Raw genomic sequence first — 143065 nt, forward strand, 5'->3', positions numbered from 1 at the left:
ATTCTCTTGTGCATTGTACTAGCTACAATGTGTCTCTATCGGAAAAGAACGGATAATTCCTTATCAAGGAAAGGATTCAAATTTATTCCTTCATAGGACATTTACCAAATCAAGCAACAAATCAATGTTGAATGATCAAGTTTCTCTAGTGACTATTTGATGCGCTGACACTCTTCAACGTCTCTATTCTACCTCTGTATAAAGGATTGACGACTTGAAGATATTAAAAGACTCTGCAATATTTTACAAGTGTCAAAACTCTGTCAAATTCATTATGCATCAAACACTTGGAATTTCTTATAAACTTTCATATCTTAGAAATTCTTAAGTCTAGAGTCTGAACTGTTTTGTATTGTGAATACCTCTAATTGTATATCAAGTGTTCAACCAAACAATTATTTCTTCGTAATTCTTGTTTGTTAGAAGTCTCTTGCTTGTGTGTTTGAGCAATTGTAATCTTGTGTGATTATAGTGAAAAATCTCTTGTAAGTGATAAGGGGACTGGACTACTTCTAGGTTGTGGAAGGAACCAGGATAATTGCTTGTGTCTCTGCCCTCTCTCTCTCTCTCTCTCTCTCTCTCTCTCTCTCTCTCTCTCTCTCTCTCTCTCTCTCTCTCTCTCTCTCTCTCTCTCTCTCTCTCTCTCTCTCTTCCCCCCTTCTTGTGTTTTTCTCATCTTCAGTATACACCTAAAAATAAATATTCTTTTAATGTATGTGAAGGTCATGAAGGAGATTTAAGAAAATGCAAATTTTCCACAATCAATAGCATGATAGGCTGACGCTAATACAACCAAACAAGGTTCAATTGAATCTTTCTTTAGTCTACTAAAGTATGTGAAGGTCATGAAGTGTTAGATTTAGTCAAAACTCAATGGAATTGGATAAATAGGCGTTTAACTCATGTGTTTGTAGCACCACTAATCGTAGGGATCTATTAGCACAGAGGCACACTCTGTTGGAAGTTGGACTAAGCGGGTCACGCTGCAAAGTGGAAGATAAGTCGAATATAGGGTGCACTTACCTTTCACTAGAAGAATACTCACACATTATCCGTGTAAATTGTCGAGTAATGCTTATAAATATTGTACATTTTATTCGAGACACGCAATCAATCAAATAAGCTATTTTATACATTTTTATCGCTTTATCTTTCTGACTTTATCCTTACTTTATGTGTTTCTTAGATTAGTAGTTCGAAAATCCAGCTAATGTGTAGCGCCAGCCAGCTGCACCCTAAACAAAACCTCATAGATAACACTTTTTGGACCGCAATCAATATATATTTTAGGATACAACCTAAGCTCATGGATGTGCTTGTTATAGGAAGTATTATCTTGATGGGTAGACAAATTGGTGTCTCTGTCCAAATGTTATAAGACTCCAGACTTTCTACCTTTTATAGGGAAGATGGCAAGTCAACTATGGAGCGTGCTAGAAGGTTTACTGTGTAATGCAATGATGGAAACCAGAACGAGTTCTACAAGTGATATTTGTTCTCTTTATCGTTGACAGGAACAATGTTTATCTGATATTCCTTTCTTCTATCAAACTCAATACAAACATGAGCAAACATGGAAATGTGTTTTCATGACAAACTATATTGGCTTGTCCTGAAGTTAAGAGGAGGCGATCTAATGAATTTCTCATCTCTTTAAAACATTTCATAAAAAGAAAGTCAATATAGTAAGCTTTTAAATCTTAATATTAATTATACATGTAAATATATATTAACAAATTATTGATTGAAAAATCAACAGTTTCTTGTAATATTCATAATTCACATGATCAATTTCTTCTTCTCTAAGTTAAAAAGACAAGAAGAAGCTATGAGTATGACCTATAAACCATAAATATTTTTGCATTTCCTGTACAATGATTACATATACCACTAATGAAGTGGCAATTTTTTTTTTTTTTGAAGAAGCTAAATTAGCCCACTTAAATTGGCTTTTTTTTTTTTGAAGAAGCTAAATTAGTCCACCTAAGCTAAATTAGCCCACCTAAATTGGCACTAAAGAAAATCGAACATGAGACTACGAGGAGGAGCACACTCCCAGGTCCCAAGTTAATACCACCATGCCAATCCAAGTGGGTTGGCAATGTTTTCTTTATCTTGGGATTCAAATCATCTCCACATGGTGTGATATTTGCCCTAATGAGATAGGCTTTGCATGATTAAGCAATAATGCTTGTGGAGGTGTAATTAGAATCATCAACTTGAATAGCCTTCGAATAAACTGTATCTTTTAGAGAGCTATGGGTTCGACCATAGAACACATAAACAATAACTCCTAATGCTAGCCATACAGATACTCGCGACCAAGTAGCCCCCCTTCAAAGATATAAAACACAAAATATAAAACACAAATGGTAGAATTAGTTAATAAAGTTGTGACATTAAAGGGGCAAAAAAAAGTCCTTGTGAGAGAAAAATGAGCAAATAAAATACATAATGATCTGTTAGATATTTTTTGGGACTAATTCAACCCTACAAAATTAATTTATTATATATCAACTTGTAATGTGAGAATTGTCAAAGTCTTGTAAACTTCATTTTGGTCATATCACAAAACTGACTTGTAATAGGAGAATTCAATTGGTTACTCAATTGATAAGTGACATCAAAGTCATTCTCATGTGCACAAATTAAAAGAGTGAGGTGGTCTACTTTTTGACATTTTACTTGAAAACATTTTCTCCTTTCTTTTTTGAAATTTGTGTTAATTTTATTTGTCAATAAGAAGATAATAAACTCTTAAAGTGAACAATTGTGTGTTTTTTTTGGTGACAACGAAAATGTCAAAAACTTGTTTTCATTATTTTTATTTTTTAGTTAGCATTTCATCTTCCCTCCATCACAATTGTTCATTTTAAGAGTCTAAATCTTATTATTAGTTAGTTAAAATGAACACGTATCTTAGAAAATGAAAATAGAAAACATCTTAACAAAGTAAACTTGGCCTAAGGAACTAAACCAAAATGCCATTAATTGGTTATTTAAAATCTGAACTTGTGATAATTTATTTTGTTTAACTATGTTATTCGTGTGAAGTATTCACCGACTTTGCTGATATCTAATTTCCGTCGAGGAATTTAGTCAGGGCCGGCTCTTAAGGGTGCAAACAGCTCTACCGAGCTGTTCCTCCCAAATTTGGAGACCCAAAATATATTTTTTTATTTGTACAATACATGAAAAAAAATCCAATATATACTAAACACGCCCAAACATATCAGAATTATTAAGCTGGTCTGGTGGTAGAGATGCACTTTAGCATTGTAGTTGCATGAGTTCAACTCCCATCAGTTTTGCTTTGTAATTCTTTTCATCACCTATATTGGGGTTTCCCTCTTGACCATATTTTATTTCATCAACATGACTCGAACCCAATACTTTGCTTAAGAGATCCGAGTCAATTACACTTGAACCAATGTAATGTTGATCTTTTGAGATAATTTCTTTAGAGGAGGAAATTAATGTTATTCTAACTTGTAGGGATAATAAACTGATGTCCTCAAAGACTGACTTGATCATTTAGAAATATATTTGATTTCTTTAAAAAAAATATTAAAAAGAAAGTCCTATATACTTTCAAATTTGAATATGGATACTTACCCAAGACTAATAAGTAAATATGAATTGATAAGAATGCAAGTTATAGGAAGCAAAGGCACCAATGGACATGTGAAACCTGAAAAACAAATTGCATAGAAACATGACATTAACTCACATTGCTTGCATAAAAGTATTACCATAAATAACTGTAAACCATACCTCCAGTGTTTCCAAAGTTGTGTCTTGCATCATCTTGATCTATACATGTTAGGAAGACAAAGCCAGACAAAAGAACAATGCAACCAACTCCACATAATGTAAATCTAACAGAACTGGAGTTTAACAAACATAAAATGTGATTTTAGTTATTCTTCTAGAAATACTCAAATGGTATGCAACATTAATAAAGTTTATATAATGTAGCTGCTTAACCTCTAAACTAACCTGAGAAGAAATGTAGAAGAAGCTGCAAATGTAAGGACAAATACACCTAAACATATGAATGCTATTACATTGCCAACAATTGTTCTCCTATTACCACTATGCACATCTGCATCCATAAACAAATAGGGTTGGGGGAGAAAAGTAACTTATGTCAAATAATATAAGGAAATACCTAAAAAGAAATTATACTATATAATAAAAATAAATTAGTGTAACTAAAGAACCATTAATTGCATATCTAGAGCAAATACAATTTTAGAAAATTGTGTAATTTAATGTATCCACGTGTGTTTTTTTACCGTGACGGTGTCAGACGCTGACATGTGCCCGGCATCGATACATGTCCAACATCAGGAAACATGCATTCAATGTGAAGTGACAGTGTTACATAGATTTTGCATGATTGAGCAACTAAATAGAAAATAAAAATCAAGACTTACAATTGTCTATTGCAAGATTTTTAACAATTAAGGGTTTTTGGATTGCTTCTTTTTCATTTGTCTCCAAATGGCTCCAACCACACTCCATTGACTCTGAATCAATTGGTTCTTGTAGAGAAGGGGGCAATGGAACCTCAATTGGTGGGATATATCTTACTATCAACACAGATATTGCTGCTATGGTGAATGCAAGAAGAGTACCTACACTAACCTGTAGAAGAGAAGCAAAATAAACATTAGTACTATAATCAATTATTTTAAAAACCGGACCGAACTGGCCGGATTTAATATGTTGAACATGAAACCGGTGGTTTGGTTTCGGCTATACTGTGGTTTTGTTGAACCGCAATCCGACTGCAGTTAGTTCAACCAGTTGAACCGCAATTAAACTTCAGTTTAATCCTAACAGTTGCAAATATAGATTAAACTTACCATGCCAGCAAGTTGAGAGACATCCATGAAAAATGCCAAGGCTGCAGCAACAAGGCCGGTAACTATGGTACTCTTAACAGGAACATGGCTGTGCTTATTTACATCAGAAAAAAATGGTGGCAGCAATCCGTCCCTTGCCATAGCCATCAAAATTCTTGGCTGAGAGGCATTAAACAGAAGACACATAGATAATTCAGCTTTAATTTTGTTTTAGTGGATCATTGTTTTAAAATATAACACATGAAAATGTTCAAATAAAGACAAGGAATACGAAAAGAAAACTGAGTTTATTTTATTAGAGTTTAGTACTCTTTGTTTGTTTTTTTATCAGTGTACATATTATTTTATTTAAGTTAATCCTTTTCAAGCTAGGTTGGTATTAGGAGGTTGGAGCAAATGAATGAAGCTTGTCTGATCAAGCTAGGTTGGAAAATGAAGAATGGAGATAATACACTTTGGTGTAGTGTGCTAAAAGGCAAGTATGATAGTAGTAAAATTTCTTTGAATATGGTGATAGCTATACCAGCCCCTCATGAAGAGCTTGGTCCGGATAATTGTATGTGTCCTGGAGCTAAGTTTGGTGAATTTTCTATATCATACACTTATCATGAATTATGTGGTTTCGTTTTTTTATAATTTGTCTCATGTTTGGACTCGCGTGGGAAAATTAAAAGTTCCAGAGAGGATTCAATGTTTTGGGTGGATATCATTGAATACATATCACTACAGAAACAGCTTAACATGGCGGATACTAATTATAGAGATATGTTTTGAGTTAACATGGTGGAAACAGCTTAAGTGTAGCTGATGGATTAAACTTGGCAGAGATATGGTCTACAACTTGTCATAAATTATGGTATACTCGTCGTCAATTGGAGTTGAATTAGGATATTCGGATCAGCCATACTTATCGAGAAGCATATGCCTGTCCTTATGGGTTAGTAAACTATGTGTGTGAAGAGGGTTCTACGTTGATCTTCTTTGAACATGGTCATGTTCAATTAAGCTCTTTATTTTTAGCAGATGTTATTGGTGTTGCTACACCTCGCTTAATTAGGTGTTAGTTTCTTTTCTGGACTTCGGCTCTCTTGTAATCCAAAAAAATAAAATAATAATCCGTTTTGAGAAATTTGTATTGAATTTAAAAATAAAATAAAAAAATCAAATGAAACAACTGATAAATATTGCATGAACATGAAATTTAACAGAAATTGCAAAACAAACTTTGAGGGGAAGAATCAACTATAAACAATTTTAGAGTGACGAGGGTTCAAATTAGTTTTACCTGAGGCAACATTCCACCAAGCAATGATGAACAAAGTGCTGTGATAGCCCCGGCATTTATAATGTATCTGTAATTACAATCATGAAAAATGACTTAAGAAAAACTAATGCATACTTAGAAAATGGTATTTTAAGAATATTTATACACAAAATGGACACATTGAATACACTACGTAGAAATTCGTAATAGAGCTGCAAAATTGTAAAACTTACGCTGCCCATTGCATTCCATTGACGGCAAAAGCAGAAGATATGGGGGTGTTAGGATTGATATCATAGTAAGGTACTAAACCAACAACAACAATGGACACTATCATATACAATCCACAACATAAAGACAATGAAGCTGCAATTCCTAGTGGTAAATCTCTTTGCGGATTTTTCACCTGTTTATCCATAGTAAAACACCATCAGAAAATTGGAACTTACTATCAAAGGTTTCAAAAGAAAGGCCTGCAACCAGGATTGCAATTGCGCGTCAAGGTTTCAAATGTGTCCACAACCACTCTGGCTACATCATCTGTTTTCAAAACTGGACCAACCATTTTGTCTAAAAAAAGAACCGGACAGACTGGTTCAACCGGTTAAACTGAGAACTGGTCAGTCTTTGGTTGGTTCAACCACGATCGGTTCTTAGGAACCAGGTCCAACTAAGTTGAATCGCGGTTGGTTCAATCGGTTTCTTTTTTTGAAAAAACGTTTTTAATGCTGATTTATTTATTAGTCGTCTAGTTCAACCATTGTTAATATGATTAAACCAATTGAACCATGGCTCAAAAGTATGACCGGTTCGATCTCCATTCCAGTTTTGAAAACATTGATTCCTATTTAACGGCAATATCAAGGATTGCAACATGGTCACGAAGTGGTGATGTAAATTTGAAATGGTTGCAAATTTTCACAAAAGTCCTATTTGGCCGCAATTTGACCTAAAAACGTAAGTTACATGAAACATTGTATATTATCATGACATATACCTCTTCGGCAGTGCTTGCAACTGCATCAAAACCTATGTAAGCAAAAAAAGCTGTTGCAGAACCAGCAAACATTCCATCTACCCCAAAGGGAAAATACCCTGTTGGGAGTTTATATCCAATCCATCCAGTTTTGAATCCCAAATAACCACCAGCTACTATGATAAATATCAAAGCACATATATTCACTGATGTCACTATACTTTGTATCATTGTACTCTGCATACAGGTAATAACAATTCAAATCAAATGAATAAAGAAAATATATTTTGATATTTGAATGGATTAGTCGTAATCTATTTATAAAATGGATACATTGCATAATAATATTAATGTTCCGGTACACCAAAATATCTTGCATTGCTTGAAAATCGAGACTAAGGGTAGTTTATAAACACTAATTCTCCTCAACCCACTCCGGTGTGTTTGAACTAAGGACTAAACTGTGAGGGCTTACACAAAGCCTAAAACAGACAATACATCAGAAAAGCGGTGTAGCATGCTTAAATTTGATACATTGACGCAGACTTGATGTGACAGTGCTAGAACGAGGGCGTAAGTCACTTACAAGTGCTGACACACCCTTTTGCCTATTAGCCTTGATTGAAGGCTATTGTTCTAGTAACAAAAAGTATCACATGGCTTGAGAAACGATACAAATTATAGTTTATAAACAAGCATTCTCCTCAACTCACTGAGACGCCTTAGACAAATCCGTGAGAGTTTACAAAAGAAACTCTAGCTTGTAAAGTTTATAAAGCGAAGTTGAAAATCATATATAAATGATTATATAAAAAAACATCAAAAAGATTTACCTCTTTGATCCCAGTACACAGAATCCAAGTAACAATGAATACCATAATTGCTGAAAGTGGGTCTACAACAATATCAATCCCAGGAATGTGTTGATTGGATAAAAATCCTGGCAAGTTGTCCACACCTCCAATAAGTGCAGCCTAATCACAGAAATATCAATTTCATATCAACACTTGCATCAAATAATTTTTACTTGCATTTCAAACGAACCAATCAAAATCAACCCCTTAAATGCATCTCGATTACCTCAAGAGATTAATATATGCAGTTGCAAAGAAAAGATACATAGGTTTACCGCAAAAAAACTACGTTGAGTTAAAATGACTATACCAAATTGGGGGTTATGCCACGAGCAACAGCAGCTCCACCGATACCATATTCCAATACTAAGGACCAACCAATCAACCAAGCAACCCTGCAAACATTGTACACAAAATATATCACGTCTCGGAATCGAGCATTGTCTCGGATTCAACATATAGTTTAAACCACTATCAAATGTATCAACATTACGTCAGTTTGAGTGAAATTGGACTTAGAACTCTTTAGTAAGGTCTCCGATTAAAAAAAAAAACATGGTTCGGAGGGCTGACCCCACCAAAGGTTGAAAAAGTAAGTGAATATTTCACACCAATAACAAAGTTGCCGTAAAAATGAAAAGAAAAAAAACAATTAATCTATTGTAAGAAATCATAAGAATCTAAAGAAGGTAAATATATAAATACCCTTCACCAAGACATATATAAGCATAGTGATAAGCACTTCCAGCAGAAGGAAAACGACTAGCCAACTCAGCATAACAAAGAGCTGAAAGTGCTGCTGCTATTCCAGCAACCATAAATGAAAGTGGCAAAGCAGGTCCAGCATGTTCCCTAGCTACAGTTCCAACCAAAACATATACACCGGCACCAATTGTTGCACCGACACCTGAACCAAATCACCCCCAAATTTAAATAATTAAATAACATCAACATAATTTCTATCAAATACAATACAAAACATAAAATTCAATAATTCAAGCCAAAGGGTCACTTCACTTTTCTTCTTAGGGGTCTGAAAAATCAAAACTCAAACCAGACAGGAACCTTAAACCAGTTCAAAAACATCATTAAAAAATGATTTAAATCATATCATCTTCAAAGTAAAGATTTTTTCATTATCAATGATGAAGCACGGGTACGGACACGGACACCGGACACGACACGGACACTGACACGTCAACACCGCTAATAATTTAAGAAAATCATATAATTCAGTGTAATTATATGTGTCGGTGTTAGACATGACACGTGTCCGACATCATGACACACCTAATCTGAGGTGTATCCGTGCTTCATATCATAATCGTTAAATCACTATAAATGTTTTACTTTTGACATAATACCTCTAAAGTCACACATGTGATTGATTATGATCTGTTGATAGTGTAAATACTTTTTTATACTGACAGTGTATATACTTTACAACAACCTTAAACATCAAAAACAAAAGTTAATACAACAACCTTAACAAGATGAAAAACATGTTTCAAAAGACAAAAATTTCAAGACATAAGAAATTGAATTACCAATTGCCATAAGATGAGGAATAGTTAACTCCTTGACAAGTTGCACTCCATGATGAGAATTATTGCTATTCTCAACATGAGAATTATCAACCTTCTTCCTTCTTGTCAAAAACCTCCATGAACATGATGAACCTTGTGAATCATCACCAACAAAACCCATCAAAAATAATTCTCTTTTTTTCCTTTTCTTACTGAACAAGTAATATACCAAAAAATGGTTTTTCAGACTTCAAAGTGAAGTGAATAATTATAGAAAGCAAGAAGAATCATAGTGGAGTGTGATAAGGGAAATAACTATATTTCATGTTCAAGTTTATTTATTATTATAATGACGTGTGTGAATAATTTGTGGATGTGAAGGTGTAAAATAAATGAAACAAAGAAAATGTTGTCCCACTTTTTGAATGGTTCTGGTGATGTTGGTCTCTCTTTCCTTATCAATGTGTTTCTTGTGTGTCCTTTTGTGATTCTGTGGTAGTGATCTTTCTTTCCTTTTGGATTCTTTGTATTATAGTGACATTTTATGCTGATAAGAGAAATCCTGAAGTATTTGTTAAAAAGTTTTTTTAAAAAAAGTTCTTGAAAATGATGCGTTAAATACTTTAAAATTTTAGAAATTGATTTTTTCTACGTATAATTTATCATTTATTTTATTTTTAGATTTTTTAACAAATGCTTTTAGAATATTTATTAGCATCACTATATGTTAAAATATCATTTTTTTTTAAACATTATTCATATGTTTGAACTTCTGAGGGAATTTTTTTTTTTTAAATAATCAGATTTTATTAAATAAACGGTGGATGTAAGTCAAAAGCCACAAGTGCGACAATACAAGAAGCTTCGTCAACCCAAATGATATCAGTATCATCAGCTTTAGAAGAAAATCTAGCTAGAAAAAAAGGCTAAAACTTAAAAAAAAAAAAATAGAAAATCTAAAACAAACAAACCTTGAAAAATTATTCTCGTCATATTAAGTTTCAGGCTTTTTTTTCTTACTAATGCTATAGACTTCGTTCTAGTTATGTATACGAAAATTAATCTTAAAAAACATAAAGTCAATGCATGTCATTAAAATAAGAGAAAACCAATACAATATCATACATGATCATGAATTTGAGGATTAAAACATAAGGTGTTTCTTTGGCTAGACAATGAACATTGAACAACAAGGGTTACTTGTGTTCTACTATAAACATCTCATAAAATGATAAGGCAAAATATTCTTTAATGACAACACCTAATTTTGAGATGCATGTCATGTGTGCAATAATCTCATAGTCGGTGCTTACTTTGTAAACTCAATTCATTATAAAATTCAATGGAAACCTTATACTAATAACCAAGTTTCTAGGAAGGATAATTTTATTAAGCAATAAAATAGATAGTAGTACATTATAATATATTTTGAAATTTGAAAATTCAACAATATTTAGTAAAGATAAAATGTTAACCTTAAACCAAATACACTAACTTATATTGATAAAAAAGAAAAAAATACATCAAGTTATACTCAAGAGCACTTGAGATAATAAGCAGTTTCTTTCAGCTTAAATAAAGATTTCGAGTTGAATCTATAGATGTTGCAATATTTAATTTATTGAAAAAGAATTTTGTTGTCTATTATAGTTCTACTCAATTTGATAAATTATTACTTGCAATTGAGTGTAGAGTAAAAAATACACCAAATTATTGTTTGTTTTTTGGTTACTATTGTTTATTTAAATTTGTTAATTAACTTTTTTTAAAGGAAAGTTCATTAGTTAACTTATTCAAAAAAGCTTCTTTCATCAACCACAATTTTGAAAATTAAAAATTGGAAGAACACAATGATTGGTTATTATTTACCCCACCTGGACAGAGACTGCTGGATGACGTGATTGGCTTGATTGAATTATAATATTATTTTTTTTAAGGATGAATTATAATATTTTTTTTTTTTGAGGAAGGATGAATTATAACATTTGAAAATTAGTTTCTCAAAAACGTGATTCTTTACGTATCGGTGCACAATTATTGCACCAATAATTGATGTTTATACATCCTGTTCTCACATCATCCATAATTTTCTAAAAACACATCGAAATGACAAAAAAAATTAGTGATAGTTAACTATCGTCGGTTTTTTATTTATAAGTCAGCTAACTATCGTCGGTTTTTTATTTATAAGTCAGCAGTAGTTAATTACTGTTGGAGGTTTTTTTTGAACATTTTCATGTGTTTCTAAAAAATTATGAATATGAAAACAACTTCTTTCTTATATGTTTCGTGTTTTTTTATTGGATTAGGCTAACAAATTAGTTCTCCCGACTCAATCTTTACAAAATCAGCGGCGAAGCTAGCGATAATTCTATGAGGTGGCCACATATAATTTTTTTTTACACTAATCTAAAGCAGTAGGCAAAAAAATTCACAATAACTATTACTTATATAAAATGTTCTTAATAAAATATACACTTGATTCAACAAGAACAGATTATACCAAAAAACCACATTAGAATAGCGGATTGTACCAAAAAAGCTACAACAAAAGAAAAATGCAGTAGGCAAAAAAATTCACAATAACTATTACTTATATAAAATGTTCTTAATAAAATATACACTTGATTCAACAAGAACGGATTATACCAAAAAACCACATTAGAATAGCGGATTGTACCAAAAAAGCTACAACAAAAGAAATAAAGACTAATAGTAGCTATTTATGAAAATTGAACTCGAGGGCCCTTCAAAGACTCAAATTCATCCATAATTGCATATGAGCTAAACTAACTTGCAATGTCCTTTTCAATGTAGATAACCAAGCTATTTGAAAGAAAATCATCACTCATGACACCGCACGGATTGTTTGTTTATCTCTCTTGTGTGTACTGTGTAATTGTGTTGTGTGTTGTGATCTGAAGAGTTAAAAAGCCAATTTACCTTCCTTCAAAAAAAAAGCCAATTTACCTTGTTTTTTTATTAATAATAATTGTGTGGTGGGTTGTGGGTATGGGCCCACTTTTGTATTATTTTACGGTTAGATAAACTATAAAGATTATTATTATTTATCTCTTTTGGGTGTTAATCTTCTGGATCTTATACGACACGATTAAATAATTTGAAGTTCAACCGGAAGTTAAATAAATATAGAAAAAAATTAATTCACTTAAAATAAAACTTGAGGTAGCTAAATATATATTATTAGGGGTAGCTAAATATAAAAATATACCCACTCACTCAAAAAAATAATTTTTTTTGGGGTAGCAAGGGCTACCCCTCCCTTATACTACCATCCGCCCCTGTACAAAATTATGCATTGAAAATTCAACAATGCTAAAATTGAAAATGTTAATATGTGAATAAACTCACATCACTTAAGTTAATAAAACTAGCGGAAAGACGGGCACTATCGTGCCCATCTGTCCGCTCTTTCTACTGCGCTAACGCATGTGATTATTTTATTATGTTTGTTTATATAATTTTGATTAAAATTTTAAAATATCAATAGAAATTATTGATGTATTGATTTATAAACAAAATATTGTCAAGGCATATAACAAAATTATTTTTGAACTCAACATATTTTAGTTTGTCTGCATATAAAATTAAGATAAAATAATGATCATTTATTGTTAATTCTAATAGTAATTAGTAACATCATAACATAAATGTATAAATGACATGTTATGTAAAAGAAACATTGTTATGATTGCGATAAAAGAATATCTTTTAAAACTACATTTTTCGTAAAGTCTCCATCTTCTCCTTCTATTTTCCCTTCTTTAATGAGAACTTTTGTTGAATTTTGAGAAACTCCTCTTGATAAAGCTACATATAATTGACCATGGCTGAAAACATGTCGTGGAAGATAGATTTCGACATTGGGAATGGTTTGCCCTTGTGACTTATTTATGGTAATAGCAAAACTTAGTCTAACGGGAAACTGTTTTCTACTAAGCACAAAGGGAAGTCCTGAACTCGCATTTATTTTTAATTTAATTTTGGGCAAGAATGTTCTTTTTCCAGCATTGCTTCATGTTAGGATTTCCACATCCAACATATTATTAAATAAACCACGACATAACAATCGTGTCCTATTACACATGCCATATCTAGAGTCTATGTTTCGCAACAACGTCAAAGGTGCACATTTTTTTACCTTTAAAATATGTGGTGGGATACTTCCTTGAACAATTGAGTTTAGGAATTCATGTTGATATAAGTTATGAGTATCCCCTTCAACCTCGTCAAATGACAACAAATTATGTTCTTCTCCTGAAAACTGATTGATAATTAATATTTAATAGTGCTAACAAATTTTTTTCTAAAATATTTTGAGTCCTAATCTTTTTTAGAGGATTTAAAGTCCAATCTTTAACATTATTTTTTCTCACGTTTGTTACTAATTTTTTTTAGAGGATTTAAAGTCCAATCTTTAACATTATATTTTGCTCACGTTTGTTACTGATCTTTTTTTTCAGAAGATTTAAAGTTCAATTTTCAACATTATTTTTACTAATCTTTTTTTCAGAAGATTTAAAATCCAATCTTTAACATTATTTTTTGCTCACGTTTGTTACTAATCTTTTTTTTTAAGTATTTAAAGTCCAATCTTTAATATTATTATTTTTTGCTCACGTTTGTTACTAATCTTTTTTAGATGATTTAAAGTCCAATTTTTAACATTATATTTTGCTCATGTTTGTTACTAATCTTTTTTTCAGAAGATTTAAAGTCCAATCTTCAACATTATTTTTACAAATCATTTTTTGAGAAGATTTAAAGTCTAATCTTTAACATAATTTTTTGCTCACGTTTGTTACTAATCTTTTTTTAGAGTATTTAAAGTCCAATGTTTAACGTTATTATTTTTTGCTCATGTTTGTTACTAATCTTTTTTTAGAGAATTTAAAGTTCAATCTTTAACATTTTTTTTCTCATATTTGTTACTAATCTTTTTTTTTAGAGGATTTAAATTTCAATCTTTACCAATATTTTTTGCTCACGTTTGTTACTAATATTTTTTTAGAGGATTTAAAGTCCAGTCTTTAACATTATATTTTGCTCATGTTTATTACTAATATTTTTTTAGAAGATTTAAAGTCTAATCGTTAACATTATTTTTTGCTCATGTTTGTTACTAATCTTTTCTTAGAGTATTTAAAGTTCAATCTTTAATATTATTATTTTTTGCTCACGCTTTTTACTAATCTTTTTTTTTAGAGAATTTAAAGTTCAATCTTTAACTTTTTTTTTGCTCACTTTGTTACTAATTTTTTTTTAAAGGATTTAAAGCTCAATCTTTAACAATATTTTTTGCTCACGTTTGTTACTAATCTTTTTTTAGAGGATTTAATGTCCAATATTTCACAATATTTTTTACTCACGTTTGTTACTAATATTTTTTTAGAGGATTTAAAGTCCAATCTTTCGTCTCTCCCTTTTTTTCTTTTTCTTTTTGCCTCGTTACTTTGTAACACTATCAAAAAAGTCCAATCTTTACCATTATTTTTTGTTCACGTTTGTTACAATTGATCAAAGGCTAAGGAAGAGTAACTTATATTAATAAAATAATATAGAAATACTCTTTTTTGTGGAAGTAATAATATAATATGGAAATACTGTTTTTTGTGGAAGGGATATGAAAATACTTGGCAATCTTTGTCGGTTGTATTGAGGGGAACAACACATATGTACAACATAAAATCGGCTGATAAAAAAGTAACATGAGTTTTTATTTTGTGCTAGTTTTTTGTGAGTTTGATTTGTGGTTAACGGAGGTAAAAGAAGGTTAACGGGGACGATTAGTGACATGGATTAGTGATCCACGTGTTATTTTATAATTGGCTAACAGTAAGAACAGTTCATAAGGAATTGTGTGTAAGTTTTCTCCTTAAATTAAATTTATTATTATCTATTTGTTACATGTGTTATTTGTATTTAAAATTAAAATTAAAAATTAAGGGTATTTTTGGAAAGAAAAGTCCAACCCAAAAGTGTGTTGAAATGGGTAGTTTTCTTTATATATAGTATAGATAAAAAGGTAAAATGCTTACAACTGTCGCAAAATCAAAGTGACGGGAATTGAGCGGATGAATAACACATTTGGTTGAGCTAATGGATGGATTAAAGAATTTAAAAATTAAATGTTTAGAGTACCATTCCTTGTGTCAAAAAAAAAGGTACCAAAAATTAACTTAACTAATATTTGTCACTTAAAAAAATGTGATTGGAATATTCATGTATTAAGATTTTGTAACGTTCACACCCAAATTATGGATTGAATCTGTAATCTGTAATAGATTAAAGTTGATGGTGTAACACCCACAACGTGGCCCAGTAACAGTGCCGGGTAGCCCATAGTGGAAGTCAGCCAAGGCCGGGTAGCCCAGGGAAGTCGGGCTGTTACAGGATGACCCCACGTTGATATGAGGAACCGAATCACATTGGAATGAGAGGGATCCGGAGGCCGTGTAGGTATGGGACTACATGGTTGAAGGAAGGCTTATAAGAATTGTTAGGTACTACCCATATCAACAAGATGCATCTTCTTTTCGGGAGCTCAATCCATAGGAACTCCATAGTTAAGCGTGCTTGGCTTGGAGTAGTACTAGGATGGGTGACCTACCGGGAAGTTTCCCGGTAAGCATGTGAGTGAGGACAAAGCATGCTGAAAAGACTCGTGTTGGTTTGTGGGGTTAGTCGGCAATCCTAAAAGCAGTCTGGGATGTTACAGATGATCTGTAAACCCAAATTAAGATAAATGCCAGCTCAAATCAAGATAGTCCGATATTGATTGAACGATCACCTACGTGTGACTGCGGAGATTTGCTGACGACGTAAATCTGAGTCCATGTTTCCATAACAGTAAGCAATATCACATGAGAAATGTTATTTGAACAACCACATTTAAACAACTTTTGTGACAACTTTCACTCTCATACTCTCATTGTACTTTTATTCTATCTCCTTCCTTTTCTCTCTCTATTGTTATTATCCAATCAGAAGAGAGGAAAAAAGGTTGTCAATAGAGTTGTTTCATTTTGGTTGTCAAAATATCACTCCTCATATCACATAGACAAGGTGGCAAAACAGTATTGATGGGATGTTATACCGAAAATCAGTTCAAGATTATTAGAGAAAAACAATAATGGGATTTCATATGATGGGCTACTTGTGTCTTATTTGATATTTCACGTGAATGATTTAGTGGCACAGCGAACAAAATATTTATAGAACTGACATTTGAAAATCCTAAGCAAAATGAGAAAATTGTTTGTAAATATCTCTTTAGAGAAATGATTAATCATCATCATCATGATTATGCCAAATAATGTTGAAGAAACTCATGCATGTGAGATGTCTTTCTCTTTTAGAGAAGTGAACTTAGTGCTTGTTTGGTCTAACGACTACTACGATAACCAAACGTGTGTTGAATATCACTTCAACGTAGAAATTGGATTTTATTGCTTCTGATTATCACGATGGAACATGTATTGGGACGTGAGAAAAGGGATGCTAACCGTGCATCCAAACACGTTCTTAGCAGGATATTATATTGAAATCCTCATTGCAGTGTTGTATAAAAATAAAAAATAAAAACTATTTATTTGACACATAAATTTGAACTCTTGAGAATAATAGAAAAAGTATACACTTCACCCTCTCTTTGTGGGTAATACTGAGAAGAAAAAATAAATATATCTTTACAACACAAAACGACGGTTAAATATACAATTTTTATTTTTCTAAAACAACAAATCATATAGAAATAGAACAAAAATTATTTATCAAGTCCTCACATTAATTTTGAAGAAAAAGCAAGTCAAGCAATTTCATTAAAAATAAGAGAAGCAACATAATATGATAAATTTGGGGAGTGGACATAAATAGTGATGGTATTATTGTATATATGTTTTCTCTTATGTATTTTTTTTTTGTTTTATTTTAGACGGAGTGGTAAATATCACTTGAAAGTTATACATATACAGTAACAACGAAAAATGTAGTTTTTTTTGTTTTATTTTAGACTCTAGGTAAAAATGCAAAAACGTCGAGCCAATTTTTTTTAATATTCTTGGTTGATCTAGGTTTTACGAACGTCTTTTATTTTTTTATTCATCCTATCAAGTGAGTTAGGTTTTACAGACGCATTCTTTTTCTTATTGATCTGAAAAGAAAAATATTGTGTTGCTCCTTCTAAACATTGGACTGATGAAGGATGGATACTATTGACTTATCCTCTACAAAGCTTTTATTAAGTTTTAAAAAAAAAAAAAAAACAAAACACTAGAATCTATCATTTCTTTAATGGCACCTCCTATTTCAGAGAAATCTTGCCTGGACTTATTTATCAAATGTGCAATAAATTTATAATCAGTGTCCATAATTTTTTTTTAAAGGAAAAGTGTCTAGAATCAACGACACTTTGTAAAGTATTGAACTAATTTTTTCTACAAGAAAAAACAATCAATTAAATATAAAATGTTCATTGAAAAAATAAGCTTGGTTGACCATGGTAACTGACGTTAATTACAATAATTTTTTCCTTCAAAAAAAAAACTAGGGATTCAAAAAAGCATCTTTCATCAAGAATGGTTTAAAAACAATTAAAAAAATTTAAAAGAATACAATGATTGTTGATTATATTACAAAAGACAAACACATATGGGCATCCAATCGATAAGATATGATTCTTTGCCAGATTGAGATATAATACTATAATACTATGATACTATATATTCTTTGTAAAAATAAAGTTATAATATTATTTTTAAATTATTATCTTTCCAAAAATGTGAGTTATAATATTTGTTCAAAATTCCTTAAAAAAATAGTATTTGTACAAAATTATTATGTTTTTGTATCTCTTTCTTCCCCTTTTTCTACATGTGTACATTTTGTTTTCAGCAACATAAAAATGATTATCTTAACGGGAAGTAATTAGAGTCGTGAAAATGAATTTGCTAGTTTTGTGGTAGAAGTGGATTATGGAGTGTGTATCTTCTCTAACGGCTTCAGTGTTTGTTAATGGAAACATGACATATGAGTTTTCTTTTCCTTTTCTTTTTTTGATTGCGGTAGAATGGTTGAATGTGATGGTCAATGCTAAAGTGGATGAGGGTTTATTTTATGGTTATAGGGTGGGCAGTAACGAAACAGTTAATATTTCTCATTTATAATTTGTTAATGATACGATGTTGTTGAGTGAAAAGAGTAGAGCTCATGTAAGAGCTTTGAAAGTGGTCCTTATTATGTTTAATGTAATTTCAGGGCTGAAGGTAAACTTACACGTGAGCATGTTAGTAGGGGTGAACATTGATGCCTTGTGGTTGAATGAGGCAACCTTGGTGTTGAACTATAAAATTGGAAACTCGCCATTTATATAATTTGGTCTACCGATGGCAGGAGACTCTTCTCGTTACAATCTTGGTACATGTTGCTTGATCGAATAAAAAACCGGCTTTCAGTTCAGCACACTTTTATAAACTCCGTGAAGACGAACTTTTATAAATATTGCTACTTTACGATTGTTTAACACACTTGCAAAACCGACCATCAATTTTCACGTAACATTGTTGTATATATTGGTATTTTTAATGTTTCAACATTGAACACATACAATTTATTTATTTTGTTGTTTATCAGAATGCTTGAATGTTTTGTTAATGACATTGTACGTTGGTTTATCATAATGATTTAAATTTAACGTTTTATAATATTGTCTTGTTATGAATCGTCATGATATTTTATTACGAACCATTTTGAACACAAATATATGTCCAAGACAAATTATGCTCCAACTTCCAATTTTGTCATTCTCACCCTTGTGTTCAAGCTCATCATACTCTATCTCTCGAGAAAGGATCGTGCTATATCTCCGGAGCGAATCAAACTCTATCTCATGAGTGACTTGGCTCATAACTCCTGATCGTGTAAACCTAGGGCATTTCAGACCAATGGTGTAAGTGGTTCCAACAAAACCAATGAAATCGAAAATCCAAACCGAACTAAATCGAAAAAGTATCCGACCTTATTTCGTTCGGTTCAAAACCGAACCGAACCAATCTAAACCGATCTAGTTTGGTTCGGTTATTGGTTTTTAATTTTGAGCTCCAAAGAACCGATGAACCGAACCAATGCTAACCTCACTCTCTATTTTAGTAATACTATCCTTCCTCACACACACTTATGATTAAACTCAAAATTAAAGTCTAATATAAAATATTTTTTAATTCATTCACTTTCTCACATCATCATCTCATCTCATCACCCACACTCTATTTTGTTTCTACTAAAAAAGAACACTAGCTGCCAGTTAGTCACACATAACCCATCGATCTTCACAGTCACTAAGATCGTCCATCTTTTGTAACGCCCGTCTTAATTATTCGATTATTTAAAAATATATTTATATATATGATTTACGTGATTTTCATGATTGATATGTGTGAATTTTATGATTCATGAATTGAGTGGGTTACATGATTTATAACTGCATAATGTGGAGTATTTTGTTGTGGTGAAGTTGCTAGGTTGTTATGACTTATTTTATTATTAAATAAAATAAGATTTGACAAATAAAATAAAAATATTAAAAATTGGGCTGTGTGGTGAGATGAGCAATTAGTAGTGATAAGAGTAATTAGGAAAGATAATAGACAGACATAAGTTAAGAAAAGTAGTACGTACGTTTTTGGAGAAAAAGTCAGAAAGAGAGAAGAACCAAGGAGAGCTGCGATTCTGCTATTATCAGGTAAGGGTGAGACTAATTTTCAATATTATTAAGGGTATAATTCTATAGGATGAATTTAGCATGATTAGGTTAAGTTTTGGTGAGAATTGAGAATTAGGTTTAGGATCAATTTTGATGAATGAATCAAGAACAGATGTTAGATTGATGCAAAATTAGTGTACAGACCTTAGATATGACTTAAGATGATAATTAGATGCTATTTGGATGAAGGAATCATGAATATAGGTGAAAAGTTGTGATTTTTAGGTTTCTGGCCGTACTGACATTCATCGCTCGCACCTGCGAGCAAGAACACTCGCATCTGCGAGCTAGAACCCAGAACTCGCAACTGCGAGCAACACAACTCGCAACTGCGAGTGACCTGTGAGCTCGCAACTGCGAGCAGAATAACTCGCCACTGCGAGTAAATACGTAGGAACCCAGAATGCACACTTTGCTCGCCATTGCGAGTGAAGTTACTCGCAACTGCGAGTTAGGCTGTTAGTTGCCCAAAATTGTCCCGATGCGATCCTTTCGCACGTATAGTCTTGAGCTGACCTTAGAAGTAAGAATGGGGGTGATTTAGAATGTTTCCAGATGTTACAGAAGTCTGTTTATATGACTGAAATGATTAGTAATGTTGCATGAATAATGTTATGATGTTTTTATGATATTATGTTGATGTAATCCATTCCTTAAATGATGTTGAGATATTCCAACACTGTTATATGTTGTAAATCTGTTGCTGTTCATTGCTGCTGACCTTTAATGTCTTGAGATTGCATGAGTCGGTCTATGTTGCAAGAAATTAAGAAGTTGTCCATGATTATGAGTCGTATGAGTCGTTCATGATGTCGTCTAAGTTGCTGGAAGTTTGAGTCCATTGCATACTCATTAAAGTTGGGGGCTTTAGGCCCGGCAGCCTTTGTGCTCATTAAAGTTGGGGGCTTTAGGCCCGGCAGCCTTTGTGCTCATTAAAGTTGGGGGCTTTAGGCCCGGCAGCCTTTGTGCTCATTAAAGTTGGGGGCTTTAGGCCCGGCAGCCTTTGTGCTCACACGTTGAAGAGCCTATTATGCTCATTTGTTGTTAATTGGTACCACATGCATTTGCATATCAAGAAGTTCATGATGTTAAGTTGTCAAGTTGTTGTTGAGTTGATAGAGTTGCATGGTCTAAGATGAGTTGTGTTGTCGAGTTGTTGTTGAGTTGATAGAGTTGCATGGTCAAAGATGAGTTGTGTCGTCAAGCTGAGTGTTAAGTTGATTATGATTGTGATGAAAATTAGTAATGATATTTGATGATTGTATTTGTTATGAAATGAAATATATACTGATTGTTAATTGTTGACATGTTATTAATGTTTAAGTTGTTAAATGCATTTTATTGGATTATATGCTTAATGTATTGACTATGAAATCTCACCCCTTCTGCGTATATGTTGCCTCGACCGTGGGTAATGTGCAGGTAATAAAGATTAGAGGCGTTCATGAGTGGACTCTCAGTTGGTGTCTAGGTGCTCTGATACGTAACGGGATGGGGGCTTGCTTTTACTTCTATTCCTTACGTGTCTCTTTTATGAACTAATTTATGAGATTTTCCAATAAGGCCTGCGTGCCAAGACTTTTAGATGTTGAACTATTTTCCGCTGCAACAATTTTAAGATTTTCATGATGTTGAATTGAAAAGATAATTATTATTATCCGTTTTATGATTTAAATGAAGTATGTGACATTCCGTTGTGATCAAAATACTCTGATTTTAAATGAAATTTTTATGTTGGGAAAACGGGGTGTTACAATTGGTATCAGAGCAGGTCGGTCCGTCCGGCCAAGTAGTGAGTCGAGTTGTGTCCTTAGCAGTTGGAATACCACTATTATGATATTCTAAACGTTGTGTGTTGTGCAGAGAAGAGACCTGGAGGCTGCGAATCTTATTTGCTATAAGAGGACTAGAATGGCTGGAAGAAATGATGCTGCGATTGCTGCTGCTTTGGAAGCTGTAGCCCAAGCTGTGGGACAACATCCAAATGCTGGTGCTGGTGCGAATGCTGATGTGAGAATGTTGGAGACCTTTCTGAGAAATCATCCTCCTACCTTCAAAGGAAGGTACGACCCTGATGGAGCACAGACGTGGCTCAAGGAGGTTGAGAGAATTTTCAGAGTTATGCAATGTACTGATGATCAGAAGGTGCGTTTTGGAACGCATATGCTGGCTGAGGAAGCTGATGACTGGTGGGTGAGCCTCCAACCTACCCTAGAGCAGGATGATGCAGTTATTACTTGGGTTGTGTTCAAGAGAGAATTCCTAAACAGATACTTTCCTGAGGATGTTCGCTGGAGAAAAGAGATCGAGTTCCTTGAGCTAAAGCAAGGAAACATGTCGGTGACAGAGTATGCAGCAAAGTTTGTGGAGCTGGCTCAGTTCTATCCACACTACACGGGGGACAATGCTGAGTTCTCCAAGTGTATCAAGTTTGAGAATGGTTTGCGTGCTGATATTAAGCGAGCCATTGGTTACCAACAGATCCGTGACTTTTCTGCTTTGGTGAGCAGATGCAGAATCTATGAAGATGACAGCAAAGCTCATTATAAGATTATGAGTGAGAAGAGGGGTAAGGGCCAACAAAGTCGCCCAAAGCCTTACAGTGCTCCTGCTGACAAGGGAAAAGGAAGAGCTAATGATGAGAGGAGGTCTAATAAGAAGGATGCTGGTGCTGAGGTTGTTTGTTACACTTGTGGCGAGAAAGGCCATAAGAGTACTGCTTGTACTAAGGATATTAAACGGTGCTTTCGTTGTGGCAGTAAAGGACATACACTTGCAGAGTGTAAGCATGCGGACATTGTGTGTTTTAACTGCAAAGAAGAGGGTCATATTGGGTCTCAGTGTACGAATCCGAAGAAGACTCAGACTAGAGGGAAAGTGTTTGCTTTGACATGTACTCAGACTGAAAATGAGGATCGTTTGATCAGAGGTACTTGTTATATTAACAATACTCCTTTAGTTGCTATTATTGATACTGGTGCTACACATTGTTTTGTTGCTTTTGATTGTGCTTCTAAGTTGGGTCTTGCTGTGTCTGATATGAGTGGAGAAATGGTCGTCGAAACTCCAGCTAAGGGTTCGGTGACTACTTCTCTTGTTTGCTTACGATGTCCTTTGTCTATGTTTGATCGTGATTTTGAGATTGATTTAGTTTGTCTGCCTCTGAGTGGAATGGATGTAATTCTTGGTATGAACTGGTTAGAGTACAACCATGTTCTCATTAACTGTTTTAGTAAAACGGTGCGTTTCTCTTCTGCCGAAGAGGAAAGTGGAGCAGAATTTTTGTCTACTAAGCAGCTGAAGCAATTAGAACGTGATGGGATCTTGATGTTTTCCTTGATGGCATCCTTATCATTGGAGAATCAAGCAGTGATTGATAAGTTGCAAGTGGTGTGTGATTTTCCTGAAGTTTTCCCTGATGAAATCCCTGATGTACCACCGGAAAGAGAAGTTGAATTTTCTATTGACCTTGTTCCGGGAACGAAGCTTGTGTCTATGACACCTTACCGTATGTCAGCTTCTGAGTTGGCTGAGTTGAAGAAACGGTTGGAGGATTTGCTAGAGAAGAAGTTCATTAGACCGAGTGTTTCACCTTGGGGAGCGCCGGTATTGTTGGTTAAGAAGAAAGATGGAAGTATGAGGTTGTGCATTGATTATCGACAACTGAATAAAGTGACTATAAAGAATAGATATCCACTTCCTAGAATTGATGATTTGATGGACCAGCTGGTGGGTGCACGTGTGTTCAGCAAGATTGATTTAAGGTCGGGTTATCATCAGATTAAAGTAAAAGATGAAGATATGCAGAAGACGGCCTTTAGGACGCGATATGGTCATTATGAATATAAGGTGATGCCTTTTGGTGTGAGTAATGCGCCTGGCGTGTTTATGGAGTATATGAATCGCATTTTCCATGCATTTTTGGATCGCTTTGTGGTTGTGTTCATCGATGATATTTTGATTTACTCTAAGACAGAAGAAGAACATGCAGAACATTTGAAAATCGTTCTGCAAGTGCTGAAGGAGAAGAAGTTGTATGCTAAATTGTCTAAGTGTGAATTCTGGTTGAACGAGGTAAGTTTTCTGGGCCATGTTATTTCTAGTAGTGGTATTGCGGTTGATCCATCTAAAGTTGAAGCAGTATCACAATGGGAGACTCCTAGGTCAGTTACAGAGATTAGAAGCTTTTTGGGTTTGGCAGGATACTATCGGAGATTTATAGAAGGATTTTCTAAGTTGGCACTTCCGTTAACACAGTTGACGTGTAAAGGTAAAACCTTTGTGTGGGATGTTCATTGTGAGAACAGTTTTAATGAATTGAAGAAGCGTTTGACGACGGCTCCAGTTTTGATTTTGCCAAAACCTGATGAACCTTTTGCAGTGTATTGTGATGCGTCCAAATTGGGCTTAGGCGGTGTACTTATGCAAGATGGTAAAGTTGTTGCTTATGCATCAAGACAGTTGAGAACTCATGAACGAAACTATCCTACTCATGACCTTGAGTTAGCTGCAGTCGTATTTGTCCTTAAGATTTGGAGACATTACTTGTATGGTTCGAGATTTGAGGTGTTTAGTGATCACAAGAGCTTGAAGTATTTGTTTGATCAGAAAGAATTGAATATGCGACAGCGGCGGTGGCTCGAATTGTTGAAAGATTATGACTTTAGCTTGAATTACCATCCGGGTAAAGCTAACGTTGTTGCGGATGCCTTAAGTAGGAAGAGTTTACATATGTCTGCTATGATGGTGAAGGAATTTGAATTACTTGAACAATTTAGAGATATGAGCTTAGTTTGTGAAATGTCGTCTCGGAGCGTTAAGTTAGGAATGCTGAAAATTGATAACGATTTCTTGGAAAGTATTAGAGATGCACAGAAGGTTGATGTTAAGTTTGTGGACTTGTTGGTTGCTAGTAATCAAACTGAAGATGGTGACTTTAAAGTCGATGATCAAGGTGTGTTGAGGTTCCGAGGTAGGATTTGTATTCCAGACAATGATGAGATAAAAAGGATGATTCTGGAAGAGAGTCATAGGAGTAGCTTGAGCATTCATCCGGGAGCTACAAAGATGTATCATGATTTAAAGAAGCTGTTTTGGTGGTCAGGATTGAAACGTGATGTGGCACAATTTGTGTACTCTTGTTTGATTTGTCAGAAGTCGAAGGTAGAGCATCAGAAACCTGCTGGGTTGATGACACCGTTAGATGTACCAGAATGGAAATGGGATAGTATATCCATGGATTTTGTGACAAGTTTGCCGAATACTCCTAAGGGAAATGACGCTATTTGGGTGATTGTTGACAGATTGACGAAGTCGGCACATTTCCTTCCGATTAATATTAGTTTTCCTGTGGCTCAGTTGGCAGAGATTTATATTCGAGACATAGTGAAATTGCATGGTGTTCCTTCAAGCATCGTGTCAGATAGAGATCCACGATTTACTTCTAGATTTTGGAAGAGTTTGCAAGAGGCTTTAGGTTCTAAGTTGAGATTGAGTTCGGCTTATCATCCTCAGACAGATGGTCAGTCGGAAAGAACGATTCAGTCACTTGAGGATTTGTTGAGAGTATGTGTGCTTGAGCAAGGTGGAACTTGGGATAGTCATCTTCCGTTGATAGAGTTCACTTATAACAATAGCTATCATTCCAGTATTGGGATGGCACCTTTCGAGGCTTTGTATGGTCGGAGGTGTAGGACTCCGTTGTGTTGGTTTGAGACAGGTGAAAGTGTGGTTCTAGGACCAGAAATTGTTCAACAGACTACCGAGAAGGTGAAAATGATTCAAGAGAAGATGAAAGCGTCGCAGAGTCGACAGAAGAGTTACCATGATAAGCGTAAAAAAGACCTAGAGTTTCAAGAGGGAGACCATGTGTTCTTGAGAGTTACTCCGACGACCGGTGTTGGTCGTGCATTGAAGTCAAAGAAGTTGACTCCAAAGTTTATTGGTCCTTATCAGATATCTGAGAGAATTGGCACGGTGGCTTACAGAGTTGGCTTACCACCGCATTTATCAAATTTGCATGATGTATTCCATGTGTCGCAATTGAGGAAGTATGTTCCAGACCCGTCCCATGTGATTCAGAGTGATGATGTGCAAGTTAGAGACAACCTTACGGTGGAGACCTTACCCTTGAGGATTGATGATCGCAAGATGAAGACGTTGAGAGGCAAGGAGATACCTCTAGTGAGAGTTGTTTGGAGTGGAACGACTGGTGAAAGCCTGACATGGGAGCTAGAGAGTAAGATGATGGAGTCTTATCCAGAGTTGTTTGCTTGAGGTAAATTTTCGAGGACGAAAATTCTATAAGTTGGGGAGAGTTGTAACGCCCGTCTTAATTATTCGATTATTTAAAAATATATTTATATATATGATTTACGTGATTTTCATGATTGATATGTGTGAATTTTATGATTCATGAATTGAGTGGGTTACATGATTTATAACTGCATAATGTGGAGTATTTTGTTGTGGTGAAGTTGCTAGGTTGTTATGACTTATTTTATTATTAAATAAAATAAGATTTGACAAATAAAATAAAAATATTAAAAATTGGGCTGTGTGGTGAGATGAGCAATTAGTAGTGATAAGAGTAATTAGGAAAGATAATAGACAGACATAAGTTAAGAAAAGTAGTACGTACGTTTTTGGAGAAAAAGTCAGAAAGAGAGAAGAACCAAGGAGAGCTGCGATTCTGCTATTATCAGGTAAGGGTGAGACTAATTTTCAATATTATTAAGGGTATAATTCTATAGGATGAATTTAGCATGATTAGGTTAAGTTTTGGTGAGAATTGAGAATTAGGTTTAGGATCAATTTTGATGAATGAATCAAGAACAGATGTTAGATTGATGCAAAATTAGTGTACAGACCTTAGATATGACTTAAGATGATAATTAGATGCTATTTGGATGAAGGAATCATGAATATAGGTGAAAAGTTGTGATTTTTAGGTTTCTGGCCGTACTGACATTCATCGCTCGCACCTGCGAGCAAGAACACTCGCATCTGCGAGCTAGAACCCAGAACTCGCAACTGCGAGCAACACAACTCGCAACTGCGAGTGACCTGTGAGCTCGCAACTGCGAGCAGAATAACTCGCCACTGCGAGTAAATACGTAGGAACCCAGAATGCACACTTTGCTCGCCATTGCGAGTGAAGTTACTCGCAACTGCGAGTTAAGCTGTTAGTTGCCCAAAATTGTCCCGATGCGATCCTTTCGCACGTATAGTCTTGAGCTGACCTTAGAAGTAAGAATGGGGGTGATTTAGAATGTTTCCAGATGTTACAGAAGTCTGTTTATATGACTGAAATGATTAGTAATGTTGCATGAATAATGTTATGATGTTTTTATGATATTATGTTGATGTAATCCATTCCTTAAATGATGTTGAGATATTCCAACACTGTTATATGTTGTAAATCTGTTGCTGTTCATTGCTGCTGACCTTTAATGTCTTGAGATTGCATGAGTCGGTCTATGTTGCAAGAAATTAAGAAGTTGTCCATGATTATGAGTCGTATGAGTCGTTCATGATGTCGTCTAAGTTGCTGGAAGTTTGAGTCCATTGCATACTCATTAAAGTTGGGGGCTTTAGGCCCGGCAGCCTTTGTGCTCATTAAAGTTGGGGGCTTTAGGCCCGGCAGCCTTTGTGCTCATTAAAGTTGGGGGCTTTAGGCCCGGCAGCCTTTGTGCTCACACGTTGAAGAGCCTATTATGCTCATTTGTTGTTAATTGGTACCACATGCATTTGCATATCAAGAAGTTCATGATGTTAAGTTGTCAAGTTGTTGTTGAGTTGATAGAGTTGCATGGTCTAAGATGAGTTGTGTTGTCGAGTTGTTGTTAAGTTGATAGAGTTGCATGGTCAAAGATGAGTTGTGTCGTCAAGCTGAGTGTTAAGTTGATTATGATTGTGATGAAAATTAGTAATGATATTTGATGATTGTATTTGTTATGAAATGAAATATATACTGATTGTTAATTGTTGACATGTTATTAATGTTTAAGTTGTTAAATGCATTTTATTGGATTATATGCTTAATGTATTGACTATGAAATCTCACCCCTTCTGCGTATATGTTGCCTCGACCGTGGGTAATGTGCAGGTAATAAAGATTAGAGGCGTTCATGAGTGGACTCTCAGTTGGTGTCTAGGTGCTCTGATACGTAACGGGATGGGGGCTTGCTTTTACTTCTATTCCTTACGTGTCTCTTTTATGAACTAATTTATGAGATTTTCCAATAAGGCCTGCGTGCCAAGACTTTTAGATGTTGAACTATTTTCCGCTGCAACAATTTTAAGATTTTCATGATGTTGAATTGAAAAGATAATTATTATTATCCGTTTTATGATTTAAATGAAGTATGTGACATTCCGTTGTGATCAAAATACTCTGATTTTAAATGAAATTTTTATGTTGGGAAAACGGGGTGTTACATCTTTCATGTTAGTTTTACAAAGTAGTTTGAAAATAAAGAACATGAAAAACAAAGTTCTATAAAATATTTGAGTATGTTGTATGCATGAAATACAAATTTGTGAAATTATGAATTTTTTTTAATTGTATTTTCAAACAAACCGATCAATTGAACCGATCCAAACCAAACCAAACCGTTAAAGATTTCATCGGTTCAGATATTTTTTTGACCAAAAACCAATCAAAACCGAACTGTTACACCCCTATTTAAGACAACCTGAAGGGACATATGAGCAATCCAAGGAGTCCGAAGAGCAATTTTCAAATTGTTTTGGAGAGGTCTTAGGGCATTAAAAGAGCTTATTTAGGAAAATTGCTGTTAACACATTAGCTTTGGCTAGGACACACATGTAAAAGACGTTTTTACCCCTTCGGTAGTTAACTGCCGAATTATGAAACCGGCTGCAGTTAACTACCGAGGAAAACTTCGGCAGTTAACTGCTGAGGAAATCTGAAAACTTCGGCAGTTAACTGCCGAGGAAACCTCAAACCTGTTTTTTTTTTGACAAAAACCATTAATTCTTTTTATTCTTTAAACCTAAATTTTCCTTAATTAAATTTAATTCTTTAATCCTTTTAAGGAATTAAACATAATTCTTTTTATGATTTCATTCATGTGATTTTGTTGCCATAAATGAAGAAATACGAGAGATGAATAATATATGCAATCAGTAGTTAATGGACCTAAAATGATGATTCAATAAAAAAAATGCAACAACAAAAACGTTACAAATGATAGAATAATTATATTTGTAATTATTAGTAATTAATTATAATATTTCAGATTTTTTTTGTTGTTGACAAATTATAATATTTCAAATATAATTCATCTCTCTTTCAAATAATTATATTTGTAATTATTCTATCAATAATACCTCTTTTTTTTTGTACAAATAAAACCACTTTTCTATTCTTAAAAAAAAAAACCCTCTTTTTAATTAAGAAACGTGATTGAATATGTAGTAATTATAGGATCTCATATTTTTTTATTTATGGCAACAAAATTATATGAATGAAATCAACAACTTTATAAAAAGAATCGTGTATTTAATGGCAACAAAATCCATATTTCTTCATTATGGCAACAAAATCACATTAATGAAATCATAAAAAGAATTATGTTTAATTCCATAAAATAATTAAAGAATTAAATTTAATTAAGGAAAATTTAGGTTTAAAGAATTAATGGTTTTTGTCCAAAAAAAAAAAACAGGTTTGAGGTTTCCTCGGCAGTTAACTGCCGAAGTTTTCAATTTTCCTCGGTAGTTTACTGCCGAAGTTTTCCTCGGTAGTTAACTGCAGCCGGTTTTATAATTCGACAGTTAACTACCGAAGGGGTAAAAACGTCTTTTACATGTGTGTCCTAGCCAAAGCTAACGTGTCAACAACAATTTTCCTTATTTAGAGTCCAACCCCACCTTCATTTTCTTTCACTATTCACACCCCCTTCAAAAACAATATTTCCATCATATACAAAACACACCTCCCTCCTTTCCCTCCACACAGATGAAGATACCCAGGAAATCGAGTAGCAGCAATGGTGATTCAAACTCTTCATCATCATCATCATCATCATCATCGTTTCTTGTTCAACACGCAACCCTAATTCTACCATATCTAACCCACACACAACTCGCCAACATCTCCCTAACCTGCAAATCACTCCATAAACTCACCCAAATCATCACCCTCCGTCGCATCTCCGACGCTTCGCGAACCTTTGAGAATCATCCAATCCCATTTCTCAACACCATCAGCAACAACAACCCTCCTTACTCCTACTTTCTATACACACCTTCCCTCATTCTCTCTCACAACACCCCCAATTATCAACCATGGGGTGCTGGAGAGGGTAATTCTGTCATTTCAGATGATGGGTCGGTGAGATTTGGTGTTGGTTGTGATTTTGAAGGTGTTTGTGAAAATGGGTCAGTGGGAGGTGGTGGGGGTAGTTCTGTCATTTCACTACTACCACCACCGCCCAATGATCATGGGTCAGTGAATTTTGGTGTTGGATGTGAAGGTGTCTGTGATGATGGTGGGGGTAAATCAGTAATTTCACTAATTCCGCCGGTTGATGAAGTTGGGCTGGTGAAGTTTGGTGTTGGATGTAATTTTCAAGGTGTATGTGATGATGGGTCTGTGGGAGATGGTGGGGGTAGTTCAGTAATTTCACCAATTCCGCCTAGAGCGATCGATGATGAGGGTTCGGTGAGATTTGGTGTTGGTTGTGAAAATGGGAAGGTGGGAGGTGGTGGGGGTGGTTCAGTAATTTCACCAATTCCGCCTAGAACGGTTGACGATGATGAGTCGGTGAGTTTTGGTGTGGGATGTGAGTGTGAAGGTGTTTGTGATGTTGAGTGTATGTGTTTTTTTGATGGGGTTGATGGTATTGGAAGAGAGTGTGGGTTGGGTTGTTTATGTGGGAGGGAGTGTGGTAATAGGGTGAGTCAAAATGGGGTTAATGTTAGGGTTAAAATTGTATGGTGTGGTGGTGGGAAAGGATGGGGTTTGTTTGCGAATCAGGTTGTTCATAAAGAGGAGTTCTTGTTTCAATATGCAGGTATAAGTTTCATTGCTTTTATTAAGTATTTAAGTGATTGTTTGATTGATTATAGGATTGTAACATTGGTTCTTATGTATATTTTAGTATTTTTGCGTAGGATTGATTTGAATTTGAACGTGGAATTTGGAGGTCTTTTTGTCTCTATAATATATGTTAGAATTGATTCTAGAATCGTATAGTTGATTATGACGTGTTTTTGTGTTTTAGAGTTGGAATGATTTTTCCATTAGAAATTTAGAATTGATCCGAATTTGGTGCTAAAATTTTGAGATTTTGCGTTCATGATAGAAGCTAGAATTGATGCTAGAAATCATAAAGTGCTTGTTTGGATATATGTTGGTTTGACGTTTCTCGCGTCACAATGTGTTCTCAAGCTTAAGATTTTGAATTACGTTTATGTTATTTGTATCAGTATATGTATGTGTGATGTGTACTTGACTTGTGTGTATGTGCGCGCTTTTCAATTTTATATTTAATTTTTAGGTATGGAATTCTTAATCTCAGCATAAACAAAGTCACGAACTAGAAAACACGAACAAACTCATTGTTTCAAATTGCAAAGAACATAACAGACCCAAAAGGTGAATAATTCTGATGAGTTAAAAACTAGCTCTACCAAGTTCAATCCAGGTCCATCTAGGGGAAGCCAGTCCGGTAAATTCGATCACCAAGTATTTTCTGGTTTTTCATACGGAATTGAACCTTGTTGCCAACAACTTGTTGGTATGATTCATCAATTTTACTTCTTCTACATGCTAGCTACATGCTAGAATGCGATTAATCCACATTCTCAAGTAGAACAAAACCACTGTACATTTTCAATTGCCATTTTGACAACCTTCCCTTGAGTGAAATATTAAGTTTTCATTGCAAGCTGAGCTGTATTTTACCCTAATTATTAGCTTGTTAAGATGATGGTCTATAGGTCAAGGGTGAAGTCTTGAATTTGATATTTCTATGTAAAAAGTTACTTTATAGGTGCTCTAAGAAATCGGGAGGTTTTATACTATAGTAGGAACACGGGTCTTTGGTTTTAGCAACCCACTTAGAAGGCAAAATCAATTTGCAAATTGCAATATGTTGAGTAGGAATGTTTCAAATCCGTAGATGTAAACTGCCTGTACTTTTGTATTTAAGTTAATAGTTAAGGTACTTTTGATATTTTGACTAATATAGAGATTTGAAAGGCTTTTTATTTTGATGACGATACCCCTGAGATGGTGACATTATCAAATATGAGTCTATTTGGATGACTTATTTGAGCTTATCTCCTAACACAAGCACTTGTGAGACTGTTTGGGAAACAACTTATGACGGGTCCTTAAGCTGTTTTCAACGTATTTCCATAAGCTCTCCGAAACAGCTTATGAAAACAATTCGACTCTATGTTATCTTTTGTTATACAAATAGCTTATATAGAAGCGCTGATGTTATAAGCGGTTAATTAAATTGTTTATCTAAACAGAGCCATATATGCTTATGAACTAAAGAGTTGTGTGAAGATTGATAGAAACTACCTCCTAGTGTTTGCTATGTTAAGGTGATTGGGTCTGATAGTTTCTTGATTCTTTTAGTTGTGTTTTTATGCATGACATTTCTTTATCCCTACACAAATGCTTGTAAAATTAATTTGCGGTTTTCTGTGTGAAAAAGGTGAACTACTGACAACCACGGAAGCACAGAGGAGACAACAACATTATGATGAACTGGCATCGCGTGGTCGTTTCTCGTCTGCTCTTTTAGTAGTAAGGGAACATCTTCCATCAGGAAAGGCATGTTTGAGATTGAACATAGACGCAACAAAAATAGGAAATGTTGCCCGGTTTGTAAATCATTCATGCGATGGTGGTAATTTAAGCACAAAGCTAGTCAGAAGTACAAGAGCTTTGTTCCCCCGCCTCTGCTTTTTTGCTTCGAAAGATATCCAAAAAGATGAAGAGCTTACTTTTAGCTATGGAGAAATCAGGAAAAGGTCCAATGGGCGGCCGTGTCACTGCAACAGCCTTTCTTGCCTTGGAACATTGCCCTCAGAAGACACTTGAAAGTTGAAACATGTAGGAATTTTTATTTTGGTTTTAACGAGATGATGGGGGGAGGGGGATCATTTCGGGGGTTAACATTATGTGTATCAGGAACGAATAGTTCATAGCATGCATTGCAGCTGCAACTATGTAGCACCAACACATGTCAGTGTCGAACACTGACTTTAAACCGATGCGACACTTGTGGCTACATTCAATCACTTCTAGTTTATCCAATTATTACTGGTGTCTATGTCTGATACTAATTGCAATTGAGGCGTTCTTCGTTACTGATGAAATTTATTGACTGTCTTTATGTTTAGCTGTTTACTCGTATAAATTATTTACGTTCATTTATTACCTTGATGCTAGGATTTAGGACTTTGAAATTACAACAATACAGATATTTTACAGTCCATCAAGAGACTTAAACAAAGGAATACATAGTTCATTGTAGAAACAATTTTCAAATGTTTGATGGATTTATATATAAACATTATCCTTGAGAATAATGTTATGGTGGATAAATGATGCAACAAAAAGAAACTAAAAATGGAAACTCATTGATGATGATGATGGGGAAGCAATATTGTTGAAGACTTGTTGAATCTTTCTTCTTAATTGTCTCCCTGATGATAAGAGAACCTGGAGTTTTGAAAAGGCTCAAAGCTCTGTGATGATGAGGGTGCTGTCTCCATTGTAGTATCAAAACCAGGGTTGAAGTTGTTCATGTTCATAAGGTTGTTGGTGGCAGCAAGAACAGGGTTGAAGTTGTTCATGTTCATGAGATCTTCGATGGAAGGAGATGGATTGTTGGAGTATGCTGGTTGCACAGATACATTGAAGTTTGGTTGCTGTAGCATTTGCTGATGCTGCAGGTCTGTGGTTTGAAGAGCATTCGCATATGCAAATCCGTTGTTCATCTGCTGAGCTTTCATCATTGAGACCTCTGCTTGCAGTGCCTCCACCTGGATTGGCCATAAGGTAAGTTATTCATTATTCATGCATGAATAAAATTCTTGATGCTTTTTTGTATATACCTTTTACTTTTGTCCCATATATTCTGATTTTTGTTGAAAAGAAATTAAATGGAGGATTATTTAATCTAGGCATGCAATTTTTTTATTTGTTTCATCTAAAGTGAACATTTGCTTAACCCACTTGGGTTGGCCTGGTGGTGTTGGTTTGGGACCTTAGAGAGTACTCCTCTCAAGGTCTCAAATAAATTATGGAATAGAATTGTTGCCTTACCGAAAATGAAGTCTTTCTGTAAACGGTTTATTAAAGGTGAATAGAAGCTGCAAAAGATAGATAAATATTCTAGTTAACCTGTTTCTCCAAAGCACTAATGGTGGACACACAACCATTAATTGGATCAGCGATCCTGGCCTGAGCCTCATAGGTTATAGTCTTCATTGCTTTTTTGCGGTGAATAGTTGGAATTTTGGACAAGATCTTCAACACATTGGCAGCTCCAAAGACCTTGTGCACAGCTGCAAAGCTAGCTTCATTTTGTTTTTTACCAAAGTAGGGTGCAAAGATGCATCCATTAATACACTTCTTCTTCAAGTGCTTGCAAGCCCCACACGGTGTCGATTTATCTGCCATAGAGAATCACAGACAAATACAATCGATGTAACTATAGGCGCCACACTAAAACATTAATCAATGTTGTGACTATATATAGTTGTGGTTGCAGATCGCAATTTATAACATTGTTGGGTGGATGCTTATATGTGACGATTTGTGAGAGGAGTGAACGTTGGTCATGTGAATGTGGTTGGCAACGTGAATGATGTGGTGAGATTTTTGTTGTATATGTGAGAGAAAGAGTTCAAGGTTGGTGAGGGAGTGTTGAATAGCACGTGGTATGGGGGTGTACATGACGTGATTAAAGTATTAGTTATTGGCGTGTTTGTTAGATTGCGTGAATAAAATATTGACATGGTGGGAAAATCGTTTGTGTGAAACTTACCTGGAAAGGTTATCTTCGTGGAGAGTACAAGAAAAAAAGGGCAGCCCGATGCATTAAAGCTCCTGTATTTGCAGGGTTCGGAAAGGGGTCCTACCATTTTGATGTAAAGTAGGCAGCCTTACCCTGTTTTTTACACAAGAGGCTGTTTTTTTGCTTCATTAACTGAAGCCAGATATAACCCTACGCTCATATAGTGTTTGATTGGATATACGTTGGCTTGGCGTTTCTCGTGTTCCAATGTGTTGTCGTCTAAGCAACAAATTCCAGCTTTGACGTAATCGGGCAATAGTTTCCTTTTTGACGTGGTTCCAAACAAGCACAAAGTTGATTCCTTTATGGACTAGAATTGATTTTTCCTCTATAATTAATTATAACTTGAATTTGGAATTTGGAGTTCTTATCTCCTCCAGAGCAGAAACTAGGATTGATTACAGAATCATAAAGTTGAAGCTGAAATATGGAGCTTTTGTCTTCATAATAGAAGCTAGAATTGATTCTAGAATTCGAAAGGTAATTCCGATGCGTTTTAGTGATTTCAAGTAGAATTGATTTTCCTTCTGGAAAAGATTCTTAGTTCAAGCTGAAATTTTGATTTTTTGACTCCATAATCGACTTTTAGTTTGAAATTTATTGTTTAATTAACTTTTACATAAATGTATCATAACATATATCACTTTACCTTCAATTCACTTTAACCGGAATCAATTAAGAAAGCTAAATCTCTTTCATCAAGTTGAATATAATTATTTCTTTAAAATAAGATATTACTTTGAATGGGACTGGCTTGTGTTTGTTATTAATAGGAATGAAGAATAATGTAAAAGTGTCTGATGTAGGCTGTAGCAGCTAAGTAGCAGAGAAAATCACTGCATTTTCAAGTATAATAAAATCATTGTACATTTTGACTTGCCATTTTTTACAACCTTCCCTTGAATGATAATCTTAGAGTTCTCATTGAAAACTGAGTTGTATTCCACATTAATCCGTAGCTTGTTAAGATGGTAGGCTATAGGTTAAGAGTAAGGTCTTTAGTCTGATATTTCTATGTAAAAAATCTCTTTTTAGGTACTATACGCAATCAAGAGATTTTACTATAATAGGAAGGCAAGTATTTAGGTATGGTAACCCGATCAGAAGGCAGAATCAATATTTAATATGTTGAGTAGGGATATTTAAAATTCACAAATATAAACTGCTTGTAGACTGGTGTTATGGAAGAATCGAACAATTTATTAATGCATCGTATGAAGGAGAAAGATGCGAACCAATTTGGATTTAAGTATTTATGGTACCTTTGATATTTTGACGTAGATAAGTAATTGAAAGGAAATTTATTTTTATGGTAACCCTAAGATGCCAAGGGTATTAAATATATGAATGTCAACTAAAGATTTGTCTGAACATTGATAGAAACTACCTTCCTCTGTTGTCAAACACGGCCGCTCCCGGCGCTATCGCGGCGCGGAGCGGCCAAAATCAAGGAGCCGCGTCACAACGCCACCGAGTGTAGTATATTGGTTTTAAATTATGGCATGATATATTATTTGTCTTTATAAAAAAAATATATAGTAGATATATAGTTTTTAAATTAATTTGTATATTGTTTAAGTATATTATTTAAGGTATTTTAATATTTCTTTTTGAACAATATGATATTTTAAAATTAAAAGTATTTAAGTATAATAGTATTTAATACTAAAAACAATTAATAGTCTTTAATTTTTCATTTATACCAATACTAAATACATTTTTTTCCATATTTTAGTAGTCCTTTATTAATAATATAATTTTTAGTTTTAGTGTCCGCGTCATGTAATAGCGCCCGCGTCGCGCCCGCATACCGCGCCGCGTCAATTTTTGGGGTGGCCGCGCCGCGCCGCGTTTTTGCTTTGACAACTATGCTACCTTCTAATGTTTGCTAATGTTAAAGTGATTGTCTCTGATAGCTTTTACTTGTGTTTTTATGCATGGTTATATTCCTCCTTTTAATCTCTACATGAATGCTTGTAAAATTGATTTGTGGTTTTCTGTGCGAAAAAAAGGTGAACTATTGATAACCAAGGAAGCACGGAGGAGACAGATATATTATGATGAACGTTGTCCTCAGAAGACACTTGAAAGTTGAAACATGTAGCAATTTTTATTTTCGTTTTAATGAGATAGGGTGCAGCCTTCATTACACAATTGAGATTGAGCGTATCAGGAAAAGGTAGTTTTCATGAATTTGACAATAGTTAATAGCATGCATTGCAGCATCAATTATGTAGCACCGACACTTGTCAATGTTCGACACTGACTTGACACCGACACACTTGACACAGACACTTGTGGCCACATTCAATCACTTCTAGTTTCCACAATTATTACCGGTGTCTGTGTTAGTGATAGTGTCAATGTCGTGTCTCGCCATAACAGTTCGAAGAGTGTTATTTAATTACTATCTTTATGTTGAATCTTGGTTTCATGAAATATGATTATCTTCTGATACTAATTGCAATTGAGGCATTCTTCATTACTGATGAAATTTATTGACCATCTTTATGTTTAGTTGTTTACTCATAAAAATTATTAAAGTTCATTTAACAGCTTAATGCTTGGATTTAGGACATAGAAATTATATATAATAGTCCATATATTTTACATTTCATATAATCCGGAAATTTTACATTCCATCAAGATACTTAATAAAGGAAAGCGATGCGATATATAAGCATTATCCTTGTGAATAATGCTATAGGGGATAAAGGATGTAATAAAAGAAGAAAAAAAAAATGGAAATACATTGACGATGATGGTGCAGTAATATAATGGAAATACATTTGACGAGATGGTGAAGTAATATTGTTGAATACTTGGTGAATCATGCTTTGTTCTTAATCATCTTCCTCATAATGAGACATCCTGGAGTTCTTAATCATCTTTCTCAAAACGAGACATCCTGGAGTTTTGAAAAGGCTCTAAGCTCTGTGATGAAGGTGCCGTCTCCATTGTGAGGCCAAAACCAGGGTTGAAGTTGTTCATGTTCATAAGGTTGGTGGTGGAAGCAGATGAGTTGTTGGAATATGCTGGCTGCACAGGTACATTGAAGTTTGGTTGCTGTACCAGTTGAAACGGCGGCTGATATGGGGCTTGAAGAGTACTTGCATTTGCATATGCAAGCCTCCTATTCATCAATTGAGTTTGCATCATCGAGACCTCTGCTTGCATAGCTGCCACCTGCATCGGCCATAATGTAAGTTATTCATCATTCATTCACGACTTGAGGTTACATTAATCTTGGCATGCAATCTTTTTGATTTGTTTCTTCTAAAGAAAACATTTTCTTTAAAGAGTAAAATACAACATTTCAATTATTGATGAGAAAATTATTAGGTGATATTTCGTAACATTTATGACTTACTATGAATGTACATGTAATATCATTCTTTCTTTTAAATTAAAGGTGAATAGAAGCTGCAAAACCATAGAGATAGATAAATATTCTACTCAACCTGTTGCTGCAAAGCAAAAAGGGTGGACACACAGCCATAAACTGGATCAGCTAGCCTAGCTTGAGCCTCATAGGAAATTGTTGCAGCAGCTTCCTGGCGATGGCTAGCCGGAATGTTGGACAAGTGCTTCGACACATTGCTAGCACCAAACACCTTGTGCACAGCCGCAAACTTAGCCGCACCTTGGTCAGTACCAAAGTAGGGTGCAAAGATGCATCCACTACTACACTTCCTCCTCAAGAACTTGCAAGCACCACACGGCGTTATAACCGGTTCGTCTTGTGTTGCTCTTGCTATTGCACGCTTTGCAGCAGCATTTGCGCTTTTGTTGCGCCTGTTTCCCGAACTACTACCATCACCACCCTGTGACTCAGCCATCACAGTCAAAGTTACTATACTAAAACATCAATCAATGATGCGTCTATATATAGTCGTGGTTACTTGCAGATCACAATTTAAAACATTGTCGAGTAATTATGACGACAAAAAGTGAGGGAAAAAGGTGGTGATTTTGATGTGTGTATGTGAAGTTTTGTATGGGGAGTGAATGTTGATCATGTGAATGTGGTTGGCAAGGTGAATGATGAAAAAGGAAGAGTTTAAGGTTGTTGAAGGAGTGTGTGAATAGCACGTGGAAGGGGGTGTATATGATGTGATAAAAGTAGTAATTTTTGACGTGTTTGTTAGATTGTGTGAATAAAAATATTAACATGATGAGAAAATGATGGTTTGTGTGAAACAATACTTGGAAAGGTTTTCTTTGTGGATAGCACAAGAATTGGCGTGTAGAATGGAAAAACCAAAGACGTGTGTGGGTTTCATATGGTTTTACACACTCATCCAAGAAATACTACAATACACTTAACTATACTTTAAAATCTAATTTATGATAAATATTTGTAAATATAGTCTATTAATATTTAATGTTTTAAAAATCAAATCGAACTAGACAGTTGAAACTATCAAACCGTGAATTGACATTGTTTACATTTTACCTATTTGAATGGTTCGTTCGATTGCGGATTGATTAGAGAAATTTAAAATAGTTGAATTGTGACTAAGGTTTTGTCGGGTTCATGAAACGTCGAAACTATTGAACCGTGAACGGACATTGTCTACATTTTTCGGCCATTTGAATGGTTCATTCAATTGCGGATTTGTATTGATTCGAGAAATCTAAACTAATTGAATTTTGATTCGAAGGTCTTGTCGGGGTCTTGTCGGTTTCAGGAATGGTTCAATTTTGTCAGATTCACGATTGCTTAAATTTTAAAACTTGGTCAATGTTACCATATAGGTCTTGCTAACGAATGTTTTAATGACAAATTAAAAAATCAAAGATGAAAATTGATCTTGAAATTTGTGTTGAAATGACAATTTTCAACTTTTAAAGAATAAAAAATACACAATTCCCAATATAAATTTTCAATATTTGGTTTTTTAACTTATACCCTTATAACACTTGTTAGCATTTTTCTTATATAAAAAATAAATATTATTTGTAGATTAATCTTTTATATTTAGACTATTAGCTTTAATAACTCATCGACCAAATTGTTAGATTTGACTGTCTCTCTAACTGTTGGTTTATTATTATTCTCGTGGAAAATGATATTTGTACAACTATTTTTGACAATCTTTTGACAACTTTCTCTCTCATACTCACATTATATTCTTATTATCTCTCTTCCTTTTTCTCTCTCTATTATTTTGGACCAATAAAAAGAGAGAAAATGAAAGTTGTCATATATGGTTTGTATAAATATCACTACTCTATTTTTTTTTTAACATCTCTAATTGTTAGTTTTTTTTTTTTTTGTTGATATATATTTCTCTAATTGTTAGCTTAAAACTATTGATACATGAAACCTTTTTCTCGGTTCAACTCAATATTCTTCACAATTTGAATTATGTTATTCTTTTCAAAACTCACCTACCAAAGTATCAATTTTTTCTCAAAGAGTTAAATATATAAATGATACGACATATTCATAGGATTTTTATATATTTTTTAGGGGCTAACATATTTTTCATTTAATGGAAGTTACATAAGGAATTTAATAAAGTAGTTAGAATAAATGTAAGTAAAAAAAGATAAAATATAACATATTAACACACTATTTTAAGTAGTATGTATGATAAAAACACTATAAGCAACACAAAATCTGTTACAAGCAAGTAGAAATGAGTTTGCATGATTTTAAATTTTTTTATTGAGGTAATATTTTTTATTCTAATCTCAGTTTTAAGTTCTTATTAATCTTTGGTCCTTTTAATGATCAATAGTACATTTCTATTTGTAATATCCATTGTAAAATATTTAAACTTGCTGGCCAAATTCACAATAAGCTTTTGCGTGTAAATTGTGCAGTGAAGATTGAATCTCATTCTTAGAAGTTAGTTTATAAAATGAGGATGTCTAATTACTTGATAACGCGAGCTTCAATATAACTTTAATAAATTCATCCACGTCTAATGTGGGTCATGAGTCTAACTTTTATATTGTCATCTTTAATCGAATTTTGTTAGTATATAAAATAGACTTGAATCTCACTCTTAAAAACCAGTTCATAAAACGAGGATGTCTAATTACATATACATCCAAAGCTCTATGAACCTTGATAACATGAACTTTAATATAACTTTAACATTCATTCAAGCCTAGTATGGGTTGTGAGTCTAATTTCTATATTGTCATCTTTAATCGGATTTTGATAGTATATTAAAAAGACTTGAATCTCACTCTTAGAAGTTAGTTCATAAAACGAGGATGTCTATTTACGTATACATCCAAAGCTCTATGAAACTTAATAAGGTGAACTTCAATATAACTTTAATACACTCATTCACGCCTAGTGTGGGTTGTGAGTCTAACTTCAATAGTGCATCTTTAATCGAATTTTGATAGTATATTAAATAGACTTGAATCTCACTCTTAGAAGTTAGTTCATAAAATGAGGGTGTCTAATTACATATACATCCAAAGCTCTATGAACCTTGATAACGTGAACTTCAATTTAACTTTAATACACCATTCACGTATAGTGTGAGTTGCGAGTCTAACTTCTATGTTGTCATCTTTAATCGGATTTGTATAGTATATCTAATAGACTTGAATCTCACTTCTAAAAGTTAGTCATAAAATGAGGACTTCTAAGTAAATATACATGCCTAACTGTTCATTTACATACGCAATGTGAAACTCTAACACAACTTTACGATACATTCAAAATGTGGGCGTCTAAGTAAATATACACATCTAACTGTTCATTTAAATACGCAATATGTGAAACTCTAATACAACTTTACGATTCATTCTTTGATCATGTAAGAAACGTGAAGGGGTTAAGCGTGCTCATGTATTGTGCATACTTGGCTGTTATAAAAAGCATGAAGTGATTCTCAAAATCTTAGCTTTTAGGAGAAAAAAACGCTTATAACTTTTACAAAAAACCATGAGAAGATTCCCTAAAACAAAAACTATAGGCATGCCAACAGTTTCACTATACCAGAATGAATCTTCCCAGCTGATTGTCTTATCATTTACTCATTCATATATCTTGCTTGTGAGGTATAATCACTTTAGTCATATTTAAGGGCTTTTGCCCATATTCATTAGTGTTTTAAAAACTCATTAAAATGTTAAATGGTTTTTTTAAAAAAAAAAAACTGCAAAGAGGTTGGTTTTTTTTATAAAAAAAAATGCAAAGAGATTGGATTTTACCAACGGTTTACTTTTTGGTAAAAGAAAAATTGGGTAAATAAAAGTTTAGATTATGGGAGATGTGAATTTCTTTTCCCACTCCCAACACTTCTCATAGGTCTCTCATTTGTTCAGATTTTAGAAACTAAAAAAAGATTCTAAAAAACACCCCCCTTTTTACACGTTCAGATTCTAAAATATAAACAAATCAGGGGCCTTAGAAAAGTGTGGGGTGACGAAAAAAATTCATATATACATCCATACAAAGCAAGGAGAATATGTATAGTTCATAAAAAAATTAGTTGGATTCAAATCCATGTCATGCCCTACTAGTTTAGTTTTGAATTGTGGGTGTTGTAGTTAATATATTCTAGTTTTATAGGGTTAAAAATATATTTAAGTACGTATTTAATCATGGACAATCATTTTTTTTTTTATGAATTAGGTATCATATGCACGTAACTGCAGAAACTAACCCCTTAAGTCGGGTACGATCGTATGAGTGATACAACTCTTCCTCGCAATCATGGCCAATCTTGATTAAGACTATTATAGGCCTCAATTATTAGATGCCAATTATAATGCATTTAATCTTGGTGAAGATCTACTATCATAAGCCTCAATTATTTTTATTTTTTTTCAACAAAGAAAAACATAAGATGTCAATTATTTTTCACAAACCCTTGAGACATTGGTGCTCAAGCCCACAAAAAATAGGTAACATGATTTTAGAAAAGCATATGGTGGTTTCACTTCCTTAACAAAGCATGGTGCATTTATTGACAACATTTTTTTTTTCATTAGAAGCTCAATTGTTCTTGGGAAAAAATGTTACAACATGAGCTTACATACTATTTTGATATTGTGAACTACAAAACTTACATTCTCTTAACATTAATATCTTAAGCATATAGTAAAACCTATATCATCAACACAATTAAATTGAAAACATCTATGTGCATATTTAGAAAACTAGCATATAACTCTTTCTAATCCTTTCAAACTCGGTTTAGTTTCGTGTATGTTTGGATCGACGGTAAATTTGGCAAAATCGTAGTTTTTTACCATGATTATGGTAAAAACTATAGTTTGAAGTAACAACAAAATCACATTATCACCATGATTTCGCCACATTTACCGTCAATCCAAACATACACGTGTCTCAGTAGCATTGGACTTGAAAGAGTGCTACAGCAATTCCAACTGCGAGACCGATACTAATGAAAGTTTGTTCGTCTACATGGTAAAGGCGAGATGGGAGAGCTGTCACTACTAAGAGAGTCTCCTCTCCATGCATCTTGGACTTGAGAAGCAAACTGCAAATTCCACAAAACATCTTCTATAGAAGGCCTTTCTTCTACCTCTTTAACTAAACATCTCACACAAATTTCCATCATTGTCTTCAATGATTGATCCAAACACGCGTTACGAATCGATGGATCTATAATGCTCCTCCTAGCTTCATCATCTTCTGTTATGCTTGATTGCAACTGCATGATGATCACATTTACGAAAGCGAAGTCATAAATTAACAACTGATTTATATTGAAATAGTCTAGATTATAACAAAGTTCACTCTAATCAAAGAACACTTTCTATTACCAGATCCTTCAAAGTGTCCACATTTCTCGACTTTATCGTCCTTCCTAGAATGAGTTCCATTAGGATCACTCCAAAGTCATATATATCAGACTTGTCTTCACTTTTTACACTGCAAAAACAACACAATATTAACTTCAGTAATAAGTATATTCGACATAAAATATATAAAACTACATCATGCTGAGTCCTCTTTTGCATAAACTTGATTAAAATGCTATCACATACCTTTGTTTTAAGCTAGGACTTTTGAATATACTTGAAGGATTTCCTTGACCAACCTGCAATGATAAACATATAGAGAAATAATAGACTAAACTTATCGTTGAAAAAACGAACTTCTTATGGACTCGGATTCATTGCAGTCAATAATTGATGCAGTCAGCCGATCTACATTAAAAACTCAAATTTTCAATCATGTGATCGTTATCAACGATCAAGATGATTGACTACATTGATGGCTGGCTGCATAAAAGTATAATAATAATTCATAATTATTTTCTTAATACCTTTCCCATGTTGGATAACAAAGGCATGTTATAACTACTGATTTTCGCAACAAAGTTCTGGTCCAATAAAACATCAGTAATTTTGATATTATTTGAATATACACCAGGAACAATCTCTGTATGCAGAAATTGGATTCCCTTTGCAACTCCAATCGCAGCTTCTATGCGTTGAGTCCAAGTAAGAGACTTTCTATAATGCCTATCTGTCACATAACATGATCATATAGAAATATCAGAAAATGCATTATTGTTTCAATCTTTCATTACAAAATTCAAGGTATGTGAAATGTTTGATTCATCAGAAGCTTAATGATATTAAGTATTGAAGAGTCCTAACTAAGATATAAATTTACTACTTGTTTGGATAAACAGCTTAATCAAGCGCTTATAGCAAAATCACTTGTCATATAAGGTATAACTTATAATCAGTTTTCATAAGGGATTCTCAGAACTTATTTTTATAAATTCTCTCAAATAGACTTTCAAGGGCTTATGCGAGTAGATAAGCTCAAAAAGACGAGACATTTATTGTAATGAATTACCTGAGATCCATGTCTTGAGTGAGCCATTTGGTACATACTCAAAGACAATAAAGATTCTTCTAACATTTGAATCATCTAAATAATGTTCAAAGCAATGTCCAAGAACACTGACTAAATGATGATGTCTGAATTTTGATATCAGTTCTATGTGCTGCATGAAATCTCTAGTCCTGCAGCTTTTGGTCAATTTTACACTTCTAATGGCAACTAGGGAACCTTCTTTTAGTTGACCTCTGTGCATCTGAAGCATAAAAGAAAAGACACATTTAAAAAAAAATGATGCATACATCAAACAAATGTTAAAAAATGATGAAAGTTGAGTAACAATATTTTTTATAAGAACTTTAGGTCAATGATAGCGTAGTTGAATCACGGCTGCATGAAAAAATTACTTTCCTGATTGTCCATATGACTCGTAGTTTACCGATAAGTGAAGGGGTACGGTTTCACGAGTAATATAGTAAACTGGACTGTAGTATTTAAATACAAGTTGTAATCTGTAAACCCTAAATTTAGTTAATAGAAAGGTAATGCAGTTGCTCTGCAGTCGGAGACGTAAGCACTATGGACCGAACACAATGTGACATTTAAATTGAAAGTGACAATAAGAAATGAAAACAAAAAAGAATTTCTCAAAACAAATAGGTGGTAGAATTTTCACTTATACATACACATTAAATTTTTAACATTCTGCAACACCTATTTTGTACTTCTCCAGCTGTCTTTGAGTTTGTTAGTTAGTACCACTGTTATATAGAAATGGTCCAATAACATCCACAAATATCTTTGGTTCCTATTGGTGGTCCTTCATTGGTAGATGGTATATTAATTTCCAATCCCTTTCATATTCATCTAACATTCATTATATGCACTTTGCCAGCAACTTGTACTTTCATACAACAAAGGCATTCAATTACAAATAACAAAGCTATGAGAAAATGAAGAAGATATTATCTCAAATGGACTTGATTCATCATAGCCATGTGCACAAAAGCTCATGATTAAAGAAAAATGTTCCATTCTGATTTGTTGAGGGTCCCACATTAGATGATATATGGTCTGAGAAAGATTTTATTTAGAAGGGGCACGCCTCACCTTACAAGTTTGTGGAAAATTGAGTTAGGCCCAATTCAAAATCTAAGACGGTGTATGATCTTATCCAGGATCAGTTGAGCCATCCGTTATAGGACCACTAGATCACGCGCTTGATATTTAGTTGAGCATGAGCAGGGTCGGACCCACCCTATGGTACTAGACTTAAAGAATGTATTATATACAATATATGTTGTAAGTTTTTCATGCATTCTTACTTGGCCTAGTGGTAGATGGTACTTTAACTATCGGCGCGTCCTGGTTCAACTCCCCGGCGGTAAATGGTTGCAGGGAATTGAACCTGTGACACATTGGTAAAATGATGATCACGCCTAAGCCATTTTACTGTTGTGTTTAATGTGTCATAATTTCGCTTTTTTAATATATATAGTTTCTTCGAAATTTTAGCCGCACCAATATCAAAAGTCTGGGTCCGCCCCTGAGCATGACGAAGGTGTGTTGAGTTTACAAACTATTTTTATAGGGTTGAGTTGTGTTAGGTCATCAACCCTGGTTCAAAGGAAAACATATACGATCACGGAGTTTGGAAATTGTTCCTACGTCTCCGGATGCAGTGTGACTAAAGTACCTTTCTTTCATTCAAACTTAGAGTTTACAGATTACAACTCGTGTTGAAATACTATACAGTCCAATTTACAAGATTACCTTTTACCGACCTGTCCACTTATCAGTAACTATGTGTCTTACCCAACAAGTCGAGTCCGATCCCTAATTCTAAGATAGTCTATTTTGACATTAACTTAAAATAAGTGGCATACCTGTCCTTGAGAACCTTCACCCATAAAAGAAGTGGTGTCAAAGTTATTAGTAGCTTCCATAATCTCTTCCAGTGAAAAAGCTCTATACGGTGGAAGGCCAACAGTTCCAAACTTCATTGTTTTAGGTACACACCCTTAAGGAGAAGGCAAACAAATCATTAGCATATATCTTTAACATGAAAGAGTACAAAGAAAATTCTTAATAAAATTTAATTCTTCTGCAAGAAATTATTGCCAAAAAGTTGCAGCACGCACGACTAATATTATCAAAGCGAGAAATCTACTTACTTGCATCGGAGATTAACTTAGAAGTGTATCCAGAAGCTGCATTTTCTGATATTAACTTTCTTTGAGAATTCATCATCATGCTTTTACCATTTCCTCTTCTAATCATAATAGTAAAAATCAATGCAAAAAGTGCAAGTCCTCCGAAAATTCCACCAACTATCCCCAAAGAAAGAACTGTTTTAGATACTCCTTTACGCTTCTTTCTCTCGGCTACTATTCCAACAGCTATTGCTTCAGTGTGACAAAAGGCTTGTTCATGTTGATTTTGTTTTGTTTCCTCTAGACAATTTCCACCATACAGAAGAGTCCTATCATTGGAATGTGATGCTAAACACTTCGGTAATTTTCCAGTCAAAAGATTTGAAGACAAATCAACAGCTTCTAGCACAGAATTACAAGACAGATTCTCAAAAAGCATTCCTGATAATTTGTTACTTGAAATGTTGAGATAAGTGATTGTAGGAAGTGAAAACAATTCTAACTGAAATGGTCCAACAAACGCGTTTTCTGAGATGTCGAATCTCTCGAGTTGGTAATATGAACTCATATTATCAGGTAAACTTGACCTAAACTTGTTGTTTCTTAGAACGCAAGTAACCAACTTGTTACCGATTCTGGGAAAGTTAGGTCCAAAATCATTATCATCCAATTCCAACACTTGAAGATTAGTCAAACGGCTTAAATCCGGTACCGATCCGGTAAAACGGTTACGAGAAAGCGAAAGAACTCTCATATTCGTTAAGCTACTCAACGAATCAGGAAGCGAACCGTTGAATGAATTTTGTTTCAAATTCAAAACGGTTAACGACGGAAAAGAATCCAACCAATCAGGTAAATGTCCTTCAAACATGTTGTTATCAAGAATGAGTGCTTGAAGATTTGAAAGCAATGGAAGCTCTTGAGGGATTTTACCATATAGAAAATTTGAACTCATGTTAACAATTTCCAAAGATGATAAGCTACCAATTTTTCCAGGAAGTGGACCCCACAAGCCTAAGGAAACTAGTGTGAGAACCTTTAAACTTGGAATTCTCAAAAGTGTTGTGAAAAATGAATCTATTGAGAAGTTTTTTGGAAGAAGTTGTTGAGGTTTTGTTGTTTCACCAACAATGTGTAGCTGAGTTATGGCTTCTCCATAGCATACAACAGTAAGAGAAGCTTTTGAATCTGTGTTGCAAAAATCTGTGTTGGAATTCCATGAACTCAAAACCGAAGGAAAGTTTAATAGACGTTTGATTCGCAAAAGAGTGTGAGTGTGAGAGGATTGAAGTTCAGTTGAGTGAGAAGTCGAAAGGAAAATTGTAACTAAAACTAGAATCACTTTTGGATAGAGCTTATTTTCCATTGGTATGTTAAAGCATGAAACAATATTTGAAGAGAGATTTTGCTAAAACTTCGAAAGCTTTAGATCATAGTCTTCTCAAACATTGAAGCTTGTTTCTTCATAAGTCCTGAAATTTCAAGGAGTGAAAATTCAATCATCCACAAAGAAGTCGAAAGAATATATTTGAATGAAATGAATGGATGCATTAAAATCTATAGCATATTTCTAAATTGCAATCTGCAACTGCGGCCGCAATGTAAAGGTTTTAGAGGTCTCCACGACTAAAATTGCAGCCACATTGACCACATTTTGCCGCAATATAAAGGTTTGTCGCAAAATTGCAACCATGGCCTCAATCGCAATTTTGAACCATGATCCATAATGTGAATGAACTTAATATTTTAAGTTCATTCAAAGCTACATCTCTTTAAGGTTCAAAGAATTTCATTATTTTCATGAGAAAATTACAGAAAGTAGAATCACTTAAGAAAGGTTTTGATATGATATAACTCAACATAAAAAAAAAAAAAAAAAAAGCTTTATATGAGTGAAAAAGTGTTTAATTAGAATTCAAAATTTGAAGGAAAAACAAACAAGTATAACCATAAGAAAACAATAGAAGTTCAAATACCTTAAGAACTTGTAGCCACAAAATATTCAGAAACTCATCATCAACAAAGTTTCCTCATATAGACCATTTTTCTCATGTGTCAGCTTTTTCTATGCACACATCAAGACAAGTTGATGACCAGGATTGAAAATGAAAACACAAATGAAAGGACCAAAAATTCACTCACAACAACAAAAGGACTAGTTCACAAGCCAACACTTCACTAATGTGACTAGCTGCTAAATAAATGAATGAATGTACAAAGCATGTTTCAACCATTTTTCTTCACTTTTGCTTTCAAAGGTCTTAAAGGGAAGAAGCCATAGTAATTACTTAACAATGAAAAGAAAAAGAAAGATTCTTGAAAGAGAAGATGACTACACTTTATTCTTTCATTATGAATATGAATTCTCTAACATGTCATCATGTGGAGTCCAAATAGATTTTGTTGAAAGCTGAAACATTAACATGTTTTGTATTATTTTATGTTGAGATTAATTTTCATGCACTGACAGTGTAAAACTTCTTTAAACATGCATCCAATCAAATCACACTACAGTAACACTTTTATATGTTAGTTCCTAAAATATCCACACAAATATGTACATAACTTGATTTGATTGAATGTATGTGTAAAAAAGTTTTACATTGTCATACAGATTAGTTCTGATTAATTTTTATGCACTGCCAGTGTAAAACTTTTTTACACATGCATTCGATCAAATCACACTATAGTGACACTTTTATAAGTTAGTTTCTAAAATATCTCCACAGGTATCTACATATATATATCTTAATTTGATTAAATGCGTGTGTAGAAAAGTCTTACATCGTTAGTGTATGCAAATTAAATCATTATTTTTATTTTTTTTTGGTTAATAATTTTGAGGTGATGTTTGTTAAAGATGGCTTTAAAAGTGATAACACTGTGACTTAAGCTTTCACTTTCATGGACAGGTAGGCATTGGCATTATTATCTTATTTCAACTTTTTTGCATGTCCCCTTCTTTTGGAGCTTTTCTTTTGTTAGGACAGACACCATATGCAAAAAGAGTACACTTATTTTACTCATAATCGTATAATGAGAAACCCTATTAGGCTATTACTCATAATTAATTTTGTGTTGAAAATTGAATGATGGATATTAGTATGGTCTAAATTTCATCACCATTGATATATGATAAAATAACACCTGTATTTTTGATCTAAATAGTTATGACAAGTTGGTCTATCATGGACCAAAATTTCATTTGTTGAAGAATCATGGCATAAGTAGACTAGTTTGTTCTTAGCCTATTTTTATTTAGGCTCCAACTTTATAAAATTAAACTAAATTATCCACCATATCATGACTTTCTATTCTAAAAAATGTGTCCCTCTAGGCCAAGATATCTATTAGACCATTTTATTATTAAAAAATGTTAAATATCTATTAGACCAATCATGAACACAAACAGATTGCAGGGGCCTTAATGCTCATGAATATTGTTCTTTAAGCACCTATAGTTTGCTCATAGAAACCTCAAACTAACAAAAATACCTTCAACGACAATTAATTAATGTTCACATAGGAATAAGAGTTAATTGTCGTGTCGTTGCCTCTGAACGGTAGTTAACTCACAAGCGAACAGAAATTAACTCCGTCTCTAAATGAATGGTAATTAACGGTTGTTGGAGGTATTTTCGGTAGTTTTCAGTGCTTGTGAGCAAATTATAGGTGTTTAAAGAGCAATTTTCAAAGCTCAATTGCCTTAGGCCCCATTTTTCTAAGTCCTCAAATTTTGTTTCATACTTATAAAAATTATGTTTAATTTAAATTATTAAATTGTGTTTCATACTTATAAAATCAGTCAATTCGGTGGTGCATAGGCTAGACAAATCTTACATCATGCATAAACTAGTTTTCGCTATCAGATCAATAAATCTCATCATTAAATTAATGAAATATGATGTGATTTTTTTTTTTATCTAATTGCAGAAAAGACATTCTTGTAAGATGTAAAATCATTTGGCTTGTACAGATTAGACAACGTCTATAAAATCACCCTTAAAATCAAGAAGTGAATTATCCTTAAAAACTTAGAACGCTATCCTAAGATAATAAATAAAATAAGAAAAAGATATGGATGATATGAGGTGGAAGTGGCAACTCACTTGCTTTCATTGCTTTTTTTTCTTTTCTTTTTTACCTTTTGTTTTCATAAGAGAATAATTTTCCAAGGAACTTTTATAACCTCCTACCATCATAATTGTTGAAGCCGTTGCTCTTTAATATAATCGTTAATATATTCTTTTTTAGATAAAGTCATACAAAGGGAACAATACTTTACTTTTCAGGTGGTCCCCAAAATGTAGCTCCTAAAGCATGGCTTAATACAAGTATGACTACAGAATCAGAATATAAACTAAGTTAATTTTTTGTTATAGATTTTTTGTTTTGTTTAAGGATTGTCGGTCTTTTTTCTCCCAGATTGTGAAATGTTTTGCGATGATGGTTGCTCAATAGATTCCTCAGAATTGCACATCTCATCGGGTCATAGTTTTTTATGACCTTTTTTTAGTCTAAAATGTTGATAACGTCATAACTCTCGATGCTTAACTTTGCAAATTTTTGAGTAATTCAAGGGAGCTATTAAGCAATCACCTCCCGATGCTTGTTTTACGATGATGATTGCTCAATAGACCCCTCAAAATTGCTCATCCCTCATGTCGCAACTTTCAAGGGGCATTTTTTTAGCTTAAAATGTTGATCGGGTCTTAACTCCTAAAGCTTGTTTTCGAGAATTTTTTTAGCACTTCAAGGGTCTATTGAGCAATCATCTTTCACGATTGGTTACTATTTCGAAGTGGGTTTAGGCCCAATTCATATTAGACTCCTGCCAGGGTATAACAACAAACGGTGTATTGCCAATTGTTGGAACATGTGTGAAAATTAGGAGTTAAAAGACTAAACATCAAGACTAGTGTTGTGTGAATTGAAAAAAGTGAAAATAAAAAATACAAGTATTTGGAAATCCAAAAACCAACACAAAGATAGTCGAGCGTTACCCCTCAACAATTGATCACCACATGATGAAGATCAGAGGCCGATCATAATAGAAATTCCTCAACGACCGCAACTATTTTATCGTTCATTTCTCTTCAAACTCTACCTATGAACGAACCTCTGCACTACAAGAAAGGTACACCATTCTATTTAATTTTTCACCCACTTCGTTCTAAATCTGACTTGAGTGTTAAAGTGTTTACATATACTATTGACAACTATATGAGCATGTTTAGGGGGTCAACCGTTTTAATATCTATTAGGCCAAAATTTTATGGTCACAAATTGCTTGGACTCTAAACTTGAATATATGATATTAAAAATTGTTGTGCCTTTTTTTTATCCTAACACTAATAATACACAATATTTCCTCCGTCCCAGATTAACTGAGTCATTTGCTCATTTCACACATATTAAGAAATATGTATAAATGACATAGAGGGAAAAATGGTTTTAAGTGCTCTTGTTAAGTATTGGTGCATTCTCCACTATCATAAATGCAAAGTGGAATATATTGAATTGTGAGTGATGAAAATAGTATTAATTAGAGTTATAAAGGGAAAAAAATAATTAATATTGTATTGAAAAGTGAAATGGCTTAGTTATTTTGGTTTTTTTTTTTTACAAATGATTCAGTTATTATGGGACGGAAGGAGTAAATCATATACTCATCTTGATAAAAACAATGGAAATGAAGGTGATCACCATGATGAAAATAGATATTTTTATGATATAGAGCATAACAAAAATGAATATATCATTTCTTCTATGCTTTCTGTTCTAGAATCTTTGAATAGTAAACATTAATCAACCCAAATATCTCATGAAATACAGGATATTTGATCATTACTCCAGGAAATTAAGGTTTCCAAATTCTTGGTCAAGTTTACACAACTTTAACTTACATTCTTGACCTTTGAATCAAACCATAGAAAATTTTAAAGTATCACAAACACTCAAGCCCACAGTTTTTCTTTTCCTTAGAAAATTTTAAAGTTTCACAAGCACAACAGCCACAATTAATACACCGATTAGAAAAAAAAAAAAAAAAATTCCTTTATAGCTTTATTGTGTTATACTTATAAATAAAATTTTTATCAAATAAATTTTTTACCATTCAAAAAAATCTAAAACATTTTTTAAAAAATTCAATTGAATTTAAAACTTATTTCATATAAATACTCTTGGTAAAAGTTTTAGTAAATCTAAAATTATTTCATATATTATTGAGGCACATCAAGATTAACGGTGTAAGTGCTTTAATTTAAAAATGTTAAGCTTGGCGTGTCTCAATACAACAACAACAAAGTTTTATCCTGCTAAATAGGGATCAACTACATGAATTAAATTACATTATACTGTTCTCTCATAAATCATATTAATTAAGTATTGATTAAAAGTTTTCAAATATAACCTAAATAGTAAATTACCCTCCCCCAAAGATGCTTGAATTACACTCCCCTTCCCTCTTATGTTAAAATATACACTTTCCTCCCTCTTATTAAAAAATTATTAGAAAATATTTCACTCCCCTCCCTTGTGAGAAGCTTGAATTACATTCCCCTCCCCTCTTATATTAAAATCTACGCTTTAGTCCCTCAATAAATTTTTTATTTAAAATAATCTAGCAAAAAAATAATAAAACACACTTCAAAGAATAATAGTATTGCGGGTCCATTTTAATATAATCAAATTTTGAATACATATTTTTTGCTATTTTTTATTAACAATTTCATTAACATATAGTTTTAAACCCTATTATAAAATATGAAACAACCCCAAATATAATTAAAACATGTGAAAAATTGCTAAAGCCGATTAAGTATGATTATTTAAAAGCGAATTTTATACTCTAAATTATAAAATTAATAACAAAATATTTAAATTTAATTATCATTGACATTTAAATTATAAAGAAACGAGTTTATTTATTTTGTAAATGGTGATTCAAAATTATTATATATTATAAAAATATTTATTTATGTTAAAATAGATTAAAGTGTAGTGCATATTTAATTATTAAGGAAGTGGGTTGTAATTCAAGCATCTCATAGGGGGAAAAGAGTATAAATTTTATCTTTTAAGGGAGAGAATGTATATTTTAACATAAAAGGAGAGAAGAGTGTGATTCAAGCTTCTCTTAAGGGAGAGGAGTGTAAACTTGATCTCTATGAATTAGGCTCAACTAGTGTATAACTTGTAAACGTTTTTGCACAATTATCATACTTTGTGCCAATGAACATTATCTTTGACCAGATGTGTGTTCGGTGTCTAGCACACCGACATATATGAATACATTTATATAATTTATTTTTTAAAATTATTATCGGTGTCGACATATAATGTCTATGTTTCTGCTTTATAGGGTGTAGCACTATTTAAGTGCAACACTCCCAAACTATACCACTAATATTACTTGAAACATATTTATATTGTAATAAGATGATGAAATATAATTAGACATTAGTATAAAACATGTGTATACTGTGCGCATATTATTATTCTGATTATTAAACTCTTTAACATTGGAGAAGAGAAACCAACAAATGCAATGATGGAAACAAAAAGTAAAATGGGTGAGGGAGATCATATGTGTTTATATGTTTGTAATATGCACAGTAATTAAAGAAACCTAAGTGTGTGTGCTATGGAATACATGTTGATAATCTGATCTTATAGGGCAGTCTCTATAATTGGAGGACCCAAATATTCAATCCCATCCATTTGAGAGTTTTCTGGCATCTCTATTTCTTCCAACCATCCATAACTTTCATTTTCTTCTTTCAACTCAGCAATTTCTCCATCTGCAATATTTGAAATCACTAGTTGTAAGACAAACAATAAAAAAATTAAAGGTTAAATATGTTTGTAGTTTCATAAGCTTTCAATTTATTCCCTAAAAGTATCCATATTTTGTAAAAAAGAATTGAAATAATAACGACTATTCTTACAAACTACACTATTATGAAGGACTGAAATTAAAATTTTATCGGGACGATACAATATTATGAAGGACTGAAGTTACCATTAAAATTTTATCGGGATTAAACTTAAAAACTTATGATTTTGTAGGAAGTAAAAACATATTTAATCCTAAAAATAATACTATGCAAAAATGTTTATTTTTAATTTAATTTTTATTTATGCAATTTTGTGACAAGAGCATGTTCAATTGTGCAACCATGCTAGAATTATTTAACTCACTTTTAGTGGGCCCTATCATGTTTCATGAACTTTAAACATTTTATCAATCTTGCAAGTTGCAAATCCATAAACTATATATGTATAACGGTCTAAAAATAAAGTGTTACTTACTAGGAAAAGCAGTGTAAAGGTGATCTCTATAGTAAGAACAATCTCTGCCATCATCTTTGGAATAAGGAGGTCCAATGACATCAAGAACAGCACATGGAGTTATGGCTGTGAATTCGTGGATGTTGCCTCCAGTTTTTGGAAACAATACTGAAGTGTCACATGGTGATGTGAACACTTTATTAGCTTTTAACTTTGCCAACCTCACTGCAAAAAATAGCATGTGTGCAAGATTAAATTTCTATAAACAATAGACGTTGCGAGAAATGTTATTAACACACTTTGTTCATGTTCTTTATTATTGGGTGAAATTCATGCATGTCTCACTAAATAAAAAGTGGGGTCCATCAAATAGGATGTGTATTCCTCGTTGTTACGAAATCACACATTTGATGCAATCATGGGATCTAAATGTTTTAGGCAATATCAGACGGACGGTCCACGTTCTGAATTTCGGTAATAGTCTAAAATGTAAAGTTGGACATGAGTTTTAATTTATGGATCTAACTTTCTTGTTGCTTGGGACTCACATTTGATGCAATTACCTCGTCTGAATTTCGAGTCAAGATCAGATGGTCCACGTTCTAAATTTTCGTAATCAAGTCTAAAATACAATGCCAAAATTTGATATGTTCAATTTTGATTTGATAGTCTAAATAAACAACTACAAAATTGTCGACAACCGCAGTTGCGACCGCGGTATAACAATTTTAGAGGTTTTTGCAACAACGTTGCAACCTCAAGTGAGGTTGCATTGCTCACACTTGCCTTCATTTTACCGTAATATAAAGGCTCGCAGCGTAACTGCTACCGTAATTTTAAACCATGGGCAAGTGTTACAAAGAATGTTGTTTAATATATATACTACTAACACATCTCATGCCATGAGCTGAGATTAATATAATTTGGTGATATGAATAAATATTTGAATACATACATTGAGATGGTTGCTTCAACAAATTGTGAGAGACATCAGGATCAACCCAATCATAAGACTTAATGTGCATTTGTCCCAACAGAAGCTTACTGAAAACAGTCATTCCTGGGTGGTTATGAAGAGGAATTACTCCTTTTGATGGTAGGAAAAAAATACATAGCTGCATGTACAAAAAAAATGTACACTCTCAAATTAATTACATATATATATTCTAGCTACAAATTGCATTGTTGAACAATGACTAAAATAAGAGATTGCAAGACTTACTGAAAAATTATCACATTTGTATATGGTTGTATATGTGACCCTTGGATTCTCTTTGAAAATGCTTTCAGGTTTGAAGAACTGCAAATCTTTACTTAGTCCAACATCTTCTGGCTTCATGTTATCTAGTTATTAAAAAAAACATAATTAAGAACAATACTTTTGGTTTGTTTTTTAGCCATCGGGCTTTAAAGGAAAGAAACTATGATAATTCAGAGTTCAGCCGAAAGTCTGATGAATAATTTAAAGGAAAAATCTTGTATACATTAATATATTAAAACATGCCATCGAATTGCATAGAATTAATGCACTTCTAGAGAAGTGTGACCTTATATATTTATTCAACCAATAGGGGGAAATTATTTATGATATTAGAGGTGTCCACGGTTAGTTAGATTACCCACCATTGGACCACTCAAATCACGCTCTACATTAAGCGTGAGGGGGTGTATAGAAGTCTCACATCAGATGAAATAAATATGATTCGAAAATGTGTTCATAAGAGGTGCGTAGTCATCCTCTTACACATCGTTTGTAAGGATTGAGTTAAGCCTTACTCAAATTCTAAAATATACACTATAAAGATAAAAGGTGACTATCTTATGTTACATATTTGAAACATATGTTATTTTAATTTTTAAATGGAAACTAGAGAAAGAATGTATCAATCAGTCAAATACTCAACTTAACTAGAAAAAATTATGCATTAACCAAACAAATTGTAAATAAATAAACAGCTTGACGTAAAAAAAATGAAATGAACCCTTGATAAAGTGCAAAAGCTAAAATAGAAGCAACATCTTCCCAACAATGTGAAAGGACAAACACACTCACATTTCATCTTAAGATAACAAATTGATTGATAACTTTCTAATTTGTAACTAAATTATACATTAAAAAATTCACATTCACAACATGCAAATGAAGATATTAATCTCCAATTCCAAAGACATGACACAAAAATTTGTAACACTAACATATAATTGGACACAAAATCTAACAACAAATCAACTTGCACATTTTCTTATCCAATTAAACACTCAATTTCAAACTTATAACAAAATCAAAAGAAATTGATCATACCAAGAATGTGACATAGTTTGTGAACATTTTGTGGTGAAGGGACAGTGTCAGGTCCCTTAAATGTTTCCTTGCATGAGACAAATAATTTCTGAAGTGCTTTATTAGACATTGGCTTCTTAACCTTGCTACTATGATAAGGTTTCCTCTTTTTGACAATGACCCTTTTCATATAACCAACTTTTTCAACATGTCTAACTCTTTCTTCATTTTTTTCTACTAAACCACCCTCCATTTTCACAGATACACCTCCAATATCTTCCTTCATATGTTAACACCAAATCTTCTATGTCACCACTCAATTTATAAGCCCTTTTCAACTTTCAAAATCTTCTTAAAAGGGTAAGTTTCAAATGTTTTTTTCTCTCTCTCTCTCTCTCTTTTTTGTGGTTGTGATCTTTAATAAATTTAGTAGATTGTGTCAAAATGGAAGAGGATCATTGATATTTTGAGTAAGAGTTGTAAAAGTGAAAAATAAAAAGTAATATTCATGAAGAGAGAATGAGCATTTTTGAGATGAAATGCTAGAGAAGTTTGGGAGAAAGATGAGTTCTTATTATGATATATTTGGAAGAGATAAAATATATCAAATGTTGAAAACCATGGGCCTTTTGTCATGGAATGGTGCTTTCTATTTGACAATTGGCAAGTGTCATTACAAGTTCTATATATATTAGTAAATAATCAAAGGGAATAAAGCTCATTAGAGTTAATTTAGTGGAAATAGATAAAAAAAATAAAAAATAAAAGAGTTAATTTAGTGAAAATGTCTTAGAACCATGAATGGAAAACATGTGTTGCCAATCTGTTTTAACGTGAGTTTTAAGATTTTTATTGTAAGAATTGAAGAAAATAATAAATTTGTTATTGAATATAACAATTTTACTTTTAAATACCAACAAAAATTACTAAATGATTTTTATGAACCATGTTATTAAGGCATATTAAAGTAAAACAATTTGAAAATGATTCACTTTATATTTATTTGCTAGGAAAATTAAAATTACTATTTTATTGAGAAAAAAACTCATTTGTAGTTTGTTTAATAGTGTTAATTCAAATTGTAAATGGTTTATTAAATTACTTATAATTTTTTTTTATGGTATCTACTACTTTTTTTAAGGGTGGTATTTACTACTTGTCTACTACTTGAATTATTATAAAAATATTTCTAAGAGGTAGGTTACTGATTCATACCATATAAAAATATTGATTTCTTCAATTAAATTTTTGTTGTTAGACGTTAGTGCTATGTGGGTTTTGAACAGACTATTTTTGTGATATAAGGATAACTATGAAATTCATTAGGAAAAAAAAAAACTCATTGAAAAGGAAAAGGAAAAGGAAAAGGAAAAGCAGTATTTGTATGTAGTTCCCATAGATTATTTGGAAACTGGTGGTTATATTGGCGACCCCCTGTTTTGAGCTGTTGACGTGGCAACCAAATGTTAAATTACCAAAAGCACTATATTCAAAAAAAAACTTTTTGTATATTATTATATTATTAATTAAAAAAAATTGAAAGTATGTGACAATTAGGATCATTTTATAGTTATCAACAAAGAGAGTTGAACTATATATCTTGAATTTTACAAGGATAAAAATGATTTGAATGTATAGTAACTTAAGTTTAGATTCATTCATGTAAAAGTGATTTATGTGAAGTTATGATTGATTTTACATCAGTGAGCTACAAAATACTTTTTCCGTCTTTAATTATAATTTCTTTTTAAAAAAAATTGTTTTTTTAGAAGAACAAAATCATTGCATTTCATTTATAAAAGTGTTTTCAATACAATGTGGTATTGTTACCAATAATTGAGAACTAGCTGACAACAAAGCCGCCTTTGCTAATATATGAGCAGCCTCGTTTGCTTGTCTCAGCATAAACTCAACACATGAGTTTTCATAAAAATTACTAAAGAGAGTTTTACAATTGTTTTTCTTGAATATAAGTCATTATGCAATTTTTTAGATGCGTCATTATTTTTTCGCCAACATATCTTTTTTAATACTATAAATTTATTTTAAAATTTAAAAAGCTAAAGTTACACATTACTATACAGAGGTATTTTAAGAATATGAATATAAAAATAAATATATTACATATACGAAGCATGTGGGAAAAGAACTCCTGAGTACTTATAATATGAAATGGAGGGAGTTGTTTCAAACTTTCAATATTACATTATTAATTCTAGAACCTAATTAATTCTCAAAATAAAAGTCAAGCATCCAAAAATCTGATCATACTAAGTTTGACTTTTGCAAACTCAAGTTTGGGAGCAACCACATTGGAAACGAACAAGCACTTGTTAACATATAGATTAACCATTGTTAAATGTTAATGATCAAAACCATTACCAAATGTTAGGTCACATGTAAATTAAAATACCATATTTTAACTTTTAGATAATGAATATACAATACTCATTATTCCATTTAATATAAGACTCTTACTCATTTGATATACCAACATCAAAAAATAAAGTGGAATTATCATAAAATAGAACAAAGCTTGAGGTTTAACATCAAAGGTTTGTATGCTCTTTAAAAGGAATGAATTAAATGTGCATGGACATAGATACAAAAACAAGTGTTGTCATATTTGGTACTTTCTTCATCCACTAAAACTCCATCAAGATACTAAGTTTTTATCCAATAATGACTATTGACATAAAATTCATTATATTTTTCAAAGAATAGTCTCTTTCATGAATTATGGATAAACATGCCAAGTCAAGCACCTGGAATTAATCAAGTAGCTAAACCTTAGATTGCCTATACTTTTATCCAAATTTGGACCATCCAAAAAATTTGTATTTTATTCTTTAAAATTGTCAGCTTCACTTAAATTAGCTCTTCAATTTTGCTACTTGATAAGATCGTACTCTAAATTACAAAACATTAGTTAATATCGTCCTTTCAGTCCTTTAACTGATATTATTATAAAGATTTGGTAAGTTAAATGTGTATTTAGCAATCCATGTAGGGTTTGGAATAATCCTTACAACGTAGCATTGTGTAGCAGTTGTAGATCTAAAGAGAAAAACTTATCTCATTAAAGTTGATAATTATCATCATTGTTGCACCATATAATTGGTGTAGGGCATCTATTTTCACATAGCTATGACATCAAAAAATAGTAGTGGAAATTTGATGTACTAGAAAAGATAAGATGTTTTAGTTTATACTTTTAATTTAGGACATATATATTTATTTAAAAAAATCTACTTGTTTTTCTCCCTAAAAAAAATCTACTTGTTTTTCTCTAACTTTATACTAAATTGAAATGAAAGAAAAGATTCTTTTATCAATTTATCAATTAAGAGTTTTAAGTGTTATGCGACCAAATTAAATAATAACTCTACTCAACAACACTTAGGTGAGATATATAAAAAAAAATGATGAAAGGATTCAAGTAATTTTTTTGTTTAATCAGACGTGATAGATTTGAAACAACCTAAGAATGCAACAACGTAGTTATATCCGTCCTAAAAAAATTAGTTTTTACAATTGTACATGGAAAACACTAGACGACAAAAAAATAAGTAATAAGTTTAATCATATTTTTTATTGAATAATTACTTTTTTTGAGCAAGAATAATTACATGTTACAGCATCTACACTAAGGGTATATAAGTGACTAAGTTTCATAGAAGGAAGAACTTATTTATTTATTTTTTCTTTCTCTCCACTATAAAATTTGACATATGACAAAGTAGATAACATAAAAATTATAAGAGTAATTTATATAATCATCATTAATGTTTTGTTGTATAATAAAATATTTCATCATCCTCAATATAAAATACCTTATATTTTTACCATTGAGTTGCATAAATATAACATAACATTCTAGACCCATTGTTTAGAAGTGTGCGAAACTTAAAATAAGTTTTTTTTTAAAACAAAATAAAAATCATTACATTTCATTAGCTATAATATTTTAAATACATGAAGATCCGCTGCTTATCATTTAAAATATTAAAGTTAGAATTAAATAGAGTTGTCTGAGATAACTCGTGAGCGACCCAATAACTCAAAATAAGTTGTTCATAAATTAAAACAATTTCACTTGTGTGATATATATAATATATACCAAGAAATCCACGTCAATGACTAGTTGGAAGACATCTAACACGTCATCACATGGTTGGCACGTGGGGAGCAGGTGCATCCATAAGACAACATCATCTTGTCACGTTTCTCGTACCAAACCGCTGCAGTCAATCACTAACGTAGGAGGAGTGTACTCCAACTTGCTAGCTAGTTTAATTAAATTTATTTTTCATTCCTCTAAAAAAGAAAAATTCTCATTACATATTTCAGTTTATTTTACAAAATAATCATATTATATATATTCATTTACATATTGATGGTATATATAATTAAACTTTTGTTATATATTACTCAAACTTATATATGATGAAAATAGCTACACAATTTGGAAGCTAGTTCATCTTTCTCCCCATCTAAAGATAAAGCATTGAACATGGCCAAATGTTACAATCAAATTGAAGGGTTAATTATTTTGACACATTTTCTTGAATTGTATATTTGCTTGTCCCTCAAGGATTCATAACTATTGAGACCAATTAAATTTGCAATTTGTTCACGTCACTTTATGGACAGATAAGCCAAAAAAAAGGTATAACAAGTTGAATTTGGTGCTACTTCAATTAATGTAGGTACACAAAAAATAAAACTCTCTGTGTATGTGAATGATAATATTCTAGTCAAATATTCATTACAACAATTCTAATTCCAATACATGAAGTTAGTTCTTGATCAACTACAATATTTCATTGGGTTGGAAGTTGCACATGTACACACCAAACATATTGATTTCCCTATATGATAAGGAACATTGCTTGCACATTGTTGCTTAATTTTTAGCGATACATAGAACTATTGTATGATGCATTTGTACTTACAAAACTGCACATGATCAGATACATTTAAAAATCAAAATCAATGTGTCCAAATTAGAGGTATAATGTAGGGACTAATTTGTTTTGATGTGTTCAAAATTCAAATCAAAATTGATTTACAAAGTGAAAATCATACACAATCCAAGGATGTAACTGGACAAAGGGACGACAAAAATAGGATGGTATGAGAAGTGTCCATAAGCATGTTTTCATAGGTCCTTTAGAAACTGTATAAACAGTTGACATATTACTTTCTGGGAGAACAAGGATTTGTAAATGTGTTTTAATCTAAGCTTACATACAGGTTTTCTAATACTAACCACTAATCATCTAACGCAATGCATGATTGTGACCGTATAAAATGTAATGCACAACGAAGGAACCAACAACTCTAACAAACAGATAAATGAAACAAACACAACAATTTTTCATGTACTACATTCCATCTACCAGTAATTAACAATGATCCACTGAGTTACCATTGAAACGAAAAAACAAAACATACACAACATGAACTGAAGTTTGACATGCAGTTGCAGTTGATTATATAGCACAACATGTGCATATTAACATTAAGAACAAGGTGATATCAAACTTTCAACGTAGATTTTCGAGAGCCACAAATCAGTGATCTTTTTAATATCTGGCAGACACTCCAAAGTACCATTTATGGAATCATAAACAAACCACTTCAATTCGAACCGAGTCAAACAGTTTAGCAGCACTTGGCGATCCTCAGAAATATAAAGTACATCATTAAGATAGATATAAGAATCCAAGTGAGGAACAGTGGCGAATTTAGTCCAAGAGTCTCTATTTCCATATTCCTTCATAAGCCAAATATCTTGTCCACGAAGGATGCACAAGCAATCCCTCAAAACCCCCAAGGTTGACGAATTAACCATTTCTATCCCTTCTTCTCCACAATCAGGCTGCAAAATCTCTTGATAGTCCTCTGTCCCTAAGTCAAGAGAAACAATGGGCCGCACAGTCACCGAATCATCGGGATATACCAACCAATTAAGTTTCCCACTTACAAATTCTCCCGATGATCGAAGAGGAAAGGCAGAAGTTCCATAAGGAAAGTCACCTATCAATCTCCAAGAATTGGTACCCAAGGTATGAACCTTCACTTGAGTTTTGTAATCATGACTACTATCACATTTATACCTGAAAACAGCAACAACTTTGTAACTATCAGTGAAACGGTCATAGCCAAATCCAAACCCGGGAAAATGATTCAGTGGAATTTCCAAAGAGGGCAATGTATTATATTTTCTAATGGAAGGGTTCCATAAAACAGTCTGAATAGAACTATTTTCACTGCCCTTATAGACAAAACAAAGGATACCATCGCAAGAGCCAACCATGCCGCCAATTCTATAGTGAAAGTCTAAACTGTTAAAAGGGAATTTGATTTGTTTGCCATCGGTGGTCACGTTGGTGAAGATTGAGCGGAGAGGATAAATCGTGTGAGAGAACTCGGGCGAATATTTCCTGGATTTTAAGATGAGATTTGGGTTCATGGTTGACATGCGAAAGTGTTTCCTGGTGAATTTGGAATCTGAAATTAGGGAATTCCAGGGTTTGCAGACGCACTTGAGTTTCACGAGGGATTTCACCGGGAGCCTGCATAGAATTTCTGTTATGAGCTCGAAGGGAAGAGTGGGTAGTGGCGTCGTCATTTGAAGAAGTGAATCTCCGGCAAGAGGGTTAGTTAGAAGAGGATTTTTTGTTGTTTTCAAACTAGAGGCTGGACTTTCAACAACTTCATTAGGAAAAGGAACATCCCCTTCAGTGGACATATTTCCTATAATTTGACAATAATTGGATGTAAGTGCAAAGGAAATCAAACAAATTATCTCAAAGTTTGAAGCAATATTTCGTATTGAATTTAAATAATAAAGCAACAGGAAGCATAATAAAGGTATCCAGCATGAAATCTTACTGAAAATCAACAAAGTCTACATAAACCAATAGATCACATTATTCAGCTAGAAAAAAGATTGAGTGCATTTCAGATTGAGTGTGTTTCATGCTTCCAGATCCATGATATAAGATGTGGCTAATGGAGTGCAGTAGATATCAAAAGGATCACTAGAACATAACTGCAAACACTACCTCATGTCATGTTACAACAACTTTATTAGAAGACAACAATGCCTTTTACATCCTTGTATTTTTTTCTAAATATGCAAGTTTCACTATTGCCACAAGAATCACTAGAACATAACAGATGGCATCAGAGAAGTAGTTGTTGTCTCTAAAGAAAGACTTATGTTTTTTGATTTCACTGAAACAACTAGCCATTAAAACAAAATCAGAATCCATATACCATAAAATTTTCATACAAGACAGTTGACAATGAAAGTTGGCATCGAATTATGTTAATCCCACAAGTCAAGAAGTCACACTAGAAACTATAGTACTTTGAATTTAACAAACACATACAAGACAATAAGTGTGAATATAATACTTACGAGCTCAAGCACCACATGAATATGCACTACAAGAAATCCTAAAGTTTCCGACCAATTGACAATGAAATTATCGGTGGGAAAAAAAGTGTGAGACAACCTGAAATGAAACATGGCCATGTTCATGTGACAAACAACCATAGCTTATAACTATGGCCCATAATCAATAAATCCTTCGGTCAAAATCATGAAACATCACATAAGATAAACCTTGACCATACCTACATGTTCATATGTTGGCTTATTTGGGAATTTTGCAACAGAGAGAAAGCTCACAGTACTAATCATGTAGCTCTTCTTCACAAACATGGTAAGTACATAAGATAAATCAAGTAAACATAACATATTGCATCAGAGAAGTAGTTGTTAAACTCTAAGGAAAGACTTATGTTTTTTGATTTCACAAAAACAACTGGCCATTTAAACAAAATCAGAATCCATATACCATAAAATTTTCATACAAGACAGTTGACAACGAAAGTTGGTTATGAATTATGTTAATCCTACAAGTCAAGCAGTCAAACTAGAAACTATAGTACTTTGAATAATAAAAATTATTGCACCAGTATTTGAAGCATATACATGGGGAGTCTCCTAGGGTGAATTGAACGAACAGATACAAAACAGCAAGTATGGATTTAATACTTAAGAGCTCAAGCACCACATGAAAATGCACTACAAGAAATCCTAAAGTTTGCGACCAATTGACAATGAAATTATCAGCTGAAACAAAGTGATAGACAACCTGAAATGAAACATGACCATGTCCATGTAACAAACAACCATAGCTTCAACTCTATTTCCCCGTTATCACGTACAAGTGAAACTCTATATATCCTACTCTCACTTTCTTGGCTTATTTGATTATATCTGCTGACATAAGTTTTGTGAGACTGTTTGGGAGAACTTTTGAAAACAACTTATGACATTTATCATAAGCTTTTTTCAACTTATTTTCATAAGTTCTCGAAGATAGCTTAGGAAAACAACTTATAGAATATAGAAAAACATTTTAACATTATTTTATCTTTTCTTATAGAAATAGCTTATGTAAGCTTATACAAAAGTGGTTATCATGCATGATAAAAGCTTGTGCTATAAGGTGTTTATCCAAACAGGGTGATAATCACTACAAATTGTAACAAAGTAAACAACAACAAAGATAACCGAACATAGAAACAAAGTAACAAGAAAATTAACATAACAATATAGACTCACCAAGCGTGAGAAGAATGCACGAAAGTTGAATGTGAAATTAAGGTTCCATTTTGGTGAATGAGAAGAATGCACTAACCAACGTAGAGAAGAATTGGTGAATCCATTGCGAAATTAGGGTTCACGAAGCATTGCAAAATTGGAAGAAAGAGGAATTTGGTCAAAACTATCTTTTGAACGCTCTCTCTTTTCTGAACACTCACATCACATATCGTCGGTCGGCCTACACTTTAAGCATTTCAATATTGCATGTTTAAAACAACCAAAATTACAATTTCCACAACAACAAAAAAAACTAAAATAACAATTATTTATTGAAAATAACAATTATTAATTAAAAAATTATATATTTGATTGAAAATGCACAAATTTCAATACAAAATTATTATTTTGAGCTTTTTAACATGTGCAAGTTTGCACATGATAGAAAAATTCTTATGTAAACCCGTGCAAGATGCACTAATAAGCTTGGGTGGGAAAAAAATACAAGGGGAAATCGGTTGCCACATAACACCAGCTCGAACAAAAACCCCTAAAAAACCACCCCAACACAAAGGAACAAACAACCGGTTACAAAAGTAATGACGCAGACATATACCAAAGACAATCCGCAAGCATACCCCTGCGTCAACACTCATAACAGCCGAACCTGCACCAAAAAGACAGCTGCAACCTTCCTAAAACACCAAAAACAGCACCCTAACAAACCTCAAAACATCAGACGGAGGAGTGAATGATAACCCCACAGACGCTGCCCAAAAACTAGGAGGGGAAACCACAGCCACTGCTGCTGAATTAACAAGACAGCAGCTACAGCAATTCATGTGCTGCATATGTTGAATGGATTCATTTGCATAAGTAATTTGTGACAATTCATTGCTCCTAAAGTGGATAACTTCAACAATCTCATGAATGTTAGGCACACAATTTTAGAACATGAATTTATTGCAATCAAGAATTACTGCAAACATTTTAGATCAGTTAGTAACCTTATTTGTACCCCATGCTATACTTGACTGAAGCCCATTCCATGAACTCGCCATTTAAAAACATGGGATCTGTAGCAGACCCTATGAACTTTGGATTCTGGATAGTCACCGCAAATCGGACAGTTTGATTACTTGATAAATGTCGCCGAGTCCTCTCAAGGTTGGTAACAAGAGTACCGCTCGCGATCTTCCACATAAAGCACCGCTCTGGAACTTTAAGTCCCCAATTTCTTTCGAATATTTGTTCTCGCATAACATGGACATTGTTGATTAAGCTCTTTTACGTAGATGAATTAGAGTATCCTCCATCATTGTTAAGTTTCCACATGAAGACATCATCAACATTGTTAGGAGCTTGAGCAGTACAACATGTAGCATCTCACGATTCCAGCCACTGTCATTGTTTATAAAATCATTAATACAAACGATCTTATTTAAGTTTGGTTTGAATAACCGCATTTATAGAATTCAATTTGATCTTTTGCAATACGGGGCATGATAGAATTACCACATTTATACTTTGTTCGAATAACTATTACCCAAAGATCATTCCTCTTGTGACATAATTTCCATCCCGCTTTTATCATAGACATTTCATTCATTGAACGAGTTGAATGTAACTCCGAACCACCCAACTTTTTAGGGACACATACTTTCTCTGATTTAAGTGTGAATGATAATATTCTAGCCAAATATTCATTACAACAATTCTAATTCCAATACATCAATTTAGTCCTTGATCAACTACAATATTTCATTGGGGTTTGAAGTTGCACATGTACACTCCAAACATATTGATTTCCCTGTATGATAAGAAACATTGCTTGCACATTGTTGCTTAATTATGTCACTAATGCTATAAATTAGTTATAACTCCACATGACCTTTCCATTAAAGAGCACAAAATGAAGGCAAGCCTTATGAACTATTGTATGATGCATTTGTAGGGACTAATTTGTTTAAAACTGAAAGATCAACCAACCACTCAACAAAGGTTAAAACTGAAAGCAAACAAAAATAAAGAAGCACTGGGTATGGGGGAGTTGAATATTTTCTGTTGTGTAGACTCTAGAGATCCTAAAAAAGGGAAACAAAAATTAAATTACGAAAAAAGGAAATGAATAATATTAGGAATATGACATGTCTATGGATTTCTCACGACATTGTTCTGGACTCCATCTGGAGATTGTACGTTCTTCGATGGTATAGTTTATCAAACATAATGGAGACTCATCACTATGACCATTTTTATTAACGTACAAAACTAATAAGGTTTTTGAAACACTTCCAAGAAGTCGAGTTGTAGAATGAACATCAGACCATACTCTCAATCTTCCATTTAGATCACCATCATTGTCATGTGATAGAACAAGTACACCATACTCAGAATGCACCCGAGCCGGATGATGGCGATAAACAATAAAGTCTACACCATACTGAGCCCCTGACCTCACAACCCAATTTTTCATTCTAAGATGAGAATAAGCCTTGTAAAAGCAAGGGAATGCATCTTTCTTGGACTTGAAGTAACGCCACAACTCTTCATCATTTGAGGGACTAGTATCAGCACCGCCATTAATCTTGAGGCATTTCAAGGAATAACATAGATAGAATGCTTCTTCCACGGTTAATTGAAACCAATACATATCCTTGTCAACTATCCTCACAGGTCGACCAAAGCACGCTTTATCAAGCAAGTCAAGTTGTTCTGTTTGCAATGCTAAGTGTACACAGTTATCAGATAGAAATCCACAAGTATCTGATTGAACTAAAGAAGACTGAAGTTGTGATATAATCTTTGACATGGGTTCTTTAAGAGCCTCAGCTTCTGCTTCCTTTTTCGATTTTGCATCTTTTCCTTTCCATCTTGGTGCCATTTGACCTTTTACAAAGAAAGTAAAACAATGTTCAATTCCAAGTCCATGTTGATTTAGTAAAGCATATAATATTTACACATTGGGTCAGAACTTTTATCAAACAGTTTGCGTGCAAAACCGAAAGGCATGTAATATAAAATAGCTTTAGAACAGAAAAGAGACACATAATCATTCAAAAATCAAAATTAATGTGTCCAGATTACTAGTAAAATGTAGGCACTAATTTGTTTTGATGTGTTCAAAAATAAAAATTGATTTACAAAGTGAAAATCAAACACACAATTAATGGATGTAGCTGGAGAAAGGGACAACAAAAATAGGATGGTATGAGAAGTGTCCGTAAGCATGTTTTCATAGGTCCTTTAGAAACTCTATAAAGAGTTGATATTTTACCTTCCGGCAGAGGTCAACCACTTAAATGAATCTTAGTTTCCTCGAGTGGATTAGTCTGCACAGTTACACACAAATGATACTTTTAGTTTACTAAAATACTTAAATTTGTTCTGCATATACACATAAACTTATTCGAGCACTATTACGTCAATTATGTATAAAACACTTTTTAACTTAAATTCATGATTACAAAAACTATTGTCAAAAATATTTCACCTCAATAATTGTTAAAATCAAATTCCTTCAATCATCTTTTTTTTTTTTTTTTAAAAGGAAAATGTTAACTGCTATGTTAATTTTTTCTCCTTCTTAGGCCTTGAATCAGACCTCCAACTTCATAACCCTTAGCTCAAACCAGTTGAACTACCCAACCCTCCAATTCCTTCCATTATCATATGTTAACATAATAGGTAATAGAGTAAGAGCAACTCATGCAAATCAAAATTAGTTTATATATTCAAATATAAAACTAAATTGAACATATGGGTTTTCTAAACTGCTACATAAAAAACAAATGGCTTCCAGACTTGTTAGCTTCGACAGTTTTATTTTTCTCATCTTCATATATTTTAACAACATACATCTGAATACCTATTTCAATCATAGAAAACCAAACCACTAATCATCTAATGCAATGCATGATTGTGACTGTGTAAAATGTAATGCACAACGAAGGAACCAAAAACTCTAACAAACAGATTAATTAAAAAAAAAAAAAAAAACATTTTTTCATGTAGTACATTCCAACTACCAGTAATTAACAATGATCCACTAAGTTACCATTGATCCGAAAAAACATAACATACACAAAATGAACTGAAGTTTGACATGCAGTTGCAGTTGATTATATTGCACTAATGGTATAGCACAACATGTACATTCTAACATTAAGAACAAGGTGATATCAAACTTTCAACGTAGATTTTCGAGAGCCTCAAATCATGGATCTTTTTAATATCTGGACGCTCCAAAGTACCATTTATGGAATCATAAACAAACAACTTCAATTCGAACCGAGTAAAACACTTTAGCAGCACTTGGCTATCCTCAGAAATATAAAGTACATCATTAAGATAGTTATGACAACCCAAGTGAGGAACAGTGGCGAATTTAGTCCAAGAGTCTCTATTTCCATATTCCTTCATAAGCCAAATTTCCTGTCCACGAAGGAGGCACAAGCAATCCCTCAAAACCCCTAAGGCCAACGAATAAACCATTTCTACCCCTTCTTCTCCACAATCAGGCTGCAAAATCTCTTGATAGGACTCTGTCCCTAAGTCAAGAGAAACAATAGGCCGCACAGTCACCGAATCACCGAGATATACCAACCAATTAAGTTTGCGACTTACAAATTTTCCCGATGATCGAAGAGGAAAGACAGAAGTTCCATAAGGAAAGTCATCTATCAATCTCCAAGAATTGGTACCCAGGGTATGAACCTTCACTTGAGTTTTGTAATCAGGACAACAATCACATTTATACCTGAAAACAGAAACAACTTTGTAACTATCAGTGAAACGGTCATAGCCAAATCCAAATTCGGTAAAATGATTCTGTGGAGTTTCCAAAGAGGGCAATGTATTATATTTTCTAATGGAAGGGTTCCATAAAACAGTCTGAATAGAACTGTTTTCACTGCCCTTAGAGACTAAACAAAGGATGCCATCCCAAGAGCCAGCTATACCACCAATACTATAGTCAAAGTTTAAACTGTGAAGAGGGAATTTGATTTGTTTGCCATCAGTGGTCACGTTGGTGAAGATTGAGCGGAGAAGATAAACCGTGTGAGAGAACTCGGGCGAGTAGTTCCTGGATTTTAAGATGAGATTTGGGTTCATGGTTGACATGCGAAAGTGTTTCCTGGCGAATTTGCAATCTGAAATTAGGGAATTCCAGCGTTTGCAGACGCACTTGAATTTCACGAGGGATTTCACCGGGAGCCTGCATAGAATTTCTGTTATGAGCTCAAAGGGAAGAGTGGGTAGTGGCGTCTTCATTTGAAGAAGTGAATCTCCGGCGAGAGGATTAGTTAGAAGAGGATTTTTTGTTGTTTTTGAACTAGGGGCTGAACTCTTAACAACTTCACCAGGAAAAGGAACATCCCCTTGAGTGGACATATTTCCTATAATTTGAAAATAATTGGAGGTAAGTGCAAAGGAAATCAAACAAATTATCTCAAAGTTTGAAGCAGTATTTCGTATTTAAGTGAAATAATAAAGTAACAGGAAGGCATAATAAAGGTATCCAGGCTGAAATCTTACTGAAAATCTACAAAGTCTACATAAACCAATAGCTCACGTTATTCATCTAGAAAAAAGATTGAGTGCATTTCAGATTGAGTGTGTTTCATGTTTCCAGATTCATGATATAAGATGTGGCTAAAGGAGTGCAATAGATATCAAAAGGATCACTAGAACATGACTGCAAACAGATTACATCATAGAAGTAGTTTGTTAAACTCTAAAGAAAGACATGTTTTTTTTTTTATTATTTCAAGAAATCAACTAGCCATTAAAACAAAATCAGAATCCATATACACAGAGGGAATCTCCTAGGGTGAATTTAATACATACTAGCTCAAGCAACATATGAATATGCACTACAAGAAATCCTAAAGTTTCCGACCAATTGACAATAAAATTATCAGCTGGAAAAAAGTGGCAGAAATTATACATAAGTGATTATCATGATAAGCGCTTACTAATAAGTTGTTTATCCAATCAGGGCCATATTCACTAGAAATTGTAACAAAGTAAATAACAACAAAGATAACTAACCAAACATAGAAACAAAGTAAACATGAAAATTAACATAACAAATTTGAGGAATGGAAAAGCTGAATAAATCAATAATCAAAAAATTCCAATTCAGAAAACAATATTGACTTACCTTGCGTGAGAAGAATGCGGCACGAATGTGAATTGTGAAATTAGGGTTCAATTTTGGTGAATTAGAAGAATGCACCAACTAATTAATGAATCCATTGCTTGCGAAATTAGGGTTTGGATTTTGTTGAGTGATGAAATTTAGGGAGAATGAGAAATTAGGGCTCACCGAGCATTGCAAAATTGAAAGAATGGGAAAATTAAGGCAAAAAAAAAAAATTACGGGTAATAGTATTTTGATGTCACGAACGAGTAGTCACAATAATACCTCAATATATTAAAATTCAAAAATAGTCTTCGATTATGCGTTTAATACTTATAAAGACAGATAAATAAGTACTTATAAAGACAGATATAACAATAAGTTATAAAGACAGATATAACAATAAGTAAGTATACTGAAGGACTAATATGACAATATTAACGAAATATTTTAATGTCAAGGACAATGTTGACTAACGAAGTGACAACCAGGGACTATTTTGAAATTTTGATACACTATTGTGGCTCGGACCAAAATGACTATTAGCCCAACCTGAATGTGTAATGAGTAACCACAATAGTCCTTCAATGTATGGAAATTTGAAAATAGTCACTGATTAAACACTTCGTTAGTCAAAATAGTCTCTTACATTAAAATATTTCATTAATATTATCATATTAGTCTTACAACATACTTTCGTTATTACGCGGGGGTGAAAACTTCCCATTAATATAATGGTAACTAAAAAATAAGAGCAACTCATGTGAATCAAAATTAGTTTGTAAATATAAACTAAAATAACCCTTAGATTTGGAATTTTCTAAAATGTTACATTACAAAATGGCTTACAGATTTGTTAGATTCGACCTTTATTCATCTTCTATATAAGTAACTATGCTAGAATAAAATTATGCTAAGTGCAACATTCATCTTTTCAATTGCCTCAGCGGAATGTTTCACTGCAATTCCCAGAAGCAGGAAACAATGCACCGCTTCTACCTTGTTGTAATTTCTTAGTGTACATAATGTCGCACGAGCAGCCTTGGTCGATTAGGACTCTTCTGACCTTGGATGGGGGTCGACGATTCCAAGGATGAACCTAAGCTCCTTCAACTACTATCGCAGTTTAGTTTACCTCATCTAGCAATGGTCTCCACTTTATATCAGTTAAATTCATGTGTTGCATATGCTGAATGGATTCATTTGCATAAGTAATTTGTGACAATTCATTGCTCCTAAAGTGAATAACTTCAACAATCTCAACAATGTTAGGCACACAATTTTGGAAAATGGATTCATTGCTATCAAGAATTACTGCAAACATTTTAGATCAGTTAGTAATCTTATCGGTGCCCCCTCAAGCCATTCCATGAATTCACCATTTAAAAACATGGGATTTGTAGCATCCCCTATGAACTTCGGATTCTGGACTGTCACCGCAAATTGGACAGTTTTGATTACTTGATAAATGTCGCCAAGTTCTCTCACGGTTGGTAACAAGAGCACCCCTCGCGATTTCCCACATAAAGCACCGCTCTGGAACTTAAAGTCTCCAAATTCTTTCGAAAACTGGTCCTTGCGTAACATGGGCATTGTTGATTAAACTCTTGTACGTAGATGAATTAAAGTATTCTCCGTCATTGTTAAGTTTCCACACGAAAACATCATCAACATTGTTAGGAGCTTAAACAATAAAAGATAAAATGATGTATAGGCAGTACAACATGTAGCATCTCGCGATTCCAGCCACCGTCATTGTTTATAAAATCACTAATACAAACGATCTTATTTAAGTTTGGCTCGAATAACCACATTTATAGAATTCAATTCGATCTTTTGCCATACGGGGCATGATAGAATTACCACATTTATACTTTGTTCGAATAACTATTACTCAAAGATCATTCCTCTTTGTCATGCCGCTTTTATCAGACACTTGATTCATTGAACGAGTTGATTGTAACCCTGAACCACCCAACTTTTTAGGGATGCATACCTTCTCCCATGTCATCCTATGCACTTCAGAGCCAAGATTAGAGTCCCCCCAAATGAAGTTTCTGCATTTTCTATCAACTTCATCGCAAAATGCTCCTTCGTAACAAAGTCTATAACATAGCTAGGAAGTGCCTTGAGCACTGATTTAGCCAAGCAAGTCTTCCAACAAATGAGAGAGTTTTAGACTTCCACTGACTAAGCCCTTGATCCAATGATCTTGTGTCTGGTCTATAATCTGAATGTTGAATGCACTTGCACAAAAATCTTAAATTATTAAACTCTTAAGCGTTAAGCACCTTACATACTATTAATACCTTGATAGTTATTTTTTGTCATCTTAGCTATACATAGAAATATTGTATGATACATTTGTGCTAAATTCAAAATCAGAGAAATTCAAAAATCTAAACTGATTTACAAAGGAAATAACATACACAATTCAATAGTTGCAGCTGGAAAAAAAAAAGGGATATGAGAGTGTCCATAACAAAATTCACAGGTCCTTATAATAGTAAGAATCTCTATAAACAGTTTTTATTTTTCTAGTAGGGAAAAGAATGATAAATGCAGGTATTAGCCAAAGTGTTCCAACTGAAATATGTTCTACATATACAACAGAAACTTAAATGAACCTTAAAGTTTGATAATGATGCGTTCAAACAAGTCAAGTGCAACATTGTTGTGCATACTTCTTATTTCTTATTCACCATTCATCTTCATTCATACAAGATTAATCGACCGAGTCAAATTGTTCTAGTTTAAGCCTATGTAGTCAGTAGCAGATATTGGTGCCAAAACGCTATAACGGTGTAGCGGGGAGCGATATGGCCGCTACGTCAAATTGTCTAGGGAAACGATACAAGCACTATATATATGAAAACAAAAACACGTCTAATCATCAAAGCTCATTGCTACTAACATTTCAAACATAATATAATTCAAGTAGCAAATGTGTTCTAGTCTTCTAGGCTCAAAATAACACGTCTAATATTCAAACATAACATTAAGCAAAATAGGAAATAAGTTCTAGCCACCAAGGCCCAAAATAAAATAAATGGAAGAAAGAAAAGAAAAACATAAGCATTCCCCAATGTCTATGAGCACAATGATCATCTGCACCATTGCCAAAAGTTGCTACTTCACAACCTGCAATTAAAAGAAACACAAATTCAGCTCTCAAGAAGAAGAAAAAAAATCTATCTGCTAACTCGTCATGATATACATACAAGATAAAACCCATTAGTAGGAGTTTTATAAACTAGAAGAAATTAGCAATATTATACATTGATAAATGGAAGAATAATATACTTCCTTCTTTGCGCACCATAGACAATTCAGGTTTCAGTGTCTTAAGTCTCAAGTTTGATTTTACAAATACATTACAATAACCATATACAAATTGGTGTAAACGAAATGGTGAACAAAACTAGCAAAAACAGTTTTATAAAGCGAATAAGAAAAACTATTATTGCCAAGACCCAATGAATAACATTTTTCAGCATTCCAAACTATGGAAGAAAATAGACCCACTAAACAGATCAGAATCAAAGCGATTAGTAATAGCAGCAAAGCAGATGAGGAAATCAAAGGGAGTGGGAACGAGAGGAGCATATATAGAGAATCACTATCGCAGATAATATTACGATGACCAAACCAGACTTAGACGAGGTTCTCACAGCTTTCTCCTTTGGAATTCTAATTACTGACGGAAGGTTAAATTCTACCACAACAAGATTTGTGTATCTAGCAAATAAGTTAACAAACATACTATTGACTGGATCACTGGAGAATACTTATCCGAATCTTTGCAAACCAATCCACTAATCATCTAATGCACAGCGAAGGAACCAACAACTCTAATAAACAGAGAAATGAAAGAAAAAAAATACATTTTTTCATGTAGTACATTCCATCTACCAGTAATTAACGATGATCCACTAAGTTACCATTGATCCGAAAAAACATAACATACACAACATGAACTGAAGTTTGACATACAGTTGCAGTCGAATATATTGAACAAATGGTATAGCACAACATGTACCTACTAACATTAAGAACAAGGCGATATCAAACTTTCTACGTAAATTTTCGGGAGCCTCAAATCATTGATCTTTTTAATATCCAGACACTCCAAAGTACCATTTATGGAATCATAAACAAACAACTTCAATTCGAACCGAGTAAAACACTTCAGCAGCACTTGGCCATCCTCAGAAATATAAAGTACATCCTTAAGATAGTTATAACAACCCAAGTGAGGAACAGTGGCGAATTTAGTCCAAGAGTCTCTATTTCCATATTCCTTCATAAGCCAAATATCTCGTCCTCGAAGGATGCACAAGCAATCCCTCAAAACCCCCAAGGCTGACGAATTAACCATTTCTACCCCTTCTTCTCCACAATCAGGCTGCAAAATCTCTTGATAGGACTCTGTCCCTAAGTCAAGAGAAACAATGGGCCGCACAGTCACCGAATCACCGAGATATACCAACCAATTAAGTTTGCCACTTACAAATTTTCCCGATGTTGGAAGAGCAAAGACAGTAGAAGTTCCATAAGGAAAGTCACCTATCAATCTCCAAGAATTGGTACCCAAGGTATGAACCTTCACTTGAGTTTTGTAATCAGGACTAGTATGACATTTATACCTGAAAACAGCAACAACTTTGTAACTATCAATGAAACGGTCATAGCCAAATCCAAATTCGGTAGCATGATTCCGTGTAGTTTCCAAAGAGGACAATGTCTTATATTTTCTAATGGAAGGGTTCCATAAAACAGTCTGAATAGAACTGTTTTCACTGTCCTTAGAGACTAAACAAAGGATGCCATCGCAAGAGCCAACTATGCAGCCAATACTAAAGTCAAAGTATAAACTTTGAAGAGGGAATTTGATTTGTTTGCCATCGGTGGTCACGTTGGTGAAGATTGAGCGGAGAGGATAAACTGTGTGAGAGAACTCGGGCGAGTAGTTCCTGGATTTTAAGATGAGATTTGGGTTCATGGTTGACATGCGAAAGTGTTTCCTGGAAAATTTGCAATCTGAAATTAGCGAATTCCAGGGTTTGCAGACGCACTTGAGTTGCATCAGGAATTTCAATGGCAGTCTTAGCAGAATTTCTGTTATCATCTCGAAGGGAAGAGTGGGTAGCGGCGGCGTCATTTGAAGATGAATTTTTGTTCTTTTTGAACTAGCGGCTGAACTCTCAACAACTTCATCAGGAAAAGGAACATCCCCTTCAGCAGACATATTTCCTGTAATTTGACAATAATTGGAGGTAAGTGCAAAGGAAATCAAAAAGAATATCTCAAAGTTTGAAGCAATATTTCGTATTTTAGTGAAATAATAAAGTAACAGGAAGCATAATAAAGGTATCCAACATGAAATCTTACTGAAAATCTACAAAGTCTACATAATCTATAGTACTTTGAATAATTATTGCACCGGTATTTGAAGCAAATACACAGGGGGGGGTCTCCTAGGGTGAATTTAACTAACTGGAAAAAAGTGACAGTCAACCTGAAATGAAACATGGACATGTTCATGTGACAAACAACCATAGCTTCAACTATTTCTCCCTTAGCATAGCCTATAACTATGACCCCTAATCAATCAATCCTTCAGTCGCAATCATGAAACATCACATAAGATAAACCTTGAGCATACACTACATGTTCATATGTTGTCTTATTTGGGAATTTCACAGCTGAGAGAAAACTCACAGTACTAATCATTTAGCTCTTCTTTAACAAACATGGAAAGTACATAAGATAAATCAAGCAAACTATGGGCATGCGCATGCTTGAATTGGCTTATTTGATTATATTTTCTGGCATAAGTTTTGAGCCCTTTTGTTATAGTTTTTTAAGAAAAAAAAATCTTTTTTTTTTAAATAATCACTTGTAAAGTGTTGCATCCGTTTGTTACAACTTTTTAAAAAATCAGAATTTATAAAAAAATCTAAAAACAACTTCAAATGAGAAGCCGTAAAGAGCAGCTTCTCAAAAAATAATTTTTTTTAGAGGAGAGAGAAAATATGGTTTAAAAGATTAAACTAATTTTATAACAAAAAAAAAAATCTCTTTTACATGGTTGTTTCCAAACAAACTAAATTATTTGTTTAAAAAAAGTGATTTTTATCACGGTAAACAAACGCAAAAAAAAAAATGATTTTTCATAAAATCTCTAAAATATAATCTCTAAATTATTTTATGTTAAAATCACTTTTATTTTAATCCGTAACCAACAGACTCTTTGTGAGAACTTTTGAATACAACTTATGACATTTTTCAAAAGCTTTTTTCATAAGTTCTAGAAGATATCTTAGGAAAACAGCTTAGAGAAATAGTATATGTAAGCTTATACATAAGTGCTTATCATCATAAGCGCTTGCGAATAAGTTGTTTATCCAAACAGGGCCATATTCACTACAAATTGTAACAAAGTAAACAACAACAAAGATAAGCAAACATAGAAACAAAGTAAACATAACAAATTTGAGGAATGGAAAAGCTAAATAAATCAAGAATCAGAAAATCCGAATTCAGAAAACAATATTGACTTACCTTGCATCAGAAGAATGCAGCACCAACGTTGAATTGTGAAATTAGGGTTCGATTTCGATGTATCAGAAGAAAGAATGCACTAACTAACGTACCGAAGAAGCTTTATACATATCTCAACTAGGCAAAATTGCATTTATTTTATGGAAAATTCTATGGTGAAGTCATGAAAATGACTTTTCTGGTGAAGTTAACACTATAACATCAAAAATGTAGTGAGTAACACCCAACTCTTTGTACAATGGCATCAAAAATTCAGTCCTCATAGTATCATCAATTCATTAGATTAACAAGATTACATTTAATCTAATTTTATCCTACCTTGTTTTAAGCGTAACACCCCACAAAGTGTAACACTTAAGATTCTATCATCAACTTTGTTTGCATGTTAAAGATTCCAACGATAAAATTGTATCTGTAAGTCCAAGATGTTGCAAGCATTACTAGATGAATTACTTTATTTTATTTATTTATTTGTAACACTTAATTCATTTAAATCTTGGATTTTTTCTATCTCTCTTTCTCTCCTTAAACCCTAGTCGTCACTCTTCTCTCATTTGTCTCTTGCTATATCATAATTGAATAAGTGATTTTTATATATTTTTCAGTTTTCTTTTGTTTATTTTTGCAATTTTGCGTCTTTGCATGACTCTGTTTATTTTGATTTCTCGTTTTTGTGCAGTGTGATCTTGATTTACCGCCATAGTGTGATGTTTATATGATTCGGGTTGAAAAATTAGCTTTGACCAAGTGTAAATCTGATCAATGACTTTGGTGTCGTCAACGTTGTAGATCCGGGAACATAAGTTTTACAGAGAGACTTGAATCTAGTCATATTTGTAAGCATAGATACCTTACCGTTTTATGCTATAAATATTTGTAGTCATGTTTGCAGATTTAACTTTTTGTTTTTGGTGACTTTAGATTTGTATTGTATCGATGAATTCTATCCATTTGAATGAATAAATATCATTTATTTTTATAAAAAAAAAAGGTCATTTAAATCTTAAGTGTTACAAATAATCTTTAAGTCCCTTAAGGCATTTTCTATAAACTTCATCGCAAATGCTGGACATGCTAGGAAGTGCTTGGAGCACTGATTTAGCCAAATTAAGTCTTACAACCAAAGGAGAGAGTTTTAGACTTCCACTGACTAAGCCTTTGATCGACCTTACCAATGAATGATCTTGTGTCTGGTCTATAACCTGAATGTTGAATGCACTTGCACAAAAATCTTAAATTATTAAACTCTAAGCGGTAAGCACCTTACATACTATTAATACCTTGATAGTTATTTTTTCTCATCTTAGCTAAACATAGAAATATTGTATGATACTTTTGTGTTGTGCTAACAAAATTGAACAAAATTCAGAGAAATTCAAAAATATAAATTGATTTACAAATGAAATAACATACACAATTCAGTGGCTGCAGCTGAAAAAAAAAAAAGGATAAACAAAATAAGATGGTATGAGAGGTGTCCGTAACAAAATTCATAGGTCCATGTAATAGTAAGAATCTCTATAAACAGTTTTCATAGTCAATGTGTTCCAACTGAAATATGTTCTACATATACAACTGAAACTTAAATGAACCTTAAATTTGGATAATGAAGATTATGCCAAGTGCAACATTGTGCATACTTTTTTCTTATTCAACATTCATCTTCATTCAAACAAGATTAATTGACCGATTCAAATTGTTCTAATTTATGCATATGTAGTCAGTAGCAGATATTGTTGCCAAAACGCTACAACGGTGTAGCGGTATGGCCTCTACATCGAATTGTCTAAACGATACAAGCACTACATATAAGAAAACAAAAACATAGAATTCAAACAAGATTAATTGACCGATTCAAATTGTTCTAATTTATGCATATGTAGTCAGTAGCAGATATTGTTGCCAAAACGCTACAACGGTGTAGCGGTATGGCCTCTACATCGAATTGTCTAAACGATACAAGCACTACATATAAGAAAACAAAAACATAGAAGAATGCACAAAATTAAACACATATTCATTACTAATCATCAAAGCTCGTTGCTACTAACATTTCAAACATAATATAATTCAAGTAGCAAATGCGTTCTAGTCTTCTAGGCTCAAAATAACACGTCTAATATTCAAACATAACATTAAGCAAAATAGGAAATAAGTTCTAGCCACCAAGGCTCAAAATGAAATAAACGGAAGAAAGATAAGAAAAACATAAGCATTCCCTATTGTCTACGAGCACAATGATCATCTGCAGTATTGCCAAAAGTTGCATCAAAGGGCTCCTTCACAACCTGCAATTAAACGAAACACAAATTCAACTATAACGAAGAAAAATCAAGAAAGTATATTTCTTATTCAAGACATCTATCTTACAGGGATAGGATCACACTCACTTGTCATAATATACATAAAAGAAGACCCAGTTTTGCTAGAGCAATATCTTTATTGAATTGAACTTTATATGTTTCCTAGACCCCACAATGCTAAAATCCTTTTTAACGATACCGACTTTAAATTTCTCACGCTACCTTGGATTTAAAATCATTTTCCTAAATAGTAAAAGAAACCCATAATAATACAAATATAGCCATTCAATTAATTTTAAGAGAACTTACACTTACCTCCCAAAGAATGGCAAGATCCCATCTGTTAGAAGACCTCCAAACTGGACAAACAATGATCAGTCAAAAATCAAATTCATGTTTTTCATTTTACAGATAGTTTACAATAATCATATACAAATTGATCTAAACCAAATGGTGAACAAAAGTGGCTAAAACAGTTTTATAAAGCGAATATAAAAACTATTATTACCAATTCAATGAATCGCATTTTTACTTCTACAACAAGATTTCTGCAGCTAGCAGATATGTTATCAAACATACTATGTATTGACTGAACATACATCTGAATACTTATTCAGATCTTTGAAAATCAAGCCAATAATCATCTAATGCAATGCATTATCGTGGACCGTATAAATGTAATGCACAACGAAGGAAAGGAACCAATACCTCTAACAAACAGATAAATGAATTAACAACAGTTTTTCATGTTGTACATTCCATTGATCGGTATTTAACAATGATTTATAAAGTTACCATTGATCAGAAAAAATACATGATATATACACAGCATGAACCGAAGTTTGACATAAAGTTGCAGTCGAATATAATGCACAAATGGTATAGCACAAAATATAAATACTCACATTAAGAACAAGGCGATATCAAACTCTCAACATAGATTTTCGGGGACAAAAAACTAGTGGCCTTAATATTTAGACTCTTCGAAGTACCATTTATGGAATCGTAAACAACCAAGGTCGCCCTAAACAACATCAGCACTTGGTCATCCTCAGAAATATGTATTACTTTACAATATAAACCCAATTGAGGAACAGTGGCAAATTTAGTCCAAGAGTCTCTATTTCCATATTCCTTCATAAGCCAAATATCTTGTCCACGAAGGATGCACAAGCAATCCCTCAAAACCCCCAAGTCTATAAAATTAACCATTTCTGCCCCTTCTTCTCTGTAATCAGGCTGCAAAATCTCTTGATAGGACTCTGTCCCTAAATCAAGAGAAACAATGGGCCTCACAGTCACTGAATCAGCGAGATATACCGTTACCAACCAATTAAGTGTGCCACTTACAAATTTTCCCGATGTTGGAAGAGCGAAGACATTAGAAGTTGCATAAGGAAAGTCATCTATCAATCTCCAAGAATTGGTACCCAAGGTATGAACCTTGACTTTAGTTTTGTAAACAGTACTACTTTCACATACAGCAACAACTTTGTAATTATCAGTGCAATGATCATAGCCAAAACCATACTGGACAGTATATGAAAATTTCAAAGAGGGCAATAACTTATATTTTTTAATGGAAGGGTTCCATAAAGCAACAGCCTCAGTAAAATGGCTTCTACTGCCGCTAGTGATTAAACAAAGAATGCCGTCGTAAGAGCCAACTATGTCGCCAATACGATAGCCAAAATTTTCTCTGTCGAGAGGGAATTTGATTTGTGTGCCGTCGGTGGTTACATTGGTGAAGATTGAGTGCAGAGGATAAAGCGTGCAAAAGAACTTGGGTGAGTATTCTGCGAAGTCTAAAAGGATATTAGGATTCATGGTTGACATGTGAAGGTGTTTCCTGGCAAATTTGCGGTCGGAAATCAGGGAATTCCAAGGTTTGCATACGCGCTTGAGTTGCATGAGGAATTTCAATGGCAGTCTCAGTAGAATTTCTGTTATCATGACGAAGGGAAGAGTGGGTAGCAGCGGCGTCATTTGAAGAAGTGATTCTACAACGAGTGGGTTATTATGAAGTGAAATTTTTGTTGTTTTTGAACTTTCAACAACTTTATCAGGAACAGGAACATCCCCTTCAGCAGACATATTTCCTATAATTTGACAATAATTAAAGGTGAGTGCAAAGGAAATCAAACAAATTATCTCTAAGTTCCAAAAAAAATTTCCTATCTGAAATAATAAAGTAACAAGAAGCTTAATAAGGTATCCAACATGATTTCTTGCTGAAAATCTACCAATTTTTCCCGGTTTGTTTCGTAACAGAGAGAAAGCTCACAGTACTAATCATCTAGCTCTTCTTCACAAACAAGTACATAATATAAATCAAGCAAACTATAGCTATGATGCATGTTTTCATACGAAAAATAAAAAATTGATAAATTCGGTTGCACCAACACTTCTGATGAAAGGTGTGTGATATGTGTTCGGACAATGAGACATTCAATAACTTTCAATTAATTCAATTTTTACCGGTGTCAATGTGTGTCGTGTCTGTATCGTGTCAGGTGTTTACGTCGGTGCTTCATAATTGATAACAAATTACATAATAGATATGGTGACAACAAATTGTAACAAAATAAACATAACAAATTTTGAGGAATGGGAAAACCTAAATCCCAATTCAGAAAACAGTATAGACTCACCTTGCGTCAGAAGAATGATGCACCAACGTGAATTGTGACAGTAGGGTTTGGATTTTGGTGTATCAGGAAAATGCACTAACTAACTACTGAAGAAAGGAGTTTCGATCCAAGATATAAAATCACTTGCGGTTCGGTTCAGTTTAGATGACTATTCTAAAAAAAATACAGATCAGATTCGATCCAAATATATGCTGTTTAATTTGAATCGGTTTTTGGATATCCAAAATGCAAAATATATATTATTTACTTACCTTATCTTAAGAATATAATTATTTTATTAATATTAATATTACACAAACAAGGTATAATAATAGATTTGATGCAAATATATTAAAAAAATTAAAATTACAATACAGAAATTATCGATTAATTTTTAAACATGTGTAGTAATAATAATATAGATTAAATTAGTGTAATATATAAGATTAAAAACCAACAAGCAACACAATAATGCAATATATAATACTAATAAAAAATTATTAATATTTACTTTTGTGGTTCAGTTTTGAAAAAGTGATCTAAAATCTGATCGGATCCAAGCGGTTTCTACAAAACAACATCTAAACACATCTAAAAATATTCAGTTTTTTGCGGTTTTCAGTTTTTTAGATCGATTTGCGGGTTTGCGGTTTTATTTTGGATCCGTGTGGTTTTGAACACCCTAGGTAAAATCATAATTGACAATAAAGTTCAATTTTAAAGTTTTCTTTTTAAAGGAAGTTCAATTTTAAAGTTGTTGCATTTTCATAGAAGAATTTGAATTCAATATCTATGGTCAAACCAAAAGGGTTTTCCAGGGTTTTCTAGGTTATTATTCTGCTCCTCATCCTCCTCGGCACTTGTATCGGTGTCCAGCATTATAATCTCATCCGAAAATGAATGGAAAGGAAGAGTGACTGAAGATCTAATTCGCTCAGTGGTTTTTTTTTTGTCTGCTACAGGTTTTGACGTCTCACTGCCATCCGAAAATGAATGGAAAGGAAGAGTGACTGAAGATCTAATTCGCTCAGTGGTATGAGAAGTGTCCACAAGAAAAATTCATAGGCGAATCTCTATGCAACTATACTAAAATGAAGATTATGCTAAGCGCATTCTTGTTTCTTATTCGCCATTGGAAAATTGTTTTGATCAATTGACTGAGTCATACTGTTTCAATTATAGGCCATATATACATCAAAATCAAACCTATGTAGTCACTAGCAGATAGCATAGAGTAGCGGCCGACCCCCAAAATGCTATAACGGTGTAATGGGAAGCGGTATGGCCCACCACGTCGAATTCTCTAGGGAAATGATACAAGCACTACACATACGAAAACTACAACATAGAAGAATGCACAAAAGAAATCACATTCATTGTGAATCATCAAAGGTCATTGCTACTAACATTTCAAACATAATATAGTTCAAGTAACAAATAAGTTCTAGCCTCAAAAGCTCAAATAACATATCTAATATTCAACCACAACATAAAGTAAAATAGGAAATAAGTTCAAGCCTCCAAGGCGCAAAATAAAATAAACGAAAGAAAGGAAAAATAGAAGCATTCTCCAATGTCTATGGGCAGAATGAACGTCTGCAGTATTGCCAAAAGTTGCATCAAGGGGCTCCTTCACAACCTGCAATAAGAAGAAACACAAATTCAGCTCTTAGAAAGAAAGAAAAAAAGCTATATGCTAACTCGTCATGATATACATAAAAGATAAACCCCATTAGTAGGAGTTTTATAAACGGGAAGAAATTAGCAATATTATACATTGATAAATGGAAGAATAATATACTCCCTTCTTCCTTAATCCCTCACAATTATGCTCAAACATTAAATAACCTAGACCTTTCACCTACACACTAAAAATTGTTATGCCACATAACTTGAATAACAATTACACACCCCTACCAATCCAAGAGCCTATAGAGACCTTAAAACCACTGAGCAAAAGACCCACTAGATGCAATTCATAAATCACAAAATTTTATTTTTTGCATTTCTTTTTGTTCAAATTTAAATCATATAACAAATTTGCATAAAAAAGATTGGAATCTCCGATTCTATTCTTACTCTCCATATACAAGAACTCAATCTTCATACTCAGAAACAGTTCAAGAAGATAAAGAACTAATTAACTAAACATCGTGTATTCATAAGTTCACCTTAATCTCCCTTGATTACCAAGGGCACATGTTCTTTTGTTATAAAAAATATATATAACTAGGATTTAAAGAGAAGTTTTATGTGGATGTACAATTGATATCTTCTGTTATGATAAAGGAAAAAGGTTACAAATTTCACAGAAAAATAAACCTGCATAACTATCAGTTACAAAAAAAAAAAAAAAAGTTGAAAATGAAAACATTACTGCTTTGGGTAATTTTTTAAAACAATATAGGATCAACTTTATGATGAAAAACTTATTTCAACACTAAAAAAACCTGAGCTACATAAAAATCTGAGTTTTCTAAGTTCCTAAAGTACTCAGGTCATAGTGTTCTATTAACTAGTCCCTAGCTCATGCATGCCCTTTGATGAGTGTGATATAATTTATATTAATTTTCAATTATGTAGTAATGTAGTACATGTAATAGTAGATACTTGAGCCTTTTATTTGTGTGAACATGTTAATAATGTCTTTGTTAAATCCAACTTATGTGGCAATGACTCAGTTTGAAACCTTGATGCTTTTATATGACGTGAGGTCACCCTGTTTTGCTAGAACAATATCTTTGTTAAATCCAACTTTAAATGTCTCCACGATCCCGCAATGGTAAAATCCTCTTTCACTATACCCACATTTAATTTCTCACACTACCCATTAAGAGAACTTACATCGCAAAGAATGCCAATATCCCGGCTGTTAGAAACCCTCCAAACTGCACAAAGAATGATGATGAGTCAAAGATCAAATTGATGTTCTTCATTTTACATAAACTTTAAAATAACCATATACAAATTGGAATAAACTAAATAGTGAACAAAATTGGCAAAAAAAAGTTTTATAGAAGATCAAATAAAACCTATTATTACTAAGACCCAACGCTAAACATAATATAGACACACTAAACAGAACAGATCGGTATCAAGATATAGACAGGTCAGCTTAGTCAACTGACCCAAAGGAAAGCGATTAGTAACAATACCAAAGCAGATAATGAAATGGAAGGGAAACTGGGGGATCAAAGAGAATCACTATCAGAGATATATTAAGATGACCAAACAAGACTTCGATATGGTTCTCACAGCTCTACCTTTAGAGTTCTATAACTACTGACAGAGAAGGTTAAATTTTTGACTTCTACCACAACAAGATATGTGTAGCTAGCAGGTATGTTAACATACTATTGATTGGACATACATCATAATACTTATTCCAATCTTAGAAAACCAAACCACTAATCATCGAATGCAGAATGAAGGAACCAACAACCCTAACAAATAGATAAATGAAACAAACACAACATTTTTTCATGTATTCCATCTATTTGTAATTAACAATGATCCACCAAGTTAAAATTGATAAAAAAAAAAAAAAATTAATATCATACACAACATGAACCAAAATTTGACATAAAGTTGCTGTCGGATATAATGCACAAATGGCATAGCACAACATACATACTCACATTAAGAACAAGGCGATATCAAACTCTCAACATAGATATATGGGCACATCAAATGATAGATCTCTTTAATATCTAGGCTCTTCAAAGTACCATTTTTGTAATCGTAAACCGCCAACTCCCGTTCGTACCAGGTTGGCGTAAACTCCATCAGCACTTGGTCATCCTCAGATATATATGGTACGTTACAATATGGACTCAAATAAGGAACACTGGCCAATTTAGTCCAAGACTCTCTATTTCCATATTCCTTCATCAGCCAAATATCTTGTTCATAATCATGTCCACGAAGGAAGCACAAGCAATCCCTCAAAATCTCAAAGGCCAAGAAATTAACCTTTTTTACCCCTTCATCTCCATAATCAGGCTGCAAAATCTCTTGATAAGACTCTGTCCCCAAATCAAGGGAAAGAATGTGTGGCAAATTTTTCGAACCAATGATAGATACCAACCAATTAATTGTGCCACTTACAGATTTTCCAGGTCCATAATAAAAGTTACAGGAACCTCCATAAGGAAATCCATCTATCAATCTCCATGAATTGGTGCCCAAAGTATGAACCTTCACTTGAGTTTTGTAAGTAGTAATACTATTGTTACTACTATAACATTTATACATAAAAACAGAAACAACTTTGTAATTATCAGATATCTGATCATAGCCAAAGCCATATATGGTCTTACCATCTCCATCCCTTCTAGCGCATTGGTTTTCCAAAGGGGGCAATATCTTATATTTTCTAATGGAAGGGTTCCACAAAACAGCAATGTCTTGACCTTGGGTTAAACAAAGGATTCCATCGCAAGAGGCATCTATGTGAATACCATCATCACGATTGTTTTCGCTGTGGAGAGGAGATTTGATGTGTGTGCCGTCCGTGGTGGTGCAATTGGTGAAGATTGAGCGGAGAGGATAAACCTTGTGAGAGAACTCGGGCGAGTAGTTCTTGGATTTAAAGATGAGATTAGGGTTCATGGTTGACATGCGAAAGTGTTTCCTGGCAAATTTCCTATCGGAAATTAGGGAATTCCAGGGTTTGCAGACACATTTGAGTTGCATGAGGAATTTCAATGGCAGTCTCAGTAGAATTTCTGTTATCATCTCGAAGGGAAGAGTGGGTAGCGGTGGCGTGATTTGAAGAAATGAATCTCCGGGAAGAGGGTTAGTTAGAAGAGGAATTTTTGTTGTTTTTGAACTAGCGGCTGCGCTCAACAACTTCATCAGGAAAAGGAACATCCCCTTCATGGATATATTACCTATAATTTGACAATAATTGGAGGTAAGTGCAAAGCAAATCAAACAAATTATCTCAATGTTCCAATCAATATTTTGTCCTTAAGTGAAATAATAAAGTAACTGGAAGCATAATAAAAGTTTTCTTTGCAACATGGAAAGTACATAAGATAAATCAAGCAAACTTTAGCTATGATACCAAAATTAAAACTTGATAACAAATTACAAAATAGTTATAAGGCATGTTTGGATTGACTTATTTGAGTTTATCAATTTGTTATAGAAATAGCTTGTGTAAGCTTATACATAAGTTTTTATCATGATAAGCTCTTCTGCTATAAGGTGTTAATACAATCAGGGCCATAGTCACTACAAATTGTAACAAAGTAAACAACAACATAGAATATAGTAGTACAACTAAGATAACCTAATAAATCGAGAATGAGAAAATGTAATTCCTTAAAACCGCATTTCCGAAAACAGTATAGACTCACCTTGCGTGAGAAGAATGCAGCACCAACCTTGAATTGCGAAATTAGGGTTTGGATTTTGGTGAAGTAGAAGAATGCACTACCTAACGTGGAGAATAATTGGTGAATCCATTGCGAAATTAGGGTTTGGATTTTGGTAAATCCAAAACTAAAATCATAAAAATAACTAAGCCAATCATCCACCGTAATATTCAGTACAATTGACCACCCATACCATATACATTCCATTCGCACATCAAAGGGAATGGTTCTTATTTTTCTTAAACAATGAGGAATACAAATCAACCATTAAAATAACCAATAATCCAATTATTGCTATTCTATATGTATCAGCACTACAACATAATACAAGCACACACGTAAATCACAGAAGTGCAAAACCAATGCATTAAGTACACATATAAATACAAGTAACTTTCAATTAACAATGAGAAATGTTATCTTGTGCCCTCAAGGCACAAGTTAAGAAGTTAAAGATAGAAATATTTTGTTGGAAATTGTGCGTTCAATATTCTAGAAATTTGATATCTCATCTTTTCAAGACAAGATTTATTATTTAATTCCATTTTTAGATTCTTCACATGTGTCCTGAGGGCACAAATTAACACTACCCATTAACAATTTAAGAATAGAAAAGGAATGGCAAGGACAAGCACAAAGCAATCAAACAGTCACATATCATTTAAAAAACACACGTCATACATGATCATCCCACCCAAAAATATTTTTCCGAGGATTATTGCTCTGATACCATAATGTAACGCCCCGGATTTTGATCCAAGACATTACGCCTAATTCATTTCCATTTTTCGAAAAACACTACTATTTATTTATTTCATCAATAATATATATTCTAGCAAAACCTATACAAAATTCTTAACATAATTTAATTAAAATTCTTAAAATAATTATCCTTCAAATTTTTCTTCTAAAGTTACAATTGAATCAAAAACCCAATTTTATCCCCGCGTATGCTTTCATCACACATCAAACTTCATATATCATCTTTGGTACCTACAACATTATATTAATGTAAGGGTCAATTTCCTTATCCAAATTAGTTCATACTCAAAGCACCAGAAACAATGTCATAAAATAGATAATATCAAAACTTATCAATCAAAAAGAATTAAGAAAAATACATTCAAGTCATATGCTTCAAAGTAAGTTTCACACACATCTTATTTGCAATAAAATAGTTTTAAGTCAATAATCAATCACATGTATACAACAGACTCAATGCAATTCTGCGTAAGATGCATGCACTTATAACTATATGATCCGAATATAATTCCCGCCACTAAGGCATCCACACAGAATATAATTGCAATTCCCGCCACTAAGGCATCCACACAGAATATAATTTCAATTCCCGCCACTAAGGCACCACACAGATGCATATGTCATGCATGATCATGAAAATGCTGACTAAAATCCGCCACTAAGGCACCAAAATATAATTATAACCCGCCACTAAGGCACCACACAGATATATAATATTAACCCGCCACTAAGGCAATTACAGTCAAATATTAACGCATCATCAAACACACAACCAACCGTCAATCATTTCATAAACTCACATTTTCATCTTTCTCTTTTCTTTAATTCATCAAAAATCTAACATTTCTTTTCCAACATCACAAAAACATATAAAGCATAATAATATAAAATATATCAATTCACAACACATTATCATACAGAACTTTCATATAAAACATAATTAAGAATAATCACTCATACTTAATAATAATCACTTTTAAAAAGGATTAATTTTACCATGAAAATTCGTTTTAATTATTTTTCTTTTTAAAAGACATTTAAAAGACAAGAATTGCTACATTACTTAATAACACAGCTTTAGCACTTAGTATGGACGTATGGGGAAAAAGCCCTTACCTCGAACGCTTTCCTCCTATTACACTCTAAGGCCACGAAAATTAAAATCCCAAGGGAGGCCAGGTCAAAAGCTTCAACATGAATAATCTAGGATTAGTATTAGAGAAATAAAAGAATGGAATTGGAATAGCATTCGGTAAGGTAGTACTTACGCAAATGTGACGAAAAGAGATACTATAGGTATTGCTTGATGCACCCTAAGAATTATTTGAGATTAATAGGTGACTAGAATGGAGCCGTGGTTACCAAAAATCTCAGTCTGGGAAGAAGGGTTAAACTAAATTGTGTAAGATGGGAAGAGGGTGATAATTGTGTAACTTGAAAATAAGTAACAATGGAATGTTAAGTTTTTGGGAAACAAAGGTTTGTGTAACTACTCCCGTTTTCTTATCTCTCCATGCTCAAGTGTACCTTATTATTTCTCTATAAAAATGCTGAAAACCAAATACACGTTTCCGTCGAAATATAATCATACGTGGTTCCTACTAAATAGGTATTGGTGGAATGGTTCAAGGAAGTTACTAAGTGATGGCCAAATAAAAATAAAATAAAAATAAATAAATAAAAGTATATGGAGAAGTAATAGGAACTGATCTTAATCCCCGAAGCATCCTATTCAAGCAAAGCTATCCACTATAAAATTGTTTTAGTGGAAGAATTAGACAAAGTCAAACACAAAATAGAGAAAAGCAACAAATATTATTGATAAAATAATTTTCCCACAATTTTCTTCTAAGACTTCCAAGTCAATCAAAATTTAAAATAATAATATTAACTTATAAAATAATAGTAACAAGGAAAACCCTAAAAATCATCACTTCTAAACTAAATTAAATGAGATAAATTAAAGCACATAAATTACATTTAATAAATAAAATAAATAAACTTAATTATATAATTTAATTAAAAGAAGGATGCCATAATTTTCTTAAATTATTTACACCTAAAATAAGTTGTTGAATAAATATTAAACTCGAAGGACATATACGATATATATAAAATATCGGGATGTTACACCGAGGGTGGTGTACGAGGCCGGCCCGGACGGCTATGTAGGGGGGCCTTCTGATCTCGCGCTTTTACCTCACTTTGGTGGACATGTGGCATGCAGGATACGGTCGATGCCGATGTAAATATAATTTAATGTTTATTTTACTTCTTTTACTATTTATACAACTTATTCTAATTATTATTTTACTTATTTAATGTTAGAATTAACAATTATGTTAGCATATATTTAATGTTTGTTTTACTTATTATTTATTTAACGGTGTTGTTTCTTGTGTTTTGTTTTTGTATTTCAGTTTCGAAAAAAATAGGGTGAAAGGTATCTCGCACGGGAAGAAGCTGAGCATCAAAAACTTGGCATTGCCTATTCTGGGGGAACAAAATGAGTGGTTTTGGTCAGAAGTTAATATGTCCGGTCTTACTCCCCTCCTAACTAGTCGGTATGAGAACATATCTCACGAGTTCGTTTGTGCGATGATAGAGAGATGGCATGAGGAGACCAGACATCCTCCAGACCCATACCAGATCATCAGCAACATCAGAGCTAGAGTGGACGGTGCAATGAGACATCATGTTGTGTTTCATGATCCAGAGGAGGTTATGTGCTTGATGCAGGGCATACAGTCTGAGTGGAGCTTGCTGGAGCAGGTGCCGGCTCCGCGGAGGAGGAGTAGGAGTCCACGTGAGTAGGGTTTTATGATATTTTCTAGGTTTTTTATGACAATTTGAAGGATTTGGTTATAATCCTATTACATTTGCACGTTTTGGCGCTTTTATGACATTATGCGTTATTTTCTTCCGTTGTATTATTATGTTATTTTTCGTAATATAATTATGAGTTAATGCTTGATTGAATGAATGCTTGAATGAATGATGCAAAATGTATGCTTGAATGAATGTATGAAAGAAGGATTGAAAAAATAGGGAAAATAGAGGTTTCTGCCTCTTCTGGTTGTATGCACAGATTGTGCGTGAGTTAACTCACGCATGTGCTAATGGCTGCGTGAGTTAACTCACGCAGTATTTTACACTTGCGTGACTTAAGTTGCGTAGCGTATGTTAACTGACGCATACGTTTACACTTGCGCCAGTTAACTTGCGCAAGGTTATAATTGGAACTGCTACAAGGAGCGAGCAAAATGTGCAGGGTGAAGAGCAAAATTCGGTTCATATAGGAGATGTTTTAGGCCTTTTGTCGACGTTAACATGAGCTTTAGTTGGGTCCTATTGACTTAGCTTGATTCAAAACGTGTAGTGGATCAATTTTCGTCACCCAAATCTGATGTTAGTGAAGTCGAGGACATAATTGATAATTATAGAGTTCTGTTCACACACAATTTTATGTAAACTCTGGTGTTGAATTTGTGCAGAGACAAGTAAATAAGGCAGCCCATACATTAGCAAGGGAGGTCATATTATCAGTTAGTTTCCAAATATCGGTTGCAATACCAAATTTTATTGAACACATTCTAAATAATGATGAGTTAAAAAATTTCCTTTAAAAAAAATTCGTACAAAGTAGGTTGAAATTTGTATACCCAACTTATTCATTTTAATTAACAATTACCAAACTACTTGACCAAAAATATACATTTAGGCTCAATAATTGTTAAAGTCAAATTTCTTCAATAACCATAAATTAACATAGCAGGTAATAAAATAAGAGCAACTCATGTGATTCAAAATTAGTTTGTAAAATTAAATATAAACTAAAATGAAACTTATATTTTGATTTTCTAAATTGTTAGATTACAAAACGACTTATAGATTTGTTAGCTTCGACTTTTTTTCACCTTTCATATAAGTTTCGATTCTTCTTTTGCAAAAGTGTCTGCACCTTGTTAGCTTCAGCATTTTTTCATCATTCATATAAGCAACTATGCCAGAATGAAGATTATGCTGAGTGCAACATTCATCTTTTCAATTGTCTCAGCGGAATGTTGCACTGCGATTCCCAGAAGCAGGAAACAATGCACCCCTTCTACCTTGTTGAAATTGCTTAGTGTACATAATGTCACGATTCCAGCCACCGTCATTGTTTATAAAATCACTAATACAAACGATCTTATTTAAGTTTGGTTCGAATTACCACATGTATTGAATTCAATTCGATCTTTGCAATATGGGGCATGATAGAATTACCACATTTATACTTTGTTCCAATAACTTCCATCCCACTTTTATCACATATAAACACTTGATTCATTGAACCAGTTGATTGTAACCCCGAACCATCCAACTCTTCAGGGACGCATACATTCTCCTATGACATCGTATGCACTTTAGAGCAAAGATCACAATCCCTGCCCCCAAATGAAGTTTCTGCATTTTCTATCAACTTCATCGCAAATGTTACCTGGCAACGGAGTGTATAATATATAGCTAGGAAATGCTTGGAGCACTGATTTAGCCAAAGTAAGTCTTCCAACAAAGGAGAGGGTTTTAGACTTCCACTGATTAAGCCTTTGATCCACCTTATCAATGATCTTGTGTCTCGTCTATATATAATTTTGAATGCACTTGCACAAAAATGTTTTATAATAAAACTCTAAGCACCCTACATACTATTAATACCTTGATAGTTACTTTTTGTCATCTTAGCTTTACATAGAACTATTGTATGATACTTTTGTGCTCACAAAATCAGAGAAATTCAAAAAACATAATGTGTCCAAATCACAACTAAAACTAAGGTAGGAACTAGTTTGTTTTGATTTGTTCAAAAATCTAAATTGATTTACAAAGAAAATAACATACACAATTCAGTCGCTGCAGATGGAAAAGAAAGGATAGAACCAAAATAAGATGGTATGAGAGGTGTCCGTAACAAAATTCATAGGTCCTTATAATAATAGTAAGAATCTCTATAAACAGATTTTATTTTTCTAGGAGGGAAAGTAATGGTAAATGCAGGTACTAGAATGAAGATTATGCCAAGTGCAACATTGTTGTGCATACTTATGCTTAAAATGAAATAAGTTCTAGCCACCAAGGCTCAAAATGAAGAAATAAACGGAAGAAAGAAAAGAAAAACATAAGCATTCCCCAATGTCTATGAGCCAAAAGTTGTATCAAAGGGATCCTTCACATCCTGCAATTAAAAGAAACTCAAATTCAACTCTAACGAAGAAAAATCAAGAAAGTATGTTTCTTATTCAAGACATCTATCTTACAAGGATAGGATCACACTCACATGAACCTCATCAGCAGGAATTTTATAAACTAGAAGAAATTATCAATTTTGTAGTGATGAAAAAGAATAATGTATGCCCCTCTTCGCGCACCATAGACTATTCAGGCCATAGTTTTTTACCATATCTAGTCAATGCAACAAATACTCCTTAAGTTTGAATTACAACTTTCATTACATTGTCTCGGCTCATAGTTTTCTACTATGTAGTGCCTAGGTCATTCATGCTCTTTGATGGGTGTGATATGATTTATATTATTTTGCAATTCTGTAGTACATGTTATAGTACATAATTAAGCCTTTTATTTGTGCGAATACGTTAATAAAATAACTCTTCAACACTTATGTCGCAATGACCCTGTTTTGCTAGAGCGATATCTTTATTGAATTGAACTTTATATGTGTCCTAGACCCCACAATGGTAAAATACTTTTTAACGATACCGACTTTAAATTTCTCACGCTACCTTTGGATTTAAAATAATTTTCCTAAATAGTAAAAGAAACCCATAATAATACAAATATAGCCATTCAATTAATTTTAAGAGAACTTACACTTACCTCCCATAGAATGGCAATATCCCATCTGTTAGAAGCCCTCCAAACTGCACAAAGAATGATCAGTCAAAAATCAAATTCATGTTTTTCATTTTACAGATAGTTTACAATAATTATATACAAATTGATCTAAACCAAATGGTGAACAAAAGTGGCTAAAACAGTTTTATAAAGCGAATATAAAAACTATTATTACCAACTCAATGAATCGCATTTTTACTTCTACAACAAGAAGATTTGTGCAGCTAGCAGATATGTTATCAAACATACTATGTATTGACTGAACATACATCTGAATACTTATTCAAATCTTTGAAAATCAAGCCAATAATCATCTAATGCAATGCATTATCGTGGACCGTATAAATGTAATGCACAACGAAGGAAAGGAACCAATACCTCTAACAAACAGATAAATGAATTAACAACAGTTTTTCATGTTGTACATTCCAGTATTTAACAATGATTTATAAAGCTACCATTGATCAGAAAAAACACATGATATATACACAGCATGAACCGAAGTTTGACATAAAGTTGCAGTCGAATATAATGCACAAATGGTATAGCACAAAATATAGATACTCACATTAAGAACAAGGCGATATCAAACTCTCGACGTAGATTTTCGGGACCCAAAAACTATTGTCCTTAATATTTAGACTCTTCGAAGTACCATTTATGGAATCGTAAACAACAAAGGTCTCCCTAAACAACATCAGCACTTGGTCATCCTCAGAAATATGTATTACATTACAATATAAACCCAAGTGAGGAACAGTGGCAAATTTAGTCCAAGAGTCTCTATTTCCATATTCCTTCATAAGCCAAATATCTCGTCCACGAAGGATGCACAAGCAATCACTCAAAACCCCCAAGGTTGAGTAGCTAATCATTTTTACCCCTTCTTCTCCATAATCAGGCTGCAAAATCTCTTGATAGGACTCTGTCCCTAAATCAAGAGAAACAATGGGCCTCACAGTCACTGAATCAGCGAGATATACCAACCAATTAAGTGTGCCACTTACAAATTCTCCGGATGATCGAACAGGAAAGACAGTAGAAGTTCCATAAGGAAAGTCATCTATGAATCTCCAAGAATTGGTACCCAAGGTATGAACCTTCACTTTGTAAACAGTACTACTATCACAATTATACCGAAAAACAGCAACAACTTTGTAATTATCAGTAAAATGATCATGGCCAAAACCATACGAGGGAGTATATGAACATTCCAAAGAGGGCAATAACTTATATTTTTTAATGGAAGGGTTCCATAAAACAACAGCCTCAGTAAAATGGCCTCTACTGCCGCGAGTGGTTAAACAAAGAATGCCGTCGTAAGAGCCAACTATGTCGCCAATACGATAGCCAAAATTTTCTCCGTCGAGAGGGAATTTGATTTGTGTGCCGTCGGTGGTTACATTGGTGAAGATTGAGTGCAAAGGATAAAGCATGCAAAAGAACTCGGGTGAGTATTCCTTGAAGTCTAAAAGGATATTAGGGTTCATGGTTGACATGTGAAGGTGTTTCCTGGCAAATTTGCGGTCGGAAATCAGGGAATTCCAAGGTTTGCATACGCGCTTGAGTTGCATGAGGAATTTCAATGGCAGTCTCAGTAGAATTTCTGTTATCATGTCGAAGGGAAGAGTGGGTAGCAGCGGCGTCATTTGAAGAAGTGAATCCCCGGTGAGAGGGTTAGTATGACGTGAAATTTTTGTTGTTTTTGAACTTTCAACAACTTTATCAGGAACAGGAACATCCCCTTCAGCAGACATATTTCCTATAATTTGACAATAATTAAAGGTGAGTGCAAAGGAAATCAAACAAATTATCTCTAAGTTCCAAAAAAAATTTCCTATCTGAAATAATAAAGTAACAAGAAGCTTAATAAGGTATCCAACATGATTTCTTGCTGAAAATCTACCAATTTTTCCCGGTTTGTTTCGTAACAGAGAGAAAGCTCACAGTACTAATCATCTAGCTCTTCTTCACAAACAAGTACATAATATAAATCAAGCAAACTATAGCTATGATGCATGTTTTCATACGAAAAATAAAAAATTGATAAATTCGGTTGCACCAACACTTCTGATGAAAGGTGTGTGATATGTGTTCGGACAATGAGACATTCAATAACTTTCAATTAATTCAATTTTTACCGGTGTCAATGTGTGTCGTGTCTGTATCGTGTCAGGTGTTTACGTCGGTGCTTCATAATTGATAACAGATTACATAATAGATATGGTGACAACAAATTGTAACAAAATAAACATAACAAATTTTGAGGAATGGAAAACCTAAATCCCAATTCAGAAAACAGTATAGACTTACCTTGCGTCAGAAGAATGCTGCACCAACGTTGAATTGCGAAATTAGGGTTTGATTTTGGTGTATCAGAAGAATGCACTAACTAACGTACTCAATAAGCTTTCTCCTTAATATTTTGGTGTATCATTAATATTATCATACTCCCTCCTCTGTTCGTAATACTTGTGGTTTTTGAAGAAATTACACACACCAAGAAATCAAATAAATTTTGTTATTTTTGATGAAATTTTGTGTTTTTTCTATAATACACTTTGTTGGGTATTTGTGTATTGGCCTCATTGTTGCTAAAACAAATACTCATGTATAATTTTGGATACGATGTTCCAACATCCTGGCAAGGTTTAGCATGCCTTGATTTTGTGGCTTTGTATTGCTTTCTTGGATGTTATTCTTGTGTGAGATCATGAAGATTCTATGAAGATTTTGTTCACGTGACTTTGTGGTCCAAGAAGCTTGTGTTTCCCTATGAAGATTTTGTTCACGTGACTTTGTGGTCCAAGAAGCTTGTGTTTCCCAAATGAAGATATTTTTCAGATGGATATTTTTATTTGTGAAATATATTTCTAGAAGGAATCTTGAAAATATATTTCTGAAGAATTATTTGTTTCAACATATTTCTGAGAAGAATATTTGATTCAAATGTTGTTTGTAATGGCTATATAAGTAAGACTCATACCCTAGTTTTTTTTTTTTTTGTGGTGGTCGGGGTTCGAAACTTATACCTTGCATATTTTATGCATTGTCCATTCAAACTAAGTTAAGCTCACGAGGACAGTTTTATTCACCAATTCAATGTTATTGAATTAAGTCTTTTAGGGTTTTATTGTTAGAATTTTGCTCTCCACCCAACACTTTTCGCTCGCGCCCTGCAACCATTCCGAAAATACCCCTGCGCTAGTTAACTAGCGCAAGTGTAAAAAAGTGTTCAAAAAACAGGACTTAAATTTTACACTTGCGTGACTTAAGTCACGCTGCATGAGTTAACTCACGCAGAAATTAACACTTACGTGAGTTAACTCACGCAGCAATTAACACTTACGTGAGTTAACTCACGTAGCTTTTGTTTTTCTTGCCTTCTTCTCTATTCCTCTTCTCTGTTCCTCATCTTCTTCTCAAGTGCAACACACCATAAAAACAACAACACAACACAAATTCATCATCCAGACAGGGACTAGAAGAATTCAAGAATGAAGTAGTTGTGATTTGTAAGCTTCAACATCGCTAAAAAGGGACTATACGATGATGTCAGTCCTCAATCAATTTCAGCTTGTAGATGATGTCAAGTGTTCACGAGGAGATATGTAAGGAAGAAAGCATCAAAAGGGACCATACGAGGCCAAGACACACAAAACTTCGATTGCAAAGAAGCAGCAGGGCAAAGCAAAATTGCCTTCCAATTGATGGGTGTATAAGAATCAACATAAGCTATTGAATGATGAGTGTATAAGAATCAATTGCAATGTGTTGTTGTTTTTATGGTGTGTTGTACTTGAGAAGAAGATGAGGAACAGATAAGAGGAATAGAGAAGAAGGCAAGAAAAACAATACCTACGTGAGTTAACTCACGTAAGTGTTAATTGCTGCGTGAGTTAACTCACGTAAGTGTTAATTTCTGCGTGAGTTAACTCATGCAGCGTGACTTAAGTCACGCAAGTGTAAAATTTAAGTTCTGTTTTTTGAACACTTTTTTACACATGCGCTAGTTAACTAGCGCAGAGGTATTTTCGGAATGGTTGCAGGGCGCGAGCGAAAAGTGCTGGGTGGAGAGCAAAATTCTTATTGTTAAGCCTTGTGCTTTATTTTGTTAGCCTCTCTTTGTATCATATTGATGCACTGAGCAGGACATGTAGTTGAGTTGTATCAAAATCATAGCTTTACAAAAGAATATTTTTTAGGTTTTTGAGTCAATGTTATTTGTGAGCCTTTCTTGTATCACCTTGATACATGTTAATGAATGTGTTTTATTGAGTTGTAAGTTGTACTACTCCTAAGCTTTGAAGCACGGAGGTAGTTTATGTTTGAAGGTAACTTCATCTTTTTGAGTTGTAATCAGATAATCATAGGGGGCTGTGATTGATTGAGGGAAGTGAGATGAGATCTCAGATCTAGGACTTCCTAGGTTGAAGTCAATACGGGTTGGTCCTAGGTCTAGAGTTGTAAACGAGGAGTTTGCTGAGAACTTAGAATAAGGACAACACTAGTGGATTTCCTTCCTGGTTTGGTAGCCCCCAGATGTAGGTGAGTTGCGCCGAATTGGGTTAACAAACCAATTGTGTCTTTTACTTTTCTGTCCTTTATATTTTCCTTGTTCTGTTTGTTTTCTGCTAGCTTGATGTTGAAACATCTTACTCGACATTTTGTTTGTGTCTGATGTTGAAACATCGTATAAAACATCTGAAAGCTAGCCCGCCAGAATTTCACTTAACCATTTATTATTTATCTCTACAATAAATAAGTAAGGATATTATTGACAAACCAATAATTAATGTTGCATTGAAACTTAAAAGTCACAAGTAAAGTGAAACAAAATTATTCTCCAAAAGCGACATGTATTGTGCAACGGAGGGAGTATTAGTTTTTCAATATACTTATTTATTGTCATATTAATTCATATATGTACTTACTTAGTGTCATATTAATCATATATAAAGATTTAAATCATCATTGAATGATTATTTTAACGTCAGAGACGATTTTGACTAACGAAATGCACAATCAAAGATCATTTTGAAATATTGATACATTGAAAGATTATTGTGACTACTCGTTACACATTTAGGGACCAAAATGACTATTACCTATTTATTTTATTTTTAAAAAATATTTATAAAAAAAAAAACAATAGTTTTCATTTTTCTTGTAGGGAAAGGAACGGTAAATGCAGGTATTAGCCAATGTGTTCCAACTGAAATATGTTCTACACATACAACATAAACTTATTCCAACATCATTATATCAATTTTGTATAAAAGAATATTTAAATTTAAATTCATGGTTGAAAAAACTATTATTAAAAATAGGGTTAAATATGTTTTTGGTCCCTATAAATATACCATCTTTTCGTTTTAGTCCCACTAAAATTTTCCTTCGACTTTTAGTCCCCCAAAAATTTTCCATTTTCACTTTTGGTCCCTATTTTAAAGTAAACTCATGTAGAATTCATATTTTTGAATAAAATTTTGTAGAAAAATTCATAATATTATAATAATCTCTCCCGAAAAAAATAGAATTTTTTAACAAAACATGAATTTAATATGAATTTTTATAATTTTTACCGTTAAAAATTTATATATTAAATTTAGGTTTTGTTAAAAAATTCTAATTTTTTTTAGGAAATATTTTTATAATATTCTACACATTTCTGCATTATTTCATTAAAAAAATACTAAAGTTAACTTAAAAATAGGGACCAAAAGTAGCGATTGAAAATTTTATAGGAACTAAAAGTTGAAAGAAAATTTTAGAGGGACTAAAACAAAAAATTTGGTATATTTATAGGGTCCAAAAACATATTTAACCCTTAAAAATATTTCGCCCCAATCATTCAATAATCAATATATTAACAAAACAAGTGATAGATTAAGAGCAACTCATGTGATTCAAAATCAGTTTGTAAATTTAAATATATACTAAAATGAACCTTATTTGGATTTTTCTAAACTGATACATTACAAACAAATGGCTTATAGATTTGTTCGCTTTGGCATATATTTTTTTTTCTTTTCCATATTTCATATACGTAACTATACTAAAATGAAGATTATGCCAAGTGCAACATTGTTGATCAATTGAGAAATTGTTTTGATCAATTGACTAAGTCATACATACATACATCAAAATCAAACCTATATATGTAGTCAATAGCAGACAGCGTAGAGTAGCGGCTGACCCCCAAAACGCTACAACGGTGTAGTGGGTAGTGGTATGGCCACTATGTCGAGTTCTCTAGGGAAACGATGCAAACACTACACATATGAAAACTACAACGCAGAAGAATGCACAAAAGGAAACACGTTCATTGCGAATCATCAAAGCTCATCGCTACTAACATTTCAAACATAATATAGTTCAAGTAACAAATAAGTTCTACCCTCCAAAGCTCAAAAGAACATATCTAATATTCAAACATAACATAAAAGCAAAATAGGAAATAAGTACAAGCCTCCAAGGCTCAAAATAAAATAATAGAAGCATTCTGCAATGTCTATGAGCACAATGATCATCTGCGGTATTGCCAAAAGTTGGTCCTTAATAGAAGCTCCTTCACAACCTGCAATTAAAAGAAACACAAATTCAACTCTCAAGAAGAAAAAAAATCAATTTGCTAACTCGTCATGATACACATAAAAGATAAACCCCATTAGTAGGAGTTTTATAAACTAGAAGAAATTGGCAAAATTATACAGTTGTAAAAGGAAGAATAATGTACTCCCTTCTTTGCACGCCATAGACAATTCAGGTTTCAGTGTCTCGAGTCTCAAACCCCAAATTAATTCTATTATATCATCTATAAGATCATAGCAAACTGTGATATTCCCTAAATAAGACATGCAAATTGGCCCCTCATACAACCAAATTCTAACATATTCAACTACCAATTTGATCAGGTAAATTGCATACCAACAAATTTGCCAAAATATGACTAAAATGTAGATTGTTGTCTTGTCAACTTAGCAAGCTTAATTTTATGAGCAGACACAAATGGCTTTCTTATTAAATAATTTCTGAAAACTTGAATGTTTCCCTTACCTAGGATACTTTACAAAGGATGATATTGAATAATTGGTCATCAACCAATGTTTTGAGTTGTTATTCGTTTGTTTGTCGTAAGATCGTACACAACCTTAATCCCTTACAATTACGTTCAAACATTAAATGACCTAAATTATAGTTTGATCCTGCTCAATACAAAATAATGAAATACCGAGATATTCAAAGAAACAAAAGCCTAGTAAAAGGGACATAACAGACTAAATTGGACTTGCATAAAGTGCACAAAACACGGCACAGTTATCATACTTGGAAGTTGCAAGGAATATGGCTATTGCATACATGTGAACATGTTCAAACATATATGCCATATAAAGGGCAACCCGGTGCACTAAAGCTCCCGCATACGCAGGGTCCGGGAAGGGGTCCCACCATTTTTGGTGTATTGTACGCATCCTTACCCTGTTTTTTACACAAGAGGTTGTTTCCAGGACTTGAACCCGTGACCTTTCAGTCACATGACAACAACTTTACCAGTTGCGCCAAGGTTACCCCTCTCAAACATATATGCCATATGCTAGAAAAATATTAGGTGAGTTATGACACAACAAAAACCTAGACCTTTGACCTACACACTAAAAATTGCTTGTGGGCAGCCACATAACTTGAGTAACAATTACACACCCCTACCAATCCAAGAACATATAAGTGGACTTTCAGTGTTGGAACCTATATAGAGGCCTTGAAACCACTGATGTTTTTATATGATGTGAGATCACCCTGTTTTGCTAGAACAATACCTTTGTTAAATTCAACATTAAATGTCTCCCAGATCCCGCAATGGTAAAATCCTCTTTCACTATACCCACATTTAATTTCTCACACTACCTTGGGTTTAAAATAATTTTCCTAAAGAGCTAAAAGAAACTCATAATACAAATATAGCCATTAAGTAATTTTAAGAGAACTTACATCGCAAAGAATGCCAAGATCCAGGCTGTTAGAAACCCTTAAAACTGCACAAAGAATGATGAATCAAAGATCAAAGATGTTCTTCATTTTACATAAACTTTAAAATAACCATATACGAATTGGTGTAAACTAAATAGTGAACAAAATTGGCAAAAAAAGTTTTATAGAGCGAATATAAAACCTATTATTACTAAGACCCAACAAATCACATTTTTTAGCCTTTAAAACATTGAAAGAATATAGACCCGCTAAACAGATCGGTATCAAGATATAGACAGGTCAGCTTAGTCAATTGACCCACAGGAAAGCAATTAGTAATAATGCCAAAGCAGATAAGGAAATGAAAGGGAAACAGGAGGATCATAGAGAATCACTATCAGAGATATATTAAGATGACCAAACAAGACTTAGACAAAGTTCTGACAAAGCATTCTCTACTGACAGAGAAGGTTAAATTTTTTACTTTGACCACAACAAGATATGTGTAGCTAGCAGGTATGTTAACATACTATTGATTGGACATACATCAGAATACTTATTCCAATCTTAGAAAACCAAACCACTAATCATCGAATGCAGAATGAAGGAACCAACAACCCTAATAAATAGATAAATGAAACAAACACAACATTTTTTCATGTATTCCATCTATTCGTAATTAACAATGATCCACCAAGTTACCATTGATAAAAAAAAAATATATCATACACAATATGAACCAAAATTTGACATAAAGTTGCAGTCGGATATAATGCACAAATGGTATAGCACAACAGACATACTCACATTAAGAACAAGGCGATATCAAACTCTCAACATAGATATATGGGCACATCAAATGATAGACCTTTTTAATATCTAGGCTCTTCAAAGTACCATTTTTGGAGTCGTAAACCGCCAACTCCCATTCGTACAAGGTTGGCATAAACTCCATCAGCACTTGGTCATCCTCAGATATATATGGTACATTACAATATGGACCAAAGTAAGGAACACTGACCAATTTAGTCCAAGAGTCTCTATTTCCATATTCCTTCATAAGCCAAATATCTTGTCCATGAAGAATGGACAAGCAATCCCTCAAAACCCCCAAGGTTGACGAATTAACCATTCCTCCATAATCAGGCTCCAAAATCTCTTGAAAGGACTCTGTCCCCAAATCAAGAGAAACAATGGACCTCACAGTAATCGACAACCAATTAAGTGTGCCACTTACAAATTTTCCGGATGATTGAAAAGGAAAGTTACCACAATTCCTTCCATAAGGAAAGTCATCTATCAATCTCCAAGAATTGGTACCCAGGGTATGAACCTTCACTTGAGTTATGTAATCAGGACTACTATCACATCTATACCTGAAAACAGCAACAACTTTGTAATTATCAGCGAAACGGTCATAGCCAAATCCATATACGGGACCACAAACCTTTGAAGTTTCCAAAGAGGGCAATATATTATATTTTCTAGTGGCAGGGTTCCATAAAACAAACTGAATACAAATGTTTTCACTGTCCTCAAAAGCTAAACAAAGGATTCCGTCGCAAGAGCCAATTATGCTATGGTGAAATTTAAAAGGGCTGTTAAGAGGGAATTTGATTTGTTTGGCATCGGTGGTCACGTTGGCGAAGATTGAGCGGAGAGGATAAATTGGGTGAGAGACCTCAGGTGGTGTGTAGTCATTGGATGTGAAGATGAGATTGGGGTTCATGGTTGACATGCGAAAGTGTTTCCTGGCAAATTTGCGATCTGAAATTAGAGAATTCCAGGGCTTGCAGACGCACATGAATTTCATGAGGGATTTCACCGGGAGCCTGCATAGAATATCTGTTATGAGCTCGAAGGGAAGAGTGGGCAGCGGCGTCGACATTTGAAGAAGTGAATCTCCGGCAAGAGGGTTAGTTAGAAGAGGAATTTTTGTTCTTTTTGAACTAGAGGCTGAACTTTCAACAGCTTCATCATCAGGAACAGGAACAGGAACATCTCCTACACCGGACATATTTCCTATAATTTGATAATAAGTGCAAAGGAAATCAAACAAATTAAGTGAAATAATAATAAAGTAACAGGAAGCATAATAAAAGTATCCAACATGAAATGTTACTGAAAATCTACCAATTTTTCCCTGTTTTCTTTGCAACATGGAAAGTACATAAGAGAAATCAAGCAAACTATAGCTATGATACCAAAATTAAAACTTGATAACAAATTACAAAATAGTTATAAGGCATGTTTGGATTCACTTATTTGAGTTTATCTATTTGTAAGAACTTATGAAAACAACTTATGAGACTTTTCACAAGCTTTTTTTTAGCTTAAATTCATAAGTTCTCCAAGATAGCATATGAAAACAACTTATAGCATATTAAAAAAAAAAAACATTTTAATTTAATTTTATCTTTTCTTAAAGAAATAGCTTATGTAAGTTTATACATAAGTGCTTATGATGATAAGCGCTTGTGATATAAGGTGTTTATCCAAACAGGGTGATAGTGACTACAAATTGTAACAAAGTAAACAACATCAAAGATAACACTGAAGACTCACTTTGCGTCAGAGGAATTGAAGGAAGAGAGTAATGTTAGGGTTTACACCGTCAGTGGCTGATCACCACCGTACGCCATTTCCGAAGAGAAGCTTTGTGCATATTAGTGTGAATGTGTGATAGTGTTTGGATTTTGTCATAAGAACATGGCTTATGCACGTTCTCTACAATTATTTTACACTTTCTTAATTATAAAGACATTTCGAATAAAAAAAATTGTCCATTTTTATAAGATTTTTTTTTTGGTATTTTTAATTACATTAATTTTTTTTTTACCAATATATCTTTATTTATTTTGCATTTTTTTCCTTCAATCAACAATAATTACTATGTTGAAAATATAAATTAACATTATCTCTTAAAGATAAAATTGTACAAATTTAATACTACTACGAACTTTCTTAATTCTCGTAATTTTAACAAAAGAAATCTATATTTAGGGACGGACAAATTTGTTTCAACTTAAAAAAATAGGTTTTAGATTAAAAGAATTTATAGTCATATATGCTAATGTGATAGGTGTTAGAACCTTTTTTATAGATGTTTTTGTTGGTATTGATCTAGATTATTTCTCGTTGTTTACTATCATAAATTTTTTTTTAGGATTTGAAGTTCTTCCACTTGAATTTCTTGCTTTTAGAGAAAAAATAAATAAATTTTGGAATTAGTTTTTTAACAAACCGAACCAAACACCATAAAAATAAAAATAAAATGAATTTTTGGTTAAAAAGCGGCTCCCAATACTATATCTTACAGGTAAAAAAAAATTATTAAAATAAAGAGTTAATAGTGTTTTTCACCCTTGTAATATAGGTCATTTTCTGCTTTTGCCCTTATAAAATTTTCGGTTTGATTTGCATCCTTGTAAAACTTTTTTTCCGAAAAACACCCATCCACCATCCAACTCATCAAATGCACATATGTGGCGCTGACTTGGTTTTTTTTTAAATTTTTATTTATTTTTAATTGTCCACATCATATTTTATTTTTTAAAATATTAGAAAATTAATTTTCAAAAATTAAAAAATCCAAAAAAATCAGAAAAAATATTCAGATTTTTTTCCAAAAAAGTTAAAAATCGAATTTTTATTAAATATTAAAAAATCAGAAAAACGTTTAGATTTTTTTCGAAATTCAAATATTAATAAAATCAGAAAAAATATTCGGTTTTTTTTCGAAATTATTTTTTTTAAAGATTATGGAGTTTAATTTTCAAAATAATAAAAGTTAAAATTAGAAAAAATAAATTCGAATTTTATTAAAAAAATTCAAATTTTTTTCCTAAAAAAATATTTTCTACAAAAAAAAATTCTGGAAAATATTTTATTTTTGAAAATCTGGATGCGAATTTTTTTTAAAAAATTAGAAAAATTCAGATTTTTTTTCGAAAATTTTATTCCAGATTTTCATAAAATCTTTTTTGAAGTAAAATTTTAGAAAAAAATCATTTTTTTACGAAATTTTTGAAATGAAAAAGTTCATTTTTTATTTTTTTAAAAAATATAAAATTTGGATAATATTTTTCGTAATAAGAAAAAATCCTGAATTTTTTGGTCCCTATAAAATTTAGAACTTTTAAGTTTAGTCCTTACTTAATTTTAATAGGTTTTTTAGTCCTCACAAAAAAAAATTATTTCTAATTTTAGTCCTTATTACAACAAAGTTTGATTAATTATCCTTAAACTCTCAAATTTTTGAACGATTTTTTTGACACAAGTTTAGAACACTATGAAAGGTTCATCTACTAAAATTTAGAATTTTTTTAACATAAATCCAATTAAATATGAATTTTTTAAAACGGCTGAAGTTAAAGATAAAATTAACAAAATCTGGACGTAGAAATCAAATTTTGCGACAATTTTTTGGAGAGAAACTTTTAGTAATGTTCTTAACACGTCAACAAAAACGTGTTCAAAAACTCAAGAGTTTAAGCATAAATTAAACAAATTTAAATTGAGGAGGGACTAATACTGAGTACCAAAAAATTTTTTAGGGACTAAAAGAACTATTAAAATTAAGTAAGGACTAAACTTAAAAGTTCCCAATTTTATAGAGATCAAAAACATATTTAACCATTCTTTTAATCATTGCATTTCTTAATATCTATGTAAACATCTAAAACGACATTCATTTTAAAACGTAGGGAGTAATAAAATATGATCAACTCATGTGAATCAAAATTAGTCTGTCCATTTAAATATAAGCTACAATGAACCTTAAATTTGGATTTTCTAAACTGCTACATTACAAAATGGCATACAGATTTGTTAGCTTCAGCATTTTTTTCATTTTTCATATAATCAACTATACTAGAATGAAGATTATGCTCAGTGCAACATTCCGCTTTTACATTGTCTCAGCGGAATGTTGCACTGCGATTCCCGGAAGCAGGAAATGCTGCACGCCTTCTACCTTGTTGAAATTGTTTAGGCAAATCACTTGGTTGTCCCTCTCCTATCGTTGAACGCTTCTTCTTGCCACCTGCCTCCTCTTTCTCGGCACGACCATCACAATTCTGGGAGGATGGATTCTTCTTTTTTTCTCCAAACTTCACATGGTTCATTGTCGCTTCATAATCATATGGCGTCAACTGCAATAAGCCACTAGCTTGTTCAGTTTTCTTTGGTTTTCTGATTCTGTTATTTTGTTTGTTTGACTGAAAACACTTTTTAAAGTTTGCTGGCAGTTTCGAGAGAGACTTAGGTTCATCCTCATCCAAAGTTGAAGCACTCGGATTTTTCTCCATCTGCTCGGTGGGGTTTTCTAGGTTATTATTCTGCTCCACATGTAAGAAATCAAGTTAGGTACCATTGTAAGATAATTGAATGCTTGCCTTTCCTATTACTGAATCAAATGTATATGTACAAGTGTAGATCAACTATCTAATAATGTTACAACATAATTATATGGAAATCATTAAAACTAATTATGGTAAATATTCTATTCTATCACACCCCCGCAGTCGAAGCGGAAGGTTCACGGACGCTTAGACTGGTCTGAAAGTCATCAAAAAGAATACGAAGGAGCCCTTTGGTGAAGATGTCTACAATCTGATGTCTGGAGGGAACATGAAGTACGCGTGCCTGACCACGAGCTACCTTTTCCCGAACGAAATGAATGACCATCTCAATATGTTTGGTACGCTGATGCTGCACATGATTACCAGATAGATAGATGACACAAACATTGTCACAATATACCAGAGTGGCATGAGGAATGGGAAAATGGAGCTCTAGAAAAAGGTTGTGGATCCAACAAGATTCAGAGACAACATTCGCAACACCTCTATATTCAGCTTCAGCACTAGAACGAGAGAGAGTAGGCTGCCTTTTGGAAGACCAAGAGATAAGATTGTCACTGAGAAAAACACAATACCTCGATGTGGAACGTCTAGTATCAGGACATCCACCCCAATCAGCGTCAATGTAAGAGATCAACTTAGTAATGGGAGATGGTGATAAATGTAGACAAAGGTGTATGGTACCCTGTACATAACGGAGAATACTCTTAAGAGCAGTCATGTGTTCTGTGTTGGGTGCATGCATGTGAAGACAGATTTGTTGAACTGCATAGGAGATGTCAGGTCTAGTGAATGTGAGGTACTGTAAGGCTCCTGCAAGACTGCGATATAAAGAAAGATCCTCATAAGGTGTGCCAGAGGAGGTACTAAGTTTCTGCTTGGTATCGACAGGTGTGGCAGACAGTTTACAGGATGTCAAGTCAGCACGCTCGATGATCTCATAAGCATATGTGCTTTGACTAAGAAAAAGGCCACCAGGATGGCAAGAAACAACAATACCCAAAAAATAACTCAGGGGACCCAGGTCATTCATCGCGAATTCAGATGCTAAGAGTGACATAATTGATTTGCGAAGGGCATGAGTAGAGCTTATAAGTATGATGTCATCCACATAAAGAAGAATGTAGGCCATGTTAGATTGTTGTCGATATATGAAGATAGAGTGGTCTGATATGCTATGTTGGAAACCAATGGTGAATACATAGTCAGGAAAGCATTGGTACCATGCTCTTGTCGCTTGCTTGAGACCATAAAGTGACTTCGTCAAACGACACACATAATCTGGATGATGAAAATCACAGAAACCCAATGGTTGATGCATGTAAACAGTTTCATTAAGATCACCATGCAAAAAGGCATTGTGGACATCCAGTTGATGAATGGGCCAGGATTTGGAGAGAGCAATGGTGAACACTATTCTGATGGTAGCAGGTTTAACCACTGGGCTGAAAGTCTCATCACAATCCACACCTGCAACCTGTGACATGCCATCACATACAAGACGAGCCTTATATCACTCAAACGAGCCATCAGAATTTTTCTTATGTCTAAAAATCCACATACATCGAATAAGATTAGCATCACAAGGACGAGGAAATAAATCCCACATCTTATTTCTAATAAGAGCATCAAATTTAGATTGCATTGCGGATTTCTAATTCGGATCGGATAAGGCTAGTTGGGGTTTTTAGGTATGCGAGAGATGGTGTGGTCGGAGTGAGAGATTGATAAGTTAAAAATCTTGTGCGGTTTTACAATGCCTTTCATGCTACGGGTAGTTATGGTTCGTGTAGATGGAGGTGGATGAGGTTGGATTGGTGATTGTGGGAGAGAGGAAGGTGTAGTGGACGAGCTGGTCGGAGAGGCAGTATATGGAGATTGTTGGTTTATTGATGAGATTGATTAATCAATGGTGGTTGTTGGTATTAGTTGGTTGTGTGTGATAGGTGGTAATATTTGATTTTTCCACTGATGATAAGGTAAGGGTGTAGGTCATTATCTAGGAAGTGATAAGAGTTCGGCGAAGGGGAATGCATCTTGGTGAAGGGAAATTGAGTTTCATCAAAGATAACATGCCTTGAAATTATTAATTTTCTGTTTGACAAATCATAACACTTCTAACCTCTATGATTCGAGGGATAACCCAAGAAGACACACGGAGTCGAGCAGGGTTGTAACTTATGAATGGTAGGTGACGGGAATAAGGGATAACATAGACAACCAAAAGCTCGTAGATGTGTGTAAGTGGGATCACGATGATATAAGATTTGTGTTGGTGACTGATTTTGAAATGTTTTACATGGAAGAATATTTAACAAATAAGTTGCCATGTGAAAAGCATGGTGCCAAAACGATTGGGGAACAGAAGAATGAGCTAGCATAGTGCGTATCATATTATTAATGGTTCTTATTTTGCGTTCCGCTTTCCCATTTTGTGAGGATGTGTGGGGACAAGAGAAACAAAAAACAAGGCCATGATCACTGCAATATTTTTTAAAAAGCTCATTATTATATTCATCGCCATTGTCACATTGAAATGTTTTGAATTTTTGCAAAAATTGAGTTTGAATGAGTTCAGTAAGTGACTTGAACGTTTCAAACACATGAGATTTTCTGCCAATAGGAAAAGTCCACAAGAAGTTTGTAAAATCATCTAAGAACAAGACATAATATTTATGGCCAGCAGAATTTAAAATTGGAGATGTCCATAAATCACTACATAAAATATCAAAAGGCATCAAAGTCGTAGTTTGAGAATCAAAAAATGGCATTTTAACATGTTTGCCTAAAACACAAGAGCCACAAACAACAGAAGAATTAAATGGTTCACAACATATGAACTTATTTTTGCGAAGGGAATTCAAAATAGACACGCCAAGATGACCAAGACAACTATTCCAAAGACTGGATGTAAGACCGGAAAAACTGGGAGGAGTGGTAACTGGATAAAGATTTTCACAACTATCACATCTAAGAAGAGTTATCCCCGTCTGAAAATCAGACACGGTAAAACCAAAAGGGTCAAAGGAAACAGAAACATTGTTGTCAGTGGTGAGTCGTCTCACATAAATTAAATTTTTAATAATTTTCGGGGCATGCAGGACATGGTTAAGGTGTGGGGGTTGGTGAGATATGGTTATTTGTGTGTGTCCGGTGCCGTGAATTGGAATTCCATGGCCACTGCCAACAATAACTTTCTGATTTGAATTAGTTACTGGAAAATAAGACGAGAGATTACCTTGTGATGCGGCCGTGTGAGATGTTGCACCAGTATCCATGTACCACTGATTGTCAGGACTGTGGAGTGATATGGTGTGCATTGTTGTCTCAATGTCTGTCGGTATTTGAGATGAGGTAAAGGCTGCATACCCCTGAGGACGCTGTCCTAGAATGCCTGGCTACTTAGGAGGACCGCCAGCGCGTGTCCACTGAGAGGTGGGATACGGACACAGTGGCACAGCCCAAGGTGGTGGAGTCCAACCCCATGGTTGCCAGGTTGGGTACTGTTGTTGTTGTTACCAAGGAGGGGCGGACCAAGGTGAGGGGGCGCTGGGAGCTCCAGACTGAGGTGCATTTCAGTTACCATGTCCCCCTTCGAGGCCCTGGTTGCCACGGGAGCGAGCACGGTTGCCGGGGCGTCGGTTTCCACGTTGAGAGGTGTCTTCAGTAGGTTTTGGCTGAGAGGTGTGCATGGCAGCATGAGAGACTGTGTTTGCCATCTTAGCCATGCCGGCTTCTTCCAAAGTGAGCATGGAACGGGCCTGGTAGAATGACAGAAGAGGGTTGCTCTGGCGAATCAAAGTAGCAACACTGCGGTAAGCTTCTGGGAGACCAGATATCAGCTGTAGGACCAGGCGATGATTGTTGACAGGAGAGCCAACATTTCTCGGCTGATCAGAGAGCATCTTAAGACGTTGGCAATAAGCAGAGACATTGGGAAAATCCTCCATACGAGTGTTAGAGAATTCTTGCTCAAGAGTGACAACCCGAGCATTTTGGTTGTCCTGAAAAGTGTTAGCCAAACGATTCCAGGCTTCCATAGCAGTGGAGTCTGGTTCCAGAATGGTGGTCAGCAGGTCAGTGGAAATTGTGGAGTATATCCACTGAAGAACGGTGGAGTCAAGGGTGGTCCACTGCTCAAATTCAGCACTGGAGGTATCTGTTGGTGTGGTATTGTCCTTAGAAGGGACAATATGATGTAGAACCCGGTGAGAACGGGCATGAATGCGGAATAGCTCGGCCCAGGTGCCATATTGGTATTTCTCCATCTCAAGAACAATAGGAATGTGATTCTTAATGTTGGATACAGCGAAGTCAGGATGAAATTTTGTTTTGAAACCTGTCGATGAAGAGGAGGTGTGTTTCATCATGCCGGAATCAAGAGTGGCAGAGTTGCTATTTTTGCCGTTGCTGCTATTGTCGCTGTGATCAGATTCAGACTTCGTGTGTCGGAGAAAATTGCACGAACACAGGAGATGATGTGTTTCTGATCGGATGACGGAGCGAATGAGAGATCGCGCGTGAGAATAGGTTCGCTGCTGTTTTGATCGCGGCAGCACGTGAGGGACGGTGCAGCGATGATGAAGCGCGAACGGGAGGGAGCGGCGACATTTTTGCAGAAAATGCGGCGGCTGTGGCAGCACACAGGGAGAGGTCCGGCGGCTGAGATATGTAGGTTAGGGTTTGAGAGAAAAGGATATATAGGGATTGATTAGGGTGATACCATGTAAGAAATCAAGTTAGGTACCATTGTAAGATAATGGAATGCTTGCTTTTCTCATTACTGAATCGAATGTATATGTACAAGTGTAGGTCAACTATCTAATGATGTTACAGCATAATTACAGGGAAATCATTAAAACTAATTATGGTAAATATTCTATTCTGTCACCACATCCTCCTCGGCACCTGTATCGGTGTCCAGCATTATAATCTCATCTAGAGCGGAGGTGGAAGCTGGATCAGAAACAGGTTTTTGTTGGTCTGCTACACTAGGAGTTTCACTGCCACCTGAAAATGAATGGAAAGGAAGAGTGACTGAAGTGTCCACAAGCAAAATTCATAGGCGAATCTCTATAAAGCAGTTTTCATTTTTCATATACGCAACTATACTAAAATGAAGAAGACTATACTAAGTGCAACATTCTTGTTTCTTATTCGCCATTGGAAAATTGTTTTGATCAATTCACTGAGTCAAACTGTTTCAATTATAGGCCATATATACATCAAAATCAAACTTATATGTAGTCAATAGCATAAAGTAGCGGCCGACCCCTAAAACACTGTAACGGTGCAGCGGGTAGCGGTACAGCCACTACGTCGAATTCTCTAGGGAAACGATACAAACACTACACATATGAAAACTACAACATAGAAGAATGCACAAAAGGAAACACATTCATTGCGAATCATCAAAGGTCATTGCTACTAACATTTCAAACATAATATAGTTCAATTAACAAATAAGTTCCAGCCTCAAAGGCTCAAAATAACATATCTAATAGGAAATAAGTTCAAGCCTCTAAGGATCAAAATAAATTAAACGAAAGAAAGGAAAAATAGAAGCATTCTCCGATGTATATGGGCAGAATGATCATCTGCAGTATTGCCAAAAGTTGCATCAAGGGGATCCTTCACAACCTGCAATTAAAAGAAACCCATATTCAGCTCTCAAGAAGAAGAAAAAAATCTATCTGCTAACTCGTCATTAGTAGGAGTTTTATAAACTAGAAGAAATTAGCAATATTTATACATTGATAAAAGGAAGAATAATGTACTCCCTTCTTTGCGCGCCAAAGACAATTCAGGTTTCAGTGTCTCAATTCTCAAACCCCAAATTAATCCTGAATGTAATCCTATTATATTATCTATAAGATCATAGCAAACTGATATTCCCTGAATAAGACATGCAAATTGGCCACTCATACAACCAAATTCTAACATTCAACTACCAATTTTATAAAGCGAATATAAAAACTATTATTACCAAGACCCAATGAATCACATTTTTCAGCATTCCTAACTTTAGAAGAATAAAGACCCATGAAACAGATCGGTATCAAGATATAGACAGGTCAGCTTAGTCAATTGACCCACGGGAAAGCGATTAGTAATAATACCAAAGCAGATAAGGAAATGAAAGGGAAGGGAAACGGGAGGATCATAGAGAATCACTATCAGAGATATATTAAGATGACCAAACAAGACTTAGACAAAGTTCTGACACAACATTCCCTTCTGAGTTTTAACTACTGACAGAGAAGGTTAAGTTTTTTACATCTCTACAAGATTTGTACAGCTAGCTGATATGTTAACAAACATACTATTGACTGGACATAAATCAGAAAACGTATTCCAATCTTAGAAAACCAAACCACTAATCATCTAATCATCTAATGCAATGCATGATCGTGGACTGTATAAAATGTAATGCACAACGAAGGAACCAACAACTTGAAAAAACAGATAAATGAAACAAATGCAACAATTTTTCATGTTATACATTTTATCTACTAAGTTACCAGTGATCAGAAAAAGCATAACATACACAACATGAACTGAAGTTTAACATAAAGTTGCAGTCGAATATAATGCACAAATGGTATAACACAAAATATACATACTCACATTAAGAACAAGGCGATATCAAAAAGAATATTAGATTTGAAGCTTGAAAATCCATATGAAAATGGACCAAAAGGACAAAATTGAAATTAAAAAAAGATAAAGGACCAAATTGTTACCTGAAATTAATTTAAGGGACTAAAAGTGTAATTTTGCCATTGTTAAAACAAATCCCTTCAATGATCAATATATTAATATAACAGGTGATAGAGTAAGAGCAACTCATGTAAATCAAAATTAGTTTGTAAATTTGTATATATACTAAAATGAACCTTAAATTTGGATTTCCTAAACTGCTACATTACAAACAAGTGACATATAGATTTGGAGCTTTTGCATTTTTTTTCATCTTTCATATAAGTAACTAGACTAAAATGAAGATTATGCTAAGTGCAACATTATTGTGCATATTTTTTGTTTCTTATTCTGATTAAATGACTGAGTTGTATTCTTCCATTTTAAGCCTCATACATATCAAAGTTAAACCTAAGTAGTCAGTAGCAGATAGCACAGTGTAGCTGCCGACCCCAAAACACTATAACTGTGTAGCCACCATGTCGAAGTCTCTAGGGAAACAATACAAGCACGACATATAAGTTCATTGCTACTGACATTTCAAACATAATATAATTCAACTAGCAAATGAGTTCTATCTAGCCTCCAAGACTCAAAATAACAGGAAATATGTTCTAGCCTCCAAGGCTCAAAATAAAATAAACGAAAGAAAGGAAAGACAGAATCATTCCTCGATGTCTATGTGCACAATGATCATCCACAGTATTGTCATGAGTTGCATCAAAGGGCTCCGTCACAACCTGCAATTAAAAGACACACTCAAATTCAACTCTCAAGAAAGAAAGAAAATTCAAAAAGAAATTAGCAATATGAAACAAGGTATTAAAAAACAAATCATTTTGTTTCTCTACGTCTCAATATACTTTTGAGATTTATGCTTTGTTTTATCTTATAACAACAAATTGGTATCAGGAGCAATCATCTTGAGGGATCCGTGAGTCGATAGGAATAAAAATGGAAACAGAAACATCATCATTCATAACAATGTCATTACCAATACAGACGGTGAGGAGTACGAATTATGGGCTGCAGACTACTCATCATGAAAAGTTGGATCTTTGGGAGGCAATATAATATAAGAAAGACTATTAAGTCAAAATCCTGCAATGGCACAGCTTAAGAATCACAGTGAGAGGAAGACGAGAAGGGCTAAGGCTAGATCGTGTTTCTGTTTTGCAGTTTGAGTCTGCAAGAATTATTAATATGAAGGCTTTGGTACCATCTCAAATCGGTGTACCAAGGCAGTGAAAAAACGAAAGGTACAGACACTCAACTTGGTGAGAGAATTTGAGATTCATGGCATGAAGGAGACAAAAACTAACGAGTCATGCTGACAGATTGTAAAGCAATAATAAACAAAACCTTTATATTGCGGCGAAAAACAAAGGAACAGTTGCAATTGAAAGCCATTAATGTTTGAAAATAATTTTCCTAAATAGTAAAAGAAATCAGTAATAATACAAATATAGCCATTCACGTAATTTTCAGTATACCTTACTTAGGAAGAATATAGACCCACTAAACAGATTAGTATCAAGATATATAGAGTTCCGCTTCGTCAGTTGATCCACAGGAAAGTGATTAGTAATAATACTAAACAGATAAGTATCAAGATATGAGGAGAGGAAAGGAAAGGGAGTGGGAACGAGAGAAGCTCTGGCACAGCTCTCTCTTTCTGAGTTCTAACTACTGACAAAGAAGGTTAAGTTTTTTACATCTCCCCAACAAGATTTGTGCAGCTAGCAGATATGTTAACAGAGATATTATTGACTGAACATACATCTGAATACTTATTTCAATCTTATTTAGAATGAAGGAACCAACAACCCGAACAAAATAAATAAAACAAACACAACAATTTTTCATGTTTTACATTCCATTGATCGGTAATTAACAATGATCCACTAAGCTACCAGTGATCAGAAAAAACACATAACATACACAACATCAACCGAAGTTTGACATAAAGTTGAAGTCGAATATAATGCACAAATGGTATGGCACAAAATGTACATACTCACATTTAAGAACAAGGCGATATCAAACTCTCAACGTAGATTCCCGGGAGCCTCAAATCATTGATCATAATATCTAAACTCCTCAAAGTACCATTTATGGAATCGTAAACAACCAACTTCATTTCAAGCAAGGTCGTCATAAACTCCAGCAGCACTTGGTCATCCTCAGATATATATAGTACATTACAATATGGACCTAAGTAAGGAAAAGTGGCAAATTTAGTCCAAGACTCTCTATTTCCATATTCCTTCATAAGCCAAATATCTTGTCCGCGAAGGATGCACAAGCAATCCCTCGAAACCCTCAACGGCAATATACTAACCATTTCTACTCCTTCTCCATAATCAGGCTGCAAAATCTCTTGATATGACTCTGTCCCCAAATCAAGAGAAACAATAATGGGCAGCAAAGTATTCGAATCACGGTGAAATACCGACCAATTGATTGTGCCACTTACAAATTTGCCTGATGCAAGAAAAAAGTCAGTAGAACTCTCTAGGGAAACGATACAAACACTACACATATGAAAACTACAACGCAGAAGAATGCACAAAAGGAAACACATTCATTGCGAATCATCAAAGCTCATCGCTACTAACATTTCAAACATAATATAGTTCAAGTAACAAATAAGTTCAAGCCTCAAAGGATCAAAATAACATATCTAATATTCAAATATAACATAAAGCAAAATAGGAAATAAGTTCAAGCCTCCAAGGCTCAAAAAAAAATAATAGAAGCATTCTCCAACGTCTATGAGCACAATGATCATCTGCAATATTGCCAAAAGTTGCATCAAAGGGCTCCTTCACAACCTGCAATTAAAAGAAACACAAATTCAACTCCCAAGAAGAAAAAAAATCTATCTGCTAACTCGTCATAATATACATAAAAGATAAAACCCATTAGTAATATTATACAAACACAGATGGCTTTTTTATAAAACAATTTCTGAAAACTTGAATCTCTCCCTTTATGCAAACATGTTCGAAAATGCCTTAGGATCTTTTTTTACCTAGGATACTTTACAAAGGATGATATTGAATAATTGGTCATCAACCAATGTTTTGAGTTGTTATTCATTTGTTTGTCGTAGACCTTACACAACCTTAATCCCTCACAATTATGTTCAACAAAAACCTTAATCCCTCATAAAAGAGATATAACAGACTTAATTGGACGGGATCAGACATATATGCCATATGCTAGAAAAATATTAGGTGAGTTATGACACAACAAAAACCTAGACCTTTCACCTACACACTAAAAATTGCTTGTCGGCAGCCACATAACTTGAATAACAATTACGCACCCCTACCAATCCAAGAACCTATAGAGACCTTAAAACCACTGAGCAAAAGACCCACTAGATGCAATTCATAAATCACAAAATTTTATTTTTTGCATTTCTTTATGTTCAAATTTAAATCATATAACAAATTTGCAAAAAAAAAAGATTGGAATCTCCGATTCTATTCTTACTCTCCATATACAAGAACTCAATCTTCATACTCAGCAACAGTTCAAGAAGATAAAGAACTAATTAATTAAACATCGTGTATTCATAAGTTCACCTTAATCTCCCTTGATTACCAAGGGCACATGTTCTTTTGTTAAAAAAAATATATGAATAACTAGGATTTAAAGAGAAGTTTTATGTGGATGTACAATTGATATCTTCTGTTATGATAAAGGAAAAAGTTACAAATTTCACAGAATAATAAACCTGCATAACTATCAGTCATAAAAAAAATGAGTTGAAAAATGAAAACATGTTAGTACAACACTTGTGATAAAACATGAAAAATGAAAAATGAAAAAAATTGATATCTTGTGTGAACATGTTAATAAACTAAATCTTCAACACTTATATGGTAATGACTCAGTTTGAAACCTTGATGTTTTTATATGATGTGAGGTCACCCTGTTTTGCTAGAACAATATCTTTGGTAAATTGAACTTTAAATGTCTCCCCGATCCCGCAATGGTAAAATCCTCTTTCACTATACCCACATTTAATTCCTCTTTGGTAAATTTCTCATACAAATATAACCATTAAGTGATTTTAAGAGAACTTACATCGCCAAGAATGCCAAGATCCTGGCTGTTAGAAACCCTCCAAACTGCACACAGAATGATGAGTCAAAGATCAAATTGATGTTCTTCATTTTACATATACTTTAAAATAACCATATACAAACTGACAGTTTTATAAAGCGAATATTAAACTATAATTACCAAGACCCAATGAATCGCACTTTTCACCATTCCTAACTTTGGAAGAACATAGACCAATTAAACAGATCGGTATCAAGATATAGACATCTCAGCACAGTCAACTGACCCACAGGAAAGTTGATTAGTAATCATACCAAAGCAGATGAGGAAATGAAAGGGAGGGGGGCGAGAGGAGCATAGAGAATCACTATCGCATATATATTATGATGACCAAACAAGACTTAGATATGGTTCTCACAGCTCTTCCTTCAGAGTTCTAACTACTGACAGAGAAGGTTAAATTTTTGACTTCTACCACAACAAGATGTGTATAGCTAGCAGGTATGTTAACATACTATTGATTGGACATACATCATATTACTTATTCCAATCTTTTTTTTTGAACAAATATACTTATTCCAATCTTAGAAAACCAAACCACTAATCATCGAATGCAGAATAGATAAATGAAACAAACACGACATTATTTCATGTATTCCATCTATTCGTAATTAACAATGATCCACCAAGTTACCATTGATAAAAATAAATTAATATCATACACAACATGAACCAAAATTTGACATAAAGTTGCAGTCGGATATAATGCACAAATGGTATAGCAAAACATGTACATACTCACATTAAGAACAAGGCGATATCAAACTCTCAACGTAGATTTCCGAGATGCCCAAACCATTGTCAATAGCTGGCCTCTTCAAAGTACCATTTATGGAATCGTAAACAACCAATGTGAATCCAAACTCGGCCATAAACCAAATATCTTGACCATCCTTCGAAATATAAAACGCACGCGTACGCAAAAAACAATAACTCAAGTGAGGAATAGTAGCAAATTTAGTCCAAGAGTCCCTATTTCCATATTCCTTCATAAGCCAAATATCTAGTCCATGAAGGATGCACAAGCAATCCCTCAAAACCCCCAAGGTCGACGAATTAACCATTTCTTCCCCTTCTCCTCCATAATCAGGTTGCAAAATCTCTTGATAGGACTCTGTACCCAAGTCAAAAGAAACAACTGGCCAGACAGTCATCGAATCACCGAGATATACCAACCAATTAAGTTTGCCACTTACAAATTTTCCAGATGATCGAAGAGGAAAGACAGAAGCTCCATAAGGAAAGTTACCTATCAATCTCCAAGAATTGGTACCCAAGGTATGAACCTTCACTTGAGTTATGTAATCAGGACTACTATCACATCTATACCCGAAAACAGCAACAACTTTGTAACTATCAGTGAAACGGTCATAGCCAAATCCAAATTCGGCAGCATAATTCAGTGGAGTTTCCAAAGAGGGCAATGTATTATATTTTCTAATGGAAGGGTTCCATAAAACAGTCTGAATATTACTGTTTTCCCTATCCTTAGCTACTAAACAAAGGATTCCATCGCAAGAGCCAACTATGTCGCTGCAAATATAATCGTGGAAAGGGTATTTGATATGGGTGGCATCGGTGGTGGTAGTAACATTTGTGAATAATGAGCAGAGAGGATAAACCATGGTTGAAAAGTTGGCTGAGTAGTTCAACGATCTTAAAATGAGATTAGGGTTCATGGTTGACATGCGAAAGTGTTTCCTAGCAAATTTGCGATCTGAAATTAGGGAATTCCAGGGTTTGCAGACGCACTTGAATTTCATGAGGGATTTCACCGGGAGCCTGCATAGAATATTTGTTATGAGCTCGAAGGGAAGAGTGGGCAGCGGCGTCGACATTTGAAGAAGTGAATCTCCGGCAAGAGGGTTAGTTAGAAAAGGAATTTTTGTTCTTTTTGAACCAGAGGCTGAACATTCAACAACTTCATCAGGAACATCTCCTTCAGCAGACATATTTCCTATAATTTTGACGATAATTGGAGGTGAGAGCAAAGGAAAAAATCAAACAAATTATCTCAAACATGAAATAATCTACCAATTTCTCGTTTTGCAACAGTGAGAAAGGTCACAGTACAAATCATCGAGCTCTTCTTTACAAACTATAGCTATGATATGATGCATGTGTTGTTTTCATACCAAAAATTAAAACTTGATAACAAATTACTATAGGGCATGTTTGGATTGACTTACTTGAGCTTTATCTACTTCTAAGATAAGTGCTTATACAAACAGAGTGATAGTCACTACAAACCAAACATATAAACAAAGTAAACATGAAAATGAACAACTCTACACCCTCACCTTGCGTCAAGAGGGTTTACACCGTCAGTGGCTGATCATCACCTTCCGCCATTTCCGAAGAGAAGCTTTCTATTTATATGAAAAGAGAACATAGCTTATGCACGTGCTCTACAATTATTTTACACTTGCATCAAATTTCATATACTAGCTCTCTTCTCGATTATAAGACATTTTGAAGGAAAAAAAAAAAAAAATTGTCCGTTTTTATAAGATTATTTTGGTATTGTCAATTATATTAATTATTTCTTTACAAAGTTTATCTTTGTTTATTTGCATCTTTTTCTTCAATCAAAAATAAATACTATGTTGAAAATATAAATTAACTTTATATCTTAAGGATAAAATTGTAAAAACAACAAATTTAATATTACTACCAACTTTTTTGTAAAAATCCAAATTTAATATTTAGGGACGGACGCAGTATTTAAAAAAAAAAAAATTAGATTCCCTTCAAAAAGAAATTGAATTTATAGTGATATCTGCTGCTACTGTGACGGTGCTAGAACCTAGTTCATAGATGTTTTTGTTGGATGGATCGTATTTATGTCGTCAAGTTTTAAATTTTACCAGTTTGGATTTGAATACCACTTTTAAAAATTTAGAATCACTTTCTACATTGAAACATAAATTAAAACCCTTCATCAAAACAAAATTATGTCACTGTCGTATTTATGATGGCAGCATTATACATTTAACTTACCAAATCATACCAATAAATAATATGAGTTGATATAAGAGATTAAATGAAAATAATAATTTCAAAAATACTTTTTACTGAACACAAAATACTATTAGATATTCAAAACTGGGATAAAAGCATTATTACTTTTGGTAAATGTAGTTATTAGCCAATGTGTTCCAACTGAAAAATGTTCTACATATACAACAGAAACTTATTCCAACAGCATTAAGTCAATTATGCATAAAACAATATTTTAATTTTTAAATCATGGTATCAAAAAATATTTTGCCACAATAATTGTTGAAATCAAGTTCCTTCAATAATCATAAATTAACATAACAGGTAATAAAATAAAACCAACTCATGTGAATCAAAATTAGTCTGTCCATTTAAATATAAGCTACAATGAACCTTAAATTTGGATTTTCTAAACTGCTACATTACAAAATGGCATTCAGATTTGTTAGCTTCAGCATTTTTTCATTTTTCATATAAGCAACTATACTAGAATGAAGATTATGCTCAGTGCAACATTCAGCGTTTCAATTGCCTCAGCGGAATGTTGCACTGCGATTCCCGGAAGCAGGAAATGCTGCACGCCTTCTACCTTGTTGAAATTGTTTAGGCAAATCACTTGGCTGTCCCTCTCCTATCGTTGAACGCTTCTTCTTGCCACATGCGTCCTCTTTCTCGGCACGACCATCGCAATTCTGGGAGGATGGATTCTTCTTTTTTTCTCCAAACTTCACATGGTTCATTGCTGCTTCATAATCATATGGCGTCAACTGCAATAAGCCACTAGCTTGTTCAGTTTTCTTTGGCTTTCTGATTCTGTTATTTTGTTTGTTTGACTGAAAACACTTTTTAAAGTTTGCTGACAGTTCCGAGAGAGACTTAGGCTCATCCTCATCCGAAGTTGAGGCACTCGGATTTTTCTCCATCTCCTCGGTGGGGTTTTCTAGGTTATTATTCTGCTCCACATCCTCGTCCGCACCTGTATCAGTGTCTAGCATTATAATCTCATCTAGAGCGGATGTGGAAGCTGGACCAGAAACAGGTTTTTGTTGGTCTGCTACATTAGGAGTTTCTACTACAGGTTTTGACGTCTCACTGCCACCCGTAAATGAATGAAAAGGAAGAGTGACTGAAGATCTAATTTGTTCTAGCTTGATCTCTTCCTTGCCCTAAGAAAATCAAGAAAAAGCCGTGCAAAAATAAGTACATCAATAGGGTAAGAACATACAAAGGCAAATGAAAGCTATTACAGAAAAGCAAGATACAGGTTTATATGCGGCACATAACAAATATCCTTTGAAGTGTTTCGGAAGAAAAGAAAGCGCACCTTTTTATCAAGGGCAAGCTTCCTCTTTGAAGCTGGGTTCCCCAGCAGTGCCCCAAAAGCACCACCAGGCTTTTTAAGAACCTGGACAGTAGCTCCATTTCCCTATTAAAAAATAGCAAATATTATATTGATGTTGTTCAGTATGAGGCTAAACATTAAAATAATATTGAAAAAGGAACAAAATTTGCAACCTTTAATGTAGAGAGTGCGCCAACATTTGCATCCCTAGTCTGCTCTGAAATGGTGAGACTTTCCCTTGGGAGCTCAGATGTGACATTATTGGGCTTCAATTTTATTTGTATATCGGTATCTTGATGCTGAAAAGATTCCTGTTTTAGGGTCAAAAGAAAAAATGAGACTCCTCAGAGATATTAAATGATGGAGGCAATTTCAATTCCAAAATTTTATTTGATTACAATTCCAACCTTTGGGTTCTGCGTTTGGGGTGCGGGATCTTCAGTCGTAACAGGTACTGCGTCTGCTGCCTGTATAGTGATTGTCATATAACTTAATTAACAAACAAAGATAAGAAATAAAAACCAATGAAGTTAAAACATCAAACCACAAAGCTATCTTAATTAACAAACAGTTAAGAAATAAAAACCAATGAAGTTAAAACATCAACCCACAGCTATTTGAGCACTCAGCAGTTGAGCATTAGTTCCAACAAAACCGATCGATCATAAAAAATTTAAAATGGTAGCACAATTAGTTAATTAGAAATCTCAAGCGTGTGTAATCATCACTTTTAGCCCTAACTTTTGGGACGAGGTTATTCATAGTAGACTTGTGCATACAAATGACAAGTGGCGCCTTTTATCATATCCTAGTTCATATACAGAAGTATACAAGACATGTTGATAAACTAAATTGTCTCATTATGATTGTATCATACATCTGTTAGCTGTAATGTAACAGGTCCATTTCTTGAGGCTCTTTTGGCATTCATTTAGATACTAACTCAGATGCCCAGCTATGTTTGACATATTTTAAGTTCCTTTATAGGACCAACCGTCCAACCAGAAATCTCATAGAAATAACACACATCAACGGTCTAAAAGTAAATGTTATCCTACAGTTAAACTTTTTCTATGAAATTGCATACTAATTGATTAATTAATCGTCGAACTTACGTTAATAACATGTGAATTTCTTCATGATAATCAATTTATAATCATACCAAGATTACTGATGCTGGATAATAAATATATGGAAGTGAAGCCTAATACAGCAATTGACTGCCCAATCACCCCAGAATGACTATTGTTGAAAATACTACTTACTGTGGTGGCATTTCCTTCTTTCAACTGTTGAGCAGCTGCTTCAAAAGCAGCAGCATTCTGAATTGAATGTCTGATGACGGTAACCACAGAATCCAGATTGTGTTCAAGATATGGATGCTTTGTCTTCACCAATCGCCGTAGCTTGTTTGTAGTGACAGGCATCTGCTTAGCTTTTTAAACAAGTAGAACAGAGTAAGTTGACATGTACTATCAGCCAAACTGAAACATTTAAAAAATTGATGACACAGAAGTTTGAACAAGTTTCAATTACCGATTTCAAGAACAGTTTTATTTGGTAATACATATCCAGTACTCTCATCCTCTGCACGAGCAACAATGTCACGCCATTCACACAGCCCCTGCAACCCAATTGAATAGAGTAAGCGAGCTATGATAGAAGCTTTGGGTTGGACAAGTGAAATCAAACAAGCCTTTGTTCCCTGTGGTGCTAATAAATAAGATATTAAACAGAAACTCACCGAAACAATGGCAAGCTGTTGAGCATTAAAACCAGCCCCTTGCAACCTGCACAAAAACAGTTGTAGAGTTTTGCTTAACGTTTCTTGGCAGACATTATATGCAAAGTGGAACTAAAAGCACACCTTTACATAAAAGAGACAAAAATAAAAGTAATCAGAAAAATACATAAAGCTTTGGAAAACTCACAAATTATATCGAGTGCTAAATTAGTAAAGAATGTCAATGAAAAGGAGACGAACCCATATATATGAAGGTATGAGTTTTCTGTCAGAAGTTCTTTTTCATATAGCTGCATGCAGACATCATAACTGCGCTTGTAGACCTGTTGGTGACAGGAAATTACAGTCAAGGAGAGAGAAAGAAAAAAAAAGGTCATTAAGCCAGCCATTCAGTCAGGCCATATTGAAAAATAACGTGTACAACAAGCAAAGGTCAGACAGGTCCAATTAACAACAGCATATTGCAACACACTTAGTTCTGACAATCTTAAGGGAATAATGGAGAATCCTACGTTTGTGAAAAGGATCAGTAGACATTAGATAGAAAGAAACAAACAGTAACAAATTTAAACAAGTTGGGGTAAATTCATGTACTCGATGAAAGAAATTCAAGGTTAATGCTCAACCAAATCATTTATGATGGGACATGGGGGTAGTAAGTAGTTACCTCTACCAGAGGTGTATCAGAACTTTCAGGTGCCTTTGGCAAGGAACATAAGTTAATCCTCATTGTATCATATATATACAGCAGATAGTGTGTATCTTCTCTGGCATATCTATAAAAAAACATCATTTCATATATCAATAGATTGTTTAATTGTAGCAACTAGCCACGCATGACCGAATACCAGTAACTATTTTGTTTTTGTTGGGGGGAGGGGATGGAATCAAAACGCAGTAAGATTATTCATAACAAAATAAATCAGCAATGCTAGTGACAATTCCAATTTGCTTATCATAGAGCAGGTTGAATTCTGCAAATTATCCTTTAGAATGAGTTATAGGTCAAATAAAAACAGTGGAGTGGAGGGAGAAGATTGCATGGAGTAAGATTAAGGTCGGAAAAACTAAAGATAGAAAAGATGGAGAACAGGTGAGCCAAAAATCTGTAACAAAAATGTATTGATCTTAATTCCAAAAATAAGTGTGCGTGAGGAACAAAGAAAACAACTAAGTACTACATTTCATGTGAAGGAACCAAGCAACAACCTAGTGCATCATTTTCAAATTATCAACAGCTGTGTAGACTATTTTCATTCTAATTGGTGGGACTATGAGATTTCAAAAATCGCAATGAAATCCAATGGGGAGGAGGGGCAGGGTTCTAATGATTTGTTAACCATATTGAACACAATTTTTCTGCAATCTTCCGGTTAGTTGGGCCGCTACCACAGCTCCATATAAACAGAACACCGCCTTTTTGTTGTGCCGGTCACATTAAACTACTTCCATTGTGGCTAGTGGATACAACGCTATATTCCCATAGAACCACTATACTATAGCATCTTATTAATTACTACATACAAACACAATACACATCCATAATTGTACGATTCCTTAGTCATATCCCCTTCTTTGAATTCAATGAACAATCATAATGCTTTCATTATCAGGATGCAGTTTGCAGGTTTAAGCGACATATGTATAAATAATATATAAAGTGGGTACTAGGATACCAAATAACCATCCCCAGAAACAAAGACCTAGACAAAGATATAATTTCAGCCACACTACCTAATTTTCCCCATGAATCCTGTCTGACATCTCTAATTAGCTCATGTAAAACTCAGGTTGGAGTAACTATCTCATCTGAACACCGTGAGTGTTAAAGATGCTAACTACAGAACATATACTTTCATTGTGAATTATAAAATGTATCCCTATAGATCAAGAAAATGTGATAGTAATTCAATTATATACCAAATTTTTTAGTTCTATTTAAAGAGCAGGCAAGCCCCACCTGATTACAAGGGAAATGGAAAACAATCTAACCTAGGACTGGCAGATTCTATAGATTTCTAGATTAACGAGAAGTTCCACAAAGCCGAATTATACATCATTTAAACATATCTAGTGTGTACTTTTTCCAAATCAAGTCACATTAAAAATTCGGCGAAGCTAAAAGAATAAAAGAAAAGGATAGAAAAAATGTAATTACGGGAAGATCAAAGTTGTAAGCTCAAAACAAAATTGTACCTTAACATCTCATCAGGAATCGGGCGTAACCTCCAATCAGCATTCTGGTATCTGGAATAAATTTATTTTTTAAACCTTCAGGAATGTAGGTAAAGAAAATAATTTATGCAGAGGCTAATTTGAAAAGTTAAACTTAAAATAAAGACAACATACTCTTTGTTTGCTGTAATCTCACAAAAATGGTTCAGAAGATGCTCTAAACTATTTCTCTCCAATTTTAACACCTTTGAAGCCTAAACAAAGCAATTAAAACAGGTTAGTCTTGCATGATAGTAAATCAAAGTAAGAACTTCAAAAGCTGGTTCCCCATGATTTTCATGATGCGGAACAAACCAGTACATTTAGAATACATATAAAGCTAAACACTGAAATCCTACATGAATAAGCAGCATTAACCGATCAAAGAAACTTTTTTGCACAAATAATAATGATATCATATGATTGTTTCCATGGCAAATAACGTCAATATTGAAGAGTCAGTTTTATAAACAAACCTGGCCAGTGTCAAACATATTACAAACATAAATGCCAAAGTCTCGTTGAAGCCACACAATATCTTTATCCGCACCATGCATAACCTGTTTAATTTAAAATATAAATACAGTTAACAGAATAAGGAAAGTATGTTGCATTGAAAGAAAAAAAAACAATCTTGTATCACTAACCTTCCTCTTGGAAGGGTCCTTGAAGACTTCCCTTAAATGGGGCCCAATATGAATGCGGAGTTTCAAAGTGTCGACAACGAAATCTTCAGTCCTTGTTGATATTTGCATCAAGCAAGTCAAACCTTGGAAAGACCGATATTGATTATGCTCCAAATCAACCTATATATTTCAAGAAAAGACCAAATAAAAAGTTCAGAAGAATGCAACAAAAGATGGAGAAGGGAAGTTGTTACAGGAAAGGTACAATATCAGTTCCACGATCAAAAATAACAACATACAGCACCTCAAAGGAAAATAAAAATTTGAACTATATCCTCCAGAGTACAAAAACAAAATTAACATGATATACTAAATTGTATCCTCACAATTAGAAGAAAAACTACACAACCAACACAAGAGTAAAACATTGGGAAAAGGCACCGTGATAGTACACTTATATCGATAACAGCTGTGCTTAAGACTAAGGCTCAAGAATGACTCCATATATATTGAGTCATTCTTGAGCCTTAATCTCAAGAGTAAAACATTGGGAAAAGGTACTGTGACAGTACACTTATATCAGTAAAAGCTGTGACACACACACACACACACACACACACACACACAACATATGTATGAAAAATTTCAATAAGCTTGAAAGGAAAAAGCTTAAGGGCCCTTTACGGTGCTTGGTTTTACAAAAAAAGGTGATTTTCAAATAAGTACTAAGGAAATTTGAATAACTTAATCATGTAGGAATGCATTTACACATATCATATGAAGAATCTAGTTGTATAAATTGTCATGAACAAAATTCCTCAGTAAAACCTCACAAATAGCTATCATATTTTACCGCAAATTCATTAACAGAACGCAGCTTAGCAGCCATCTCCTTCAAATCTTTGACTTCTTCTACAAGCTTGAAAGGGGTGCTTTCTAATGAGGGGGGCTTTTGTGGCACAATATTCTCAGGATCTTTATCAACAAAATCCAAAACAGATAGCTTTTCCTGGAATAGTAAATTAGTAATTGATTAATACAACCAAATAGAAAAGCTAACAAAATAAAAAGCACCCAATTTACTGATATAATACAAGGTCAGACAATCAAAAGTTATTACTATCTAATGCCAAAAAAGCAAGACTGAAGATTTCTAAGATAAAATTAGATGATACAACAGAGAATTGTTTCTACCAACATTTAGATGACAAAAAAAATCATTAACCTTGCAAGCTATCATATTCATTCATCAAGAGATTTTCAACCAGGCTCATCAAATCTACAACCCTAAGATCATGCACATATACAAGAATGAAAGGGTGTCAACATTATGAGGAAAATGTCATTCCACCCAAGTTACTTTCAAGTCTGCAATCCAAGCATATAATAAATATAGCTTGCATGATTAATCTGAACTATGGGATGTTAAAAAAACTAAATGCCACTAGCCTACTAGCATTTTCTCCTCATAATTCAAGGCCATGCTAATATTACAGTTGTACATAGCATGCAAAGACGAACTTGAGTTGAACTAATGCCATTTTTCAAATGTTAAGCCAAATCATTTAAAAAATCATCACGGTGACTCGCAACAAATTCCTATAAAATGAGAGTTTGGCCAATCAGCTAAATTAAATGTCAATCAAATAAGCTCATATACCATTCAAGAGTTTAAAAAATCACAATAAAAGAGAAAGAAAACAAATGCTAACTCGGTATAAACTCTGTATAATCTATTTATATAACCTATAACTTTTATTCGAAGCTTATGAAGTTTAGTTAAGCTCAAAGCAGGACATCATAAAGCTATTCTTATAAGCTCTTTCAAATGCTTATTTATGCATTTATAAATCATAAGCTAGGCCAATAAACTCTCCCTAGCATTTACATATCATAAGCTAGATCAATAAACTCTTCCAAACACTCAAAAGTTCAAAAATTCAAACATAACATAATAAAAAAACAAAGAACAATCCAATATCTAGTTCAACATAATAGTATTCTATCATACACCACTTCATGAAAACTTTTCCATTCAAATTCTCATAAAAATCAAATTTTTCATAAATTTAACATGATAGTATTTATATAAGCTATAGGTCAATAAGCTATTCTAAACAATTCAAAATCTACAATCCAAACATAACATAAAAATCATTTTTTTTCACAAACATCTCACCAATGGATGAACAAACTTCTGCCCATCATCACTCCTCTGCAACCAAACATGCTCAAAAGGCACATTAGCATTATTAACAATTATACTAAACTCATCCTGCGGCCTTCGAATAGTCGGTATATGAAACGGCACCTTCGCCTTCCCTCCAACCGCCCTCTTATCTTTCATCGCCACCTTTACACCCTCGGCCACCGTAATCTCCGAATCCTCCACCCCTACCACCTTCCCTCTCCCACCTTTCTTCTTCTTCCCATAAACCATCTCAAATCCATCATCCACCATCATTGCCTCATTCCCATTCACTCTCCCATTCCCGTTCTTTGCCTCCTCTTCTCGAATCCTTCGACACTCGCGAAACTCATCGTTCGCGACATCGAACCGTTCCAAAACGTCGTCGTTTACATTGACAAGCCAATCATAACCATCATCAAGATCACCAGGAAATGGCGAATTCGAAGCTACACCGATTGCTTCGAGCATGGATTGAGATTCACGCGAGATTTCATCGATTGGGAGTTTGAATTCGTTGAAATTGCGGTAAAAGAAGAAATCTCTCTCCGATGGGATACAGCGTGAAGAAGCGGCGAGTGAAGCTACTGATGACGAGAGTGGACCGGAGGTAAGGGTTTGAAGTGCGGCGGTTGCGGTGGTGGTGTGCGGTGGTTGATCGTGATCGACGTTCATGGCGCCGATTAGGGATTTCGATTGAATTAGGGATTTTTGGGATTAGGGTTTTAGAATTTTGATTTTTTTTTATAGTGTTGTTACTAAGTGTTTTTTTTTTTTCTTTCTTTGAAACTAGTGAGTGTGTGAAGTGGGACTATATTATAGTTTAATGTGATTAAACTATAATTAATGTAATTAATTATACATATTACAAAAATTTAATTAATGTTATATTTTTTTTGGTTACACGTAATTAATGTTATATACGAAAAGAGAAATTATAAGTAATTTTACAAAACTATTTTTTGTTAATTGTATAAGAAAGATAAATTAAAGAATTGAAAAAAGTAAGCATAATAAAATAGTTGAGGGTATCGTATGAAAAATATCATTTAATGTTTCATTTATATTGTAAGACGACTTACAATTTCGCACGTTTTTTTCTTCTTTAAAACGACTTATAATTTAGGACAGGAGGGGTAGTATGTATGTATACATGTGCATTCCACAAGGAGATCTTATTTTTTAATTAAATTAAAAATAAGATTTTTAATATTTTACATCTTCAATTATTTTAGATTTGATGTAAAGTTTTACTTACCTTTCGATCGAACTCTGAATTACCAGAACTTATTTTCCATGAGAATAGTAAGGTTTTAGCAGTATAATATAATCGGAAAAAAATAAAAAGAACACATAAAAATAATAGGATTTTTAAGCTTAATGTTATATCTAAAATAGAATTTCTTTCAAAAAAAATATCTAAAATAGAATTCAATAATCATAGCACAAGATGTGTTAATAATAAGATCAATTTTAAAAATACAATTCAAATAATTGGTATAATTGGACAATAAGTATACATCCCACCAAAAAAACATGGAAAAAAAAATAATAAACTTGACTGAACATTTAAAAACAAATGACATAATTAAACCATAAAGGAAATTTAGCAAAATCATTTTCTTCTTAAAAAAAAAAAAAACTCTTAATAAAAAACCAAAAGATAATAAAACCATGAACCACATTGATTTAGCAAAAATCAAGTGTCTAAGTCATTATAGGTTTTCCCTCAAAAAAAAATCATTATAGGTTTAATCCTTCAAAAAAAAGAGTCATTATAGGTTTAAGATTATATTCTCGTTCCTCCATAATTACATTTGATTTTTTTATTGACCTCTCTTGGAACTATCTAAATTGATCCTTTGATTTACTTACAAATAGTTCGTTTTTAAGTGTTGTTTTAAGGTTGTTTAGACAATCCAATGAAACTAATAAATATTGCTACTTTTCATATACAATTCCATATTGTTCCTATATTACCCATATTTATTTATTTACTCCATCCGTCCCTTAATGTAACCCCCCTATGTTTTTTTCACATTTCTTAAGAAAAGTTGTCAGTGTAATTAATGTGTCTGTTTTTTGTATTAATATTACCAAATTAATCTTTGTTTGTATGTGTATTAAATTTGATTATTTATATTTCAAGACAAGTTAGTAATATTAATTAAGGGTATGTTTAGGAAAAAAGTAATAAATACATCTAGTAATTTGAAAGGGAGTTTACATTTAGGGACAAAAATAAAATCAAATGGGTGCTTAGATATAGGGACGGAGGGAGTTGTAACACCCCGTTTCCCCAACGTGAAAATTTCATAAATTCACATAAACGGAATGATACATCTCTTTATCATAAAATCTTAACAAAATAGATAATAATTTATCCTTCAAAAATTCAACAACATAATATTTAAAAAACTTCGCAGCGGATTTAGTTTAACAATAGAAATAGTTTCGGCACGCAGGCCTCATCATAAAAGTCTCATAAATCTTAGTTCAATAATAATTCTTAAACTTCGCAAGCAATACTTAAAGGAACAGAAAATAGTATTAAAATCATCATCCTGTTACGTATCAGAGCACCTAAGGACACAGTGAGAGATAGTCACCCACGACCGCAGCTAATCTTGATTACCTGCAAGTTACCCATATGAAGAGTAATATTTTCAAGCAGAAGGGGTGAGATTTCTCAAACAATGATATTAAGCTTATAAATCATAAATTACATTTAACAACTTAAATATCATCACATATCTTAACAATAATCATGTAACATCATAGGATTATCTAAACATAGCATTATCATAAACATAACATTATCATAATCAACTTCATAATCAAATTCATAAACAACTTCATATTCAAATTCATAATCAATTTCATATTCATTCAGCAACATCACTTGATAAATCGACTTAGCACTTGACTCGACATTGCAGCTCAACTCGACTATGCAACTCAACTCGACTATGCAACTCTTACTCATCGTAAATCATCTTGATATGCAAATGCATGTGGTACCAATCCAGGGCATCAAGCCCTCAACATAATTGAGCGTAAAAAGGCTCCAAGGCATCAAGCCCCCAACATATTTGAGCAAAAGCTCCAAGGCATCAAGCCCCTAACGTATTTGAGCAAAAGCTCCAGGGCATCAAGCCATCAACATAATTGAGCGTAAAAAGGCTCCAGGGCATCAAGCCCCCAACATATTTGAGCGTAAAAAGGCTCCAGGGCATCAAGCCCCCAACATAATTGAGCAAAAACTCCAGGGCATCAAGCCCCCAACGTATTTGAGCAAAAGCTCCAGGGCATCAAGCCCTCAACTTTGAATGAGTATGCATGGACTCAACATCTTACATCTTAAAAAGACTCAGCAATATATGCAGCATATAAATAATTCATCTCATATCAGCATCATAGTACAACAACATCAAATGATAATCAACAACTTCTTAAACATCGCATCATCATAAGCATCATAATTAGCACATATAGTGCATAATTAACAAGATCACATCTTTATATAACCCATCTTTAAATCACACATCTTCAAATAACACATCTTTATATAACACATCTTTAAATCACACATCTTCAAATAATACATTAATTACACTTAGTCAAATAATTTATCAATTACACTTCGTTAAATAACTTATCATTATTATTAATTTAAAAAAGATCAGTTACACGACTTAAAAGAAGATAGGTACATGATACTAGTACTAGCTAGCAACAATAGTTACCTTTCTTAGTGCTTATATCTCAATCAAATATTAATCTCTATCAAATATTTGACTACGTTGACAATCATATCTCAATTGACAAAACAAAACAAGTTATGTGTACATCTCAATTGGAATTGAACATTGTATCAGCAAATTCACATCAACGATAATAGTAATATATTGAAATTTAATAATATAGCAGCAGCAAGTAAACGAAAATAATATGAATAATATGAATTGGAATCGAAAAGGAATTGGAATAAGTAGCATCACGTCACCATTCATTTATCTTCATAATTAAAGGTACTATAATTAAAATCATTTAATAATTAGCTGCACCTAAACTAAGGATTTCACAATTTAAAGCCGCATGTGTGTCTATATATACGAAACATAGTCTCGAGTACCGAAACGGTGCTGGCAAGTATAATCATATAAATAGTGCTCATACAGTAAATCGAAGGATATAAACAAAGAACATGGGCATATACATGGAACTAGTGCAAAGGGCATATACACATAAATTCAATTCATGATTTTTACATATCTACTAAACCAAATATGAAAATCAATGTCCGTGGAAATTACCCTTTTGCCCTTAATAAGGGCATTTTTGTCAATTAGTAAATGGACTCCCCTTGCCTATATATATGTGAAAAGAAAAAAAAACAAAAGAAGGGGGACGAGAGAAACGGGAACGGGAGAGGAAGAAGGGGAGAGGAAACAGGAACAGAGAAAGAAGGGTGGACTAATTGCATCAAATTTCATCTCCTTCTCCTTCTCTCTTCTCAAACACGGCCTCACCCTCTCTTCTTTCTTTTCCATCAAATTTCATCAATCTAATTGCATGCATGTCTCCAAAAAGTTTTTTTTATGATTTTAAGGGTTTGATTTTGTGGGTTTGGTTTATTGTTTGTTGATTTCTGTCTCATTGGTTCTTCTTCATTGAAGGTAATTTCCTTATCTCTGATGAATCTAAAATCATGATCAACTGTATTTTTTTTTATTTTCTGTTCTATTCTTGCTTTGGATATGAGATTGTATGTTAAAGGTTTTGATTTTTGAAAAAAAAAATTCAGTCAGACAGTGATTAGGGTTCCAAATTGAAGTTTCTGGGTTTGTTGTTTAGTGATTTTGTATTTATTGTTTCTTTTATGATTTCTTCCCCATTTTATGGTCCTGTTATTGAAATCAATTTGTGAAATTGTTGTTGTGCTGTTTGGGATGAAAAGCTAGAAACCATAAGCTGTTTGTGGGATGAATTTGTGAAATTGTTTTTTCTTTTTTATTCAACATTGATTCTGGTTGCATGTTTTGAGAAAGTTGTTCTTATTATTTTAAGGGTTTTATTTTAAGAGAAGATTGATGCAGATGGAAAGAAGAAGGAAGAAGGGAATGCATTGTTCAAAGCTGGTAATTGTTATGTTCTCAATCATGTGATTTTATTTAAATAAATTATTTATTTCAGATTTTTGCTTTATAAGTTATCAGTTATGACTTTTGTTTGATGTAAAAAGTGAATTGATGTAAAAAATAAATGGGTTGGGAGAGGCGCTCACCAAGTGTTTGAGGTAATGTCTCAATATGTGAAATAAAATTTCTCAATTTGTATAGTTTTGAACTATTGTTATCAGATTGTTTAGAAAGTAGCAGTTAAGTTGTTGTGGGGTATGTTTGAATTGATGTTTTAGTGTTTGGGTTAAAATTGAAGTCTTTAGAAGCAATAAGCTGTCAATTAATTTGTTTTGCAGAAGCTTAAGTTGGAATACAAGTTGTTGTAGGTATGGTTATTTGTTCTTTATATTGGAGTTTTTGTCTTGCTGCGGCCGTATTTAATTTTGGCATCTGATCCAGAAGCTTGCCAAGCGTTTTTATGGTCCGTATAAGCTGGTCAGGCGGATAGCTGAAACCATATGAAGGTGACCCAAATACAACAGCCCTGCATCTGCCAAATTCTGCAGAAGGTAATTCACTTCTGATTCACCCTTTACAAGTTCTGGATTAGAAGGATATCTCTAATGGATGGTCTTTTATGAAGTGCTATATATGAAACTTTGAAATATAAGACATTTTGTGCGGTTTGAATTTCAGGAAATAATAAGTGTTTAAGCTGCGTGAAAATTTTCAATATGCAAGGTAATTTTCTGTGATGTACTAATTATGCATCAGGAACTGTAATTAATTTACATCTGTTGATATATCATGATATGTGTGATTTTTCAATGCAATTGTGTTTGCAACTTCCAAGCACTTGGAATTAGTAGGCATTTTCTACCGTTTGAATTTCCAGATATAATTAAGCGCTTAAGTTTAACAGTCAATGTTTCAACTGATTGAAATGTTTGTTAATCTCCGTTCCAGACTTTCTTTTTGGAAGAACCTTTTTCTGTAACTTTGCTTCAGCCTGAAAAGAAAACAGACACAGGGGAAAATAGTTCCCGTAATTGCTGTGATGTGTGTGAATTTGACAATTTCAGGATATGTTGAGGATGATATCACTGTGAATTTTCTCAAAAATTTTAAACCTGATGAAATCCTCACTTTGGACAATGCTGATCGTCGGTGTAAAAAGCTGAAAGGGTTGGCTTTCTCTAAGGTTTGCAGATCATTTGAAACTTCTTTGCCAAGCTTTCATATTTTATTTCTGTCATACACCTATAACTATATATGAGAGAAAATTATAATTTACTGAAATAGATTCTTAAAACTCATCCCAATCTCTATCCCTACATAGCATCATAATCTGTAATTTTGATTCAAGGGTTATTTCCTGCATTTATTGAAGTTTCAGTACGAAATATATATGTTTGTCCAAATCAGTATGAGAAGAAAATGATATGGTTTCCAACTAATTAGTACATCATAGTATTATAAATAACAATCATTCCATTCCGTTCAACATATGAGAGGAACACGAGATTAAGTTTCAACGTATGTTTTTAATATTTTTTGCGTAGAACATGAGAAGAACAATATGGGACTGGTTGCATTTTAGTGACTGTCAACTATGGCTGTGCATGCTCTTTCCTCTGAAACGCAACTGACAGTTTCGACACAATTAGGTATTTTATCTCTCTTCTATCTTATATATATCTGTGTGATTATATTTAGTCAAAAATTGTTGAATTCATTTGTTGATTCAAATTCTGGTATATCATGCTATTTGTTTTATTGTTGAATTTAATTGTTTCAAATTCTGGACTATACTTTGAGCACAAGGTTGTGGTAAGAAACTGAGAAACCCCTTCAACAATTTTAACAGCGTGCTCATGTTTTTGTTTTATTGCTTCATTTTACATTTTTTAAAGAATAAGTTACTTGGTTTTCATTTTGGTTGAAAATATATGTGCAATGGACTTTATTTCATGTTCTTGAGCAGACCTCGCTTAAGTTTTAATATATAAAAATTCATGTTCAGTGAGGTAAATCACTTCCAAATTCTGACTTTATGTTCCACCCTCTTGAAGATTTACAAGTTATTCAATATATATGACATTCAATTGATTCTCTTGGCTTCAAATAAAACTTTTTAGATTGTTCTGAACCAACTGAGGTAATTCTTAAGTCATTTTTAACACAACTATTATCCATAAATATGTGCTTTCTTTACAACTCTACTTGGTAAAGAGGTCAATCCGAAGTTGGCAGCTACTGAGAAAGCCTTTTCATTATCAGTATGGACAACATCAATGGTCATTTTTTGTTGATGTGGATTAGTTCTGATTGCTTTAGGGATGCTTTCATTTTGGCAATTTTTGACACAATGCAGGGTGTTCTATTTGTAGTAGTGCTTTGTCTTATATTGTTGATTCGTCCATTTCAGTGGCAGAGTTTACTGCTCCCGGTGAGTCTGTCAATTCAACAACCTATGGTTTGAGATTTTTCTTGGGGCTTTACAAAGTCTAACAATATCTTTTCAGGTTTTGCCTGCAAAAATGATTGATTTTCTAACTTTATGAATATAATGCCGTTATTGTTACTTTTGTTCTTATAAAAATGAATTCTGATTTGAATATATGCTCAAATACAAAAAAATTTAATCTTTTTAATCTTAAGTTTTTGAAATTACCTTAAAGTATTACTTAGTTTAAAGCAAGTTACCTTTTAAATAGAATTTAAAAAAAAAAAAAATCAACTTAAAATTATGATACTTTTGAATTGATGAAGTATTAGTTAGTTTAAATTTTCATGCCTGTTTACAACTCATTCTAGGGAAGTTTTTGAACCATTTCAACCTAAAAAGTAAACTCTTTTAACCATGTAAAGTTTGATTTAATTCTGTGATTTTTATTGTGTAGGTATGAATAGGGTTAAAGAAACTGTTGAGGAGCTTCTTGGTGTTAGTTTTCTTTTCTTCAAATACTTTGAATAAAAAAGTTTTGATTTTTCCATTGTTTTGCTTTACATTGAAAAAAAGTTTTGATTTTATTTGTTTTTCAGGTTTATGAAGGAAACCAAAGGTTGGCCCTTTATTAAAGAGGGTTCTTACAAGCTGCTAATGAAACTATTCTTTGTAAAGAATTCAGAAATTTTACGCTTATTTATTATTTTTTATTCACAGTAAGTTCTCATGATATTCATAAATGGAAATGTGTAATTATACATTGATTTTTTTAACCAAACTGAAGTTTTGCGCTGAATTTTTGTCTGTCATAGTTATATATAACCTAACACGTTCATTATCATTTGTAGGCGGATATATTTTTAGCACCTCAATTACATGCTGCATCTAAGAGATTCGACATTCACGTGGTAGTATTCTATCGTCTCGATATTTTTGTGGGGGAATAAGGGATTGTAATGAGTATTGCACTTAGTGAAATTTTGAAACAATGGGAAACAGCTGAAGTATTATGTATGTTCTTTGGAAACAGCTGAGGTATTATGTATGATCTTAGGATGATGGAGTCTATATAATATGTTTTGTAGCATCAGAGAGCATGGAAGGCTTTGAATTGGACTCAGAAGTTGAGTTTATTGACGATAGTTATCTGTGGAATAACATCTTCATCAGAGATTTCTACAAATAAGCTTGAGGTTACTTCTCTTCCCTAGAATGTCAATCTCAATTTTTACTATTTTTTATGTTACATGTCCTCCTTTTATATGGTTGATCCCCTTTTAAAATGATATTTAGTCCTGTTCCGGGTAGAGCTTCTAGGATCTCTTCCCGCAGTGTGTGCATGTCATTTGGTTTATGTAAAACTATATGCATTAGGTGGAAAAATTAATGTAAACTCTATAAATTATATTTGGAGTACTTTCTCCATATTCTGTAGCTAGATTATGAATTGGTATATATGACTGAAGTATTACAAGTTGGTCTTATGATGAATTGGTAAATTTTTATACAGGGTTCTCAGTGGTATGCTTAAAATTTGATTTGAATAATTGCAATCTTTTTCGAGAAATTAGAAGTAGCTTAGCTTTTACATTTATGCAGAATATTAATAATGTATATGATTCCAAACCATGCCCTTATTGATAGCTAGAAACGACTTGGCTCTGTTGTGAATTAACCTTTCCAAATTTCTTATGGTTTTTAAATGAAGATACTAACAGCACCAAAAAATGTATGATTAAGTAATTATTGCTATAATTCATATCATCTTATTGTATATTTTTTTCAATGTATATTCATTATGGTTCCTATGAATTGATTACAGGGAAATAATGCATGGTTTGTTGAAATTTCTTTTATGGCTCGTGTTTTTTCCTGCATAATTCTATTAGGTACCTTAAAATAAACTATTATTGTTTTATGAAAACTTTGTTTCCTACGTTACATTTTTTTTTTATCTATGTGACTTTTACCTTTTTCATTTTGAAGGACTTTTCATGATTGTGAGTTTTATGATATTGAAATGCCTTGGAGCTGATTATGGCGAAATTCACAATGTCATTGAAGCGCAAGAAGTAACTGAAACCGAAGCATTATAAAGAGAGGCCATAGTTAGTATGACCAGCTATGCGAGTTCTGAAGAAGTTGAAACTATGGTAAAATTTCAAAGGTGATATTTATGAGTTTAGATGTGGTTGTAAAATGTCTTGCTTTGGCTATCTTCCTTCATTTTCCTGATTTCTTTACATCATTTTTGCAGGTTGCGAGATTATATGAGTGGGTTGTGTTATGAGGGCAACTTACATATCCAGGTTAGCTTCTATTATTTTTTTTGTTTATTTCGTTGCATTTTGTTTCTTTGTAGATGATCTTAGGTTTGCCTCTTTAATGATTTTAATGGTGTTTTTTTACAATACTATATAACTTCATTTTACCAGCTCATTCCGTTTACAATATGCTGGTTCTTTTATTTAGAGTTAAACACAAGATTCATTGTTTTGTTCCCTAAAAATAGTCTTCTTTTATTGTTGTGTGCATAATATCCAATTTTTGTATATTTTCACATTATGCACTCATCTGTCTATGCTCTTTGTGTTTCCACCATCTCAGCATATTGGTGATGATATTGCTTTTGTTGGAAAAGACATCTGGAATTTGAAGACATATATGGTTGAATATGAATTCACATCTGTAAGTTAATATGTTTTGCCACTGAGAACCTCAATCCTTTTTATCTAACATTAGGTTTATGGTTGAATTTGAAATCGCATTGGTAAAATGTCTATACTTGAACATTCTTTGTTTTGATCAAGCATATATGAATGTGAAGTTTTCATGTATTTTTCAATGAAGCAATTATGTGTGTCATATGTGTGTTTGGCGTGACATGTAGAACTGATAACTGCTTTGTTTATATATGCGTGTCATTGATTTCTTCACACCTAAGTAATCCATATATTTCATCCAGTGGACATTTGGTTGCAATTTGGTTACAATGTAGTTTCTTTTTAGTATGCTCCAGGGTTATTTTTACATATAGTTTCATCGCCTGCTTATAGGTAAACACTTTGTATAGACACCATCGGTTTAAATTTATCAAAAGTTGGCCTTATAACAGTTTCATAGCTTTGCTTTGTATGCTGGATACCAAGGCAGTAATCCAATTTATCACTCATTGTTCATTCTTCTTTTTATTCCAAACTATATTTTCACTGCTAATGTAGACAAGAAGTGTGACATTATTTGCTAATTTGCTAGGACAAGGCAAGGCTTCCATTCCAACATGTTTTGCCAAAGAGTATGGTGTTGCCCTTGACGACTACGTAATGTTGCGTGATCCGAAGCGAAATGTCACCATTGTTCAGGTTGAAAAGAAGAATGGGAAAGTTTACCTTACATTATAACTTTGTTTTTGCCAATATCATTGTGATGAGAGGAAAAAAACTCGGTTTATCTTTTGTATTTTCAACGTTCTGTTTGTACGTTTTTAAAACACACTAAATAGCAAAACTCCAATTTCACAGTTTCTCTTATTGTGAAGGAAAATATCGATAAGTAAGGATCATTTTAATGAATTTTACATCATGCTTTGGTTCAAGTTTGAACTAAATGTTTGACATATGATTCTTGATTATTATTCCAGAAATACCGACTTCATACGCGGAGAGTTCCAGCTGCAAGTGGTACTGGTCACTCTGTTGTAGTTCTTGGAGGTTTATGGATGCCTCAAGAACAATACAATGACTCTTCCAAAGGTGATAGCATGGAAAACGATGATGATGAAAAATCTGAGAATTATAGGATACACTACTTCGAACTAAAGATGATAATGTATGCCAAGAAATGTGTAAATTTTGACGTCAAATGGCATTACATTATATTCAAGTAAGGCTTTGTTTACCCTTTGATTTGTAATGTTTGATTGTATTCTAGGAGAATTTGATTGGACTTGGATTCTTTGGTAATTGGTAGATCTCATCTGTGTGTCTGATTGACGTTTAGTTCTATAAATGGATTTGTTATGTTCCACTTCAATTGT

The 143065-nt window shown here is 33.5% G+C and overlaps 16 protein-coding genes, 1 long non-coding RNA gene and 1 pseudogene across 83 annotated transcripts in view; 3 read left to right on the top strand and 15 right to left on the bottom strand.

Moving 5' to 3' along the window:
* Positions 1-1683: 1683 nt before the first annotated feature.
* On the bottom strand, positions 1684-9810 carry LOC146913599 (cationic amino acid transporter 2, vacuolar-like). Its single transcript, XM_085716792.1, has 13 exons — positions 9513-9810; positions 8671-8872; positions 8276-8360; positions 7945-8085; positions 7133-7348; positions 6369-6541; positions 6157-6223; positions 4872-5030; positions 4440-4650; positions 4000-4105; positions 3775-3887; positions 3616-3691; positions 1684-2334 (listed from the first exon to the last, which is right to left on the bottom strand). Exons 1-13 carry the CDS (start codon positions 9670-9672, stop codon positions 2178-2180), a joined length of 1866 nt encoding a protein of 621 aa, XP_085572918.1. The 5' UTR covers positions 9673-9810; the 3' UTR covers positions 1684-2177.
* A 16360-nt stretch (positions 9811-26170) lies between these two features.
* LOC146913600 (uncharacterized) lies at positions 26171-28613 on the top strand. The gene is made up of 2 exons (XR_015013671.1): positions 26171-26548; positions 28379-28613. It is a non-coding gene; the product is annotated as an uncharacterized LOC146913600 (long non-coding RNA).
* Positions 28614-30252: 1639 nt separating this feature from the next.
* Positions 30253-37803, top strand: SDG20 (SET domain protein 20). The gene is made up of 2 exons (XM_085716795.1): positions 30253-31313; positions 32970-37803. Exons 1-2 carry the CDS (start codon positions 30257-30259, stop codon positions 33356-33358), a joined length of 1446 nt encoding a protein of 481 aa, XP_085572921.1. The 5' UTR covers positions 30253-30256; the 3' UTR covers positions 33359-37803.
* Positions 33955-34945, bottom strand: LOC146913602 (LOB domain-containing protein 20 pseudogene; annotated as a pseudogene).
* Positions 37804-37911: 108 nt separating the features above from the next.
* LOC146913603 (LOB domain-containing protein 20-like) lies at positions 37912-39358 on the bottom strand. Its single transcript, XM_085716796.1, has 2 exons — positions 38804-39358; positions 37912-38528 (listed from the first exon to the last, which is right to left on the bottom strand). The coding sequence occupies exons 1-2, from the start codon at positions 39179-39181 to the stop codon at positions 38223-38225; spliced, it is 684 nt and encodes a 227-aa protein (XP_085572922.1). The 5' UTR covers positions 39182-39358; the 3' UTR covers positions 37912-38222.
* A 3977-nt stretch (positions 39359-43335) lies between these two features.
* LOC146913604 (putative inactive leucine-rich repeat receptor-like protein kinase At3g03770) lies at positions 43336-49463 on the bottom strand. Its single transcript, XM_085716797.1, has 8 exons — positions 49271-49463; positions 47316-48766; positions 47028-47161; positions 45157-45397; positions 44615-44817; positions 44334-44386; positions 44109-44217; positions 43336-43996 (listed from the first exon to the last, which is right to left on the bottom strand). Exons 2-8 carry the CDS (start codon positions 48658-48660, stop codon positions 43724-43726), a joined length of 2358 nt encoding a protein of 785 aa, XP_085572923.1. The 5' UTR covers positions 48661-48766; positions 49271-49463; the 3' UTR covers positions 43336-43723.
* A 5301-nt stretch (positions 49464-54764) lies between these two features.
* LOC146913605 (plant cysteine oxidase 2-like) lies at positions 54765-58414 on the bottom strand. Its single transcript, XM_085716779.1, has 5 exons — positions 57892-58414; positions 56812-56933; positions 56545-56704; positions 55611-55814; positions 54765-55099 (listed from the first exon to the last, which is right to left on the bottom strand). Exons 1-5 carry the CDS (start codon positions 58154-58156, stop codon positions 54969-54971), a joined length of 882 nt encoding a protein of 293 aa, XP_085572905.1. The 5' UTR covers positions 58157-58414; the 3' UTR covers positions 54765-54968.
* Positions 58415-63229: 4815 nt separating this feature from the next.
* Positions 63230-66780, bottom strand: LOC146913606 (F-box/kelch-repeat protein At3g23880-like). Of its 11 annotated transcripts, none has more exons than XM_085716804.1 (4): positions 66518-66740; positions 65525-65593; positions 65303-65399; positions 63230-64632 (listed from the first exon to the last, which is right to left on the bottom strand). In XM_085716804.1, exon 4 carries the CDS (start codon positions 64625-64627, stop codon positions 63395-63397), a length of 1233 nt encoding a protein of 410 aa, XP_085572930.1. In that variant the 5' UTR covers positions 64628-64632; positions 65303-65399; positions 65525-65593; positions 66518-66740; the 3' UTR covers positions 63230-63394. The 11 variants fall into 11 exon arrangements, 10 of the variants coding, with proteins under 10 accessions (XP_085572930.1, XP_085572927.1, XP_085572929.1 ...); XM_085716801.1 differs by having other exon boundaries at positions 65521-65593; XM_085716803.1 differs by having other exon boundaries at positions 65525-65596.
* Positions 66781-68605: 1825 nt separating this feature from the next.
* Positions 68606-70242, bottom strand: LOC146913607 (tRNA-splicing endonuclease subunit Sen2-1-like). The gene is made up of 2 exons (XM_085716809.1): positions 69774-70242; positions 68606-69385 (listed from the first exon to the last, which is right to left on the bottom strand). The coding sequence occupies exon 2, from the start codon at positions 69378-69380 to the stop codon at positions 68631-68633; it is 750 nt and encodes a 249-aa protein (XP_085572935.1). The 5' UTR covers positions 69381-69385; positions 69774-70242; the 3' UTR covers positions 68606-68630.
* Positions 70243-70527: 285 nt separating this feature from the next.
* On the bottom strand, positions 70528-72888 carry LOC146913608 (F-box/kelch-repeat protein At3g23880-like). Its single transcript, XM_085716808.1, has 2 exons — positions 72663-72888; positions 70528-71895 (listed from the first exon to the last, which is right to left on the bottom strand). The coding sequence occupies exon 2, from the start codon at positions 71888-71890 to the stop codon at positions 70661-70663; it is 1230 nt and encodes a 409-aa protein (XP_085572934.1). The 5' UTR covers positions 71891-71895; positions 72663-72888; the 3' UTR covers positions 70528-70660.
* Positions 72889-76557: 3669 nt separating this feature from the next.
* Positions 76558-77876, bottom strand: LOC146913609 (F-box/kelch-repeat protein At3g23880-like). Its single transcript, XM_085720381.1, has one exon. It carries the CDS (start codon positions 77800-77802, stop codon positions 76690-76692), a length of 1113 nt encoding a protein of 370 aa, XP_085576507.1. The 5' UTR covers positions 77803-77876; the 3' UTR covers positions 76558-76689.
* Positions 77877-81245: 3369 nt separating this feature from the next.
* On the bottom strand, positions 81246-89835 carry LOC146913610 (F-box/kelch-repeat protein At3g23880-like). Of its 4 annotated transcripts, none has more exons than XM_085716811.1 (4): positions 89502-89835; positions 87867-89030; positions 86983-87026; positions 81246-81493 (listed from the first exon to the last, which is right to left on the bottom strand). In XM_085716811.1, the coding sequence occupies exons 2-4, from the start codon at positions 89017-89019 to the stop codon at positions 81425-81427; spliced, it is 1266 nt and encodes a 421-aa protein (XP_085572937.1). In that variant the 5' UTR covers positions 89020-89030; positions 89502-89835; the 3' UTR covers positions 81246-81424. The 4 variants fall into 4 exon arrangements, with proteins under 4 accessions (XP_085572937.1, XP_085572936.1, XP_085572939.1 ...); XM_085716810.1 differs by lacking the exon at positions 81246-81493 and adding an exon at positions 85493-85777; XM_085716813.1 differs by lacking the exon at positions 81246-81493 and adding an exon at positions 85564-85777 and having other exon boundaries at positions 87905-89030; positions 89502-89834.
* A 6319-nt stretch (positions 89836-96154) lies between these two features.
* On the bottom strand, positions 96155-98876 carry LOC146913611 (F-box/kelch-repeat protein At3g23880-like). The gene is made up of 3 exons (XM_085716820.1): positions 98487-98876; positions 96742-97935; positions 96155-96199 (listed from the first exon to the last, which is right to left on the bottom strand). The coding sequence occupies exon 2, from the start codon at positions 97928-97930 to the stop codon at positions 96743-96745; it is 1188 nt and encodes a 395-aa protein (XP_085572946.1). The 5' UTR covers positions 97931-97935; positions 98487-98876; the 3' UTR covers positions 96155-96199; position 96742.
* Positions 98877-102479: 3603 nt separating this feature from the next.
* On the bottom strand, positions 102480-106828 carry LOC146913612 (F-box/kelch-repeat protein At3g23880-like). 4 transcript variants are annotated; one of them, XM_085716814.1, is made up of 4 exons: positions 106710-106828; positions 105042-106166; positions 104166-104209; positions 102480-102753 (listed from the first exon to the last, which is right to left on the bottom strand). In XM_085716814.1, exons 2-4 carry the CDS (start codon positions 106159-106161, stop codon positions 102703-102705), a joined length of 1215 nt encoding a protein of 404 aa, XP_085572940.1. In that variant the 5' UTR covers positions 106162-106166; positions 106710-106828; the 3' UTR covers positions 102480-102702. The 4 variants fall into 4 exon arrangements, with proteins under 4 accessions (XP_085572940.1, XP_085572944.1, XP_085572941.1 ...); XM_085716818.1 differs by having other exon boundaries at positions 105013-106166; XM_085716815.1 differs by having other exon boundaries at positions 104952-106166.
* Positions 106829-113082: 6254 nt separating this feature from the next.
* On the bottom strand, positions 113083-113874 carry LOC146913613 (uncharacterized). Its single transcript, XM_085716821.1, has 2 exons — positions 113815-113874; positions 113083-113742 (listed from the first exon to the last, which is right to left on the bottom strand). Exons 1-2 carry the CDS (start codon positions 113872-113874, stop codon positions 113083-113085), a joined length of 720 nt encoding a protein of 239 aa, XP_085572947.1.
* Positions 113875-118793: 4919 nt separating this feature from the next.
* LOC146913614 (F-box/kelch-repeat protein At3g23880-like) lies at positions 118794-122688 on the bottom strand. Its single transcript, XM_085716819.1, has 4 exons — positions 122644-122688; positions 121086-122300; positions 120305-120348; positions 118794-119040 (listed from the first exon to the last, which is right to left on the bottom strand). The coding sequence occupies exon 2, from the start codon at positions 122293-122295 to the stop codon at positions 121087-121089; it is 1209 nt and encodes a 402-aa protein (XP_085572945.1). The 5' UTR covers positions 122296-122300; positions 122644-122688; the 3' UTR covers positions 118794-119040; positions 120305-120348; position 121086.
* A 934-nt stretch (positions 122689-123622) lies between these two features.
* LOC146913615 (Polynucleotidyl transferase, ribonuclease H fold protein with HRDC domain-containing protein) lies at positions 123623-132176 on the bottom strand. Of its 2 annotated transcripts, none has more exons than XM_085716822.1 (15): positions 131449-132176; positions 130123-130278; positions 129291-129449; positions 129120-129203; positions 128779-128858; positions 128626-128676; positions 127097-127205; positions 126670-126752; positions 126430-126475; positions 126222-126309; positions 125951-126120; positions 125093-125152; positions 124859-124996; positions 124668-124769; positions 123623-124509 (listed from the first exon to the last, which is right to left on the bottom strand). In XM_085716822.1, the coding sequence occupies exons 1-15, from the start codon at positions 132130-132132 to the stop codon at positions 123877-123879; spliced, it is 2643 nt and encodes an 880-aa protein (XP_085572948.1). In that variant the 5' UTR covers positions 132133-132176; the 3' UTR covers positions 123623-123876. The 2 variants fall into 2 exon arrangements, with proteins under 2 accessions (XP_085572948.1, XP_085572949.1); XM_085716823.1 differs by having other exon boundaries at positions 125093-125148; positions 125947-126120.
* Positions 132177-135860: 3684 nt separating this feature from the next.
* Positions 135861-143065, top strand: part of LOC146913616 (uncharacterized) — an 8628-nt gene continuing 1423 nt past the window's right edge. For 2 of the 50 annotated variants that reach the window (XR_015013676.1, XM_085716824.1), the window contains exons 1-17: positions 135861-136136; positions 136528-136598; positions 136937-136966; positions 137040-137149; positions 137277-137321; positions 137663-137781; positions 138143-138247; positions 138955-139029; positions 139484-139524; positions 139626-139745; positions 139878-140222; positions 140852-140918; positions 141016-141196; positions 141287-141338; positions 141637-141717; positions 142285-142391; positions 142670-142911. Coding sequence is in view for 33 of the 50 variants with exons in the window: in XM_085716824.1 (XP_085572950.1) it covers positions 142353-142391; positions 142670-142911 (281 nt within the window). In the remaining 17 variants the exon portion in view is untranslated. Of the gene's footprint in view, positions 136137-136527; positions 136599-136702; positions 136757-136936; positions 136967-137039; positions 137150-137276; positions 137322-137546; positions 137782-138142; positions 138248-138954; positions 139030-139483; positions 139525-139625; positions 139746-139877; positions 140223-140851; positions 140919-141015; positions 141197-141286; positions 141339-141636; positions 141718-142284; positions 142582-142669; positions 143062-143065 lie in introns of those variants that run through there. The other 48 variants (XR_015013684.1, XR_015013680.1, XR_015013685.1 and 45 more) reach the window with 48 other exon arrangements.

This window comes from Medicago sativa, chromosome 6 (genome assembly GCF_051527215.1).
Source record: "Medicago sativa cultivar Bolivia chromosome 6, Bolivia_mono, whole genome shotgun sequence".
NCBI lineage: Eukaryota > Viridiplantae > Streptophyta > Magnoliopsida > Fabales > Fabaceae > Medicago > Medicago sativa.

Coding starts and splice junctions, on each gene's coding strand:
- LOC146913599 (XM_085716792.1), bottom strand. CDS start 9,672: ATGGGTTTTGTTGGTGATGATTCACAAGGTTCATCATGTTCATGGAGG. Junction 8,873..9,512: donor TCCTCATCTTATGGCAATTG/GTAATTCAATTT, acceptor GATTTGGTTCAG/GTGTCGGTGCAACAATTGGT. Junction 3,692..3,774: donor CAACTTTGGAAACACTGGAG/GTATGGTTTACA, acceptor TTTGTTTTTCAG/GTTTCACATGTCCATTGGTG.
- LOC146913607 (XM_085716809.1), bottom strand. CDS start 69,380: ATGGCACCAAGATGGAAAGGAAAAGATGCAAAATCGAAAAAGGAAGCA.
- LOC146913603 (XM_085716796.1), bottom strand. CDS start 39,181: ATGGCTGAGTCACAGGGTGGTGATGGTAGTAGTTCGGGAAACAGGCGC. Junction 38,529..38,803: donor TTTTTGCTTTGCAGCAACAG/GTTGAGTAGAAT, acceptor TGGCCGATGCAG/GTGGCAGCTATGCAAGCAGA.
- LOC146913608 (XM_085716808.1), bottom strand. CDS start 71,890: ATGTCCACTCAAGGGGATGTTCCTTTTCCTGGTGAAGTTGTTAAGAGT.
- LOC146913605 (XM_085716779.1), bottom strand. CDS start 58,156: ATGAAGGAAGATATTGGAGGTGTATCTGTGAAAATGGAGGGTGGTTTA. Junction 56,705..56,811: donor ACAAATGTGATAATTTTTCA/GTAAGTCTTGCA, acceptor TTGTACATGCAG/CTATGTATTTTTTTCCTACC. Junction 55,100..55,610: donor CCTTTACACTGCTTTTCCTA/GTAAGTAACACT, acceptor CAAATATTGCAG/ATGGAGAAATTGCTGAGTTG.
- LOC146913610 (XM_085716810.1), bottom strand. CDS start 89,019: ATGAAGGGGATGTTCCTTTTCCTGATGAAGTTGTTGAGCGCAGCCGCT. Junction 87,027..87,866: donor GGTTTACGATTACAAAAATG/GTACTTTGAAGA, acceptor TTCTTTGTGCAG/TTTGGAGGGTTTCTAACAGC. Junction 85,778..86,982: donor ATATTGGCATTCTTTGCGAT/GTAAGTTCTCTT, acceptor TTCTTATTGCAG/GTTGTGAAGGAGCCCCTTGA.
- LOC146913609 (XM_085720381.1), bottom strand. CDS start 77,802: ATGACGCCGCCGCTACCCACTCTTCCCTTCGAGATGATAACAGAAATT.
- LOC146913611 (XM_085716820.1), bottom strand. CDS start 97,930: ATGTCTGCTGAAGGGGATGTTCCTGTTCCTGATAAAGTTGTTGAAAGT.
- LOC146913606 (XM_085716798.1), bottom strand. CDS start 66,621: ATGGATTCACCAATTCTTCTCTACGTTG. Junction 64,633..66,593: donor ACCAATTCTTCTCTACGTTG/GTTAGTGCATTC, acceptor GTCAAATTATAG/GAAATATGTCCACTGAAGGG.
- LOC146913613 (XM_085716821.1), bottom strand. CDS start 113,874: ATGAAACACACCTCCTCTTCATCGACAGGTTTCAAAACAAAATTTCAT. Junction 113,743..113,814: donor AATTTCATCCTGACTTCGCT/GTATCCAACATT, acceptor ACCTGGGCCGAG/CTATTCCGCATTCATGCCCG.
- LOC146913612 (XM_085716814.1), bottom strand. CDS start 106,161: ATGTCCGGTGTAGGAGATGTTCCTGTTCCTGTTCCTGATGATGAAGCT. Junction 104,210..105,041: donor GGTTTACGACTCCAAAAATG/GTACTTTGAAGA, acceptor TTCTTTGTGCAG/TTTTAAGGGTTTCTAACAGC. Junction 102,754..104,165: donor ATCTTGGCATTCTTTGCGAT/GTAAGTTCTCTT, acceptor TTTTAATTGCAG/GTTGTGAAGGAGCTTCTATT.
- LOC146913604 (XM_085716797.1), bottom strand. CDS start 48,660: ATGGAAAATAAGCTCTATCCAAAAGTGATTCTAGTTTTAGTTACAATT. Junction 44,818..45,156: donor ACTCAAGACATGGATCTCAG/GTAATTCATTAC, acceptor GTTATGTGACAG/ATAGGCATTATAGAAAGTCT. Junction 43,997..44,108: donor TGGACACTTTGAAGGATCTG/GTAATAGAAAGT, acceptor ATCATCATGCAG/TTGCAATCAAGCATAACAGA.
- LOC146913614 (XM_085716819.1), bottom strand. CDS start 122,295: ATGTCTGCTGAAGGAGATGTTCCTGATGAAGTTGTTGAATGTTCAGCC.
- LOC146913615 (XM_085716822.1), bottom strand. CDS start 132,132: ATGAACGTCGATCACGATCAACCACCGCACACCACCACCGCAACCGCC. Junction 126,310..126,429: donor AACAGCTTGCCATTGTTTCG/GTGAGTTTCTGT, acceptor ATTGGGTTGCAG/GGGCTGTGTGAATGGCGTGA. Junction 124,510..124,667: donor AGCTTGCCCTTGATAAAAAG/GTGCGCTTTCTT, acceptor TGATTTTCTTAG/GGCAAGGAAGAGATCAAGCT.
- SDG20 (XM_085716795.1), top strand. CDS start 30,257: ATGAAGATACCCAGGAAATCGAGTAGCAGCAATGGTGATTCAAACTCT. Junction 31,314..32,969: donor GTTCTTGTTTCAATATGCAG/GTATAAGTTTCA, acceptor TGTGTGAAAAAG/GTGAACTACTGACAACCACG.